At 40.4% G+C, this 144,179-nt stretch overlaps 1 protein-coding gene across 6 annotated transcripts; it reads left to right on the forward strand.

Annotated features, from left to right (window-relative positions):
• The first annotated feature begins 3,202 nt into the window (after positions 1-3,202).
• Positions 3,203-64,774, forward strand: opn5 (opsin 5). 6 transcript variants are annotated; one of them, XM_026143293.1, is made up of 8 exons: positions 3,203-3,396; positions 3,747-3,764; positions 23,584-23,730; positions 35,055-35,174; positions 58,050-58,220; positions 60,239-60,573; positions 60,674-60,909; positions 62,343-64,774. In XM_026143293.1, exons 3-8 carry the CDS (start codon positions 23,598-23,600, stop codon positions 62,407-62,409), a joined length of 1,062 nt encoding a protein of 353 aa, XP_025999078.1. In that variant the 5' UTR covers positions 3,203-3,396; positions 3,747-3,764; positions 23,584-23,597; the 3' UTR covers positions 62,410-64,774. The 6 variants fall into 6 exon arrangements, with proteins under 6 accessions (XP_025999078.1, XP_025999077.1, XP_025999080.1 ...); XM_026143292.1 differs by having other exon boundaries at positions 3,747-3,760; XM_026143295.1 differs by lacking the exon at positions 3,747-3,764.
• The last annotated feature ends 79,405 nt before the right edge of the window (positions 64,775-144,179 follow it).

Raw genomic sequence — 144,179 nt, forward strand, 5'->3', positions numbered from 1 at the left:
ATCATGGGAATCCCCCGGCAGCCTATGTCTATTGCAGCATAACTAAGGGAGGATTCAGGGTCACCTGGTCCAGCCCTAACTATATGCTTTAGCAAAAAGGAAAGTTTTAAGCCTAATCTTAAAAGTAGAGATAGTGTCTGTCTCCAAACTGGAAGCTGGTTCCACAGAAGAGGGGCCTGAAAACTGAAGGCTCTCCCTCCCATACTACTTTTAAATACTCTAGGAACAACAAGTAGGCCTGCAGAGCGAGAGCGAAGTGCTCTAATAGGGTGATATGGTACTACAAGGTCATTAAGATAAGATGGGACCTGATTATTTAAGACCTTGTATGTGAGGAGCAGGATTTTGAATTCAATTCTGGATTTAACAGGAAGACAATGAAGGGAAGCCAAAACAGGAGAAATATGCTCTCTCTGTCTAGTCCCTGTCAGTACTCTTGCTGCAGCATTTTGGATTAGCTGAAGGCTTTTCAGTGAGTTTTTTGGACATCCTGATAATAATGAATTACAGTAGTCCAGCCTGGAAGTAATAAATGCATGAACTAGTTTTTCAGCGTCACTCTGAGACAGGATATTTCTAATTTTAGAGATGTTGCGCAAATGGAAGAACGCAGTCTTACATATTTGTTTAATATGTGCGTTGAAGGACATATCCTGGTCAAAAATTACTCCAAGGTTCCTCACAGCGTTACTGGAGGCCAAGGTAATGCCATCCAGAGTAAGAATCTGGTTAGATACCATATTTCTAAGATTTTCAGGGCCGAGTACAATAACCTCAGTTTTATCTGAATTAAGAAGCAGAAAGTTAGCGGCCATCCAGGTCTTTATGTCTTTAAGACATCCCTGCAGTTTAACTAATTGGTGTGTGTTATCTGGCTTCATGGACAGATAGAGCTGGGTGTCATCTGCATAGCAGTGAAAATGTATGCTATGTCTTCTAATGATGCTGCCTAAGGGAAGCATGTATAATGTAAGCAGAATTGGTCCTAGCACTGAACCCTGTGGAACACCATAATTGACCTTAGTGTGTGAAGAGGACTCTCCATTTACATGCACAAATTGGAGTCTATTAGATAGATATGATACAAACCACTGCAGTGCAGTACCTGTAATACCTACAGCATGTTCTAATCGCTCTAATAGGATATTATGGTCGACAGTATCAAACACTGCACTGAGGTCTAGCAGGACAAGCACAGAGATGAGTCCACTGTCAGAGGCCATAAGAAGATCATTTGTAACCTTCACTAAAGCTGTTTCTGTGCTGTGATGAACTCTGCAACCTGACTGAAACTCTTCAAATAAACCATTCCTCTGCAGATGATCAGTTAGCTGTTTGACAACTACTCTTTCAAGGATTTTTGATATGAAAGGAAGGTTGGAGATTGGCCTATAATTAGCTAAGACTGCTGGGTCTAGAGATGGCTTTTTGAGTAAAGGTTTAACTACAGCCAGCTTGAAGGCCTGTGGTACATAGCCGATTATTAGAGATAGGTTGATCATATTTAAGATCGAAGAATTAATTAATGGCAGGACTTCTTTGAGCAGTTTTGTAGGAATGGGGTCTAAAAGACACGTTGATGGTTTTGGAGGAAGTAATTATTGAAGTTAACTCAGAAATTTCAATTGGAGAAAAAGAGTCTAACTTAACATCACAATGAACAATGAAAGACGCCTTAACGCCCACTCACATCCTGGGCCAGCTGACCTCAGGAATTCGCATGATAAGGTGGGGCCAGGTTTCACAATGAACTCACCCGAAACTCTGGCTGATTGGGACCCACGCCCAGTTTCACACCTTGGCTCAGGCGATTAGAGGATCATCAGGGGGTCCTTTTGTCCCTCTGTGGGGGGTCACTCCCACTAGGTTTATATCTGGGACTCTCCACCATTTGACCTTAGAACTGAAGAAGCTTCTCGGATGAGAGGTGAAACGTCTTCAAGCAACTTAAAGAAGTCCAGACGCTTTTCTTTGCAAGCTCCTTTGACTTTTCGTTCTTATTCTCATTTAAAATGTCTAGCTTTTAATAGATAATTATCTGAATCTTACAGCCAAAGTTTTTATCTGATGTAAAATGTATAGAAATTATACATATACCAACAAGACATGCATTTTCTGTTGTACAGTTCATTTGCTGTTATGGAGTTCTTGTTATGGAAAAAAAGTGTCTTTTTTTGTTTCAAAATAGCTGATAACTGTTCGCTGATAGCTGCCAACATCTGCGAACAAATATAATTCTATAAAGTTGTTCTATATAGTGTGTAACTGTTGATATAGAGGGTTATTATATTTATTGCTAATGCAATTATATGGCACATTGACTTCTGAGGAAATTTTAGATGGCACTCATCATCAAAAAGGTTGCCTACCACTGGTTTAGAGTCTACTGCTGAAAATTTAATAATGATTAAATGATGAACACAACATGCTCAGATCCCATGACTGTCATCTTTTGATATTTGTTCTTTTCTGCAAAGGCATTTTGCTACTTCTCCTCCTCCTTTTGACTAATAAAGTAGTAGCAGAAAATACAGATGGAAAAAAGTAGACATTTGGTTGATAGTAAGAAGTTCCATTAGTCTAGTCATTCTGTTTCTTGGTTCAAGCAACTCTCTTCCCCTAAGTGTCCTAGAAGAGTCATTGCATGTCTGACAGCTGCCACATCATCCTACCACTGATACTTGTTCTCCTTTGTGGTCCCAGAAATAGGTGATCCATTTACCCCCAAGAAAATAAAATCAGTATGATTTGCAAAAATCTGACATTTATGAGTTCAGTGGTACATAAATAAAAGTGAATTCAAGACAATAGCGCTCCCCGATTCCCAGTTCAAAATATTCATTTTTCAATAGTAGGCTTTAGTACTTCACTAGGCTTTAGATCATCACTTCATTTACTGTCTAACTCATGTGTTTTTAGCTCCTATCCCACCCTGAGGAGTTTACAGCCCTTTCTACCTGCACAGTCATTCCTTTGTGCCTGGGGATATTAGGCATAACCCTGGTCTATGAAATTATATAGAGTCAGGGCTGACGTTTTTTTTTTCACATACACTGGAATCAGGCAGGAGATGGGCTAGTCCATATTAAAAAAAAGAAAGAAAGAAAAAAAGGTGGTGAAAAAAACCTCTTGTGTTTTATTTTGAAAGTCGTGAACGGAACTTGAGTTGGCTGAACGCGCTTGTTAAAGCTGGGCTGCTTCCCTGACTTAAAGCTGCTGCTCGGCAGTGGAGCTTCAGAGCGCCTTTGCAGCTCAGGAAAGTGGAAGCAGCTTCACGGGAATTTTTCTGTTTACAGCCCCAGCAGCCGAGCGGTTTCTTTTCTAACACTGAAATTGAAACGTGGGACCGTGGGAAATACACTGACTTCGGAATGACTGATGACTGATGATCAAAGAGTGAGTAAAAAGCCAACCCTTTAACACCGTTTTTCTGTTAAACGCACGTGCTTCATGTAAAGCATGTTTTCTGAAAAGGATTTTTTTTACTTTACTAATTTTTATTTTTCTATCATTCGTTTTAGTCACAGGGAATTCCCAGGATGAAATAAATAAATAAAAATAAAAAAATCTAATATTAATAACAAATGCATAAAGCTTTAAAGTCTCAGTTAAAAATGTTTTAGAACTTAAAAAAAGCATTTTACAAATCATTTTAAATGAATATTCCTGTAATTACAGCAATTCTTTTTCTCATTCATTTAAAAAAAAGTTTTATTTATTTCTCTTTTTTTATTTTTTTATTTTAGGCCTCCACAAATAAGTAGGTAAGTACATATCTGCAATCAGCTGGGTCTATTTTACTATTTTTTTTCTTGCCTTAGTTTTTACCTTTTAAAACAAGACACCACTAGACACCTTTCTGAATAATTTTGTTACATTTATTTTTTAAATGAACAACAGCTCTTTTGTTAATTGCTTTTGTTTCTTTCTCTTTATTTGCTCATCATTGAGTCTGGGACCACAGGTTCCACCCCCTTAAAGACACAGGTTTTTCTTGTCACTTGGCATGACCACTACATACAGTGGCGGAGCGGGGAGGGGGGGGGGGCTTACTGGGCTTAAGCCCGGGGTCTTTTGGAGTGTAATTTTTTCATAGTTAGATGCCTGGCTGACAACTGTATAAAGAAAAAAACTACACACAATATTCGAAGCACATAGTGCACACTGTGGGAATTTACGACTGTGCGTAAATCCCCCCTAATATTGGTATGATCCGAGCTCAGGCACTAAGCGGGGCGGGGCAGCTGCTGCCTGCGAGTCCGCTGTTGGAGAAACGGAGCTAGGCAGACAGAGGAGAACTGAAGTTTGACCAGGTACCAAAGCAAAGCATTCGTACTGTACAAATAATGTAAATATGACGGTGTATCACGAAAGATTGATATCAAACTGATCACTTGACCCATATTATGTTACTCGCTCTTCAAGTGAATCAACAAATGGCGAAATGAAAAGCCGAACAACAACAATGCTGTTTCTTTAGAGAGTCTCAGCTTACATGTGTGTTTATTTCATATTTTCAGTTGTTACCCTCCACGGCTAAATAAATCAGTTTCAGTAATGTACTGATATACAAGAATGGACATAAGGAGCGTCTTTCAAAGAAAAAACTCTGGTAGTATTTTATATATTATGCTTTGAATGTTGTTCAGTATATTTCTATGCAAAACATGAGGAACTTCATTACACAGCAGTATATTCACAGTTTAAACCAGATACTTACCTACACTTTATGGAAAACACAAGAACATTTTTTTACTGTACAACATTAATTTAGAGTAAACTTGTTTTGTTTTGGATAAATAAATATTGAAATATCTTTTGAATTAGTTAAATGTCAGAATAAAGAGAGACAGAGCTGTCTATTTTTATCACTTTCATCAAATTTAGCAGTACATGTACACTAAGTTTGTTAATTAATAAGAAAACTCCAGACGATTCCATTCTGAGCTGAAGAAGCTTCTGATAAGTTAGTAGAGTCCATGTGAGTAAATTGGTGGCACACCTGTGGATGCATATAAGGCAAAACACAGAGCCTGTTTCTTTGAAATGGGAAAATCAAGAGATGTCAACCAAACACCAGAAACAGAACTGTGGAGCTCCATAAGTGTGGCTCAATTTTGAATACAATTTGGTGCCATTTACAATTAAGAAATACAGATAGTTTCTCTCTTTACTCTTAAAGTTAACAAATATGTTTTTTATATTTATCAATCTAAAAAAATAAACATTTAGTCCAATTTGATGTTAAAATTAAAATTTGATCTGAAGAGTGTGTAAATATCTGGTTTCAACTGTATATTTGATTATTGTAAGCACAAAGAGGAACAGAGAGGGAGAGAGAGGGGAGATGGAGAATGAGGACAGAACAGAGATGGAACAAGAGCAGGTGAGACACACATGTTAGTCAAATGGTTGTTTACCAAAAGTATCACCGTATCATAGGTCCTCATGTATCTCGTACCTAGTGTTTCTTTTTAGGTTTGCAATTTTTCAAATTCTACATTTATTAAGTTATGCAGGCTTGTTTGCACAACAAGGCTAAATAATTATATAAACTTTTCTCAATCTAAATAGTGTACTTTGGTAGAATTAAAAAGTGCAGGTCTACGATGATTTTCAGTGCTACTATCATCTAGTTCTAGTTCTGATTCTGTCTTGGTTAAATCCCAAGTAGTCCTGATTTTGAACTGTTGTAGTCCTGTTTTAATTCCGGATCAGTTCAGGGTCTGGTTGAATTGGGGTTTAGTCCTCGAGTCTTGATACAGCCCCGACTTTGTTCTGCCTTGCTGCTTAATTAAAAAACTAGTTTAAGGTGTCCTGCATATGTGATATATTTTTTTCCCTATATGAAGTCATCTTTGAACAAAACTCAAAACTACCCTTTAGGGCTAAGCCCCAGGTGTTTCAAATGTCTGGCTCCGCCTCTGACTACAGACATAGTAAAATGTTCAAAATAAAGTCATCCACAGGCAAAATTAATATAATAATTCCTTAGTGATGTTGGTCAGCTACTGTAGACCCCAGAGAGGTCTGTCTCCTTGTTAAACATAAACAGATGGTCATGCAACTCTAGTAATATTCTCATCTGGGATTTGGTGGAAGTGGTGCATCACAGTCACTGAGCAGATGAAAATCCGTTCACTATAGCTGTGTGTTACAGCTGGGATCATTACATTGCAAAATTAAGTTCTTTCCCCCATAACTTAATTTTTTTAGAATAATAAAATATTAAGTGATTGTATTAAAATGAGCAGAAGTGTGGTATAGCCTAGGTGTCTGTGAAGGTTCTCAGTCATCCAGGTCATCGTAGTCAAAGGAGCTTGCAAAGAATATAGCCTAGGGTTTAAGGTGGGATTTGGCAGGTGTAGGAGATGTGCAGTGGAGCATGGGAAAAGGAATCTCTTACAAATGACAGATGTAAAAATTTATGTTTTTAGTTCCAGTAGATTTTTCTTTGTGCGCAGGCTGTGATCAGCTGATCTGTGTCACAAAGAGCCATTATTTCCTTTGATAATAATGTCTTATCTTCCTCTCCCGTCCTCTCATTCTTACATTTTTTTTTTTTTCATTTTTGGGTGTCACACTTTAATGTTTTTTTTCCTTTCCCTGATATGTACAGCATTTTTACACAGCAAAATTTCGCTTTTAAGACATCATGTGTGGCATATTGCACAGAACTAGAGATACACTGATTTAATTTCTCTGAAAGTGTGACCCACTGATACGTATTTTTGCTAATTTTCTATCTAACAATTATAACTGACAACCTATAGAAGCACAAATAAACTTGTTTTCATAATAACATAAATGATTAAACTACAATACAAAACAAAAACCAGTATGTTACTTGAAAGAAATATAGAAAATTTACTGAAAATTAGTTGCTTGGGCGATATGACCCGAAATTCATATGTCGATATTTTTTAGCTGGATGGCGATATACGATATATATCTCGACATTTTGTTTTTAAGCCATAAGTTAAGAACAAAAAGAGTTCTTAGTCAAAGCTGTGTCCCAGATGTCACACAGGCACTTTTATTAACATACAGCTCGGGGCGGTCTGCCTCTCCCCACCGCAGGGAAAAGGGTAACACCACCTGGGTCTGGGTGCAGTTCCCCCCTCCAGGGGCAAGGGTACCTAGACCCGGTTCGTAGAGTACGCTTGGGGAGTGTGATCGTGTGTACAGCGTCTCTTTATGTCTGTCTCCATGTTGGTTGAGTGTGGAGTAAGTGCATATGAGAGCATAAGGGTGGGGATGGATGTTTGTGTCTGTGTGTGCCTGTATGTCTGTGTCTATATGTCAGGTTGGGTATCAGACGTCACCTCTCTGGGGACATCTCAGGCCCTCCAAGGTTTGGAGGCCTATCTCCACCCACCACTTCCCCTGCCGGTGGCGGACTCCCTCAGACATCGGTGCGTTGGTGGTTCTTTGTGTCTGGGGGTGGGCGTCCGGGTACACACCGGCTCACTCCTTGGCGGCCGCTTATCGGGGCCTGGAGCCTGGGGCTCGCTCGGGCCACTTCGGAGGTGGGGTGCCCCCGGCCTCTCGGCCTGGGGCTCGGTCAGTCGGGCACAGCTGGCTGCCGGCGGAGCTCACGGGCGCGTCACTGCAACTCCCCCTGGCTTCTGCTCCGCGGCTGCTGAGTGAGCCCTCATCTGGGACTCTCCTCAGCTCTTACTGGGACAGTGGCGCGGCTGCCCCTCTGTTGGTCTTCCTTGGTCTCTTGTGTTCTGGGGACCTCTGGATGTCTGGAGTTTTGATCTCCTCCATACCTGCTTCATACCCTGGAGGACGGGGCTGTGGCCCCCCACACTCCCTAGCAGATCGTTACATGGAGAAACCTTTGGAATGCAAGCATGCTGATCCACACAGGTATGCACACAGGTGTACACACGGGTATTCACAGACGCGGACTACAGCTTTCTTGGCTGCTGCCTCAAAGCACATTGTACGCTGTCTATCTTGCGTGCTGCACAATATCGTTTATTATTTAGTATCTACTGATATCTACTGCTAGCTAGTTTGTGATGGTGCCCTTTTTTTTATTATGTTGCTCTTTGTTGTTTGCTTTCTCTTCTGTTTTTTTTCTCCATACAGGTGACCCAGGTGTTTTTTTGTTTTTTTTGTTTGTTTTTCTTTCTTTCTTCTCCCCCTTCTCACCGTCTCTTCTCCCCTTTGGTCTTCTTTCTCTCCCTCTCTTTCTTTCATTCTCTCTCCCTGTCCTATCCCCCAGTCATGTCTGTCCCGTTTGTAGCAACTGAATAATAAAATAAATTCATAATTATAATAAAGGTCAATCAAATGGACCAATATGGCAAGGCCATGATGATCCACTTGGTAAAATAAATCCGCTTGGCATCTTTCTTGGCCTTAAGACAACAATTCTGATGGCTAAAGATCCAAACGGGACACAAAAAACAAAAAAACCCCAAAAAAAACATACAGCGTAGATGTACATGAAGAAATTACTCAAAAATAAATTATCAGCATTTATTAAATAATAATGCTCCATAAATAAAAGAAAACAATGTTGTCTTTGTGCATAAAAAAAAAAAAAGCTCACAATTGTGCAGTCAAAATGTAAACTAAAAGACGCTGAGCATAATAACAAAGACAGATTTCACAGCTGCTCTATTCCCAAGTTCTACTGCGTGACTGACAGGCTGGAGTTTGAAATCTGCTTCATAACCGTGTCTCTTAACAGGTGCCATTTATGGTCCTTATACACACAATACGGTAATATTACGTTGAAGCACAGTACGTATTACTCCGCGAGGCTCCTGACTATGGTAGCCATAATGCTTCAACAATGCATTAAGCAGTGCGACTTCGTAGCTTACCAAAGTCGAACTAAAGCATTTATTGACAGATTGCTGAGCGCTGTGTACCACATAAAATCGGTTCGCGGTCAGTAAGCACAACCAGAATTCATACATAAGGCACACTGTCGATTTTTGAGAAAATGAAAGGATTTTAGGCCATGCATGTCGTTAGCGCGGTTAGCTCGCTAACACGTCGACGCTGAACAGCCGCACGCACGGGGCGGTCCGCGGTAAGTCGTTAATGGAGATTTGCTGTGTCCATCTTGTCGTTGCCTGCAGGTGAAGCAATGGGGGAGGGGGAGTTGTGTTCAGTGAAGGAGAGGCGAGGCCCAGTAACGTAACGTTGCATAGTGACAAAAGTGGATGAAAGAGAGGCAAACTTGCGGCTCCACAAGTATAATTATAACGTAACATATACTATATCGATATAAACGATATTGTCACATCTTATACAGTGGGGCAAAAAAGTATTTAGTCAGCCACCGATTGTGCAAGTTCCCCCACTTAAAATGATGACAGAGGTCAGTAATTTGCACCAGAGGTACACTTCAACTGTGAGAGACAGAATGTGAAAAAAAAAATCCATGAATCCACATGGTAGGATTTGTAAAGAATTTATTCGTAAATCAGGGTGGAAAATAAGTATTTGGTCACCTCAAACAAGGAAAATCTCTGGCTCTCACAGACCTGTAACGTCTTCTGTAAGAAGCTTTTCTGTCCCCAACTCGTTACCTGTATGAATGGCACCTGTTTAAACTCATCATCTGTATAAAAGACACCTGTCCACAGCCGCAAACAGTCAGACTCCAAACTCCGCCATGGCCAAGACCAAAGAGCTTTCGAAGGACACCAGGAAAAGTATTGTAGACCTGCACCAGACTGGGAAGAGTGAATCTACAATAGGCAAGCAGCTTGGCGTGTAAAAAATCAACTGTGGGAGCAATCATCAGAAAATGGAAGACATACAAGACCACTGATAATCTCCCTCGATCTGGGGCTCCACGCAAGATCTCATCCCGTGGGGTCAAAATGATCATTAGAACGGTGAGCAAAGATCCCAGAACCACACGGGGGGACCTGGTGAATGACCTGCAGAGAGGTGGGACCAAAGTAACAAAGGTCACCATCAGTAACACACTACAACGGCAGGGAATCAAATCCCGCAGTGCCAGACGTGTTCCGCTGCTGAAGCCAGTGCATGTCCAGGCCCGTCTGAAGTTTGCCAGAGAGCACATGGATGATCCAGCAGAGGATTGGGAGAATGTCATGTGGTCAGATGAAACCAAAGTAGAACTTTTTGGTATAAACTCAACTCGTCGTGTTTGGAGGAAGAAGAATACTGAGTTGCATCCCAAGAACACCATACCTACTGTGAAGCATGGGGGTGGAAACATCATGCTATGGGGCTGTTTTTCTGCCAAGGGGACAGGACGACTGATCCGTGTTAAGGACAGAATGAATGGGGCCATGTATCGTGAGATTTTGAGCCAAAACCTCCTTCCATCAGTGAGAACTTTGAAGATGAAACGAGGCTGGGTCTTCCAACATGACAATGATCCAAAACACACCGCCCGGGCAACAAAGGAGTGGCTCCGTAAGAAGCATTTGAAAGTCCTGGAGTGGCCTAGCCAGTCTCCAGACCTCAACCCCATAGAAAATCTGTGGCGGGAGTTGAAAGTCCGTGTTGCTCGGCGACAGCCCCAAAACATCACTGCTCTCGAGAAGATCTGCATGGAGGAATGGGCCAAAATACCAGCTACTGTGTGTGCAAACCTGGTAAAGACCTATAGTAAACGTTTGACCTCTGTTATTGCCAACAAAGGTTATGTTACAAAGTATTGAGTTGTATTTTTGTTATTGACCAAATACTTATTTTCCACCCTGATTTACGAATAAATTCTTTACAAATCCTACCATGGGGATTCATGGATTTTTTTTTTTTTCACATTCTGTCTCTCACAGTTGAAGTGTACCTCTGGTGCAAATTACTGACCTCTGTCATCATTTTAGGTGGGGGAACTTGCACAATCGGTGGCTGACTAAATACTTTTTTGCCCCACTGTACCTGTGGGTGCAGCAGCAGGAGCTCAGGGAGCCAGGAGAAGCAATTGGGGATGGCTCTGCTGCAGAATAAGTTGGTTCTATCAAGAAAATATTAAATGTTAACAGGTTGAATACAATAATCATAGAGAAAGTATATACAGTGGTCCCTCATTTATTGCAGCAGGGGTTCTCAGAATAACTAGCCCCTCGCCACACGCTTTATACACTGTTTTCCCCACACACGAACATTAGTCACAGTTCTCACAAGTTGTTTGTCAAAGTACAAACCTTTGTAGATTGCAAAATGTTAAAGTATTATTATGTCACGTTTTGCGACGAAATGATCACCAAATTCATTGCGACTTGCTCACAAAATTCATAATAATGTTGTTTATTTATAATAACAATTCTGTTATAAGTTAATATTGTAATTAGAGTTGATATCAGCTATTTGCTAATAGGTCAGTATTGGACTGTATAACAGCCGAAATATGAAAATTTAAAACAGTAGTGTTCTGAGTTTTGAGCTTTTCCACTAGAGAGCAGTGTGCAACTTTCCAGTTGACAACACTTATTCGGAATTACCAAAAACAGAACAGCTAGCTAATCTGATTCGAATCGTGCAGAGTGTAAGCAAGTAATCTATGAACTGTTCTGATAATCAAACAAGATTATTTTTAAATTGAATTGTGTTAGTAAAGACTCATAAATAACTACATGTAACAAATGTTGGGCAAATCTGTTTATGGTTCGTGTGTCTAAAAGAAAAAAAAATTGCCTGACATATTGGATTTTTGATATCACCAAGTATCAGTGTTGGGATTGGTTTTAAATCTCATACATCAGTCATGTTCTAATTGGTATTAAGTCCAGTCCATTCCCAGTGATCACGAGAGGAAACACGAGACTGAGAATATTTGGGAAATTAATTTATCTAATTTGTCAGAAAATAAATTATCTATCTATCTATCTAAATGTCTATATTACAAGTTACACTGAAATGCTTTTTGAAATAGAAGAACTAAGGGCAAGGAAAATGTAATTATTTTTACATTTTTAAATTTTTTGCTTTAGAAAGACTTATCTGTAGACAGTGCTGCACCAGAAGGAAGAAGAATTGAACTTTGTTTTAGAAAGTACTTGAAAAGAGGGAGCATGCAATGGACACGTGATGAACTATTTTTTATCTCATAAGAAGCCTGTTTGTGTGCTCTGCAGGTGATTTTATTTTAGGCAAAGATTTTGCAAACAAATGTCAGTTAAATGTAATAACTGGGTAGTGTAAGTTGCACAAACCCCTAGTACTCAGTTACAGTAAATGTAGTTCGCAGCTGTGTTTAAATACATAAGTACTTGTGTAAATATATTGTAGTTAGTTACAAGTAGTTGTTTACCTTTTCAAACGTATGTATGGAAACTTAAATTGTTGTTGCTAGCCTCCTGAACTCATCTAAAGTGTACGGGTCTAAAATTAAGTGTGAGGCATGAGTTCTTTGGTACTTTTTTTCACCGGAAATGACCCTAAATATCAGTTTTCTGAGAAAAGGAGTCTTTCAAAGAATTTCAGAGAAGATTTGATGTCACACATGAAGTGCTACTGAAGTTACTGTCGCCGATGAAAATTATGACGCCATTATGATCAGTTGGGCATTCACAAAGATTCCTTGTATGAAGAATTGCTCCTAGAGCTGAAATTCTTAGAAATTCTTGGAGTTATAAGATTTTCTAAGAATTTGACCTTAAAGCTGAGACTGTTTCTTGTAGCAGAAATTATTTGCAAACCATCTTAGCCCTTGGGAGAAACCGTTTGGTGAGAAAATGATGACTTGTTGGAGGCTTAGGATTTTGTTTTAAACATTTTAGAGGACTATTTTTTTATTTTTATTTTTTTGCTTGTTTGTTAAGCCACTTAACACTGACCTATGAATTATTCAGGTGTAAAAGCTATCAAACTCAAGGGATCAACTAGTTTTGTGTCTACACAAAACAAAACGTAGTAGAGATTTTTATTTTAAATTGTATTTTTAGACACGTTGTTACTAGTCTTGAGAGCATTTCTTTAGTTAAATCTACAAAAAATGCCCTCAAAGTAACACCGTTTGACAGGCATAAAAAATTATTATTTTTGTACCAGCAAGGTGATTCCCAAAGAGCTGTTAGCCAAAAACATGGCATATGTCAGCATGGTGTGCAGTGCAAAATGGAAAAATTGAAAAATCCTAACAAATGACATGGGACCTGGGAGATGTATCTTGCCCTTCAGTTGAGGCTGTAGTTTTAGAAATGGTCTCAATGGGAGGTTTGCTGCCAAGAAGCCAATCTGAGGTAATCTGAGACCAAATTACTCACCAACTGGACTTGAAATCAATGGTAACAGCTTTTATGGGGTTATGAATCCAAATTTGGAATTTTTCGTTCAAGTCGTCATTATGTATGGAAGATGTCAGGAGAGAGGTACAACAGTGAGTATCTACGCCCATCTGTAAAGCATGGGTGTAGCAGCTAGAACCCTATATCACACAAGAATGACACAATGTTCCTCTCCCAAAAGTCAAACTTTTTCTCAGTTTAAACATTTGATATGTTTTCTATGTTCTATTTTGAATGAAAAATGGCTTTATGAGATTTGCAAATCATGGCATTCGGTTTTGTTTTTACATGTTACACAGCGTCTCAACGTTTTCCAAATTGGGTTTGTAGATAGCTAATGACGTTAACATTAAGTTGTTTAACAGTTGTGACTTGTGTCTAAAAAAACATCCTAAAAATACATCATGTGCAGATGTTTTGACCCAGCGGGGGTCATTTTAGGTCAGGAATAATTTAATAATAATAATTCAACTCTGCTCCAGGGAGAGGGATTTATACTATGAGCTGTATTAGGAAATACTTGAGATTTTAGTAAGGAGACACTGACTAAATAGATTGTGCAGAAGCCTTAAGGAAAAACAGTAGTCTTAATCATGCCATCAGGTACCTGCACTGTGTGAAGCTTTTTTTTTTTTTTTTAAACTTATATGCCCCACTGTGAATAGTAGTTGATATGCTCCCTTCCAAATGTCTGCTCTCTTTGCTGCAATTCAGTCTATTTCTAGGCTTTTGTTTTTTTAGATTTGCTAATTTCTTCTAATCTAATGCATCTAACAAATCTAATCTACCACATCATGTTTTGTCATTATACTCCTATAGATATATGGAGGGTCGATTAATCTTTGTTCCCAGTTCAGGTAGAAGATCAAATACCCAAACTGGCAGTGGAAAATTAAAAATGAGTTAAACCTTATTAAATTTGGGCTTAATTATCTGGAAAGCTATTTCAGCAGTATTTCCGTATTTCAGCAGCTAGCATGCACCAAACAAAGGATGTGGGTTTTAAGAAAGTATTATTTTCTAAGTGACAGAAAAATGCTAACGTTCTAACAGCTCAAAGAACACATAAGCTGTTATTGTGTAGTTTCCCTTGGAGAGAAAACTTCTTCACTAAGAGATGGAAAAAAGACATAATGTAAAGTAACAAAAGGACTGACCAACTGTAAATTTAATGCTTAGATGTAAGGTCCTTGTTCATTTTAACATCTTGCAGTACAAGTTGAAGTATAAGAATATTTTGTTGTTCACATGTTCACTGAAAGAAATTTGGTGAAATTTGCAATGAAGCCCTGTGTTTGACTGGAGCAGAGCAGCTGTGATGTTCATGATCAATATTAGGGTATAAATGTAAGGTAATGAAGCTGTATAGAAAGTAGACCTACTTTTTAGATTCCCTTTGGTTTTTCTGGTTTTTGTAACAGATATTTAAGCATTATTATGGCATAATATGAGGTTCATTTAGCTTGACAAAAAAAATTACCTGGTATAAATGTCCTCCAAAGACCTACTTTTATCTTTTACTTCAGCATTTACCAGAAAATGTTTTAACATTAGTATCTATACTTAGGCTTAAGTGACTAATGTGTATACTTATGCTTACTTTTCTTTGGTTATAATGTGAAACAGTGAAACAAAGAACAGTTCTGACTGCTCTGCTTGTGTTTTGCCAGTTTGATTTTTGTCAGAAAAAAAATAACCCTAGGATTTTTTCAGCATTATTATATAAAACATTCTTAACATAGAAGCCATATCCCAACATTTGAGACTGGAAAAAACAAAGCAGATGCACCATAAAAGACAAATACTCGCATCACACTAAAAGACCCTTTATAGCAGGCACGTGCGGGGGGGGGGCTTGAGCACCCGCCCCTTTCCTGATGGGTGCCCAAAGTGCCCTTTTGTTGAGGCAACTTATAAAATTTTTTTTTTTTTTTTTATGTGTGTGTGCGTGCGTGCGTGCGGAGTCCCTTGACGGCAGAACGCGCTGGTTACGAGCCGGGAACGAGCTCACAAAAAGCACGCGCATTTTTAGCGGTCCGGAGCTGTAGGAGAAGCTAACACAGCAGAGTGAAGCTGACCCCCCACCCACTTGAAACGTAAAGGCAAATAGGCGGAGCGGTTAGTGCTACGTTTGTGCAGATTTGTGCAGGTAAAATTAGCGTTTGTGCTGCTACGGTTTCCGAGATATTAAACTTTATTTTATAGGTCATTCAAAGGTCACCATCCCCCCAGACTGCTCCAAAACGGGCCAAAATGGTCTACTTTTTTAGTGCTACGTTTGTGCTGGTTTGTGCAGGTAAAATCAGCGTTTGTGCTGCTACGGTTTCCGAGATATTAAACTTTATTTTATAGGTCATTCAAAGGTCACCATCCCCCCAGACTGCTCCAAAACAAACCAAAATGGTCTACTTTTTTAGTGCTACGTTTGTGCTGATTTGTGCAGGTAAAATTAGCGTTTGTGCTGCTACGGTTTCCGAGATATTAAACTTTATTTTATAGGTCATTCAAAGGTCACCATCCCCCCAGACTGCTCCAAAACGGGCCAAAATGGTCTACTTTTTTAGTGCTACGTTTGTGCTGGTTTGTGCAGGTAAAATTAGCGTTTGTGCTGCTTCTGTTTTAAAGATATTAATGAAAATGTAAAGGTCAACCAGCCCCCCCACATTACCCAAATCCAACAAAAGTGGTATCAAACGTTTGTGCTACGTTTGTGCTGGTTTGTGCTGCAAAGATTTTCGTTTGTGCTGCTATCATTTTAAAGATATTAATAACAATTTCTAGAGGTCATCAGAGGTCAACCAGCCCCCCCCACATTAATTAAATCAAACAAAATGGGTGTCAATCAACTGTGCTACGTTTGTGCTGGTTTGTGCTGCTAAAATTTTCGTTTGTGCTGCTTCTGTTTTAAAGATATTAATGAAAATGTAAAGGTCAAAAGGTCAACCAGCCCCCCCACATTACCCAAATCCAACAAAAGTGGTATCAAACGTTTGTGCTACGTTTGTGCTGGTTTGTGCTGCAGAAATTTTTGTTTGTGCCGTTATTATTTTAAAGATATTAACAAAAATTTCTAGAGGTCAACCAGCCCCCCCATATTAATGGAATCAAACAAAATGGATGTCAAACGTTTGTGCTGGTTTGTGCTGCAAAAATGTTTGTTTGTGCTGCTAACATTTTAAAATGTTTAATAAAATAACGTCTTGATGCGTGCTTAATCATCCAGGTAAGTAAATCCCAAAAGGTTGATTCTGTTCATCTGGACATTTTCAGTTGGAGAAATGTTTCGTCACTCATCCAAGTGACTTCTTCAGTCTCAGCTGACTGCAGGTTTCCCCAACCTTATAAACAGTACATTTGCATAGTGAAGGAAACTAGCCACTGAATGAACAATGTGCCGGGGGGTTAATTCCATGATTGTTAGTATGCAAATTCTTATGACCATTGATCAATGACAACTAATCAAAGCCTATTGATCAATGGCAGTGAGTACCATTCACAGAAAGTGGGGAATGGCTACAATCACAGCATTGTAGGATGGCGAAAGATGTACCCTTGGGCCCCCCTTCTCGATCCAGAGATGGTCAGCATCCTGACAGCCCGATGGACGAAGCTGTCTCTCAGTCTGCTGGTTCTGCCCCGGAGGCTCTTCAGTATCCTTCCTGATGGCAGCAAACTGAAGACGCTGTTGAAGGGATGAGTGGAGTCACCTGTAATGGAGACGACCTTCCAGATGAGGCAGGTGCAGTAGATCTCCTGGGGAGGGAGGCAAGAGAGGTCCCCACAATGCTCTCGGCTGCTCTCACTACCCGTTGTCATTTTTTCCTGCAGAACCCAATGCAGGAGTCATACCACACAGTGATGCAGCTGGTGAGGATACTCTCAACTTTGCCTCTGTAAAAGGTGCTCATAATGGGGGTTGAATCTCTTGTGCTTCTCAGTTTGCAGAGGAAGTAGAGTCACTGTTGGTCTTCTCCACATTCAGGGACAGGTTGTTGTTGCTGTACCACTCTGGCAGATGGTTAACTTCACCCCTGTAGTAGATCTCGTCGTGGGTCAGCAGAGTGAAGAGAAGGGAGCTCAACACACATCCTTGGGGAGCCCCCGTATTCCGTGTTCTTGGGCTGGAGGTGTTGCTGTTGACCCGTACTGTCTGCTGTCTTCCTGTCAAGAAATCTAGCAGCCCGTTATACAGCAAGGTGCTGATCCCCAGCAGATCCAGTTTGTGAATGAGTTGCTGGGGAATGATGGTGTTGAATGCTGAACTGAAGTCTATGAACAGCACTCTGACATATGAGTCTCTAGTGTTCAGATGTGTGAGGGCTGAGTGAGGGGCAGTTGAAATTCCATCATCGGTTGAGCGTTTTGACCGGTATGCGAACTGAAATGGATCCAGGTTGGGGGAAAGCAATAATTTGATTTGATGCATGACTAACCGTTCAAAGCACTTAACTTAATAATGATGGAGGTGAGTTTGACAGGACGGTAGTCCTTAAAGCAGGAGATAGATGACTTCTTGGGTTCAGTAATGATGGTGGAGAGATCTCCACACACTGTCTGGGGATTGTGTCACCACGGTCTGTAGAGTGGGCTTGTAGTCTGTGATGGTTTGTATTCCTTGCCACTGCCTCCAAGTATCTCTGCTGTCGCTGAAGCTTTGCTGTAGCTGATGCCACGTGACAGGTTTGCCCTTGCTGTTCTTAGACTCCCCTAATTCCCGGCTCTGAAGGCTTGCATTTTTCAACTTTAGGAGCATTTAAACCTGACCTGTGAGCCATGGTTTCTGATTGGCCCAGACAGTGATAGTCCTGGTCTCTGTGACATCATCGATGCATTTTGGGATGTAGGCAGTGACAGTTTCTGTATATTCCTGAAAGTCTGTGGTGTTGTCGTGTGTGGCGGCCTGTGGTGGAAAAGCAGTGCCTCTGAGGACCCTTCTGGCCACACCTGTACCTGCTTACGAACTGGTTTGGTGACTTTGACCAGGGGCCTGTGGGAACCCATGGCACACCTAGATTTCTGCCTGTACTGACCCTTATGCAAAATAGGTGGAATTAAGACAGTTCCAAAAGCAAACACAACTGATCAGTGCTGAGAGTGGTCCTGTTGCTGAGGTTGGGAAAACCTGTAATCTCTTATGAACGACCTCCAACGCTTCTATGACTGGGATGCAAGTGAAGACAGATGTAACATCTCTCTCTCACTGTACATGTACTGTTTATAAAATTAGGGAAACATAACCTGCACAAACAAAATAATTTGCAGGACAAATGTTTGACATCAATTTTGTTCGATTTGAAGAAGGTAGGGGGGGCAACTTCACTCACGGGTGTTTATAAGGTTGGGGAAACCTGCAGTCAGCTGAGACTGAAGAAGTCACTTGGATGAGTGACGAAACGTTTCTCCAACTGAAAATGTCCAGATGAACAGAATCAACCTTTTGGGATTTACTTACCTGGATGATTAAGCACGCATCAAGACGTTATTTTATTAAACATTTTAAAATGTTAGCAGCACAAACAAACATTTTTGCAGCACAAACCAGCACAAACGTTTGACATCCATTTTGTTTGATTCCATTAATATGGGGGGGCTGGTTGACCTCTAGAAATTTTTGTTAATATCTTTAAAATAATAACGGCACAAACAAAAATTTCTGCAGCACAAACCAGCACAAACGTAGCACAAACGTTTGATACCACTTTTGTTGGATTTGGGTAATGGGGGGGGGCTGGTTGACCTTTTGACCTTTACATTTTCATTAATATCTTTAAAACAGAAGCAGCACAAACGAAAATTTTAGCAGCACAAACCAGCACAAACGTAGCACTAAAAAAGTAGACCATTTTGGCCCGTTTTGGAGCAGTCTGGGGGGATGGTGACCTTTGAATGACCTATAAAATAAAGTTTAATATCTCGGAAACCGTAGCAGCACAAACGCTAATTTTACCTGCACAAATCAGCACAAACGTAGCACTAAAAAAGTAGACCATTTTGGCCTGTTTTGGAGCAGTCTGGGGGGATGGTGACCTTTGAATGACCTATAAAATAAAGTTTAATATCTCGGAAACCGTAGCAGCACAAACGCTGATTTTACCTGCACAAACCAGCACAAACGTAGCACTAAAAAAGTAGACCATTTTGGCCCGTTTTGGAGCAGTCTGGGGGGATGGTGACCTTTGAATGACCTATAAAATAAAGTTTAATATCTCGGAAACCGTAGCAGCACAAACGCTAATTTTACCTGCACAAATCTGCACAAACGTAGCACTAAAAAAGTAGACCATTTTGGTTTGTTTTGGAGCAGTCTGGGGGGATGGTGATGTCATCAGCAAAAAATATAACTTTTAATATCTCAGATACTGTAGCAGCACAAACGCTAATTTTACCTGCACAAATCAGCACAAACGTAGCACTAAAAAAGTAGACCATTTTGGCCCGTTTTGGAGCAGTCTGGGGGGATGGTGACCTTTGAATGACCTATAAAATAAAGTTTAATATCTCGGAAACCGTAGCAGCACAAACGCTAATTTTACCTGCACAAATCTGCACAAACGTAGCACTAACCGCTCCGCCTATTTGCCTTTACGTTTCAAGTGGGTGGGGGGTCAGCTTCACTCTGCTCTGCTAGGGACCCTCCAGACGCTTTCCACGGACCTCTCCCCTCCCTTCAGTAATTCTAACCCGGAATGGCACAGTAAGGCGAACAATTCTCCAGTTTCTAGTTATCTATGCTCCAGCATTCCCTTCCGATTATAACTACCTCCTCCCCTGTTACAGAATATTCCCGTGGCTCACTGACCTCCTCCCTGTCCCTGCAACTAGCCTGATTGGCCCCCCCCCTTGTCGCGTTAGGTCGCTTTTACGATTAAAATTCATTGTAAGCATTCCTCGCCCGTGTTTGTCTGCATTTTTGGGTCCACTTTCCTGATCGAACCTGATGGTTCATGACATCCCACTTAATCTCAGAGGCTTATTGGCAACCCACACATACTGAACATTATTGGCTGATTTAAGAAAGAGGTTTTTTTTAACCATCTGTTGTACCAAGGTCGATGTTGTTATTTGCTAAGACAGCATAACATTTTTCATTTTTACATTATAGCTGTAATGAATATTTGACAGTAAGGTATTAAATTTTACAAATTCAAGTTTTCAAGTAGTGCCTACACAACCTATTCTACCTCCAAAAGTGCAAGTGTATAATCTAATGTAACTTTTGGAATTAAGTGAGCTATTTTGCATGTCTTTTTGCCATTTGGTTTATTGGTTTCCCAACTGCTATAGTAATTTTGGCTTACTTGGCTGCTTCCCATCGCCATTGGTTAACAACATTAAGGGAGTTCTTCTCTGTAACTGCTATATTTCATTTTTGGATTGCTGATATCATATCTTACTTCGGGATAAATAGAATGGGCTTCCATGAAGGTTGTGCCAGCCATAAGCATATGACGGGAAAGCCTAATTAATTTAAATTTTTTGTCAGCTGATTATATTTTTCAATTTTTTATTATTATTTTTTTTAACAAAAGAAGCTTTTGCTATCAAGCTTCCCCGCAGAATGGCTTTCATTGAATCCCAAAGAATTAGAGGGTTCACTTCTCTGTTGTCATTTTCTTTAATGAATGTATCTATTTCTTGTTTAATATGTTGATTTGTAATAGATTCATTCAGATTTGGTTTATATTGTTTTTCATGCAGCCACACGATGAGGTTCCGTGCAGGTCATGTTCGTGTCTGTTTTCGTCATGCCATTTGGTTCACAGTTTCCATGCATCTGCACAGCACTCTGTTCATAGTTATTCCTTTCAGTCAGGTTAGTGTTTTTCCAGTTTAGGTTTTTTGTTAGTTGCAGTCTCTGTCCCTGTTATGTTTTGTCTACTCCCTTTTGCATCAGCCCAAATAAAGGCTCACTTTCAGTTTAAGTTCACTCCCGTCTCTTCGCCTGTGTTCGCGCCTGGGTCCACCACACACACTCTCCACACGCTGGCCGTGACAGAAGCCCTACATTAAGGCGCCAAACAGTTTTCCTTGGAAGTGAGTCCAACTGAATTGTCAGAAAAATCGTGTTATGATCTGAGACATCCGCTACCCCAATTCTACAGTCTAACACTCTATGACATTCTTCCTTTTGCATTCTTGTTTAATTTTTGCTAATACTCTGGCTCTTTTGATTGGATTTCCCAGGCCGTTAAGCAACATCAATTCCAGACACTGTGACATAGTATACTGTTGTGGAAATAAAATGATCCTCCACCACTGACCTCAAAAACAAACAAAACCTAAACCAAAACATGGTAGATCAAATAGATGAACAATTAAAGAGAACTGTAGAATTCAAAACTCGAACAACATTGCAATATGACTCCCAATATGAGGTAAATGACACACCCCCACACAATGATGAGAGGGAGAGCCTCACTGGAAGTGAGGGCTCTCTCTTAGAATCCGTGAGAACCCCGATCTGAGTCACACTCATCCTATCTTAAGTTGTTGGCTACCTCAAGGTATAGCAATTATACACAACTTGAACTATGAAGAACATATTAATTATTCAAGAGAGCCAGATACATATTTGGAGTGATTACGTTATCTGCCCCTACACTGAAATAGTTTCTATAAAGTCAAACCCTTCTCTGTTTCCTTGTAGTTTGTCGCGCACTCTCTGAATGGCTCCGTTGTTGCTTCTCCGGGTCGCGGGTTGCCATGGTGACGCTTGCTCCAGTAGAGACATAGGGTCAAATCCTCCTCTTTCGTGTGGCTCCTCCACCGTAAATCCTCTCCGCTGCATCTCTCGTACCGCCTCCGCCGGACTGTGGTACACCTGAGGGCCTGTGTCCCAGTGGTTCCAGAGTTTTGTAAATGGAGATTGCCCTTTTGTTTAAGTGTGCTTTTCACTTCTCTATGTGCACGGCGCTGTTGTACTACCGTAGCAGTAAAGTCATGGTCGAAACCAATGGGTTTGTCTTTGACAAGGATCTTCTTCTGCCATGCGTTTCTGAGGACAGTTTCCTTTGTTTTGAACTGAAGAAAACAGACGACAATGGAACGGGGAGCAGCATCAGCACCTGGCTTAGGACCAAGGGATCGGTGAGCCTGTTGTATTTGTGGGTCAGTGCCATCAGCCATTAGCCTCTTTCTTCTGATCACATTTTCAACAAAGCTTATTACCGAGCTGCCCTCTTCTCCTTTGGGGACTCTGTAGATTCGCAGGTTATTTCTTCTCGATCTAGACTAAAGGTTTTCTAGCCTTTCGGTTAGTTTCCTCTGCCCCATTAGCGATTGTCTCAGCGCGTTGTAGGCCACCGCTGACCAGCTTTCAAGCCCCGCCACTCGTGTTTCAGCTTCCTCAAGCTTCTCGTCGTATTCTTGGACTGCTAGCTTATCAGCCGTTAGCTGTTAGTTCATATCTTCTTTGAATTTCTTCAGGTTGTCTTTCAACTCACGCCTGAAGACTTCTTTGAATGCGTTGAAGTCAGCTTTCATCTCCGTCCGGAGGTCAAAGATTTGTTGGCTAATATTTTATATGACCTCTTGCAAAGAATTGAGATTGGTCCCCTCGCCATTTTCTTCATCGGAGTTTGCCATATCAGCGTGCGTGTCCTCTCGTTCTTCTGGAAAATACTGTTCAGTTGGTTCATGTATCTTCTTGTTCTTTTTCTTTGCCTCCCCCCCCCCCCCCCCCGGCATTGTTTTAAACATAGAAGTAGTCAGAAAACTTGAAATTAAGGGAGAATTCGCTCGACCCTGAGGAGCTCAGAAATTACGCCGCCATTCTGCTCGCTGCCAGCCGGAAGTCCGCTATTTTTATTACTTTGAATTATCCAAATTAATCAGGGAGTGGACTGTGGACAACTTTCATGTTGGCAACCACAGCAAACACCAGAGCACTCAAAAACCAAAAACTCTGAATTTTCAGCATGTTGTCACAATGCTTTATCAAGGTTCTTGCCCTGTTTGTAACCCATGCGAGCACACTACAACTGTTATCGATTTTTCCCCTATTTTTTTTTAAAATTTGATTTCTTTTGGTAGGCACTAGAACTGATTTAATGGAAGTTGATGTTTTCCTCTTCTTTGTGGGAGAGTTTTAATTTTGTTCTTTCTCTGGCAGTCAGGAAAAATGTGCAGTGAGTTTTCCTTGACTGCTACATTAATGTCGAACAGAAATGTTGACACTTGTGACATGTGCAGCTGACTTAGGCGCATATGGAGCATTCAGGTTTGCATAATGCAGTACGGAAATGTAGATTATGTGTCCTTACCTGATGTCTACATGTTTGCTTGTGAACAATTTTCAACTTAAGGAAACAGCTCCATTGTTTTAGCCTTTTCCTGTATTTCACAGGACATTCTCTGCTGATGGCAGTGATGGAGAACGCAACGTGGCCACATCCCTCATACCTCCCACATTATCTCCTCCGTGGTGACCCTTTCGCCTCAAGACTCTCCAGGGAGGCGGACGTTGTTGCAGCCCTTTACGTCTGTATCATAGGTGAGTCTTTTGTTAAGAAGAATCATCATGTTTGCATAAATGTCTGATTTTCTACCATTCTGCTCTATGTCCTACTTCTATTGGACGAGAAAACAGACTCAAGTTTGCTTTAACTAACTTTAACAAACGTAAAAAGATGCAACATACAGTTTGATTTTCTTGTCCTGTACAACAAAATGTGGTCCAAAAGGTTAGGGTTTACTTTAACTGACTCAGATGGAGGTGTACAATGGTCCCGTAGGGAAAATGGGAAATTCCATAACACTTGGACATGGTGTCAGTGTGACGTATATGATGAAAAATATTATGCTCTGCTGAACATAGTGTTGTAACTGAGATTACACAATGAAAACAATAAATAAAAACTCTGAGGTCTGAGGCATGATCGTGATGACCTAAATCCTAACCCTAACTCAAACCCTCTACCTAAAAATCAGAAGTTTTTGGTTTTATGAAATTGGTCAAAATTATTGTTCTACCTGAGACATAAAAAACTGTAGCATGAGGGTAGGGTTAGGGTGATGCATCATACTTCATGGAGATTTCAATTACTGATGGAAACCATTATTCAGCAGGAATAAACTCGGGGCAGATATCTATTTATAATTAAAACTGAATTACATTTACTGGGGGTACGGCATTATCAGAAGGAGCACGTGATTGGTGCATTAGGATGTCTCTAAGATCTAAACACTGCTCTTACAGTTTGGCTTTTCACTTCAGGTTTCCTCATTTCAGTCACATTTATACACATACAGGGAGTACAAAAGCCTTTGAGTGTCTCTACTTAAACCTACGGATGCTCCTTTTTGAGTTTGTTAGATTGCATGAGTCATTATTGTAATGAAATGGTTGCCTCTGTGTCTATAAATTTGTGTCATGTGAGTGGACCATTGGCACTCTTATATGTGCTTGATTGCAGTATAACGATGAGTCGTCCCAGCTAGTAAATCTGCACTGTGTATTTTCTCCAGGTACACATACCGTATGAGAAACGAGTAGCACAGCAATTGGAAAGTATGCAGACTGTAAATTGTATCATTTCCGTGTAATGTTAAAGGCTGGTCTCCTGGTCTTTTTTTCCCAAAGAATGTTTTCTTAATGTGAAGATGAGTGACTGCAATTTCTTAAGCCCAACAGAATATCAGATTCCTGACTTTTTTCTGAGAAAATCAAAGACCTTCTGGAGATGCTTCAAGCAGGCAGAAGTACAAAAAGTCATTGTTAAGATCACACTTGGTCACGGTAAAAGTTGTGAACTGACATACTGTTTGTCCCTTCGTTTTTTTTAATTATGTAACCATGTTTTCGCAGAAGTACAAATTCAGGTTTGTAATGGAGGCCATTTGTGCTAAATAGGGTTCATTGTAAGCAGCAAACTAAAAGAATACATTTCAGACTTTGAGGTAAATGACGCAAGCAAATGAATTTTCTGAGAAAGCTGCTGCCCTTTGATTACCTTCAACATGTGATCCATTACCATGGAATCCTAACTTTTGAATTATCTTCTCTTTTCTTTCCTATTTCCATCCTTATGGACTGGTGTAGACAGTATGAAAAAAAAAAGTCTCGGTCGTTGTGTCCTTGGGCAAGACACTTCACCTTCCGCCTACTGGTGTTGGCCAGACGGGCCGATGGCGCGATATGCCAGCCTCGCTTCTGTCAGTCTGCCCCAGGGCAGCTGTGGCTACAACTGTAGCTCGCTTCCACCAGTGTGTGAATGTCTGTGTGAATGGGTGGATGACTGGATGTGTAAAGCGCTTTGGGGTCCCTAGGGAGGACTTTTTCAAATCTCTGCTATAATTTTTGCTGCAGTATTCCCTAAATAAGAATTGGTATGTTTCAATTAGTTTTCTAGAAACTACAATACATAACATAAGTCAGACGTTCCCAGTTACAAGGATAGTGTAAGGTAGGAAGACTTTAGGACTAACGTGTGGCCCTGATGCTTAGTACTTTGCATTTGTTAAATGACCCATGTGTAGCTATTATGTTATTACCTTTTTACTGCTTTTTAAAAAAAACAAACTTGCTCAGCTTCTATTAGAGGCCTGAGAGTTTGAGAGTTCTGTGCAGTATCCTAGCTGTTCGAAGCACTGTTTTGGAGAACTTTGCGTTGCAGGGGGGCTTGCTGGTCACACAAAATGAGTTTAGTTGAAAATAACAAGAACACTACAACACTATTGTTTGTAGTGAAAACCATTTCACTAAAATTCACATTTTGAGTGAAATGAATGTTGTTGTAATGTCAAATTTTGCAATGGGAGTAAATTGGATATGATCTAATTAACAGGCCACCAAATTAAAATGTCAGCAGAAGACTAGTTTAGTTGCTGATACACATTTTACACAATCTTACATATCACACACACTGACTCATTTAATGACATGTCATTAAGTCACATGTCTGACAAAAAAAAAATGTAGTCAGCTTATTAGTGTGTGTTAAAATGGGTTGTCTGTAAACCTGAATATCACTGACAGACAGGGTCTGCTCTCTGTGAAAAATGTATACGGCAGGCATCCATGAAAGGGTCTCCTGCATGAAGGATTGGGCAGCACCAGGCCCCGACACGGCTACTGGTTGAAGACGCTCACTGCATCCCATGAGCGTCTGGCAGCACAAACGAACCTACCAGCCAATAACCTGGCTCAGTACCGCATGGAAGCTTAGAGCAGCTAAGATGAACAGGCACATGGCTCAATACATGAGTGGGGCACAGAAAGAAATAGCCCATAGCACAAGTCACCATCAAGTGTGGGATCTACCAAGGAGATGCGCGGTCCCCACTGATGTTTTGCATAATTATTGACAAGACTTACTACAGATACCGACTACAGAATGGAGCAGTTGTCAGCCACCTCCAATACATAGATAACATTAAGCTGTATGTCAAGAGTGAATGACACATCGATTCACTGATCCACAGCACCACTCTATATACACTACACTTGGAATGTCATTTGGATGTTTGGATTGGAGAAGTGTAGTGGGTTGGTAACAGAGAGGGAAGTTAGTCACAACTGAGGGGATCGAAGGGCGGCTACAAGTACCTGGGGATCCTGCAGGCAAATGGGAACAACGAAGAGGCTGCTAGAAAAGCTGCAACCACTAAGTACACCGAAATTTCTCATCCGTGGGATAATGAGGGTTTATTCTATTCAGTCCCGAGGAGTCCAGCTTGAACGGTAAGAACCAGATCCAGGCTATCAAACCTATGCCCTGCCCTGATCAGTTACGCTGCTGGGATAATAAGCTGGCCAAAGGAGGTGAAAGAAGCCACTGACATCAAGACCGGGAAGCTCCTGATACCACATGGAGGGTTTCACCCCAAGTCAAGCACCCAGATGCTGTATGCTAAGCGGAAGGAAGGGGGCATGGACTAGTGAGTGTCAGAACCATGGTCCAGGATGAGACACAGGATGAGAAACGAACATTGATGAGTACATCAGGAAAATAGCTCCATCGTACGTCGTGCTCAGTGAATACCTCAGGCAGCAGAAACCCAAGAAAGACGAGCAAGAGGAGGAACTATCATGGAAGGATAGGCCCCTGCACGGTATGTACCACTGGGAGATAGAGGAAGTGGCTGACATCCAGAAATCCTGCCAGTGGCTGGACAGAATACTAACAAACTTCTATCGATGCACCATTGAGAGTATTCTTACTGGCTGCATCACCACCTGGTATGGCAGCTGTAATGCTCTGGACCGCAAAGCTCTAGAGAGGGTGGTGAGATCTGCCAGCCATGCAGGATCTCTATAGACGGTGCTGCATGAGGAAGACGCAGTGGATCCTCTCTGATTCCAGCCACAGACTTTTCACACTCCTACTGTTCGGCAGGCGGTTCAGGAGTATTCAGACCCGCACTAGCAGACACAGAGACATTTTTTACCCACAAGCCGTCAGGCTTTTGAACTGCTGACATTCTATACACACGATTACACACTCACTACAATTACAGGACTACACACTATCACTTAAACAAATGCCAATTAAATGCTCATTGCACAAGTTATGCACAACCTGTAAATACTCTTGCACAAACTGTAAATACCAACTTGTCTTAAATTCTCTAAATATTTAATTTTTCTTCTCTCTGTTTCTCTTTTATCATTGTTGTTATTATTATTACTGCTATTTTCTGTTATTTTCTTCTTAATATAACTGCACACTTTCTATATGCTTATGTAAAGCTGAGGAGCACGAGCCAAAGAATTTCATTATGGGTAAATGTGGCTACACTGTTTATCTGTACATGACAATGAAACTTGAAACTTGAAACAATGATGCAACATGTGAAATAACACAAGAAAGTGTTTTCTGTGGCACCCTGTCGATGAAGCAAGCAGCTGTTATATGTGATATTGTGATCTGGTACCTGGAAGTTTTGAAACAGTCTTGCTTTGCATTATTATTTTTATTTTCTTGCTACATATTCCAAATATTAGTAATAACAACTCATATTTTATTTTTGCTTTGAGATTGACTCATCTCACTTCAACATGTAACATGTGGTAGGTTTTGTGAAAGGGATTATTTTTACATTAGAAAAGTCCTTTTCTTAATCTGTCATGTACTACTCATTAGTGTAGTGAATATAAAAAGTACTGCAGACTTGTTCTTGTTTCTACTTTTTCTTGTTGTACTGTACCATACATTTTTGTTCAGTGTCTAGTGGGATGGGCAGGCACTTTATATTAGACATATTAGAAGTACATGTTTGGGGGATGTTTTTGAACCATATTATGGGCGGTATGATTACACTTCAAGTGTTTGTTTGTTTGTTTTTCTTATCAGATTTCACTGGCAATTCTACATTGCACTGATCATTAGATTTGAATTTGTAGCTCTCTCCTGATTGATGTAGATTGGGGGGATTCAAAGTAACCACCCAGATTTGTTATGAGGTCACGAGGCTTGCTTCTAGAAGTCTTTGCCTAAATCTAGCCAAACAGCAAGGGAAATTCGTAAGTGAAACTCGGCCTGACAACTACAGAACAAACCACAGTCTCCTCAGTAAAATTCCTGTCATCGTCTACATGCTGTGAGTGCATATTGTCACCCGGGGGAAAGTGTCAAAAAAATGTTAAAGAAATAGAATATTGGCAACTGTTGTTGCTCTTTTAGCTTAATCCCTACTTTGGAAAATGCAGACATTAGAGACATTTGAGCCGCATAATATTTGAGCCGCATAATGAAGATGCACAGTCTATTAAGTATTAATGGGCATATCAAAAGCACTAATAGCTGTAATTAAATTCTTGTACTACACATAATTACTTCTTTCTTTAACGTTACATTTTTATTATATGAAAAAAAGTTTTAATTGCAGGTATTAAATGAAAGAACTGGAATAAAATGGAACAAATAGCAAGTGAAGAACAAAAGTATGCCCTAGACGTTTTTGCCTAAACAGTCTAGCCAAGCAGCAAGTGAGAGTAACAGTAAGGTTGTAATTAGTCCCCAGAGGGTTACACACAAAATTGTCAGACTAAAGTGTATGAGACTTAATTAGAAATTTAACATCTTCTAGTTTTGATGGAAAAATGCCTATTTAGCATGTGCCTTTAAGTCCAGCTCTAACTTGAGATGTTAAAGAGAAAACATGGGACTACAGAATATAAGTGAAATAAACTTCTCACTGTCTGTTTTCTTTCTCATCCCCCACTGTGTATTTAGAGATGCACAATTAGTCCATCTGTGGTTTCCTATTAGCAATGTAATTACTTGAGTGTGAATTTAAATCTTTCAGCCACCCACATCTTCCCTGTCCTGTTCTAAGCTACAAGGGTTAATGAGGAAGAAACCTTGTGTTTGTCATTAACAGAGACAAATCTCATAATTCGGATAACATGTTTCAATGCTTCAAAGACCCACTTATAGTCAAAGAAGTTTTAATACACAGAAAAGAGTTGTCCTTGCTTTGCAGCAGTGACAGCAGCTCAAACTGATGATTTCTTCAAACAATGACAGACTTACACACATGCTGCCCTATAACAAGGATGGGAAACTAATTTTCCAAAGAGGCCATATTAGAAACTAGGACTGGGGATGTTGTGGAGGGCTGCACGAGGAAGCTCGCAATTCACTTCATCTTATGCCGTGGCCCTCCACAACAGTCCCAGTTTCTCATGTGGCCCCTTGGGAAAATTAACTGCTTACTCTTGTTCTTGTGAGATTTTCATTGTTTACAAGCTGAAAATAGCAAAAGGGTAATGTGCACAGAAGCAGTTTGCACAGCCAGTGCCTGGAACTCCCCACAAAAGCAAAATGTGTTCTGATAACATCAGCTGGAAGTCACATGAGACCTTCAGGCTCACATATTTTCAATCACACCAGTGTCTGTAGATTTCACTGTACTCTTAATCTGCAAAACACATGCACATGATAAAAACATCTTCACCAAATTTACAACACACGTGTAGGATTTTAAAGGACATGGAAAGATGGAAAACAACCAAGCACAGAATGCCCTAATACAGAGTGGAAACAAATAATGACATCAGTGCCAGCACAGAACACAGTTGCTAACACAAACCACAACCCAAATCTAAAACGCATGGCAAATATAGCCTGTTATCGGACAAAGTGAAGATAAAAACAGAGTGTAATAAGTTAATGTCTGTTTGCTCTCCCTTTGGCTCATTTCCATGAAGTAGGAGATTTGATTTCCCCAAACCATTTACTAGAGGTAAATCTGTCTGCCTGAATCCAACAGTAAATTCAGAACTGTAAGACCAAAATATATGTGTGAAACCTTAACTGAAAAGTAACCACTTGTAGTTTCTAAAAATGTTCCTGTTGAGCCTGTGGCTGAAACACAGCCAGACTCTGATGTTTCTGTAATTAATTTCAGGTTGCTGTGCTCTTTGATTTCAGGAATGTGCAGTTTTTTTCTGTATTTTGTTGTTTTTACACTTTTCAGCTTATGTGTTGCCAGCTTGATGGTTTTCCCCCATCTTTATCTATTTAGAGGTATTTTCTTAAGTTGGACTCTGTTGAACTGTCAGGGTTCAGGTACTGCTGTCAGCTTGTCATGATATGATTTCATTAAGGAAAAAGTAAAAAAAAAAAAAAAAAAAAAAACAGCTGCAAAGTGAAACCAAATGAGTAACGCATGTTTAGATACATTTTTGGAAATGTAAACATTTCTTGTTCTTTATATGTCAGGCCCATGCTGATAGTGTTCACTTTGAGTTCTGCAGTGTTTGTAATTATACGTTAATGACATTAACATACATTACCCGAGTTTGTGGCTGTCTGTGGCTGTTAATTTTTTTTAATTGCTAGCTAATTTCTCTTGACAGCCTCTGTCATTAAATGATAACAACTCACACAAACATAACTCCTCGTGAATAGAAGGAGCATTAAGCACAAGGATGGCAACTAATAACAGAATTAAAGTTTATGTTGGCATTTATGTACTCCAAGTGACTTGAGGACCAAAGAGGTCTGGAGACTCTCTGACAGATTCTTCCAGGTATGTAACTTCAGCACCTTTAAAGGCTTTCTCGAACTGCATGTGCATGTGCACTGCCATTGCCAGTAGAAATACAATTAGCAAACTGGCTGCAACAAGAAGGAGGAAATTGTTATTGGAGCTGTGTGATTGTTGTGTGTTACTGTTTTTTATAATGACAGAGTAGCAAGAAATGTTGTTTACCCTCTGAGGTCTAAGTCATCATCAGTGATGACCCCAACCCTTAGCTCTGAACCCTAACTTCTTGTTAAGTAGACTTCTTTTTAATGTAAATAGGTTTTTCACATTACTGTGAAGGCCCTGGAGAATAATGTAAAAACGGTAATCAGAATGGGAGGAGGAAGATCGGGTTGCGTGTAGAACACTTGATGGACACTGGAGCAGCTCTTTGCACTCACAGTCAGAGTGAACTTGTACTTTCTTGCAACCCTATTTCTGTTTATTCTTTTTCTATTAATTCTTTGCTCTGTGTCAATGCCTCAATAGCAGTTTGAAATAGCGCAGTGAAAATGTTGCTGTATTTCTTCAATAACATAATCAAGTCTGAATGTCACTGTTGCTCCATTAACTTGCTTAGACACCAACATCCACACTGATCTAGATCAGTCACTGTACAATTAAGTCACTCAGAGGTTCCTCTTACAGTGGAGGTAGTACTACAGCAGTACTACAAATTACCCAAAAACTGGTTTTAAAACCGCCCTGCGACAGACTGGCGACCTGTCCAGGGTGTACCCTGCCTCTCGCCCTATGACAGCTGGGATAGGCTCCAGCGCCCCCCGCGACCCTGAAAAGGAGAAGCGGAAGCGAATGGATGGATGGATGGTTTTAAAACCTTTGATATTTCATAGTTCAGTGCTAAAACACAAAATAAGGAGAAAATCCCTCCTTACAGGAATTTATAGGGTTATAGAAGCTGTGAGTTTGATATGTCGTCCATGTACCATATTCAGGAAATATAATTTTCCATTGGTTTTAAATTTGCCTTTAATGTGGGATGTCAAGTGTTGGCTGTGTGACAGGCAGGTCGTGGACCCAAATGCACCACTTGGGAAACCGGTATGACTCAAAATATCAGTTTAAGTGCCATCATTCACAATAATACAGGAAAACCAGATTATACACAGGGCAGGGACTCAGAATATCAGTAGATTGTGGGAACAGTGAACAAGGAAACACAACCACGAGGGATGACATGACAAAAGACAATAGTATACTATCAATAGTAATTATGAATGGAAGAAAGGAGGAAGTGAGAACTAGAAAGATAATCTGGAGTCAACAAAATATTTGACTTAACAAGTATGGTCCCCGTTTAACCAATGATAATTAGATAACCTTAACCACATGATTATTATTGCAACTTTGAATACGAAGGTCCTCTTTTCATACACATATTTCTTCTCACAGATGCTGTCTGCCTTGTCTTTGTATTCTGCAGCTTATAATAGTAGATACTCATTTGTTTTTGTAGACTTTAATCTAGTTTGTGTAACAGACACGGCCACTACTTCATCTTGGAGATAAATTTTTTAAACACGAGAAGTAGATAATCTTTTTTACCTGGCACTGATGAGTTACTGTATATGCTTGTAAATTCAGTAAGACAGGTGGCCTAATTAGATTTTCATCTATCTTACAATGTGACTGAGATACCGGAGAATAGAGCGGCTTAATGTATGATGACAGAAACAGATGTACAGAACAAACGGCAGCGTGGGGGATTCATGTTCTGTTTGTTGTGGTTTTCCATTGTTCCTTTTATTCTTGTGGGAATCCTCTTACAGCCCCTTCTTGGCACTGTGTCTTTGCTATTATATTTTTTCCTGGTGCTGTGCATCAAATGAGTACATGGACTCATTGTGCTATTAGTTAAATTATTTTTCCTTCAAGTGCCCTTATAAATAAACCCTCATAAATGAATCTGGTTTATTCAGCAGTGAACAGAATGTGTGTGCAAAACAAACATGCTGAATAGGAAGCAGCTGACGGGGTGGCCGCTTTATCCCACACAATCTCTGCCATTTCAGTGGGGAGATGGAGTGTTACTAAACTGTGGTTTCTGCATGTCTTTGACACTTCTTCTGATTCACTATTTTCATTAATTATAAAATTAATGAAAATAGTGAGTTAATGTCTGTTTGTGAATCTTTTTCATTTGATTAAAATGGTGGAGCTTTTAAGTGGAGGAGTAGATTTGCATTATCACATTGTATTCAGGCCTGGTTAATATTAAGAAAATGACAGTTTTCTTCGTCTTTTTTTTGTTTTACTTTTTTTTTTTTAATTAGATTTTCATAAACAAAAAACACACACACACACACACACACACACACACACACACACACACACACACACACACACACACACACACACACACACACACACACACACACACACACACACATTCACACAAACAAACCCATAAATCTTCTTGCTATCAGATTCTATGTAACATACTGAACTGCATTCCCTCTCAGGAGAGATCTCGCTATGTCTCCATCAATACATAGGCATTCCAGAGAGTGAATAAAGCTGCACTTGGCTTATCTTATTTAACCTTATCTACATGTTCCTGTTTCATCTTGTGATATCATCCATATCATTGGGAAAATGTTGTACAAGACATGGATAGGGAAGAAAGTACCGAGTGTCTCTGTCAAAGACAGAGAGTGTGAGAGAGTAATGTGTTCTGAATTCCCAACTCATTTCCTGTAGCTGTATCATGCACTGGTCAATTTGACACACAGCAGATTAAAATGACCCTCAGACCACTGGGAAATACCCCAATGCCTTTGAGACGCTGTTTTATTTTGAAATAAACCTGCATGCAAATAACCTATGCATGCAAACAGCTTCTACAAACATTTGAGAAAGAATCGGTGGCTCTCAGGAGCTCAGTGAATTCCAGCGCAGTACCGTAATAGGATGGCGCCTAAAAATTTCTTTGCTGCTAAAAATTGAAAATTCAGCTGTTAGTTCTATAACTCTAAGCTTCATGTGGCCTTCAGATTAACTCAAGGACAGTGTGCTTATGGCTGAGTTTACTGCTGTAGTATTTCACCATCGTCTGAGATCAGTTGTAATGCTGTTATTTCAGGGGGAATTGAATGTTACATTGTGACATAGTTTGTGAGGAATAAAAAATGGGTTATTATGCCTTCTATTAATAGACAAACATATGTCTTTACGCTTGGCATCCAAACCCACGAATAAAATGGAACTGAAATTATGTAACATTATATAAAATATTTGATATTAACCATAAAGAGTGCTGGTGGTGCCGGATCCAATTTTAAAGCACATGTCAATGTAGATATGTTTAGTAGATGCATTTAAGTCTAAATGAGTCCATAATTCTTCAATATTTAAATCCAAACAGTGAGCCACCTCTTTGGACTTTTTCAGTTTCATATTAAAGAAAATCCAAAATTTAAGCAAGAGGGAATAACATTTCTCAGGAGAGAAAGAACTTAGCCTGTCCTGCTGCTCTGAACATGTTGAAATAATGAACATCAACACTAAAAGGTCTAATTTTGGGCTCTAAAACTAGGAACAACAAACTCATTGTTTGAGTCTCAGTGTTCCTGTTGAAAATCATACTCACAAACTAACTTGTGGGGTAACTAACAAGCTAGATTAGTTAGCCGTTTGTGAAACACAGAGGCTCTGTCAAGATTTGGGCCTGCAGTTTAAATAGTGGTATTGAGCATCTGGTCAAAACTGATGGAAAGTACTAAAAAATACTCTCTTGATTTTGATCTACCATGAAGAATGATGGGAAAGAATCTGAACTAATGGATAATTGGTATGATCGCAGTCTTTCTTTCTCTTTTTCAGGAATCATGTCTGCAACAGGGAATGGATATGTCATTTATATGACCATGAAACGGAAGACCAAGTTAAAGCCTCCTGAGCTCATGACTGTTAACCTAGCCATCTTTGATTTTGGCATATCAGGTACTACATCTCTCAACGCAGCTATATTTGTCTACAGGAGATATAGACTGTGTGGTAGCTATTAGTATCACATATTATTTTTCAACTAGGAGAACTACTGTTCATTACTTGATTATAAACTGTTTGCATCAAGTCAACTCATGTGTCTTTACTCCTTAATTTGTACTTATTGTCATTATACAATGCATGTAATTTCATTGAGTAATAAATACAATTATTATATTGCTTTCAAGTAACAGTACTACAAAAACTGTGATTGTGCTTGACACTGTTTAGGAATTTAAAATCTTCAGTATTAATTATGCAATATCATTTGCTACTTATAATTTGAGTCCAAAGCAAAAAGGTAACTTGTATTTAATACAAGCGTTAAAAGCAGCATCTAAACTTGGTGAAGCATATAAGTCACTGCTCTCTCATCTACACAGATCGTACAGTGGTTGATTGATTAGGAGCTGCTGTGTTCCTGTGTCTTTAAGGTGGCAGATATTTTACACTTTAAATTGCAATTGCTCTAGAAAGTTGCTTTAACCTGTGTTAATGCACTTAAAATGAAAAGAAAACTATATTTTTTTAACAATATGCAGTATTCCAGTTAAGTTTTGTCCTACATGTTTTTAGTGTCTACTGTAAGTTATATTGTAGTTACACTGAGTGAGCCAGATCAGTCTGGAGATAAGCAGTAGTTGTGTCATGTGACTTATTACATTTTGACATGTGTTTCCAAACAGACATGTTTCGTACTTAAAGAGTTTTGATAGCTTTGAAACGTGTCCTATCATTTCAGGCTTTCCATATGGAAAAGAAATAGTAAAAACTTATATGTGATTACTCATGAAAATGGCTACTTTCTCATTACTTTCATACATTGCTTTAGTAAGTATCCAAAACATACAAGTTTCATTACATAATTTTTCAAGGGATCTTATATCTGTTTTCACTCTTATATGCTTTTCATACAAGTTTCACACAAGACAGATACAGACTTTATAAAATTTATATATATCTTTTCCATATGGGTTACCTCGTGCCTAACTAAGTTGACTGTCAGGTCTGTGTTGCACTGCAGTTCATTCATGGCTACCATCATCAGGCGAAAGGCTCTGCAAGAGACCTGAAGGCAGAAATGAGATTCAAGTCCTACTCCCCACTTGTTACATGCTGTAATTCTATTTGTTAAAAAAAGACTAAAAGAGAAGAGCTGAATAAATCAAAGCATAAACATGATAGAATAAGAATCTTATATCTAAAATGATTACAGACACCACATTCAGCTGCCAAAAGAGTAAGGAAAGACACCAATAGATATGATAAAATACAACATTTAGTATTTTTTCATATACAGATTAGTCCAGTAGAGTCTAACATGACTTTTTCAATGTCCATTTCACACATAATGAGACTGTAGTCAAAAGTGCTCCGCTGTTAACCCTTTTAAATGTGATGAAGAGGGTGATGGATGTACTGAATGCAGTTCCTTGTTTTGCAGGAACCTTGTATGCTGAGGCTTTTCGTAGTGAGCAGCATTGTTCCTAATCTCAGTTTTATGATGAACGCTTTTACACTCTTAAATGCCACATTGACTTGTTTGTTTGAACCCCGCATGTTCTAAATGAACATGTCACACCTCTGTATAGTGTCAACTAAAAAAAGATTTTGACCCACTTTGATTCAGTGAGTTGTGAAACATGTGTCCTCCTACATGAAAGCTTTGATTTCCTCTCTCAAGCGCTGCCCCTGCTCAGCCAGCTCAGTGAAGAACAGGACATCCCTTTATGCTGCTTCAATTTCCTGACAAGAGGGCAGGAAAAAAACAACACTTCATGACTCCTGACCTGATGTCGCACATCCATTTCACTGTCTGCTAGGGCTATAGTTGGTGTATTCTGGTCCGAATCAGTGGATGAGTTTGTAAACATATAGCTTTTCCCTGTGGTTGAGTTTGTTTTCATGCTGCCAAATTATATTTGTGGTGTTAATTTCTTTATTAGAGTTATTTTTACCCTACAGTTAAAGGTTTAATTAATTAAAAAGAGAAGATATAAAAACCCCATCTCCCTGATGAAGTCAATGGAACCACATCATCTGCAAAAAGCAGAGATGAGATCCTGAGACCACTTAAGCCTTCAGCCACTTGCCACCAAAATATCCTGTCCATAAACATTATGAAGACAACTGATAACAAAGGGTGGCAAGCCAAATTTTTTGTCAGCAGTGCGATTCCCCCCCCCCCCCCCCCCACTTCTTTAAGTAGGCAAAATACATAATACTAAATACAAATAGACTGGTTGGGCAAAGTCCCACACATACTCAGATATCCTGGAGAGAAAAAGGAGGCGGACCAACGAGTGGAATGAAAACCACATTATTCCTCCTAAATCTGACATTTGACTAGCAGACTCTGTTCTGGAATTTCTTCTCGAGTACTGTGATGAAGAACTTTCCAGTCACTGGGATTGAAATTCTTGATCCTTCCTTCCACAACCCGACTATATCCTCAGTTGAAGCCAGCAGCACCACAAAACCACTATAAAGTGTGAGCAGGACAGTGTTTACACCCCTGAGTTGCCAGATAAAAGGGTGATGGAAAGTCTTGTTCCATGGTTAAAAAAATATAAAGCAATATTGAAGTATCAGATACGCACAATAGATTTCAGCCTTAACTATTCGAGGGAAAAAATGACAGCATATTACTGTGAAAATGTTAGGAAATGTTGAGAACTGGTATAACTAACTGATGAGAACTAACAAACAACAAGCAACCTTGAAAACCATTAGAAAGTCAATCAGCTATCTTCAGTGGAAAGGAAGGTGATCCTAGTGTGTTACAAAATGTAACTGGTCCTTAATGTCAATGTATTTCTCATGCTCCTCCTCTCTACAACATTCCTTGTAATTTGGGCTGGCCAGAGTAATGATATTAAATATTAGGTGTGGACGTGTATCTAATGTCCAACAACCCCTTAAGCAAGAAGTAAGGTGGAATTTTTATCGTGTTTCTTACTGCTTCCCTAACCCGATCTGAATATAAATTGCCCAGCATCAGTCAGCTCCTTTCCCCACCTCACTCAGGCCACCTTCACTAAAGCTGTATTAGCTCACCCTTAGCATTTTCATTGATTCATTTATTCACAGACACAGGATAAATTAAATAATTTCCATCCCAATAGCTCTTTCCTCTCCTGGTGAGATTGGGCTGTCTGTCTGTTTCCTGGCTTTACATTTCATTTTAAGATTTTAGGCCTTTTTGTTGCACTGCATCCCATATGTTGTTGTCCAGACTGAAATAGTTTCAGATCAGGTTTAGTTTAAATCCCTTCAGAACATTTAGGAACTAGTGTTTTTTCTTTCCAGATGAGTGACTTGTTTTCCAATGAAAACTGATGTGAGATGCCAGACGAATATGTCTGACATTTAGAATTTTATTAGGGGTCTTCTAAACATTGGGGACCGGCACATTATGTTGCAGATTAACACTTGTTGGGCTGGTATAAGGTGATGGAAAGGTCATGTGTCTTGAGGAATACTTGTCAGAATTTGAAAACAATTGGGAGCGGAGTGGGGGGGGGGTGCATCGTTAAACTCATCTTATCGCTTTCCCTGCCAGATGCCAGTCACTGGCAGCATTTTTAATGATATTCTCTAAAGTTTCGATACTGCCTATTTTGGAATATGAAGACAGTTATTCTCTGTCAGAAGACAGAGAATAACTTCTACTTTCAAAAACAATTTATTCTATATTCATTCTTTCATTTCTTTTCTTTCTTTTGAATCATTTTCATTTTTAATGAAAAAAAGATTTTGGACCAAAACGTAATTAATTTGAACATAAAACTAAAATTAAAACATATTTACATGTTTGTTTGTTTGTTTTGTCTAGTGTCCATAGAGTAATTTCAGTCGTCTAGCAAACAACCCTAAACTAATAATAATAATAATAATAATAATAATAATAATAATAATAATAATAATAATACTAGCAGTACAGGGTGCGCCATTTATATGGATACACCGTAATAACATGGGAATGGTTGGTGATATTAAAGTCCTGTTTGTGGCACATTAGTATATGTGAGGGGGCAAACTCCTCAAGATGGGTGGTGACCATGGTGGCCATTTAGAAGTCGGCCATCTTGGATACAACTTTTTTTTTCCAATAGGAAGAGTGCCATGTGACACATCAAACTTATTGGTAATGTCACAAGAAAAACAATGGTGCGCTTGCTTTCAATGTAACTTTATTCTTTCATGAGTTATTTACAAGTTTCTCTTTGTTCACAGCCATTGACATGTCGAAGAGTTTAACATGTGAGGAGCAGATCGAAATTGTGTTGATATCTGGTGAACGCAGTAACGGGGTCATTGCAGCAGATTTCAATGCAAGACACCCTGCGAGACCACCCATCTCCCATGCTACAGTTCAGTGTTGAATTTGCCAAAATGTGGACGCAAGAAAACTGTCACTAATGAAGAAACATCAGTGGCTGTCCTAGCTTCATTCAGCAAAAGCCCACAGCGTAGCACTCGGCACATGTCACTGGAGAGTGGCATTAGCCGAACATCCCTTCGGCGGATATTAGCTACTCACAAATGGCACCCTTACAAACTCCAGCTACTGCAGCATCTCAACGAGGATGACCCAGATCGGTGCACAGAATTTGCAGAATAAGCAAAACAAAAATTGGAACAGGGCTGTCAGTTCACGAAGGTTTCAAATAATTGCTCTGTCTGAAACATGGTTAGATGAGAATAGGGGTTGTAATTTCTGTATTGAAGGGTACGATTTATACTTTGTAAATAGAACTAAGAAGAAGGCAGGAGGGGTGGCACTTTTTGTTAATTGCGATTTGAAATGTAAAAAAGTTGAATGTGTGTCTGTGGCTATAGACGATTTAATGGAGTCTGTGACAGTGGAATTGGATATAGAAAGAAGAAGTAATATAATTGTAACGTGCATATATAGGAAACCGGGGTCACAGATTGAGTTATTTACAGAAGCAGTAGAAGACTTATTGAGTAAGGCTAAGGGAAATAAGACTGTATGTTTATGTGGTGATTACAACATTGATCTTTGTAAAGAGGCAAATGATAAGGCTTCGTCAGATTTTTTTGAATTATTATTTGGTAAAGGATTTTATCCTTTAATCATAAAGCCGAGTAGAATAACGGATAAATCAGAAACACTAATTGATCATATTTTAATTAATAGTTTGGAGAGTAATATTATGAGTGGCCTCATCATGAATGATATAAGCGATCATCTACCAGTCTTTTTTACTTTTGATTTAAATATGAAAAGAAAGGAAGAAGTTGGTTTCATGAGTCATAGAAGGGTAAGAAATAACGAGGCAATTAACAAGTTTAGACAAGATCTCATGGAAGTGGACTGGAAGGAGGTTTATGTTAATGAGGTCGACGTTGCATACGGAGCATTTTTAAATACATATTTGGCCTTGTATGATAAACATTGTCCATTGGGATCATTTAAGTATAAGAAAAAGAATAAGAATATGAACCCTTGGATAACTAAGGGTCTTGCAAATGCGTGTAAAAAGAAAAATAATTTATATAGGGATTATATAACAGAGAACTAAGAATGCGGAAATGAAATACAAAGTTTATAAAAATAAGTTGGTATTAATATTGAGGAAAGCCAAGAAAGACTACTATAATAAACTTTTTCAGGAAAACAAGAATATAATTAAGGGCATTTGGAATATTTTTAGGGAGGTATTGGGTAACAAGAACACACCCTTAGATCGGCCTAATTATTTTATTAAGAATAATCAAGTTGTCGAAGACAAGACTGAAGTAGTAAACGAATTCAATTCCTTTTTTGTAAATGTTGGACCTACTTTAGCAAATTTAATTAGGAAAAATGACGATCCAGAATATGAGGAAGCCTGGAAAGGAGATAATAGAATGGTTAATTCCACATTCTTGGCCGATATTACCATAAAAGAAATAGTAGCAATTGTAGAAAATTTTAAAAATAAAAAATCTACTGACTGTGATGGTATAGACATGGTTATAATTAAAAAGACTTTAGATTGTATAAGTATTCCTCTTTGCTATATTTTTAATCTTTTGCTACAATCAGGAGTATTTCCTGATCGAATGAAAGTGGCAAAAGTGATACCCTTATATAAATCAGGAGATAAGCATAGTTTTAACAATTATAGGCCAGTGTCTCTTTTGTCACAGTTTTCAAAAGTGCTTGAAAAACTCTTTGCGCAAAGACTTGATAGTTTTATTGAAAAATATCAACTAATAAATGAAAATCAATTTGGATTTCGTAAAAATAGATCAATGGCATTAGCATTGTTGACTTTCATTGACGATATTTCATCTGCAACCCATAATAATAAATATACAGTGGGGGTATTTGTTGATTTAAAAAAAGCTTTTGATACGTTACAACATTCTATTTTGATTTCTAAATTGTATAACTATGGTGTGAGAGGAGTGGCATTGAATTGGTTAAGGAGTTATTTAGAAAATAGGTTGCAATATGTACATTATCTCGGCAATACTTCTGAAAGATTGAAGATTGTATGTGGCGTTCCTCAAGGTTCTATTTTGGGACCTAAACTTTTTAATTTATATATTAATGATATCTGTGATATATCAAAAAGTTTAAATTATATTTTATTTGCAGATGAGACAAATTTTTATTGCTCTGGAGAGAATTTGGAAGATTTGGTTGAAATTATGACTTCTGAGATGTTAAGATTAAAAAAATGGTTAGATGTAAATAAATTATCTTTGAAACTGACAAAAACGAAATTCATGATATTTGGCAATCGTGTAAAGGAGGATGAAGTCATTATGTCCATTGATGGAGAAGTGATTGAAAGAGTTACTGAATTTCGTTTTTTGGGTGTAATAGTAGATGAAAATTTGACGTGGAAATCTCATATTGAGTATATTAGAAAGAAGATGGTTAAAAGCATTTATATTTTGGGAAATGTAAGAGATTTATTAGATTATAAAACAATGCGCATTTTATATTTTTCATTGTTTTTCTCATACTTTAGTTACTGTGTTGAAGTTTGGGGGAATACATATGAGAATACTATAAAACCTCTAAACTTATTACAGAAGAAAGTGATACGAATGATTCATAACGTTACATATAGAGAACATACAAATAAATTATTTATAAAATCAAAATTATTAAAATTAGGAGATTTAGTGAAATTACGGACACTATTAATTATGTTTAAGGCTAAAAATAATATTTTGCCCTTTAAGTTACAAAGAGTATTTTTAATGTGTTCAGGGGGAGAAGATAGTAGAAGGAAATTTTATTTTAAGCATCAGTTAGCTAGGACAACACAAAGATTAATGAGTACAACGGTTAGGGGTATACGACTGTGGAACTCTCTTCATTATAATTTAAAGAATTGTATAAGTTTACATTGTTTTAAAAAGTGTTACATGCTTAAAACGATAACTCAATATGAAGAATGCGAATGAAATTGGAGTTCATTGAAAAAGGATCCTTTATAATTTTTTGTTTTATTTATTTTAATTTTATTTTTCTCCTTGTTACTATGTGGAGTGGTATATTCTGATTGTAAATTTGTTGTTTGGTTTGGGTTAGGACCGGAGAGAAATGTTAATATTAGTTTGTTCCCTGATTTTTGGTGCCCACTTGTAATATAAGTTGGATTGTAGATAGGGGGCAGGGTTTAATAAGAATATTTTCTTCTTCCTGCTCCTTTTCACACATGGTTGTAGTGCTTTATTGATAGAAAGTGTGGTTGGTTTGTTTGATCTGTTGTACCAAGTGTGAAATAAATAAATAAATGAAAATGAAATGAAAGAAGATCTTGTTCAGCGATGAGGCAAACTTTTATGTGAATGGTGAAGTTAAACAAACAAAACCGCCGCTATTGGTCTGACACTAACCCACATTGGATGGATCCCTCCAAGACTGTTGGAACAACAAAAGTGATGGTTTGGTGTGGTATATGGGGTACAACGATAGTGGGTCCATTCTTCATCAATGGAAACCTCAAGGCCACTGGATATTTGAAATTGCTACATGATGATGCGTTTCCCTCTTTATGCACTGAAGCTGGCACGTTCCCTGAGTTTCTCCAGCAAGATGGTGCACCACCACATTATGGGTGCCAGGTCCGAGCATTCCTAGATGAACAGTTTCCTGGAAAGTGAATTGGTCGTCGTGGGCCAGTTGAATGGCCCCCAAGGTCTCCCGATCTGACCCCCTTAGACTTTTATCTTTGGGGTCATCTGAAGGCAATTGTCTATGGTGTGAAGATATGAGATGTGCAGCACCTGAAACTACGGATACTGGATGCCTGTGCTGGCATTTCTCCTGCGATGTTGCTATCAGTGTGTGAAGAGTGGGAGAAGAGGGTTGCATTGACAATCCAACACAATGGGCAGCACATTGAACACATTTTATAAGTGGTCAGAAACTTGTAAATAACTCATGAAAGAATAAAGTTACGTTGAAACCAAACACATCATTGTTTTTCTTGTGTCATTACCAATAAGTTTGATGTGTCACATTGTATCCAAGATGGCCGACTTCTAAATGGCCACCATGGTCACCTCCCATCTTGAGGAGTTTGCCCCCTCACATATACTAATGTGCCACAAATAGGTCTTTAATATCACCAACCATTCCCATGTTATTACGGTGTATCCATATAAATGGCCCACCCTGTAGTTTTGTACAGTAAAAATGTAAAATGTTATGGGAAACCCCAGCCTTTAGAACACTAAAACAATTGCCTTCTTGCAAACTTTACTTATAGCTGTATGTTTATATATTGTTTTGCTTGTTTGGAGTTAGAGGGATCCATACATTGAGATTTCAAGCTATTCTCTTTAATTCAAACACTTAAAAATTTGTCATTTTGAATGAAAACTTGAGATAAGTGCATGTTTGATTTTTATCTTCACACATGATTTCTTCAACAACTAGACGTAGACTGTATAAACTGCAACGAATAAATAAAAGAACAAAACAAAAAAGTTATATCTTTGAGTGGTGCATTGGGTAGCATTCCCCAAAATGCAAGGGGACACTAGATGCTTTACAGTAGTAAGATGTTTCTTTCTATACCCTCTTTCTAGCACAAACCATCCATCTGCAGCTTGGGTCTTGCTTTTTGGGTGTTAGCAGGATTGGCGTAAGTGCTACAAAATTTGCATCGAGGTTGGTAGACTGATTCGCCCAGCTACTCCAGCTTGCATGCCAAATTATCCTTGGACAATATACTGAACCCTGACATGCTCCGCGCGCGCGTGTTTGTGTGTGTGTGAATATTGCACAAGTGCATCAAAGGTGCTTAGAAAGAAGCTCTTGTATGAATGTGCGTGAAACTGGATGAATGATTCTTGTAGTCAAAAGCTTATTGAGTGCTTATTTAGAGTAGAAGAGCACTATATAAGTACCAGCCCATTACCATCCAGTTGTGATTGTAGAATGCCTGTAAAGTACTGACATTGATGAAATGGCATACACCTTCAGTGTGCTTTTTATATGATGAATTTTGATCATCATCTGCCTGCTGTGCATGGATTCTGTTTGCACATATTAGCGTGGGATGCTGACCTGTGTGCCCCACGCTGTGCAGACAGTCTGTAGTTAAACCAAAAAAGACCATGTGCACACCGAAAGTGAACAAAGCCAGCTTATCAACCCATGTGTTTCCCCTCTAGCTACTTGTGCAGTTGTCCTGCCTCACAGTAAGTGTTTTTCAAACCATCCTGCTGTCCTCTGCTGCCTTGTGATATGAATGATGACATCGCTCTATTGAGAAAAACTTAAGACTTTTATTCAAAATTGGGTCAGTTGAGTACTCGCTTAAAGGTCAGAATGTCTTGCTACACTTATGAACCATATCAGCCAAGAATTCTGAATCATGCTGCAGTGATTCGCAGTGTTTTGGAAGACTTAATATTACATCTTTATTAGGTGTACATTTAATTAAATTTGATTATTCCTGAAAGTGTGTTTGCCAAAAGCCACAACACTGGGGACTAAAAGAATGAAGTCAAATTCACCTGTTATTTTACTGACTGGTTGAGGCTAGCTTCTCTTTGACTAAGAGGGCAACATGAAGCTTTATTCCATTATAGAAATGTAATTGATAGCTGTCTGCAAGGCCTCAACTCCACTAACTGGACCTCTCAACTGTGTTTGTGCTGTTGTTGCCTTTAGAAGATTTCAGTGGAGATACCTGACAAATAAGCTGCTTTGTAAATGGTAAATGGAGTAGTTCTTATATAGCGCTTCCCTACTTTATCTGAGCACTCAAGGCGCTTTACACATCTTGCCACATTCGCCAAAGCACTCTGTTCTAACATTCACACGCCAATGGATGCATCGCTAGTATCTTGGATATTTGGCATGCAGACTATAGCAGACAGGGATCAAATAAAAACCACCGGCCTTCTAGTTGGTAGGTGACATCCTCTATCACCCAACTTAGCCCCAGTGAGGACTGATCTCACAACCCCTGGTTTAGAAAACCAGTGTTCTAACCACTGAGCTATGGAGGTTTTTCAGTTCAGTCTATAAGTTTAGTACTTAGAAGTGTGTCTATGTACTGCAGCTTTTATGAAGTAAGCTAGCTGGCATTAGCCAATAGCATCACAGTCTAGTTCAAATATCTATATCCAAAAAGCTAACACAGTTTTCAAAGTACTAACTCTGAAAAGTTCAGAAATCAATGGCTGATGCCACGGTGGTTAAAACATTAATTTAAAAATATGTATATTTTTTGTAGGTATTAATTTTTGAAAGGAATATCATACACCACATTAAACTATGGTCAATTTAAAGGCCACTATTTTTACTGCTGCAACTACTACAAGGATAATTTACAGTATGTGCTTTGCAGATCAGGGTTGTGTCCCTCACCTCAGGCATCGATTATTATGATATCTTGCTAATTGAGATAATATTATGCATATATTATATAGTATATAGTTTCACTGCATCTTTGTAGATAGCTAAGATGTAAGTGTGTGTTTATGGTGATCAGTTTTTTTCTTTTTGCAGCGACTGAAGTTAATCTCAAGTTGTTGTTTAATCGTGTGTGTGTGTGTGTGAAAGTGTGTATAGTGGAGGGCATGCTCAAGAGTGGAGAAGAGACTTATGAAAACAGCCTTAACTAGCTTATTAGTTGAACTATAGGTCCACAAAAAAGAACCAGGCAGATTTTATGACATTATAAAGTTTAGCTGTTAAGACCTGTCACCGTATGGTCACTACTTAAATTTGTTCATTGCTGTAGGTGCACGCTAACCCTACTTTCGAACATACTTAATTGCAGCTATATTGGCTAATCTAACAATCTAACAGCGAGTTGATAGGTGGTGTCCAAAACAGTACAGGTGGATGTTCAGTTCAATTCATTTTTATTTCAAACATATACATTCACCAACATTCCATAATATCATTCCATTCAGTTGTTTGAAAAGGAGTAGGCAGAAGTATCTACTTTTGTTAGGATGCCTGGGTCGTTGACCCAGGGTTTTGAGTTTATATATTATTTATCATTTCTATGCTTTGGTTTCTTTGTTAGAGTTATGTCTTATGGTTTGTCTCTGTGTAATCCTTAGTTGCTGTCTCCCCTGTCCGCTATATCCCCGTGTCCAGTCAGTGTCTGTGTCTGCCCTGGTCCCACGTCTCTGTTCCCTCTGTTGTAGTGCCTGCATGTGAGTCTGTGTCTTTGGTTCAGTCTGTGTTATGTGTTTCCTGTTTTACTTTGAAAGTCCATGTCTGATGTTAATGTATCTGGTTTCGCTTCCCCTTGTCTCGTTAGGCCTGATTTGCCCCAGCTGTGTTTCCCTCCTGTTACCCATTCCCTGATTGCTCCCTCTGTGTATTTAAGCCCTGTGTTTCTCTGTGTCTGTGTTGCGATCTACCGTTTATTTAGCTGTGTGTTCTGTCAGTCCTCTGGTTTAAGTTTAGTTTGATTTCCCCCCCCCCAGTTATGTTATATTTTGAGTTCACGACTGTCTCCGGAGTCTGCACCTTGGGTCCTATTCCTGTCTGCACACAGCCACACGTAACAACTTTATTTACCCCCTTATTTCTTTTTTTGAGTTTTATTTTAAACTGGTTTAAACTGTTTATGCTTCTGCCGTTAAGAATATCCATTAAAAAGTCAATCTATAATATGAAGTCTTATTTTTGCCACTGTCAATTGAGCTTTTTTTAAAATTTCAGTCACAGTGGTTGATAACCAATAAGTACCTAAACCGTTACACATGAATGGGAACAAAATGGGGGTCTTTGGGAACTTCTCAACTGATTTTGATTCTAATTCCAATATGTATATTCAAAACCATCTATTCATTGATGCAGTAAATAGAAAGGGGCTTCGGTTTGCTTTGAGAGTCTCTTGCACCAGTGAAATGCTAAATGAAGCATTATTTATAGATTTAATTTTGAGGGTGACTTCAGATTGATTCCAGAAAGACCTGAAAATAAGCAATCTTTTAGATGCAAGGGAAGTGTTAGGGCAGTATGACAAGACAAAATATGTGTAACTGAGTTTGGACATTAATTCAACTTAGTTAACCCTAACTGAACAATGGGTTTACAGTTTAGAAAAGACAGGCATCCTTGACGTGACCCAAACAGTGAAGGTTGCCTCATACGACACGAGTGCATACGCCTTGAGCGGCTCTTCCACGGTGTGACTCCTGGACCTTTTGCTTCATGTCAGTCCTCTTTTTCTGTGCTTCTCGTGATTCTTTCAATTTTGAGTCAGATGTCAAGATTCAAGATCCTTTTATTTGTCACGTACATGTCAATATTTTAAATTATGATTTTAGTCTCAAGCCACATTCTTAAGTATTTTTGTAACAAAGAAATATGGCAAAATGGAAACTTTAATAGCAGGATGGTTGGGTGAGTGAGAATTGCATAGTTTAAAAGTGATTAGAAGGAAACCTGGGGCCAAAAAAATAACTTGTTCAGCTTTATTTCTGCCACCAGCAGCTGTTATCATTGAATCAGCTCTGATAAACTCACTGTAATGTTACTACATATGTATTGGATCTGGGAAAGAATGCTAAATATTGGTACCACGATGCATCAGTGAAAATTAACAACATTTAATATTTAGATGGAACAGTTGAGATCATCGCTAAGATAACATGGATAGATGTGTTAATTGTTGGTTTTTTGGTCTACAACTGCAACTATATCTTTTCTTATTTCAGGAGCTGCTTCAGATGCTTTCACATCTTCACTTTATTTCGTTTTGCATGTGGAATCATTCAGTTGATTGCAGTGAGGTGCCTTTTATAAAAAGCCCCTTTTATTCAGTAGTGAGTTCACGATGTTTGTTGGTCTGAGGGTGTCTTTTTAATGTAATTGATGAAAATTGTCTCAGAAAAGGCACAGAATACATTTTCACTAGACAAGATCTACATTTTTGTTTGTAAAACACTCCCCTATCGAGGCAATTTTACTTGAATCACTGAAAAAATGGTTATTAATATGTGTAAGTGTAGAGATAGAGTTTTAGACTCAAGATCGATAGTGTTAGTTTAGTCAGGCCAGAAAGTCAGGCTTGGATGTAGTCACAGCAGGTCATCATCATCAGCTGATAGCTTAACTAATCGCCTGCTACACATTTTGTTGACTGCTACATATAGTGCATCTTAAATCAGCTACTTTAGCTTGCCTACAATTCCTGCACAGCTGCAAGCCACTTTGCAACCCACCTCTATCTCAGCTGTAAGCTCATGAGACATTATAATGTTTAAATTTACACTGTGCAAATTTCAGTGTTAAGCATAAATTTAATCTAATTTGTTCATCAGTATTTATTTTTTCCTGATAGTTATCAAGTGATTTTTGTACTGTTACCTAAGATAGGGTGACCATATTTTGATTTCCAAAAAAGAGGACACTTGGCCCAGTCATGAAGAACTTTAATAATACTGTTTGCCTAAAGAAAATTTTAACATATTTAAGCTATGCCGTCTCTGTGCAGTTAATGAATGGTGAAATAAAAAAATGTGATATAGGCTGTTACAAGTCAACAAGGGCAAAAAAAAAAAACTTAAAAACTTCTGGAATTAAATAATGGTACAGAAATAAGGCCTCATCTCTATAAGAGAAATTACCAGTACCGGGATGGTACAAGGGAAATGTTTTTTGCAGTTCATCTGAAAAGCTGCAGTTGTGCTTTGACATCTTTTAAACATCACTAGGCGCTGCTGCACACTGTCTGTCCCGTCTGTGAGCACAGAACAGCCACTCACAAAGCAGCTGCTCGGAGATGACGTCACACATATGGGTCCTCTGTAGGAAAATCTGGACATTTTCATTAATCTCGAAAATCCCCCCCGGATGCCCCGGACAGAACGTGAAAAGTGGATGGTTGGTCACCCTACCTAAGAATGTAAATAAGAAACTGACAAAGCTTCTGAGTCTGCTAGTGAAAACAATGCTTAAGTGTCTTAAACCTATTCTGTCTAATGGCCATTAGGGGGAGACTCTTCTGGTTGCAAGAACACACACAATTCTATAAAAGTCTATGAAAAATGGCCTTTAAATTCAATATAATATTGATTTTCTAAATTATGGTAAAAAAAAAATGATATGAAAGGTGTGCCTTAGGGTGGGCCTACTATTTCATTAACAAATCAGTACTGTAGGGCTGGGCCTATCATACCGTTCACGGTAATACCGGTATAATGTTGGGCAACGATAAGAAAAGGAAATATCGCGATAGAATATGGGTAAAATGCGCATGCGCAGTGCCTTTGTTTTCATACGCACATGGCGGAAAAAGCATGGAACGACGGAGAATGAGAAGGGCGAAAGCGAATCGTTGAATGAAACAGATGAACCAGAATTGGTTTGTAAGAATGCTGCAACTTCAGTGGTATTCAACTGATTTGGCTTTCGTCCGTCAGATACACAACAAAACACTATTTTTGGTAGAGCATGCTAGCGAGCCGTCGTTATTACCGTGTTTTTTGGAAAATACAGCGCACTTAAAATCAATCCTTTGATTTTTCTGAAAATTGACAGTGCCCCTTATAATCCCGTGTGCCTTTTGTATGAATTCTGGTTGTGTTTACTGACCTTGAAACGATTTTATGTGGTACACGGTGCTCGAAAATCTGTCAAATGTTTTAGTACGACTTTGCTAAGCTACAAACCCGCACCGCTTGATGGATTGTCGGAGCATTACGGCTATCGTAGGCAGGAGCCTCGCGGAGTGATACGTACTGTGCTTCAACATAATATTACCGTATTGTGTGTGTATAACCTCTTTTTAAGTTTTGTGGATATGTTATGTGGTTATGCTGAGGATATGTCGGCCAATTTCCACTAGAAATGCCTTTTGGTTAAACTGTCAGCAAGGAATTTGCATTTGCACTGTTAAATTTTTATATAACTTTAATGCACATAAAAAACAGCTGCTTGTTTAAGTGAAAATACATTGATTTTTTTTTTTGCACTAATAAAGTTGTGGAGTTGTAAAGTATTTTGTCTAGTGTCAATTATATCGTCAGTTATATCGTTATCGCAAATTTTCAAATGTATATCGTGATAAATATTTTTGGTCATATCGCCCTGCTCTACAGTACTGTATAAGCAGGAAGGTCCCTCACTGATCACATCCAGTTTCCAAACATCATGACAGTGCAACTACTCAGCTTAAAACCTCACAACTAGGGCTGTTCGATATAACCATATATATCGGATGACGATCTGCAAACGTCTATTGTTTCATATTACGCTATCGTTTGTTTCGCGGTTTCGCAAAATAAACGACAAGAATTTTTCATCATTTTTATGGTCACTGTAGTATTAATTTCTAAAAGTTCTCTCTTTCTCTTATATTTAATATATACACTACGGACGGACAAGTGACTGCTTTTATCCCCTATCATTAGCAACAACGACGGTAAAACTATCGCATGGCTCCGTTGTCCGCTTGTTTATTTTCCACATAAACCTTTCACAATAAAGCTGAAGATCCTGTTGAGATTTTTCAAAATAAACTGAATCACGTGAAAGAGTGTGCAGAGTGTTTACAGATCAGAAGCAAAAAAGAGCCGTCAGGTGCTAAAAAAATAAACCTTAGACTCAAACATTAGAACAGGCTTTTTCCCGCAGCACGCCATGTAATACATACTCACAAAGAAAATGGCGGGCGTTTCAACTGTCTAAAAATGTATAGCTTTGTGCATCAGTCAAAACACTTGACTCCAGGTACATGATGCCCAGCTGAAAACACTTCACACAAACCGAGTTGCCCGAGATTCACAGAAGTTACAGAAAATGTAAAATTTTTGTGACATATATCATTGTCGGGACGATAAATGTCTTATATCGGGATATGAGATTTTGGTCATATTGCACAGCCCTACTCATAACTATTGTGCAAAGTCACTGTGGCTAAGTATATACTTTAGTATATACAGTATATGTACAACCAAAATGCAGAAGCCCTTTTGTTCTAAACTAATTAACCATTACCTCCCAATATATTCCCCGCTCCTTTGTGCATTTTTAATTCATCTTAAAAGGAACTTTCTGTCAGTATATATACTATTTAAATATACTATCAGCAGAAGACCTCAGTGCCCTCAGAGTGTTTTTTGTTTTTGATTTGACTGTTGGCTTTTAATTACTTTCCTGTCAGCTTACACAACTATGGATCAATACATGCATAATTATTAAAATTTGGAAAATGAGTGAAAATAATTCATTATCAGACACCATTTGTGGTGATGGAGGTGATATAATTTTATTACATCACCTCCATCACCATCATATACATTCATTTAAACATCGTTACATATTTATACCTTCCATAATGCTCCATCCTCTGTGTTGTAATCTTGACTATTCCTCTTTGGTTTACTGGCTTTCTCACTAAGCCTTTTTCACTGGGCCTTACAAGGACATGCTGTGGTCTCCCTGATCATTGTAAAAACAATACACCATAAACAAAAGCTAGTACAGTTATGCTTTTGGCATTTGAAAGATAACACAATGGTCAGTATAAATATAAAACAGAAAGCTTTACATTTAGTCATATTCATAACGGAAGAAGAGTCCAGGACCAGTTTCTCTAGATTAGAGGACACATACATTAACATTATGAATAATCTCCATTATTGAAATTATTTTTTTTGCAGTGCAAGAAATAAAGATTATGAGGTCATTTAGACGTGCTTGTAATCTAGGATGGATAGTAGCATCAAAAACTGGTTGCCGTAATGAATTACAATTAAAAGATATTCAGTATATTCATGAGCAACACTTAGACCTCCCATTAATTTAATAAAGGAAAAATCATGTTATCTGGTAGTTGCCACGAGGAGTGTGATCAGAACCAGTGCACAGGGGTTTTGGGATGTCTGCTCCGAAGTCCAAGTGCAACGTCAGAGTTTTATCCCTGTCTTCACCCTGACTGTTGAGAGCCTGGCCTGAAATAATTTTGGTCTTCACTCTGCTCTGATGTAAGAGAGCAACTTTTAAATGAGCTGACCTTAATGTGGAGTGCTGGAGGGAGGACAAGAATCCTATGGATTGCATACAAAACATGAATCTTGAATTGGTTATCCCGGATGGCTGAGTATGGGAGAGCTCTGTAAAGTTTGCGATTTCCAGTTTGCATCACATTTTTTCCAAGTTTCATACAGCTTGGAGAGTAAATGGTGAGTGAAGACACTGACTTGCTACGGGGGAGTCAGTGTCTTCCATGCAAACTGAATGTGGCAGTCTGCTAAAGACTTAACCAATCACAGATTTTCACCTAATGACAGCCAGCAGCCTCCAAATACCACTCACCACCACTCACACCACCAGAATGAAAATCCCCCATTAGATGCTAGAGGTTGACTGGAGGTTGTTAACCAGCTTCTAGGCTTATTTGACTGAGGTCTTAATAAATCTGGCCCTTAATCAACCGATTGTTTCATTTCAGCAGAATTTTAGAATGTAAAGCTTTGAGAGATAACTTTTGTTATTGTCCTTATGCTGTCTTACCATGCCACAGCCTTGCTGCTATATCTCTGAATAGAATAACAATTTGCATATTAATCCTTTCCTTGTGACCTAGGACAGCAATGGTCAACATTACACAAACCAAAGAGCAAACAAAAATGTTATTTGTTTATGGGGGTAGAAATCATGTCATGACTGAGAAATATATGTAAGTCTTGTTAAGGCTAGAAGCAAGTGAACAGGGGTGTGGAAGTGTGTGTATAACCCCTGCTGGTTTTCAGTGATTCCAAGAGAATATTTGGGTTATCATGTCTGGAATCCCGACTAGAGATTCTTGGAACGCTGTGGCTTTTTGCCCATCCAGCTATCTAGGAAGAGGGCCCAAATCTGACACAACAGTCAGGAAGTCAGTGTGGTGTGAGCGATACAGTGGATCTTTGTGTTGAGCTCTGTAGCCCTTGTGGTGTGTGAAGGATATTTTGATCTCAAATCCCAAGACAATTATCTGTCCACCATAACCTTCACATAAACTGTCTGCATTTTACGGAAGATTCATTACAAGAATTACTCCTAATGCTAAAGTCAGTATTATCATATTTTCCTTATTGCTGTTCAGTAATGAGAAACTAAAGTGAGTTGTTACAAGAACTGTCTCATGTGTGATACAGGACATGGAGGGAAAAGTCACGTTTAACTTTTATCTCCTGTTGCTTAAACATGCAGCACTCATAACTGTTGTTAAGGCTGCAATCAAAATTATTTTCCCTTGCTGGGTATATGATGAAAAAAATATAATGGCTTTCTTTTTTTAGTAGTATGTTAGATTGCTGTATTATAATTAAAACCCATATTAGGATGTGAGGTTAGCATATGTGGAAAAATTCAATTATCCTTCTGGGAACTTTATAATGACTGTATCTAAGCAATATTAATGCAAATATTGCTTAGGTTTGTGCTAGCCGTAAAGAGAAAAACTCACAGTCACAGCATAAAGAAAGTATGAGGCTTTATGCATTAGGACATAATGAGAAAATCATCAACTTTTAGCAGGTCTCAAAATTAGGTAAATACAACCTCAGATGAACAACAATACATGATATGTACTGGGCCATAGCAACACATCCTGTTGTGTCAATGTGCTGACACAACAACAGCACGTCGTTATTTATTTGACAGAAATTGAACCAAAATACAGAAACAGTGAGTGAAAGTCCCCCCTTACTGCTTCCATAAGAATTAAGAGAGTAAGTAGAAGCCAGATGCTGCTAATCAAATGCACTTGATTAGATCATTACATCAGTGACTGTGAGCACCTCTGTAAAAGCAAAGCAGACAGTTTGGCAGTTTGTTGGTCTAGGGTTTTTAGATGTGGAAGACACGAAGAACGACACGAGCGGTGTTCCTAAAGAAGCCAATAGAAAAAGCCATCAATCTCTGAAGGATTATAAGGCCAGCTCCAAACTATTTGAAGTCCATCTTTATAGAGCTGAAAAGATTATTCACAGATGATTGCCAGTGTTTCCAGAAGTGGAAATCCCAGGAAATTCACTACAAGGGCAGACTGTTGACACAATTAAAACACACACACAAAACAAAAACAAGATCCATGTCTGTCAGCCTCAGTTAGTGCTTAACATTTAACATGCTATTAGAATAATACTGAACAAATATGGCTTGTTTTCATGCAGCCATGCTGTTCTCTCTAACAAGGACAGCATGGCTGCATGACTTAGATTTGTAAAGTTAGATTTGTAAAGTTAGATTTGTAAAGTTGCATTTGACCTCTTTTTACCAAAATATTCTTAAGTCAAATGTGAGACTATCTATACAACAGCTAGTGCTTTGGCCAAATTGGACCATGCAACAGGACAGTGATCCCAACCAGAGCAGCAATCTGCAACAGAATTACTGAAAAACAAATGAATCAGCGTGGTGCAGTGGCCCAGTCAAAGTCCATATCTCAATCCAACTTGGACCTTAAATAGAAGCCTCAATGTAGCAACGTTGTAAAAAAGAGTTAGCTAAAAGTCATACAGGAATCTATTACTTCAAGTCATTGATGCTAAAGTTGCACTGCCCAATTAACCATGGGGTGTACTTAGTTTTTCACACACTGCTTCTGGCTTAGTTTTTGTCAAATAAATAATTCCATGGTGTCATGTGCTGTTGCTCATTTCTGGTTGTATTGACTTAATTGTAAGACCCGGTAAGGACTAGATATTTTTTATTATGCCCTGATACATAAAAGCTTAGAACTAACAGACGGTGTACTTTCTTTTTTTTTACCATGACCAGTGTTAGGAAGGTTACTTTCAAAATGTATTCCACTACAGATTACAGAATACATGCCGCAAAATGTATTACGTTACTCAATGACAGTAACGTATTCTGAATACATAATATATTATCAAGCTTTTTATAAAATACATAATAATAATAATGGATTGCATTTATATAGTGCTTTTCTAGACACTCAAAGCACTTTACAACTCCACTATTCATTCACTCTCACACTCTCAAATCTTAATATAAAATGAGTAACAGTAGGGTGGAGATTGAGTAAGGCTGCACTTTTTATAGCGATCTCGTATAGAAAACTATTCCGCGCTTTTATAAATGGCTCTGAACCGTAGTAAAGGGAAGTCTGGCTAATATGTCGGGTTCCGTGTCGTGCTCATAACCAAGCTCATAAACTAGCATTACTTTGTTGTCTGGGTTAACTTTGCTAGTGAGAGACAGAGAGAGGCATTGAAAGGCCGCTCCAACAGAACTTATTGTTTCGGGGAGAACTCGAACACAGTGCAGTCGAGACTTAATAGCTTACTTACAACTGGGCTATGCACAGGGCTATGCCTGTCACACCCTGCCTATTAAATTAAAAAAATTTAATAATTATTTGAACAATAATTTTAAAAAATATTTTGTCACATCATTATGCGGGCTGAAAGTAGAGGTGACATGGACCGCAAGATTGAGACACAGCCTCTTAATGCATGCTTTCTTTGGGTTTCCACCAGTGTGGAATTACCAAAAATTCCACGCCTAACATATGAAACAGGAAAAACTGCCATGTAATCCATTTATTTCAACAAAGTACTGTATTCTGAATACCACCTTTTTAAATGGTAACGGAATACAGTTACTCATGTTTTGTATTTTAAATACGTAACGCCGGTACATTTATGCCGTTACTCCCTAACACTGACCGTGACTGTATCTTAATGGTAAGGCTCTGTTAAAAAAAGATTACAAAGACAGTTACAATTATTAAATTATGTAAATAAAGAATAACATATTGAATTTTAGGTTTAGGAATTGAGTCATTTAACTTTTGAGCATTTAAGCATTGCAGAAGGAATAGAGTGTCGAACATAAAGGGTTTGCCAACCTTTAGCTACAGTTCAACACCAACAAACACAGCAATGTTAAATGCATTACTTCAGAATCAGAATCAGAATCGTGTTTATTGGCCAAGTATATGTGCAGACACATACAGGGAATTTGGTTCCGGTAGATGGTGGCTCTCAAGCACAGCAATGTAAATCACACACACACACACACACACACACACACACACACACACACACACACACACACACACACACACACACACACACACACACACACACGTGTCTATATATACACATTACACATACATACACAAAGCTGTGTAAACCAACTATAAATAACAAATCTAACTTACATACATAAAATACAGAAATGAATGAGGTGGAATGAATACTACAAAATGTACATAAGCTGCAGTTGCAGTCTGGCAGTGGGAGCAGTGTGACAGGTCAACTGTTAAGAAGGGAGATGGCGAGGGGAAAGAAACTGTTCCTGTGTCGGGTGGTCCTGCAGGCTTCTGTACCGTCTGCCAGAGGGCAGCAGATCAAAAAGTCTGTGTGCAGGGTGTGAGGGGTCTGTGATGATTTTCCCTGCCCGTTTCCTGGTTCTTGAGAGGTACAGATCCTGGATGGAGGGCAGGGGGGTGCCGCTGATCCTTTCTGCTGCCCTTACAGTCCGCTGCAGTCTGCTCCTGTCCTGTTTAGTGGCTGCTCCATACCAGACTGTGATGGAGGAGCACAGGACAGACTCAATGACCGCAGTGTAGAACTGGATCAGAAGCTCCTGTGGAAGACTGTACTTCCCCAGTTGTCTCAGGAAGTACATCCTCTGCTGGGTCTTTTTGAGGATGGAGTTGATGTTGGTCTCCCACTTCAGGTCCTGGGAGATGGTTGTACCCAGGAACTTGAAGGTCTTCACAGTTGACACAGGGCTGTCTGATATGGTCAGGGGGAGCAGAGTTGAGGGATGTCTCCTGAAGTCCACTGTCATCTCTACAGTCTTAAGAGTGTTCAGCTCCAGATTGTGCTGACTGCACCAGAGTACCAGCCGCTCAACTTCTTGCCGGTATGCAGACTCATCACCATCTTGAATGAGGCCAATGACAGTAGTGTCATCTGCAAACTTTAGGAGTTTGACAGCCGAGTTCTTGGAGGTGCAGTCGTTAGTGTAGAGGGAGAACAGTAGTGGTGAGAGGACACATCCTTGAGGGGCACCAATACTACTTGCATTCAACATTGCTTCAAGCAGTTTCTTCTATCTTTTGCTCTCCTACATCCAGTCATGTTTCTGATCTGCAGCTATTTAGCTCTGTTGTGATATGTTCCACAAGGTTTTCTCCCTGAAAAAATAGAATGTATGTTTCAATATGCTACATGTTGTCTGTTTACCATTTTCAACCAAATATTTCTCTTTGTCCCATCCCACTCCAACACTACCTTCTTTTATGATCTTTGTCTTCATCCTTTTTCTCTGCCCACACACTCTCTTTTTCTGTTCCATTTCCCTTTCACTTCTCCTTCTACTCTGTCTCCTATTTTTTTTCCTCACAGTGACAGGAAAGCCCTTTTTCATTGTGTCTAGTTTATCCCACCGCTGGCTGTTTGGCTGGGAGGGATGTCGATTCTATGGCTGGGCAGGCTTCTTCTTTGGATGTGGGAGCCTCATCACAATGACTGTGGTCAGCCTGGACCGGTATCTCAAGATTTGCCATCTCCGATATGGTGCGTAACTAACAACTCAGCAAATTTTCATAAACATCAGATGTTCATATACACTTACATACTTTAAAGGGAACCAAAGTATTTTGCCAGTATCTCAGAATTAAAAATACCCTGACTGGGAGAGCAACATGGGGTTAGTATCTTGCCCAAGGATATTTGGCATGCAGACTAGGGGTAAGCCAGGAATCGAACCACCAAGCTTCCGAGCAGTGGGTGACCTGCTCTGCCGCCTGAGCTACAGCCACCCCTGTAAACATACAAAAAGACGTACAAAAAAAAAAAATGAACAGAAAATGAGTGGCTGTTGCTTGAATCTTATTCGACAGATTTTACCTAACCAAACAAAAGCAGATGCAACCACCAGGTACTTACTTAATTTTCCAGTATGCTTATAAATTCACCAGTATGCTTATAAATTCACCACATAACAAGACATCCATCCTTTTTTCTCCGTTTTATCTCTGTAATTTTTTTTTAGAATTGATCTTTTTCTCATACTGAGGCTGCTGGCTTGTGACTAGCTCTGAGCTTTAGCCTCTTAAAATGTAAATTTTTAGATGGTTGAGGTAATATAAGTTTCTGATTAGGTTTATTGTTGAATGTGTTTATGATGGACCCCCTGCAAATAACTGTAATAAATGCTTTCAGTCACAGTTACAATGCTAATTTCATTTAACATGTACAGATGTTGCAAACCTGGAATATGTACAGTGGTCCCTCGCTATAACACTGTTCACCTTTCGCGGCCTCGTTGTTTCGCAGATTTTTTTTGTGCAATTATGCATGTTGTTTTTGTTTGTTTGTTTTACAGCGCATAGTGTTCTGGGTACTGATTGGCTGTAGACCATTGTCAATCAATCTCGTGCTGTGTCTCCTGTACAGTACAGAATGTGTTCAGCTTGTCAAATTTACATAAATATTTGATCGCTAGCAGTGTGTTTCTGAAGTGCTGTACTGTATGTTTGTAAGTTTTATGTCCAACAAACACAACGTCAACGAAACGTTTTTCACCGTCAAAGGCACCTGGGGTGAAAAGTGTGAACATTTCCATGCCTGTCTGAGAAAAGTGTATAAAGTGTGTAGTGAGGAATTTTACAGCCTTAAAACATCTATAATAATTGTAAAAAAATGGCTCTACTTCACGGATTTCACTTGTCGCGGGTTATTTTTTAGAACGTAACTCCTGTGATAAACAAGGGACCACTGAATTTGTTGATTTTCATGTAAAAAAGATATGAATAGGTCTGCAGTCTAGATCCAAACCTGTGACTATAACTACGTATTTAAATGATCACAATTTAATAAAAGGAGTTATTCCTGAATCACTGGCCATTTCTTGACAAGGTTTAGATTTACCTTCACATGAGTTATAGGCCATAAATGATGCTCTAACAAAACATCTGTAAGCCTGTATTGCACAAATATCTAGGTTCATGATCTACTGTAAGTGCTCCCGTTACTTTTTAATTTCCATTCAGTTCCCACACCATTATAGTGTACATTACTATAATGGTGTGGGAACCCCCCATCATAAACATCAGATTAAGGGGGGCTCCCCATCATCTGATTCCAAAACAGTGCAGCACTCCACTGCACTGTTTTGTGAAGGGATGGGGCTTTTAGCCTCCAGAGTATAGTATTTGTTATTAGCCTATAACCACAGCTAAGCCGTTATAACACTGTATTGTAATTCTTTTAAATTAAATTCCTTTTCAGTCATTCATAGTCAAACACAATAATACAAATGTGTAAGATCCCAGAATTAAAATATTCCACTACAGTAGTTTAATACTTTTTTTTGTTTACTGATGTCAACAACATACCTTTTGATGTGAAGAGTCATTGACTACAGATGATTATTTTTTTTAATACTCAGTATTTTTCTAGGAATTTTTGTAAGTCTCTTACTACATCTAATGCTCTGAATCCTTTTCACTTGTGGCATAGAAAATTAGTCTGGCAGTCAAAATGTACCATTTAACCAACATTAGTCTTGGGGTTTCTTTCTCCAATCCTAGGTGCATGGCTAAAACGCCACCACGCGTTCCTGTGCCTGGCCTTTGTATGGGTGTATGCAGCCTTCTGGGCCACAATGCCCCTGGTGGGCTGGGGAAATTATGCTCCGGAGCCCTTTGGGACCTCTTGTACCCTGGACTGGTGGTTGGCTCAAGCCTCAGTGTCTGGCCAGAGCTTCGTCATGGCTATTTTGTTCTTCTGTCTTATACTCCCTGCAGGGATGATTGTCTTCTCTTATGTTATGATCATCTTCAAGGTCAAGTCATCTGCTAAAGAAATTTCACATTATGATGCACGCATCAAAAACAGCCACACCCTTGAGATGAAACTCACAAAGGTAGGTCCAACATTAGTGATCATGGAAGTGGAACAAAGAGCAAAGATTTTTGAGTGCTACTCAGTCCAAATTTATGATCAGAATATAATTTTGTGTCCAGGTGGCAATGGTGATCTGCACAGGCTTCTTGATAGCCTGGATCCCTTATGCAGTGGTGTCAGTGGTGTCAGCATTTGGTGAGCCAGACTCAGTGCCCATCCCTGTGTCTGTTGTTCCTACGTTGCTGGCCAAATCCTCCGCAATGTACAATCCCATTATCTACCAGCTTGTGGACCTGAAAATCTCAGCCTCCTGTTTTAAGGTTATGAAGAAACAAAGGCATTTTAGAAAGTCAAGGTAAAACTAGCCTTTATACATACATAAAGACATTTTCTGAAATGTTTTAGCAGTGGGAAAATTTTTCCTTGATGCTTTCTGCTAGAAAACAATCTTTAGCCCAGAACAGATCATGGTTATAGGATTTCACCCTTTCAAAAACCTCTTTTGGAGTCGAACAAAGCCTTGGCAATCAGGATTCAAAGAAAATAATCTGTGCTCAAAACTATTTCCAGAAAAGTGTTTAGCACAAAATATAGGATTAATGCTGAGGCCTTGAGATTAGTCAGCAACCCTCTGGCAACCTCCGGTCACTGGGAGAGAATGTGTATTCATTGACTGGGAGAAATCCCAGATCCCAAATCAAAGAGTATGGTGCACCTGAAATCTCCTTGCAATTGCTTTGGTGACTAGCGGATTGCTGTCAATGATAGTTTGCATGGCACATACCAGCCTGTCTGCCATGCCATGCCAGCCTGTCTGTAAAACTTAGTAACTAATCAGCAAGCAGCAGCAAGAAACTTGGAAATATGTGATGAAAACTGGAAACAAAAGACCATGAAGACCATTTACCATGAAAGTCAATGTTGGACCTTATGAAATTTGTTGGTTACAGCGGTAAGGGTACAAGCAACTATGGGCAACCTCAGCAACCTACTACTAGTGATCAAAACAATCACAGGGAGATTTTTGCAATGTATTCTGTTTTTGACCAGTTTCACGTAGTGACAGTATGGAACCGCCCCCAGTCACCTGCCAGCTGGCCACATCTGGAACATTAGATTTTTCCCTAGTAATCAGTGCTTATTAGAGGGCCAGTGACTGGTTTCTAGGCCTGAGTGACTAGGTCATAGCAATCTATTTCACAGCACTACACAGAAAAGCAACCTTTAGCAACAACTTACAGTTGGTCAGGGAATACTCATTTTTCTCTTGTGACCTGTGGTTTCTAGGTGGTCTGGTTGCCCACTGACCTCTAGGTTTGTGTGATTGGGGCCTTAGGTTTTGGAGCAACCTCTATAAGGTTAGGAATGAGTTTTATTTTAGCCACATGCTAAATAGGTACATTTCATAAAGTAGAGACGCAAGCCTTTAGGGATTGCGTCAGGAAGGGCATCTGGTGTAAAAAATCAGATCATATATGTGGAACTACCTGTTTAGCTGCCCCCCTTATGTATTTGGGGGCAGCTAAAAGAAGCTAGTTAAACTTTCAGATAATATCCCAAATCTTTTGATTATAGTTTTTATTGTTGAAACCTTTTGCATTTGGGTGTTTCAAATTGACAGAAAAGTGGACATTAACCAAACCGAAGCCAACCCTACTGGTAAACAATGACCTTAGATAGTTTAAAAGTTTTATACTTAAAGGTTTGCTTCCCAATTTTTATTTTTTGCTTGTATATTGGTGAGCTTTTTTGGTCTGACTATTCTATCATATGTTCACATCTCTGCAGGTTCTATGCCATCTCTGGCTCATTAAAAGAAACACCACCAGCCAAAGAAGTCCACATTGAAGTGTGAGACAAATGTGAAGCTACATGACTTCTTTTTACCGCTTGTATTTTGGACAGTTGGACTTGTTCCCTGTCCTATGTGCTCTACCAATCACTCTCGACATTTTCTGTCACATTATGGACTGCATACATTTGTTCCCAAGTATCACAGCTTGGTTTTGCACCCACACCGGATATCCATGTAACCCTCAGCTCCCAACTTCTTACTTGGAAAACATCTTTCCTATGTGGTGTTCTTCCCATGTGGTCACTTGAATGGTGTTGTTTTACATTGGCAGTGTGCATGTGATAAACCCACTCTTTCAGCTTCCCCCCCCATTATTACAGACACATTGTTTGTCAATGTTATTAGCAAACAATGCACATCTTACTGACTTACCAGCATTTTTGCTACCAGCTCTTCGCCACTGTCAACCCAAAACTTAAGATATACCTTTTTTGGTGGAGAAAAAAAAGGTAAAACTATTACAAATATTTCAAAGGTTTAATTTAAGCATATTTCAAATGCTCAACTGCAATTTAACACTGCAACAACCTTAGCACATGTAAGTCATGTGCCAGTGTGGCCTCAAGCTCAAAGTATCTTTACTGTTGTCCTTCGTACTCTTACACGTGTGGCTTCTATACTGTAAATATATATCAAAAGCAAAAGGTACTGGATCACCTTACTTTCTATGTTTTCTTCAGCTTTTTACTACACAGAACCGGTTATGTCACTTTGATTCATAAAAGTAGTTAAACTAACATTGTTACTTTTAAAACAAAGCCAATTTATCTAATTGTAGTGAATTTTTGCAGAAACCAATCATTTAAAGTGAAAACACCTAAAGTTTTTTTTAGTTCTATTTTTCAATATTGTGGTAATGGGCACAGAAATAATAATAGTTAAATCAGGGACCATTTTTATTGTGTTCATTGTTGGGTGTCTTTTTTGCTAATGCAAGAAATAACAGGATTCATTAAAGAGTAATGCTGAGAATCAGATTTTAAAAAAAATCTTGTACATGTGTAATAAGTATGAAATTATAGCTCAGAGGCAATGAGCTTTATCTTAGCAGAACAACAAGTAACACTACTACTACTTGTTTAATCCAGGTACCAGTTCATAAGTCAAAGGTGATAAATTATTGTTTCTTGGGCAGTTGTGTACTAAAACCAATTGTAACATTTGTTAAAGATGTAGTTTGAGATTTCAATTAGTCAGCTTTTGATTTCTCTGTAGACTAGATTTTCAACTTTTAGACTTTTCATCTAGCCTTTTCTCCTTGACTGCATTTTTTGTACATTTGTGTTAAGCTAATTTTGTTTCTCAATTGTATCTTCATACTTATAGATAAACGAGAGTGACATCTCTCAGTTGACTGAGAAGACGTCTAATTTAAGCATCGTGTGAGACAGTGCTATTGCTGGCAGTTAATTGGCTAGCTAGCAATTGCTTGCTTGCCATTGCTACTTATATGCTAATGGAATTGCATCCAAGCATTGGGAAGTCATTTATATCTAACTCTGTGAGTTCTAAGTCATTATCAGTGATGACCTTAGTCATGCTTGTGTATTCCTTCCCTTAGCATAGCCAAATACCTACCCAAAGAGATATAAACATGGTACCATGAATCTCCCATTAGGCCCCAGAGGGTGAAAAACTGTCTATGCGTTTTTCAAAAATTATGACTAGAAGCATGTTGCTATCAGCAATCTTCTCAACTTGGGTGTATTTGGTTTATTATTTTATGTTTCTGCACATACTTGAGTTCTCTCATTTATGAAAATGTTTATGGAATTTATGTTTAAAGGTCACATGTATGTTTCAGGATGGAATATAACCAATGGTTAGAAATGTGCTTTACTTGTTTTAGCATTAATAGCTTACACAGCTTAACTCCACAATAGCTACTTTGTTATGGGTGAAGGAATGAGACTGAAATGGTTGATTCTCCACTGGCAAACACAGGATCTCTTTGATGCTCTGAACATTCAACGGCAGAGTCACCTGGAAATGAAATAGATCGAGTGGGTGGAATCAGATCTGCTTGCATCATTAGAGTAAATCAAATTTCACTGTGCTGGCAAACAAAGATGGAGACAAAGTGGTTGATCGATTGATAATATGAGTCTTACACCTGATGAAAGTCCTCATAATGAAGTGTTAATTATCTTTTGAGATGGGCTGAGGTATCATTTCTGATTAAATAAATCTAATAATTATGATAAATAGATTACTAATTCGCAGATTGTTGCTAAAGTCTTGCATGTCAGGCATACTTGAAGTCTGTATCTTCATATTTTGACATATTTTAACATTTGTTAATTTTTTAGAATGAAGATTATAGTTATGGCTAATGACCTTTACATTTTTTGCGTTAAAAAAGTACTATAGCAGTTAGGGCTGGGCCATATTACAGGGAGTGCAGAATTATTAGGCAAGTTGTATTTTTGAGGAATAATTTTATTATTGAACAACAACCATGTTTTCAATGAACCCAAAAAACTCATTAATATCAAAGCTGAATGTTTTTGGAAGTAGTTTTTAGTTTGTTTTTACTTTTAGCTATTTTAGGGGGATATCTGTGTGTGCAGGTGACTATTACTGTGCATAATTATTAGGCAACTCAACAAAAAACAAATATATACCCATTTCAATTATTTATTTTTACCAGTGAAACCAATATAACATCTCCACATTCACAAATATACATTTCTGACATTCAAAAACAAAACAAAAACAAATCAGCGACCAATATAGCCACCTTTCTTTGCAAGGACACTCAAAAGCCTGCCATCCATGGATTCTGTCAGTGTTTTGATCTGTTCACCATCAACATTGCGTGCAGCAGCAACCACAGCCTCCCAGACACTGTTCAGAGAGGTGTACTGTTTTCCCTCCTTGTAAATTTGATGATGGACCACAGGTTCTCAATGTGGTTCAGATCAGGTGAAAAAGGAGGCCATGTCATTAGTTTTTCTTCTTTTATACCCTTTCTTGCCAGGCACGCTGTGGAGTACTTGGACGCGTGTGATGGAGCATTGTCCTGTATGAAAATCATGTTTTTCTTGAAGGATGCAGACTTCTTCCTGTACCACTGCTTGAAGAAGGTGTCTTCCAGAAACTGGCAGTAGGACTGGGAGTTGAGCTTGACTCCATCCTCAACCCGAAAAGGCCTCACAAGCTCATCTTTGATGATACCAGCCCAAACCAGTACTCCACCTCCACCTTGCTGGCGTCTGAGTCGGACTGGAGCTCTCTGCCCTTTACCAATCCAGCCACGGGCCCATCCATCTGGCCCATCAAGACTCACTCTCATTTCATCAGTCCATAAAACCTTAGAAAAATCAGTCTTGAGATATTTCTTGGCCCAGTCTTGACGTTTCAGCTTGTGTGTCTTGTTCAGTGGTGGTCGTCTTTCAGCCTTTCTTACCTTGGCCATGTCTCTGAGTATTGCACACCTTGTGCTTTTGGGCACTCCAGTGATGTTGCAGCTCTGAAATATGGCCAAACTGGTGGCAAGTGGCATCTTGGCAGCTGCACGCTTGACTTTTCTCAGTTCATGGGCAGTTATTTTGCGCCTTGGTTTTTCCACACGCTTCTTGCGACCCTGTTGACTATTTTGAATGAAACGCTTGATTGTTCGATGATCACGCTTCAGAAGCTTTGCAATTTTGAGACTGCTGCATCCCTCTGCAAGATATCTCACTATTTTTGACTTTTCTGAGCCTGTCAAGTCCTTCTTTTGACCCATTTTGCCAAAGGAAAGGACGTTACTTAATAATTATGCACACCTGATATAGGGTGTTGATGTCATTAGACCACACCCCTTCTCATTACAGAGATGCACATCACCTAATATGCTTAATTGGCTTTCGAGCCTATACAGCTTGGAGTAAGACAACATGCATGAAGAGGATGATGTGGACAAAATACTCATTTGCCTAATAATTCTGCACTCCCTGTATACCGTTCACGGTAATACCGGTACAATGTTAGGCAACGATAAGAAAATAAAATATCGCGATAGAATATGGGTAAAAGGCGCAGTGCTTTTGTTTTCATACACATGGCTGAAAAAGCATGGCGGAAACGGAGAATAAGAAGGGAGAAAGCGGATCGTTGAGTGAAACGGATGAATCAGAATTGGTTTGTAAAAATGGTGCAACTTCAGTGGTGTGGAACTGGTTTGGTGTTTGTCCGTCAAATACACACCTAAGCACTTTTTTTTTTGTAGAACATGCAAGCGGGCAGTCGTTATTGCCGTATTTGTCGGACTAAGGTGCTCGTAAATCTGGGAGTAATCTGGGTCCTAAACTCCGTCAAACGAACACTGCAGCGTCACTGAGAGTTAAAAACTTTCTAAATTCTTTCATCTTTAATAAAACGATCAGCATTGCTGCTTTACCAGACGTAACTATGAAGTTTAACATCCAGGCATCCATGAAAACAGAATTTATTACATTTAACAGAGTTAGAAGTTAGCAGGAAGTTAGCAGAAGTTAGCTCGCTAGTTTTGCTAGTTACCTAAGCATGATATAGCATGTTCTGACTGAGAGATTTCTGAAAAAATTCAAACGTACAGCTCTGCTATCATTTCCAACATAAATGAAGACAGGAAACTAAACAGCAGTGACATTTGTAAGGTTACTGAAGTTGGGCTAGCTGGTATATAATGATGTGCTACGTGATCGCTAGCGACACAGCTATGTTAGCATAACATAAACAGTGACGCTGGAGGATGAACGCTCACTTTTCCACTCGATAAAAGTTAACGTGAAGGTTCCTGATAGTTAGAGACAAATGCAATCGCATGGCAGGATGCTGTAAACGGACCAAACTTCAGTCAGGAATCAATGGTACAGAAGTGGAGGAAGCAAGAAGAATGAGTTGAATTAAGTTTGATTTATCTGACTGCTTTGTTCCGCTTAATGTGTCTTATAATCCTGTGCACTTTATGGTCCGAAAAATATGTATTTGACTTTTTTATTTGGCACACTGCAGTTTAATGTTGCAAAGCACCTGTTTTTAACTTCAGTGGATATTATACATGGTTATGCTCAGGATATGTCAGCCCATTTCTACTGGAAATGTTTTTTGGTTAAACTTTCAGCAAAGAATTTGCATTTGCACTGTTAAATTTTTATATAGGTTTAATGCACATAAAAAACAGCTGCTTGTTTAAGTGAAAATAAATGGATGGGCTTTTTTTTGCGCTAGTAACGTTGTGGAGTTGTATTTTGTCTCGCATCAATTATATTGTCAGTTATATCGTTATCGCAAATTTTCAAATCTATATCGTGATAAATATTTTTGGCCATATCGCTCTGCTCTACTAGCAGTTTTGAAAAGGACTTGTCTTGGCTTATTTACATTGACATGTTACAAAATGGCATTTACTATTTTGTTGTTTTTACCTTTAATGTATGACTTTAAGAGCTAATTATGTATGTCTCTTATCGTGGTTAATGTAGCAGATTCCTGAGCAAAATAGCAAAAAAAAAAAAAAGTTATAGATCAGTTGCTGGATTCTGGAACCTCGCTTTGACTTATAGGTACCTTTTAGTTTTTAGGGCTTTAATTTAACAGATCACCAAAAGTTGGATTGTGGTAAAAATAAATAAATAAAAATGTTTATTAAAGCAAAAATGTCTTACATCAAAAATAAAGGGATGCGGGTGGTATGGGACACCATGCAGAGACTCAGCAGCCACTTTCTCTTCCAGTCTAGAATTAAATGCACATAGTGTTTTTAACGCTGGTTTCTTGCTTTGAGAAACTTACATTCTTGGATTCATTTTCTGTGTTTCCTCTTTAGCCACATAAATGTTATTTACCTTACATTGCAAGATGTAATGTGGAGTTTTCCTTTATAGAACAGCTTTATCTTTAAAGCTACTGATTCTAAATGTATGTATTTTAATAAGGTTTTAAAATTTGCTAAAGAGATTTTAAAGAAATTTATTTTTACTCAATAGAATTTGAAGAAATAAGCTGCTCTGACTTAATGTTCGAAACATCTGTGTATTCTATCAACACAATAGTCAATCATCTGAAGTTGAACTAGAGCTGGGCCATATTTCAGTGTAAAAGCCAATTTTACCACAAGATTTTGCAGTTTGTGAGGTGAGTCAAAGCAAGTTGTTAAGACATATTATTTAGAATGGGCTAGGAAAAGTCAAAGCCCCTCAATGAACTGGGAGAAGAATTAAAAAGAAACATGTAAAGTTAAAAGAACAGCCGCACACGTCCGTTGGTGGTAAACATTTTTGTCAGAATTTGCAGATGATGGTTACAAAAATGACCTTTAAAGGTGGTTAGTTTCACCCATAACCAATATGCTGGTCACGTTTAGGAGCTAAAAAAAAAACGATCACAAGTTCACTTAACCTTTGGTCAAATTGTGTCACTTCAGCAAAGGAAAAAAATCAATTTTAACATGGATTTATAAATGTTTAAATGCAGTTTTATAAAATATGTAAAACTGAGCCAGTTTGTTTTTTAACAGGCAGAGATGACTTTGACTGTATAAGACACTTCTGAAAGCACTGGGTTTTTTATGTGTGTGTACATGTTTACTGTTGTTCAAGTGACATACAGGAAGTGCAGAATTATTAGGCAAGTTATATTTTTGAGGAATAATTTTATTATTGAACAACAACCATGTTCTCAACGAACCCAAAAAACTCATAAATATCAAAGCTGAATGCTTTTGGAAGTAGTTTTTAGTTTGTTTTTACTTTTAGCTATTTTAGGGGGATATCTGTGTGTGCAGGTGACTATTACTGTGCATAATTATTAGGCAACTCAACAAAAAACAAATATATACCCATTTCAATTATTTATTTTTACCAGTGAAACCAATATAACATCTCCACATTCACAAATATACATTTCTGACATTCAAAAACAAAACAAAAACAAATCAGCGACCAATATAGCCACCTTTCTTTGCAAGGACACTCAAAAGCCTGCCATCCATGGATTCTGTCAGTGTTTTGATCTGTTCACCATCAACATTGCGTGCAGCAGCAACCACAGCCCACTGTTCAGAGAGGTGTACTGTTTTCCCTCCTTGTAAATCTCACATTTGATGATGGACCACAGGTTCTCAATGGGGTTCAGATCAGGTGAACAAGGTGGCCATGTCATTAGTTTTTCTTCTTTTATACCCTTTCTTGCCAGGCACGCTGTGGAGTACTTGGACGCGTGTGATGGAGCATTGTCCTGTATGAAAATCATGTTTTTCTTGAAGGATGCAGACTTCTTCCTGTACCATTGCTTGAAGAAGGTGTCTTCCAGAAACTGGCAGTAGGACTGGGAGTTGAGCTTGACTCCATCCTCAACCCGAAAAGGCCCCACAAGCTCATCTTTGATGATACCAGCCCAAACCAGTACTCCACCTCCACCTTGCTGGCGTCTGAGTCGGACTGGAGCTCTCTGCCCTTTACCAATCCAGCCACGGGCCCATCCATCTGGCCCATCAAGACTCACTCTCATTTCATCAGTCCATAAAACCTTAGAAAAATCAGTCTTGAGATATTTCTTGGCCCAGTCTTGATGTTTCAGCTTGTGTGTCTTGTTCAGTGGTGGTCGTCTTTCAGCCTTTCTTACCTTGGCCATGTCTCTGAGTATTGCACACCTTGTGCTTTTGGGCACTCCAGTGATGTTGCAGCTCTGAAATATGGCCAAACTGGTGGCAAGTGGCATCTTGGCAGCTGCACGCTTGACTTTTCTCAGTTCATGGGCAGTTATTTTGCGCCTTGGTTTTTCCACACACTTCTTGCGACCCTGTTGACTATTTTGAATGAAACGCTTGATTGTTCGATGATCACGCTTCAGAAGCTTTGCAATTTTGAGACTGCTGCATCCCTCTGCAAGATATCTCACTATTTTTGACTTTTCCGAGCCTGTCAAGTCCTTCTTTTGACCCATTTTGCCAAAGGAAAGGAAGTTGCCTAATAATTATGCACACCTGATATAGGGTGTTGATGTCATTAGACCACACCCCTTCTCATTACAGAGATGCACATCACCTAATATGCTTAATTGGTAGTAGGCTTTCGAGCCTATACAGCTTGGAGTAAGACAACATGCATGAAGAGGATGATGTGGACAAAATACTCATTTGCCTAATAATTCTGCACCCCCTGTATTTGACCCTTTTGTTTCACAATGTTCAGTCCAATGTTGTGCTCAACAAAAACACGCCAGTGTCAATCACAGTTAGCTTCTCTACAAGTCATCTAAATATGGCACATGTAGAGCTAGAAAGCTGAAAGCCAATAAATGAGGTTTACCACTCACAGAATGTACCTATTTTATTACTTATTTTCTTTTTAATCAAGTCTTTATAACTAGACCATTTTTAAGTTCAGAACACAGAGAAAACTAGTATAATTAAGCCAGTCGGCAACAATTTTACAGTTTGAGCAACCCAATCCGGTCAAATCCAATCAAGGCGTTCTTTTATACGATTGGATGTAGGGGACTGCATTGTATTTTTGTATTTTAATGTATTTTTATATTGTGCATAACCAGCTGCACTTTCCAATATATATTCTTGATAAAATCTTCACAGAGGTATTCAAAACGTGGTGTATATTGCAGGCTGTTGTATTAGATTACCTTTGGTTCTCCTTTGTTCTCAGTTTCCTTGGTATGTTTTTAGCTCCCTACCTGCATCTATAAATGCTTGTTGACGTATTTATGAATTATTTGACTTATAGTGTACATATTACATTGGCTTAAATTTATTTAAATACTTTTGAGAGAACTGTTCTATTTCTTCATTCCTCTTTTTGTTTTTGAAAAGATGTTGTGATTTCAGTTGTGTCTGCATGGGTGAGTTTTCTTTAAGAGTCAGGAATGATCCAGCTGATGATTATGCACAGAGAAAAATTCGAACACAGGTTGTCATCTGGTTGCCCCTCAGTTCATGTGTAAAATCTTTCGCATCCATTACGAAGTTTGCAAATGAATTATTTGAAATCCTGAATGCTGGGAATGGAGCCTGGCCTGTCGGATAATGATGACTGTATTGGTGTCTTGTTTGGCTTAGAGATAAATCTCAGGTATTGGCTGTTAGTTGTTTTAGTGTTTTGCTAGACTTTTCAGAATGGGGTCAAAATGTGTAAATTGTATTGCAGAAAGAACAGGGAATTTGAAACGTTTGAATGTTTGTAATGCAGTTTATTGGCACACAGTAAAATATAGATGTAATGTGGTTTTGAGCAAGTAACAGAACTAAAACTACATTAAAAAGTCAAAACAACATTAAATAAATTGATAAAGATGAAAAACGGTTATCAGTATTACTACTACTACTAATAATGATAATACCAGAGCAAAATATTTAGAAATTTAGATATTTTTGGCAGTAATGAGACACCATACATAAGGCACATGTGGTTATTTTGTTTGTGTGGTTTGACTACCTTCAAAACTCTACAGTGGGAAAGATTACCTTTATCTTATGCCAATGTCAGTAGAATTTGTAGGTTTACTATATTCATTTTTAGTCTAACTTAAATTTAAAAGCCCAACTTAAATTATTTTTATTTCTTTTATTTTTCTGTCTCAAATTGTGATTCTAATGATTCATTTCAAAAGCTCTTTAAGGTGTCAGTCACACAGACCTACAGTATAGATCATTTGGCAACCATATGGCAACCTGGGGTTCAGATGTAGATTTCACAGCGACAGTGAGCAACCTCTTGCAACTGGTTGGCAAATACTTATTTTTCTCTTGTGCAGTTTCCAACTGGTCTCTAGGTCTGTTAGTCTAATACAAACACTGTATGCACATGACACTGTGTCCTCCAAAGAAAATCAAACGTGATATAAAATGTTGCTTTTATATACATTTCTATGTCTTGTCGAAAGGCTCACATATAGTGCCCAAAAAGTTGATTCCATTGATCTGAACATCAGTGGAAGAAATGTTTCAGTCATTGTGCAAATGTACTGTTTATAAGGTTGGGAAAACCTGCAGTCAGCTGAGACTGAAGAAGTCACTTGGATGAGTGACGAAACGTTTCTCCCACTGTAAACGATGTCCAGATGAACAGAATCAACTTTTGGAAATTTCCGTACCTGGATGATTGAGCATGCATCAAGACTAGGGATGGGTACCAGTATCCGGTGCCATTATGGCACCGGTTCTGACATAAACGGTAGTAACCAGACCGAAAAGCAGTGCACATTTCAGTGCTTTATTTCGGTGTTTTTTTTTCCTGAGATGTCACACACTTTGGATTCTAGCCAATCATTTTACCTTTGTGAGCGTAGTAGGCGGGCCCCGGTTCGTACGTTCTTTTAGAGCAGAGCTACAGATTAAAAATGCCCAAAGCGAAGCGGTCAAAAGTCTGGCTGTACTTCACAGCAAAAGATGCAAACTCAGCAGCCTGCAACAAGTGCTTTAAGCTGATACTGTGCAAAGGAGGTAACACCTGCGCCGTATTTGATGACTTGCTGCGAGACCGAGCACCGAGCACATCTACTGCGGGTCGGTTGCCTGTTATCGACCCGGAGTTAGCAACATCCCCCAAAAACCTGAAGATTAGAGTCCTGGCCCCTAGCCTGCCCTGGATGATGATGGCATGGCATGTTTTTGGACAAAGTTGGTGTTTTTTCCCATTGTTTAAGCACTGCTTCCAGCCAAGAGTGATGCCATAAATCCCCTATAGCTGCAGAAAAGGCTAACATTGTTATCTTTTTACAAGAAACAGCTGAACATGAGAGGTTTTTGGACCAATTTTGTGTTCTCCATTCTTTAAGCACCGGTTCAAGCACCGGTTCGAGCACCGTTTAAGCACCAGCACCGGTTCAAAAGTACCAGTTTGGTATTGGTATCGGATAAAACCTAAACGATACCCATCCCTAATCAAGACTCACATGTAGTGATGAGACTGTATAACAAATGTGTGTCGATAGTTCTGTGCCATTCCAGTGAGTAACAATTGTGTGTTTCAAGTGTATTGCACACTGAGTACCTTGTTTTGATTACCTGTTATATATTGCAATCATGCAGTAACTTGCAACTCTCTTGTGTTATGTGATTTCTTGAAAGATGGTGCAAATAAAGGTGGAACAGTGTATTGTGATGAAAATGTTTTTTTCCCCTCACTGTGTATATCTTTCAGCACTGCTCCCTCAGTCAAATACATTCTCTCTGCTTTGAGCGTTGACTAATGTGTGTTGAATTGTTACATTTAACAAATGACCTGCTTTGCATTCTGAAGATGCGAGAAGTTTCAGATGAACAGAGTAGATGATTTCAGTTTTCCAATATCTATGAGCAGCTATCAAATCCAAGTTCAGCTCTTTAAATGATATCCAGATCTCATGAAATATTGAGGGAACATTTGGCTATGAAACTCCTTTTTAGTCAATTGTCCAATTACATCTGAACATAGAGGACTATGTACAGTGGCTTGCAAAAGTATTCAGCCCCCTTGAATTTTTCCACATTGTGTCACATTACAGCCACAAACATGAATCAATTTTATTGGAATTCCACATGAAAGACCAATACAAAGTGGTGTACACGTTAGTAGTGGAATGAAAATCATACATGATTCCAAATATATTTTACAAATAACTGAAAAGTGGGATGTGCATAATTATTTAGCCCCCTTTGGTCTGAGTGCAGTCAGTTGCCCATAGATATTGCCTGATGAGTGCTAATGACTAAATAGAGTGCACCTGTGTGTAATCTAATGTCAGTACAAATACAGCTGCTCTGTGACGGCCTCAGAGGTTGTCTAAGAAAATATTGGGAGCAACAACACCATGAAGTCCAAAGAACTCACAGGACAGGCTTAGGCTACAAAAGCAGGCTTAGGCTACAAAAAGATTTCCCAAGCCTTGAACATCCCACGGAGCACTGTTCAAGTGCTCATTCAGAAATGGAAGGAGTATGGTACAACTGTAAACCTACCAAGACAAGGCTGTCCACCTAAACTCACAGGCCGAACAAGGAGAGCGCTGATCAGAAATGCAGCCAAGAAGCCCATGGTGAGCTCTCTGTTATTGTTATTGACTGGACCATGTCTGATCAATAACCCTCTATAACTCACTGGTGATTTGTGAACATAAATCTTCCTGAAATGGACTACTTGGCAGACTTAACTCTAAAAGCTTCTGCCATTGACCTGATGACACCAGTGAGAAATGCTGTGTACAAAATCAAAATTAGGTCAAAGGAATTAGAGCTAGCTAAACGAAGGAATGTGTGCTTGTCTAAAAACCAAGGAAACCAATCAGGGCAAAGAAGTTCATACTGTACCACTTGGGATTGAGAGTCTTATGGTCAGCATAAGTCTCCTGCTAATACTCGTGTTACTGCATGACTGAATTTGACATAAACCAAATCTAAATGACATCTGCAGTATGTGTCTTGGTGATGCAAAATATACTGCTCTGAGCTTAAGGAGGGATAGTTTCCTACAACTTGAGCATACTGAGCACAATGTGACTTTAAGAAACATACAGTCCTGTGAAAAACTCATCATAAATCTCCACTGGCTCCTGGTCAAGCCACACATTACTTACAAGATCCTACTTGTTACTTATAAATCCCTCAATGCTCTGGCTCCTCAATACCTGTCTGACCTGCTGCATCCACACAGGCTCTGACACTATGGTCCTCAGCTATGGGTTTGGTACCTGTCCCTTGAACCAACATCTATACCTTTTGAGGACAGAGCTTTCACTGTGGCAGACCCCACCCTCTACACCTCTCTCCTATTTGAATCTGTAACCTTTTGTTTTTATATACTCTTTTGTAAAAAAATTATTGGGTTTCTTGAAAGGTGCGTTACAAATCTAAATCATCATCATCATCATAATAATTGGTAGATTTGTGCCAAGTTTTAACTGTCAGTAGATGGCCATAGAAGTGACTTTGACCTGGTGTAGTTCATGATAAACTCTGTGACTGCAAGATGCTCTGGTCCTCTGGCTGCAAAACAGATTCCATCACTCCGTTATCACCGTGCTTGACAGTAAGAGGTATTTGTGCTAACATTCTGTGTTTGGTTTTCTCCAAGTGTGGTACTGTGCATTAAGGCCAAACATCTCCGCTTTGGTCCAAAGGAAATTTTTCAAGTGGTGTGGTTTGTTCAGATGCAACTTTGCAAACCTAAATCATGCTGCCATCATCTTTTCGGATGGAAGTGACTTTCACAAACTTGAATACTCTAGAGTCATTTTCTCTGATTTGTGATTTAGTATATGTGATATGTTGAATTGAGGGGCAATTTTACCATTTATGCCTCAGATGGCAAAGGACACATTATACATTTCTCTGAGACCTCAGTGGTTAACTGGGAAAATCCTCAGAGGTAAACTCATTGATTTTGGAATTTCTGACTAATTCTGTATTCTCATGAAGTAATTTAACCATATCCAAATCAAAGCCCTCCGCACCCCTTGTTCTCTGAGCAAACAAATATGTCCATTTTTTCCAGCTCTGCCTCTGGCTTGATTCTTTAATATCTATATCTTGAGAAAAAGTAACCTGTTTTCTGTGCACTCTCATTATAATTCTACCATAACCTCTGAAAACATAATGCTACCTGCAATACAGTTGTTGTGTGGCAATAGCGTGCAGAATGTCTGTGTTTGAGCAAAAGTTATTTAGTGTGTAAACTAAAGAAAATAATGGGGTGCTACCCCTCAGCCTCCCAGTAGATGCACCTATGGCATCATTTGGAAAATCCTCGGTCTTTCCTGATTCATTGTGTTCACAAAATTTCAGAAAACCTGACCTTTGACCTTGAGATCAGGGTCAGAGTCAAAGTTGTCTGAGATTTTTAGTAGATTTGTCTGTGATAAGAATGTTACAATCCCACATTGCCTTTTTCTTGCGTTAACATATTCACAAGATGTTCAGAATTGTGATGGGTTTTGAACTCATCTGAGATTTTGTAGATGCACCTATCACTACATCGTGTTGTTCTCAAGTTATCAATTTCACAAACGTGAGCGTCCAGGACAACACCCTATCAGCCTATTACGGATGAGGGGTAAAAAAGGTCCAACAAATTGTTGTACACACAGAGAAAAAAACAACAACAATTATATGCAAGCACTTTGGTGACAGTGGGAAGGAAAAACTCCCTTTCAACAGTAAGAAACCTCCGGCAGAACCAGGCTCAGGGAGGGGCGGCCATCTGCCGTAACCGGTCAGGGTATAACAAGGTAGACAGGATAAAAGACATGCTGTGGAAGAGAAGCGGAGATTAATACCAAGTATGATTCAATACAGAGAGGTCTATTAACATATAGTGAGTGAGAAAGGTGGCAAAGAAGAAATACTCAGGGCCTTATGGGAATCCCCCAGCAGCCTACACCTATAGCAGCATATCTAAGGGACGATTCAGGGTCACATGATACAGCCCCAACTATAAGTTTTAAGCCTAATCTTAATAGTAGAGATAGTGTCTGCCTCTCAAATCCAAACTGGAAGCTGGTTCCATAGAAGAGGAGCCTGAAAACTAAAGGCTTTGCTGCCCATTATACTTTTAAATACTCTAGAAACAACAAGTAAGCTGCAGTGAGAGCAAAGTGTTCTAATGGGATGATATGGTACTATAAGGTCATTAAGATAAGATGGGCCCTGATTATTTAAGACCTTGTATGTGAGGAGCAGGATTTTGAATTCTGGATTTAACAGGGAGCCAATGAAGAAAAGCCAATATAGTAGAAATATGCTCTCTCTTTCTAGTCCCTGTCCGTATTCTTGTTGCAGCATTTTGGATTAACTGAAAGCTTTTCAGTTTTTAGGAGTTTTTAGGACATCCTGGTAATAATGAATTACAGTACAGCCTAGAAGTAATAAATGCATGAACTAGTTTTCAGCACAACTCTGAGGCAGAAATACAAATAATATATAAAACAAGTCATGTCAGAGTGCTAGTTGCATTGTAAGAGGCGCAGAGTAATGATTATGAGCACAAATGTTTAAAATTCAAAGGTCTTACAACAGTCAACTTACTGGACAAAGAAAGGCAATTCCCAAAAAACAGCTACATCTAAAGTAGGTAGGTGGGTATACATATACAGAAAACATTTACATTCCATTTCTACAAGAAGCCTGTTTAGAAAATGACCACACAGTTCAATATTATTTGAGTTACCAGGGCTTTGTATACACTGCCCTCTTGTGGCCACCCAGGAGAACAACATGACCTTGTTGAGACAACAAACATTTAAATAACATAACATGTGAGGTTGTTGTTTTTTTTTTTACAGCTCTTTTTGGACAAATGAGCTCTGCTATCAGTGCTTGTCAGAGAAAGTCATTGTCCACTGAGCTTCCAAGAACGGTAATGCCGTGTGGCGTTTACTCTCAATGTGCCATGTTCTCTGGATCCTCCCACACTTCAAAGACATGCATATTAGGTTAACTGGTGATTCTAAAAGGATCAAATTGCACAGAATAAAATGCTGTCTGAATGCATTTCAATAAGGAGAGAATTGTTGTGTGGCCATTCTGGATATATGATAAACAGATTTGATGCATTTGTGATGTCTTACTGAAGACTCCATAGCTTTTCTTCCAATGTAGTTTAAAAAGTTAGCTGCTTATCCACATTCCTCAAAACTTTTCACTCCCTTCTCAAAACCTGAATGAAAAAACTAAAGTGAGAAAAACTGCAAAGGGACTAATTTGGTCCATGAACCCCAGGTTTGTTAAACTAAGCATTTACAAAATGTCATAAAATTAATTGCACTTTCAAATAACCTTTACTGCTTACTAAAAATTATCATTTCAAATTTGTCAACAGGACAATGATTCCTTAATAATTAACTTTAATTAACTGTCTAATTACTGTTTATTAATGATGGTTATTATACAGCCCTTTAAAAGGCTAGAGGTGGCCCTTTAATCGAGTCAAATTAAAGGGCCACCTCTTTAATTTACAAAACTGCTGACTAAGAGCTCGATATTTGAAGATAATCTCTTCCTTTTGTGTACAGTGCTTTGTGACTGCCTGCCAATGAAAAGTGCTTATTAAATAAACTTTACTTACTTACAACTGGTTAATCTACTGTCATTAAAATGAATCGATCAGAGTGGATCTGTCTTCACCTGTCTTGTTTTTGGAAATAAAACTAATTTCAAACCTGACAACCTAAGATCCAGAAAATCTTCATGTATAGTACTGCTGGTTTGCCAGCAGTACTATACATGAAATGCAATTTTCATATTTGGTGAAGCCATCCAGTGGGCTGGACTGGATGTTGTGGCAGCCCTGATTTGTTCCTTCACATCTGAGCCTTAGTGAACAGTTGACATACTGACCAGGTAGTGTGCAGAGGATCCACTAGGTGGTGTGATTGCTCTTCCTCTCTGAGCTCAAAAGCTGCTGATGCTCAGAAGAAGCAACTTCAGCTTCCCCAGCATGATGTCACGGTCTGGCTGGGGCAGACCGTATGTGTTGCAGAGGAGGACTCAAACGCAGACCAAAACGTGGTGTGGATTAACAAAACAAGCCGTTTATTGAGACTAGCAACGAGGGTACAAAATAATAGGGCATCGGTGAAAACTAAACAATAACCTAAACTGGGTGAACTAATAACAAAACATGAAAAACCTTAACCATAGTGAACTGACATGGGTACCTGGAGATGAGACATGGATGAGCAGACGACCTGACAACAAATGACTGAAAGCACACGGACTAAATACACACAGGATGATGAGGGAAGTGGGAACACATGGGGAAACAGCTGGCACACATGAACATAATGACGTCACCGTGGGAGAGTAAAACTGAACACGATGAACACAGAAACACCAGACCTCTTCACAATAAAACAGGAAACATAAAGAGACATAGACATGACAACCCGAACTTGACAACGTAAGACACAGACATGAAACGCATGAAGAGCAGGGGAGATTTAACATAGTTGGAAACACAAGGGGAAAATAATAAGAACTAGAAACACCTAGGCATGATAACAAATGAACTTAGGAAACCTGATGGGCTTACATAAACTAAAACTCAAAACGCTGGGTCAACAGACCCAGGATCATGACACATGACTGATAGAAAAATCTCTGTATTTCTTTAAAAGAGCTCTGAAAATGGAGCAGGAGTGTTCTCTCCCTCTAGTGATTGAATATTTTTCCATATTTTCTCTGCTGGGAGGAAAAAAAACACGAGCTGCTGTGATTTTAGGAGATATAACAGTCACATAACGGTGCTCTTCCCACAGCACCATGTGCAGTATCCTTATTCTCCACCCTTATCTCATCCGTCCCGCCTTCCAATTTCTGTGATATTGGCTCCCAGCAAGAAACCCTCCACACACCCCAACATGTTTATTATTTCATTATTTGGCTTTTCTTAAGTTGGGGGTGAAAGAAAGTAAAAGGGGAAGGAGGCCTACCCTAGAATGAATGAATGAATGTGAACCTACAGGTAGCAGTTATACTGCCTGTCTCCAATGTTGTTTTGAAGTGGCGATTGCAGCAGTACCAGCTGAAGCAGGAAGCTGGCGAGATGATAAGGAGATAAAATCCAGGGCTTCCATGAATATTTTATTTTGGGAGAGATGGGAGAGGGTGAGAAGCAGTTTGGACAAAAAAGAAAAAATTGTCAAATTGAGGTGCTTCAGCTGGCTTCAGCTGCTGTCTGTCTCTTTCTCTCTTCTCATCTGCTTGTCTCCTTTCCCCCAACCAGATGGACTAGCTTCATTATCTAACTGCTTTTTAAAAAGCATAGACCCCTAGCATAGACCCTACTGTAGCACATGGACACAAGCAAGCAGGTGGTGTAAACCTAATGGTAAATAGAGCCTCCAGAAAAAGCTCAGAGCTCCCTTGCAGTTCATTTCTTCTGCTTGAACAACATTCTTCCACAAATGTGTTCCTTGATTTGATGTTTGGATGGTGGTGCTCAGCTGAGCTGACTTGTAGTGGCTGTGAAGGCTACAGCTGTGTGATTTGTACAGTCACCAACCATTCAGTTACCTGAAGGTCTATGTGGAAGCATCTCAATTATTTTATCTCGATTATTTATTTTTTTCCTAACTATAACCTACCTAAACCCAGTTAAACTAAACTTAAGAGTGTATGAAACCATTTCTGAGACTTCTTAATGTCTTCTTAATGGGTGAGTTATACTGGAGAAGAAATAGGACAGTATCCTCCTTGTGGCCAGGAAAAAAAAATCTCCAGTGTACCTACTATTGTAATTCTGATCCAGTATCATATATAATTCTTTGTCTTTCTGATGTTTTTAACAGAAGAGTTTTTATTTATTTACCCTTGCATATATTATTTTTTGCCATAACTGCTCATCTTTATAGACTAAGAACAGATCAGTTTCACTGAAATCCAGTCTGTAGATGTGAAGATGTGCCTCAGGAGGTAAATGAAAGGAAAAACTAATTCTCTCTTACTGTGATTATAGAGGCATAAATTAGACATATTTTTATAGTTTATTTGAAGCAGATTTAACAAACTAATTCTCCATATTGCTCAACAATGTTCCATATTTTCATATTTTTATCCTTACCCAGATGCATTATATGCATGCCTTTAACTTTGATTTATGATGGGAAGCTTTGCTGAGTATACACATACCATGTGTTTCAGCAGTGTTCAACTTCCCAATTTAATCATTTCGCATTTTCACACACAAGGAAGGTGCCCAGTAAAACTTCAGCTTTTATCCATTTGTTAAAAGGTGGCAACGCTAAAGCAGTTGGTTAATTTGCTAAATGATCTCTTTATGGTTACAGTCTGATGAAGTCAGCAGCAGCTAGCTTTTGTTTCACTGCACTTCTCAAAAGATGTCAAATTTTATTTTGCCAAATTTTAGTCTTGCAATAAATTAAGTAATTGATATTGGTTGCATTTTCTGCTTCTTGTTGACGACAGTACAGCACCAGTAGTTGAGATGTGATTCCACAGGCTTGGCTGTAGAAGGTAGCATCTGTATGAAGAAAGCAGTAAAACAGAGAAGCTTATTGGCAGTCTGACTGCAGCTTACTTTTGATGGCATTAGCTTAGCCTGCAGTAACACTGTGATGTTGGTCGTTTTTGACCAGGATATATCCTTTAGTGCACACATTAAGAAAATATGTCAGACTGCATTCTTGCATTTAGGCAATGTCTCTAAAATTGGAAACATCCTGTCTCAGAGTGACACTGAAAAACTAGTTCAGGCATTTATTACTTCTAGGCTTGACTATTGTAATTTAGGTTGTTCTAGAAGTTCCTTAAAAAGCCTAAAGTTGCTAAAACTTTGAATGTGTCCCCAAGTGCGGTCACAAAACCATCAAGCGCGACAATGAAACTGGCTCACATGACGACTGCCCTCTTCCGAGTCACCAGCCTCGGAAATCACAAGTTAACAACACAGGACTGCGACAAGCAGAAGAGATTTATTTGGGCCAAAAAACACAAGGAATAGAAATTAGAACAGTGGAAATCTGTGCTGTGGTCTGATGAGTCCAAATTTGAGATCTTTCGTTTCACCCACATGTAACAGGTATTACAATTAAATAACATGAGATATGAATTAAATTATTGTCTCGACAACTTTGGACCAGTATCAGAAAGTTCTAGGTAAGACTATAAAGCCTTGAAAGGATCAGCAGAGAAGGAACCACACGATGATATTGATTTGATTTTATGTGATTTGAATAGAAACTGTATTGAAAGTTGTAAAGTTTACAAACCCTGCCTGTCTAAAGCCGGCTTCCTACAGTGCACAAACGCACATTAAAGGGCTCAAAAATAAAATCAAAACAACATCCTCTTAAAGGAAATTCTCCAAAGAGTTTCAATTAAAGAGCTTCCGCTCCTGTTGCTCAGTCCACTTCTCTTTGGAAAGAGAAATTAGAGTTCCTTGTGTGTGTGTGTGTGTGTTTCTGTCCATTGGTTCTAACACTACCCGGGTAGATTTTTAAAGTGTTAGTCTTATCTGTGTCAAGGAATGTAGTAATAGTCCTGAGGTTCGCTGAAGATGGATCCCACGGCTGGCCACACCGTACTCTAGTCCGTCTACAGTCACTCTCTTGGGATTGGCTCGCCACATTGGTCTTCTCGGTGTTAAGCAGTAGGTTGTTTCTGTCGCACCAATCAGCCAGACGATCCACCTCCTCCCTGTAGGCGGCCTCATCATTGTCACTGATGAGGCCAATCACCGTGGTGTCATCTGCAAACTTAATGATGGTGTTGGAACCATCATCAGGTCTGCAGTCGTGGGTGAAAAGGGAGTAGAGGAAAGGGCTCATCACACAGCCTTGTGGTACACCGGTGTTCATCGTGATTGTAGATGAACAGTGGTTATCCAGCCGGACATGTTGGGGGCAGTTGGTCAGTCAAGTATTGCTCAAGTATAACAAATTATTTTAGTTATACAATGTCTCAACCATCATGAAATAACTTGAGTTACATCACACAAGGTCTTAGTGCAACAGAAAATATACCTTATATTTACCCTTTTGGGAATAAATAAACTTATAAGATTCACTCTCCCATATTTATCCTTTTAACAGCTTGCTTTTAACTGTTCTTCTTTTTTCAGATATTTCAACCTGAATTATTTCTCAGAAAAATACATCAACTTCTTTAAACATTAATACATCAACAGGGTAATGAGATCCCTCACATTTTATAATCACATTTTATGAACTTTTTGCATCTTTATTAAATGAATTAACTTCTAAGTCAACAAAACTGAAAGGGTGCATTTAAGCACTACATGACAATATTACTGCTTCTCCAACGTTTTGGAAAGCTAACAAACTCAGATGAATCACAGTAATGTTAGAACACAGAGAAATCGCTAAGCAGTAGCTTAATACTAGCGGTTAGCTGGGCACATTTTAATGTATACTTTAGCACTTAAAATTAAACATCTGCACATCAGTGATGTTACAGTACTTTAAACATAAATATCACAACTCCGACTGGTTTTGTTTTTTAAAGCAGAAAATATATTAACAGCAGTCAACTACATGTCTTTATGGTGCTAACATTCATGTAGCATCCCTTACCGGAGCTCGTGGTGAAATAGCTCGTCCGGCTGACGCAGCTTCCCACGGCCGTATTTCACAGATCTTAGATCCTAATAAATAGCCATCTGTTAACAGCTAGTATGTGAAGATAAATTGCGAATTTAACTTTTATTTCAGCTTTTCTTACCAGGATCTTTCAGCTAATTTGGCGGTTGCCTCGTGAGTAATGGCTTCCACAACAGGAAATGTTGACTAACAGAAAGTCATCTCAAGGCATACTCGCCTCCTAGCGGCGGGGAGGGAATATTACACCTCCAACCTTATGCAGCAGCACAACCCACAAATCTGATGTGGGTTACACACACAAATCTACATGCATGATTCCCACTGTAAAGCATGGAGGAGGTGTTGATGGTGTGGGGGTGCTTTGCTGGTGACACTGTTGGGGATTCTTTCAAAATTGAAGGCACACTGAACTAGCATGGCTACCCAGCATCCTGACCAAGAAGGAGGGTGATAGAGTGCTGTGCCAGATGGATTGGCCTCCACAGTCACCTGACTAAAAACCCTTTCGAGATGGTTTAGGATGAGATGGAGAGCAGAGTGAAGACAAAATGGCCAACATTTGCTCATCTCTGGGAACTCCTTCAAGACTGTTGGAAAACCATTTCAGGTTTGATCCCCGGCTCCTCCAATCTGCATGTCAAGGATCCTTGGGCAAGATACTAACCCCAACTTGCTCTCCGATGCATCCATCAGAGTATGAATGTGTATGAATGTCATTAGAAAGCACTAAGTGTAGATAAAGTGCTTATGAGAATGGGTGTGATTGGGTGAATGAGGCATGTTGTATAGAGCGCTTTGAGTACTCCGTGAGAGTAGAAAAGTGCTATATAAGAATCAGTCCATTTACCATATAGTTTTGATGCCTTCAGTGAGAATCTACAATGTAAACAGTCATAAAAATAAAGAAAAAACATTAAATGAGAAGGTGTGTCCAAACTTTTGACTGGTAGTGTAGTGACTCTTCACTTGGGATATGTCATCCTGAAAGTAAACTTGAACCAGTTGTGTTTTAAAACTGTTTAAAACCTGATGTTTTTCTAGAAATAACAGTCATTAGGGTACCTAGACCCGGTTTGTAGAGTACGCTTGGGGAGTGTGATTGTGTGTACAGCGTCTCTTTATGTCTGTCTCCACGTTGGTTGAGTGTGGAGTAAGTGCATATGAGAGCATGAGGGTGGGAATGGATGGATGGTATATGTGTGTGCCTGTATTTCTGTGTCTATATGTCAGGTTGGGTGTCAGGCGCCACCTCTCTGGGGACATCTTAGGCCCTCCAAGGTTTGGAGGCCTATCTCCCCCTACCACCACTTCCCTGCCAGTGGCGGACTCCCTCAGACATCGGTGCGTTGGTGTCCAGGGATGGGCGTCCGGGTACACACCGGCTCACTCCTTGGCAGCCGCTTATCGGGGCCTGGAGCCTGGGGCTCGCTCGGGCCACTTCGGAGGTGGGGTGCCCCCGGCCTCTTGGCCTGGGGCTCGGTCACTCAGGCACGGCTGGCTGCCGGCGGAGCGCACGGGCGCGTCACTGCAACTGCCCCTGGCTTCTGCTCCGCGGCTGCTGAGTGAGCCCTCATCTGGGACTCTCCTCAGCTCTTCCTGGGACAGTGGCGCGGCTGCCCCTCTGTTGGTCTTCCTTGGTCTGTTGTGTTCTGGGGGCCTCTGGATGTCTGGAGTTTTGATCTCCTCCATACCTGCTTCATGCCCTGGAGGACGGGGCTGTGGCCCCCCCACACCCTCTAGCAGATCATTACATGAAGGAACCTTTAAAAAAAAAAAAAACAAGCGCGTCCATGCTCACAGGTGTACACACGGGCGATCACACCCACAAACTACACCCTTTTTGGCTTCTACCTCAAAGCACACTGTGTTCTGTTGATCTTATGTGCTGCACAATAATGTTTAATATTTAGTATTTACTGTCATATTCCCATATATCATTGTGATGTTGTTTATTCTATTACTCTTGTTCTCTTCTGCTTGTTTTCTTTTTTCTTTCTCAGCAGGTGATCCAGGTGATCGATATATGCATTTTTTATTTCTTTTTTTTTTTCTGCTCATTCTGTTGGTTTTTGTTTTTTGCCCTTCTCCCCCGTCCCTCTTCTCAGCTGTTTCTCTTTCCCTCTTTCTTTCTCCCCTTCTTTCCCCCAGTCAAGTCTGTCCCGTATTCAGTAAATGAAAATAAAATAAACAATAAAAGGTGAATCAAATGGACCATTACGGCAAGGCTGGGATGGTCAATTTGGTAAAGTAAATCCGTTGGGCATCTTTCTTTGCCTTTAGACAACAATTCTGATGGCAAAAGAGCCAAACGGGACAGGCAAAAAAAATAAAATAAATAACAGTCATTTTTTAATACTGAAACCTAACCAAGTCATTGTAATTATAATTAATAAGATATTTTATATTAATAACATATTAAAAGTAATTAAAAGTAATACAGATGGAGTGTAAAACTCTGTCGCATGTATGATATAAATTATGGTCTGTGGTGGTGTGAGGCATCAATGTGAGACCCTTTGTTACGCAAGTAACAACATAATTGTAACTGTAATGTAATTACTGAATTCATAGATAGATAATTTCATGGATAGATGAAAAGATGCAGTGGAATGACTTTATATTATTTTGACATGAATCAAGATTTTAAGCTTCAAATGTATTGATAATTTAGCTGGTCTCATGTGTTCCCAGGCATCAAAGAGAAGAAAGTGACAGCACAAACAATAATGCTCCAAACAAAACAAGCAAACAAACAAACAAACCAACAACTTCTATCACACACATGAGTGAGCCCTGGCTTAACTTCAGCTCCCAGTGATCATTCTGTTCCATGTTGCAGTTTACGCTTTGATTGGGGTCTTATATCATTGTGTTAACGAGATCTCTCTTCTCCGTTTTTCTGACCTCATTATGAAGCATTTGAGTCCTGACGGATGATCGCTTCAAGCAAAACGAAAAGAAGTGCTAACCATTGTTGGGTCTGCGCTTCCACAGGCCCCGCTGGTTTAGAAACTTATTTCTGTTAATGACAAGGAAGCAAGATGAACAGCGATTTTACTTGCGCAAGGGAAGGATCTCAGACCAGCCCTTCTGCCCTCGGTCAGACCACTTCGACTCCGGTCTCCGCTTGCAGCCTTTTATTGAAAGCAGTTACAGTACACACAAGCACCACCCATTGTAAAAAACCCCTATGGTTATAAAAGATAAGGTACCATGTGTTTTATGTGTGTGCACGTGTAAGCATGTGTGTGTATGAGTGTGTGTATGCCTGTGAGAGAGAGAGTGTGTGTGTGTGTGTGTGTGTGTGTGTGTGTGTGTGCGCGTGCGTGCGTGCGTGCACTGAGTGTTTGTGTTTGGGAGTGCGTTTGTGTGATCTCGTGTCCACAAAAGGGTCATAAAAGCAGAAAGCTTACTAAACAAGAAAACAGAACCCTCACATAGTATGTGCCTATAATAAAACACTACAGCCTCCCCCACCAGCAGGCTGGGGAGGTCAACAGAAGCAAAAGAATGTCTTTGATCCTATAGTTTGAACCAAGACTTACAAATTTAAGTAACACAATGACAACATTTAACAGTTTGACTCAGGGGCGATTCTAGGATTAGAGCTTTGGGGTAGAGATGGCACGATACCACTTTTTTATGTCCAATACCGATATCATAAATTTGGATATCTGCTGATACCGATATGAATCCGATATAGTGTGTTTTAATCAACAAAACTGTTTTTTAAATATCTTGCTGCATTTTGTATAAGTTCATACTCAAGTTTAAAACAACAACTACACTAAAGCTATTCTGTTATACCTGTATGCAAAAAAAAATATTTCATAGTTCAGCAATACTGATCAATCGAATAAACTTAAACCTACACCATCCTCCCTATTCTGGTATTTTAAAGAGTACTTAGCGTAAATATTAAGCAACCTAACTAATAGGGTTCCAACTCCCAGCAACAACAAAAATAAATAAATAGAAAATAGGGAACCACCCCTCACGCTCCACCTCTTGATGCTTAATCGATGTAATCAACCTTAATTTGATGCAGTGTGAAAAAAAAATGCACAGAAATCAATTATTTTTCAAGAAATATTAAATAGATTCAACATCTTTCTTCAACAAAATTGCAGACTGCACAGATGGTACCTTCCCAAAGGAAAAAGTACTATAGCTTACTAGGGTATATATATTAGACTTAATAGTCACTATATACAGTAATTGACTTCTATTCCTTTTACATCAAATTAAAACTTTGGGTGTCAGATAATTATTTATTAAAAGCTAGACATTTTAAATGAGAACAAGAAAGAAAAGTATGTCTTTGTGCCCCCTTTTCCCTGTTAATGCCCTATCAGCCCCCCTGGCTAAACTTTGCTAGATCCGCCCCTGTACAGTTACCAGCCGCCAGCTACGTAGAAAAAGATCCTGGTGTAGAAAGTAATATTAAATAAATTCTAACAACAGCTTATCAAGCTTAAACGTGCTGCTGTTGTTTAGCCGCTGGTTTCCTCTTTCTGGTGCAAAGTGGGCCAAAAACAAACAAGAGAGACGGACTCGCTACAGAAAAGCCGATCAGCTGATCACTAAACAGTTTCATGATTGAAGTAGCAGCAAGAAGAGGCAGTCGCTCCACATATCGCTTGTTAAGCTTAACGCAGGAATGCTTTACAAACATTCAGAGATGGACTTACACACTTGCTTTACTTCTCTCGGGGATAACTTTGTCGGAGATGAAATGCTGGGTTGCTAGCGAAGCTCCAAATGCTATCCAGACCACGACAGGTCCCGCATGCCACAGCTGCTCTATCACATGATGCATACTGCTCCGACGTGCTAACGTTCTGAGGTGAGTTACGGCATGTTGCAAGTTTTGTGAGGTGCTTTCGTGATATTTAATGGATCGGATTACATTTTTTATTTTTCTCCAATATCCGATCCAGTAATTTAGGTCAGTATCGGACCGATACCGATACGTAATATCGGATCGGTCCATCTCTACTTTGGGGGTGCTGAGCACCCAGAGAGCTGCCCAGCCAGGCAAGATAAACTTTAAACGTCACGATGAGACGTCTTCCCTGTCTCTGTCAGTCCCTGCATCCTTAAATGTCTCCAATTGTCCTGAGTTCTCTATAACTGTCTCCTTGGTGCATTTAAACCCCTGTTCCTCCCTGTCCTCATCGTCTGTTGTCTTCGTCTCTGTTATCAGTCATCATAATTTTACCATCTCTGTGCAAGTCTGCAAATTTCTTTATTAAATCATAAGATTCTTAAATTCATCAAGTCTCTCTGTGCCTGGGTCCTCATCTCAAAACATGACATCATTGTTTTATACATTTTAATACAATTTAATCCCCACATTTGTGAAAGAAAAACAAAACACTTTTTTGAAATGTCTGTAACAAAATCATCAAATCTGATAAAGGTTATTTAAATGCTGCAAAAGAAGAATGGATTGGAATAAAAAAAAAATACATATACATAAATACATATCCTAACCTTAATTACTGGGGGAGAATAATGAACAATGTTCCCTCTAATTTCTCATGTGTCTGAGCGAACACACAAACTCCCTCAGCGATCCCTTGGACCACTGTGAGCGACATCAGACGTGTGCACTGTGGTGATGCCAGCATCGAATCCATCCAAGTTACATGGTTTATTAAAATCAAATCAAATTACAGCAGTTACATTTATGTTAGGCTACCTTTAATTAACTACTTTTAGCCCACTTACAATGAAAATGTAAAAATTGGAAGTAAAAATAACTTGAACTAAAATTTCGAAAACACAACTTTCTTTCTTTTTTCTTTTTATAAAGCTCTGACTTGTATTATGAGTATGAGTCTGTGGTCTGGGAGAGAGTCCTGTAACTCTCTGTCTGCAAAATACAGTATATAATGACCAATGTTGGGCAATTAATTATATAGTTACTTCTTCAAAAAAGTTACTGAGTTTAGCAAACAACGTTTGTTGCAGCTATTTTTTTAAATGCAGCCAATGCATTTTTAAATAGACATTTAAAACTATTTACAGAACAATCAGCTGTTCTGCATCAAATTTGATGCCACACAAATTATTTGTGCCACTCCAAAAAATTATTTCTGTTCACTATGAGATAAAGGAGAACAACCTGATACCTGCAGGCCTGACAACAGGAGATGTATCACTCCTGTAACACCTGTAACATTCAGCAGTCGCCTCATTGTTCTGACACACACAACAAAACTATTGACTACATTACACACTAACTACACAAGATTTGCGCTAAATGTCTCAAATCTCTCACATCTCAAAACACCGCCGTCACTCCTAAAACTTCCCCCCGTTTCTTAACAACTAGATGCCAAGTTGCCATATCATTTTTTGATTGGTCGACATGGTACTTTTTTGGACGAATAGGAAAGGGGCAGCGGAGAAGAGGGGGCGGGGTTGTTTTCTGCTCACAGGCGGAGAGAGCTTTTTTTTTCTTATAAAACGCCGTTTTTACCGTTTCTTCCCGCAGTAAATATAAACAACGATAGTATTCGCATTTCTTTTTATCACAACTCCGGTTTTACGTGGCCTATCAACACAATTTAAAAACTGTTATAAAGTCCACACTTTTCCCGTCAATTGTTCTGTCTGTCCTGCTCACATCTCCAATGGTTGTACACGTTGTCATTAACGTGGCTTCACTCCACATCAGCCACGCCGCTTTGCTAGCTAAAACACCGGTGTTGGCACATAAGGACGCTGTCATAGCCTGTCAGCGACGTTGATTGGCTTCGTATATACGAATCACATTATTGGCTGGGCTATGGGATATGGTGGCATCGTTCTAATCCCATAAGGAGCAGCCAGTCACTTATTGACTAACACTGCAACACAGAATTGTTAAAGTATTAATTTCAATTCAGGTTAGTTTTTTTTTTTGTGCGCAACGCAGATTTGCCAGCAGTGCACAATTGTGCACGTGCGCATCTAAGACTATGTTCACACTGCAGGCGAAAGCGCATCAAATCCGATTTTTTTGACCCTATGCGACCCATATACGATCATGGTATGACAGTGTGAATGGCACAAATCCGATATTTTCACATCCGATCTGGGTCACTTTCGTATGTGGTACTGAATCCGATACATATCTGATGTTTTAGAAAGCGACTACTGTTTGAACGGTCATGTCGCATTAAATCCGTCTTTTACGTCAGCACCGGAGAAGTGCCCGAGAAGACATTGCGAACGCTTCCTGGCCATCCGGTGAAACTGCTGGGAAGACAACGTTGGAGAAACGTTAACATTTTATTTGTACTATATAATCTGAAGATTCTGACAAATATCTGCAACTATCCTTTGAAGCACCGCTCCTCTCCATTAGAGATGTCAAATATAAGACCTGGGGGCCAGAAAAGACTCCAATCTGGCCCAGTGGATGTCTTGGGAAATTTTGTACTTTAACTGTATTTTCAAAAGTTTGATAGCTTTCTACCCATTAAACCACAGGTGTCGAACTCCAGGCCTCGAATGCCTGGTTTTTGATGTGTCCTTGATCCAACACAGCTGATTTCAATGGCTAAATGACCTCCTCAACATTTCTTGAAGTTCTCCAGAGGCCTGGTAATGAACTAATCATTTGATTCAGGTGTGTAGACCCAGGGTGAGATCTAAAACCTGCAGGACACCGGCCCTCGAGGCCTGGAGTTTGACACCCCTGCATTAAACCCTTCCTCAGGGCTATTCACAATGAACCACAGTAATTCATTTACAGATGTCTGTAATTTTACACACATTCTTACATTTTAAGCTCAAGAGTCATGCTGACAGATTTCTTTCATTTACTACAGCAGCATTTGTTTACCATGTAGAAACAAATGATTTACATAAATAGTATAATTTGCTTTTTTTCAATGCCGCTTTATGGCCATCTGGCAACATAAATCTTGTATGTGTAAAAAAACAGACACAAAAGGCAACAGTTAATTTATCAATAAGTAGGCTAAAATTTTCTAGAGAGATTATCAGTGTATCTCAGTCTGCAAATTTAATAGTCTTCAATACTCTTAGTACAACCCCAATTCCGAAAAACCCATAACTTAGTCACAAGTGAATACTTGTGAAAACGTCAAAATTTCTACAGTGAGAAATGTACCTTTTTGAAAAAAAGAAAGTCATTTTAAATTTGATGGGAGCAACATGTGTCAAAAAAGTTGGGACAGGGCCATGTCAGCAGCTCCAGCAAACAGAATCATGCTCTGATTACACCCGGTTGTACCAAATGTATTTGCTTTGCTAAAAGGAGCTCTATTAACTCTCTATAGGTCATTTTGGTAATCAATTTCTTTTAATCATATTCATTTTTATAACAAGGCTTGAAATTACAAGTAAGAAGAAAGGAGAAGAAAGCAAAAAAAATAGAAAAAAAATAAAAGGTCCAAGATTCATTTCCTGCATCCGAATCAGTACAACGGGTCATCAGCTGCTACATCTGTACATTATTTCAGTGCTGTGATTAGGTGTGCCCACGTGTGCGTGTGTTTTGCCAGCTACTTGATAATCAGCCCCCAGAAAGAGAAAGGTCCAGGAGGCCCAGGCCATCCAAAGCTCCCCAACACCTCCCAATGTCACCTCCCAACCTGTATGCAGCAATCATGCACCTATGAAGTACGCACATCCTGGGTGAAGCAGCAACCAGCAGTTTACTGTCCTCCAGAGTGCTGAAGTTAGTGGAAGGACCCGAGATATATTTTCATGACCTTTAATACTGTCTAGAGAGTAACTTGCAAAGAAAACTGATCAGTGAAATGTTTGTAATCAATGATTCGTTATTAAGTGATTATTGAGAATTCAGTTTTTCCAAACGCTCCCGTGTTCATGTGAGATTAGTGCAATTGGGTTCTTACTTTAGTTAGCTGAGATAGCTCATTTTTATTACTCCAAGCAAAGACTGCAAGCTAGGGGTCAACTGCCAAGACTCTCATTTAAGTCCCATACAGCATAGAGTACCATATCACACTCTCTTGTTTTTTTCAAACAGGAAATCCCCATTTCTCTTAAGAACAGCTGCTAAATGTCTGGGAACACTGGAGACCAGTTACTGGACTTTTGGAAGACATATTTAAGTTGGTGAAAGGTTTGGACTGCAGGCAGGCTAATTCAGACATAATAGATAGAATAGGTTTAGCGTCAAGCATTCAGTGTTGGGATGGGAGCATGTACTGCTTTAAAACCTGCATATATCTTTCAGTACTTTCTACTATACTATATATAGTATATATGTATATATTGTGTGTGTGTGTGTGTGTGTGTGTACACACACACACACACACACACACACACACACACACACACACAATAAATAGATAGATAGATATATAGATATATAGATATCTGAAATGCTATAGACCTGAAGATGCTAATACTCTACGAATAGCCCTAGTGTAAGTTAGAGGACTGGATCTTCCTCAAAAAGCAGAGAAGATGTTTATTATTATGGATGTCATTTTAGAAAAAGCATTGCATGATTATTAGATAAATTGAAATCATTCAGCCTATAGCACAGAAACGAGCAAATATCATGGGTAATAACATACAATACAAGTCAATAATAAAGACAGTTTTAGTATAGTATGTAAATGTATTTAAGGTATAAAAACTTAAATGAAATGGGACCACTGAGAGATCATGATTATGACTTGGCTTTCATGGGAACACCTCTGTTTCTGTGTTGCATGACACAAAAACATGGACTACGTCCACACTAATGCGTTTTCGTTTGAAGAGACATACCCTAAAAGACTGCCAGCTGTAATTGCAGCAAAAGGTGGTTCTATAAAGTATTGACTCAGGGGGCTGAATAATTACGCACACCCCACTTTTCAGTTATTTATTTGTAAAGAATGTTTGGAATCATGTATAATTTTCATTCCACTTCTCACGTGTACACCACTTTGCATTGGTCTTTCACGTGGAAATCCAATAAAAGTGATTCATGTTTGTGGCTATAATGTGACAAAATGTGGAAAAGTTCAAGGTGGGCGAATACTTTTGCAAGCCACTGTAAATAGAAGCAAAAAAACACAGATATGTCTGTGAAGGTTCTCAGTCATCCAGGTCATCAAAGGAGCTTGCAAAGAAAGCTTGCAAAAAAACACAGACAGTTATCACCTAATTCTGTCGTTCCAGGGAGCTGTGTGAAACTTTTGGGCCTATTTGTATTTCATAGTTTCAGGTCTCTTGCCTACAGCCAAAATGCTTCTGAGGAGAATGTAAAAAATGTTTTGGCCCAAATGGTGTTAGGCGCTAATTTTCAGATAGCAAATCTCACTAAACTATTCGTATAGTTTTGATGTAACTGGATTTGTATAAACAGGACTTGTATCAATTATGAGAAAAAATTTCAATTTATTTAACGAGAATTTGACCTTCCTAGAAGTGGGGAACTTAAAATGCTACAAAGTTAGATGTTATTTCTTTAAGCAGATTAAAATGTCCCTCAATTATTTTTTTTTCATTTTCTTCCCTTACTTACTGATACTTACTTGATACTTACTTCCCTTCCCTTATTGAAAGTACTGTAAAAGTATTCAATTCAATTCAATTTTATTTATATAGCGCCAAATCACAACAAAAGTCGCCTCAAGGCGCTTCATAGATACAGAGAAAAACCCAAAAATCATATGACCCCCTATGAGCAAGCACTTTGGTAACAGTGGGAAGGATAAACTCCCTTTTAACAGGAAGAAACCTCCAGCAGAACCAGGCTCAGGGATGGGCGGCCATCTGCTGCGACCGGTTGGGGTGAGAGAAGGAAGACAGGATAAAAGACATGCTGTGGAAGAGAGACAGAGGTTAATAACAGATATGATTCAATGCAGAGAGGTCTGTAACACATAGTGAGTGAGAAAGGTGACTGGAAAGGAAAAACTCAATGCATCATGGGAATCCCCGGCAGCCTACGTCTATTGCAGCATAACTAAGGGAGGATTCAGGGTCACCTGGTGCAGCCCTAACTATATGCTTTAGCAAAAAGGAAAGTTTTAAGCCTAGTCTTGAAAGTAGAGATAGTGTCTGTCTCCCGAATCCAAACTGGAAGCTGGTTCCACAAAGAACTTTCACCACTGTAATCAAACAAAGTTATCGTAAACAGATGAGAAGATAAAAGCTTAAAATTTATATCAAAATGAGTCTAAATACCAAAAATTAAATATCTTGGAAATGGTAACAGCGGGGGCAGCACGGTGGCACGGTGGTTAGCACTGTTGCCGCACAGCAAGAAGGTCCTGAGTTCAATTCCACCATCAGGCCGGGGTCTTTCTGTGTGGAGTTTGCATGTTCTTCCCGTGTTTGCGTGGTTTCCCTCCGGGTACTCTGGCTTCCTCCCACCGTCCAAAGACATGCAGCTTGTGGGGATAGGTTGATTGGATAATCCAATTTGCCACTCGGTGTGAGTGAATGTGAATGCGAATGGTTGTCTGTCTCTGTGTGTTGGCCCTGCGACAGACTGGCGACCTGTCCAGGGTGTACCCCGCCTCTCGCCCTATGACAGCTGGGATAGGCTCCAGCGCCCCCCGTGACCCTGAAAAGGATAAGCGAATGGATGGATGGATGGTAACAACGATAGTTTGTCATATGGAATAACACATTTTGTCTCTAAACCAGACAATTTCTGAAATATTGTTAACCAGTCATCGGCCTGCTGAGGAGTCTTTCACTAAAAAGAAGCATATAAATTTTCACACCAACTCTGGACTAAATCACAGAGAAATGTTAGCAGTTAGCATTTTACAGTTAAGTTTTACAATCATAATATCAACTTAATAATTCAACTAGGTACTATTAGTGTGAAACACTATTATTTTTGTGCTAAGAATTATTTGCACCAAAAACTAATGACTGCTAAATGCTTACTAATATCTTAGCTAGATTAAATTTTTTTATTCAGTTTATTTGTTTTTATTATCTAGTCTTTTCTTGTTTGCAACTTTTTGTTGTTGTCTTATTGTAGATGGACCCTAAAGCTAACAACCAAAGTCAGTGTTTATAGTTTTGAGGCACCAAGACCATTAAGAGGGTTTCTAAAGAGTTGTGGGGAACCATGGAGTCCTTTTTAAACATATGCCTTCTTTCATCTGTGCAATACCAATATATGAAGGTATATCCAATATACCTTCATGCATCGTGATTCTACTGCCCGCTGTCATCATCAGTCCTCTTCATTGCTTTGTCTGTCTCACTTTCAGGTTTGCCATCACACAAAAATGAAGAGGCAAAACATCTATTGTGATAATTACTATTAACTAAACCTAAGTAATAAAGATAACGCCACAAGAAGAAGTCCCTGTATAGTTATTATTTTTATCTAAAACTGGGAAAAATTAGAGTTTATTCAATATTGTTTACATTTTTAAAAACTAATTTTGAGCAAAAAACTCACACATAAAGCTAAAGTGTTTCTTGATTAAAATGTTGCCATTTACATCATTAAGTCTGACAGCAAACAGGTCACATGTTTTGGGGTTCTGTTGTGTGTTGTGACAAAACCCATTTAAAAACAGTCAGGTGCTCTCTGTTCACAGATGTATCCACTTTTACATCAGTCTCTCCTCCTGCAGCAGTACTATTTTTGCTGGTGGAAGCCGACATGCTGCTGAGCTGCACAGTCAGTGAGTGTGTTTACATGTATTGTTAAGAGGCCTTTCATGTTTTTTCTTATTCATTGTTGAAGATATGATGTAACCTTTATGAAACACAGACACATTTGCCCTGGATGTCCATGCATCATGAGTTTTCTACGAACAAAGCAGTAGTTTTAAAATCGGTAACACTTTAGAATAATGTCACACTAATAAGCATCAGTCAGGTACTAGTAAGGAGCATTACTCCTCCTTAGTATGTAATTCATAAATATAGATATAAATATCTCTTCTTTTTTAATAAACTGTTATATAACTGTACCATTGTATTATTTATAAAGTCTAAATGAGTATTTAGATGCACATTTACATATACTGTATAATGATTAAGATATGAGCAAATTTTGAGTGTCTTAATAGAGATTTTATTAATATTCATTTTAATAGTGAAATTCATGATTAATAAGGCAGTTACTAGCAGGGCTGGACTGGGACAAAAAAATCGGCCCGGGCATTTTGACTAGAAACCGGCCCACCAGGTATTATAGGAAAAACCATAAAGCCTTTGAATGAAAACAAACGTCGTTGTGACAGTGATGTACACTGTCTTGTTGGTACATATGTATCAATCTAATAAACTTAAACCTACACCATCCTCCCTATTCTGGTATTCTAAACAGTACTTAGCCGAAACCCAAAGACTGCTTGGTTGAGTTAACTTCCTGAACTATCTACAACATATGGTGGAAACCTGAAATTAAGACAGAGAAGACTAGACGTGAGACATGACCATTACTGAATATTAAAAATAATAAATGACAGACAACGGGACAAATCGCGTTTATTTTCAGCTCAATACGAAATGCGTAATATTAACTCTGAATACCAGAGGATTCCGTTTTTTACGGGACGGTAGGCAACTCTACTAACTAACCATATGAATAACATAAAGTTCACCAGTAACATCATAGCACCCACCCAACTGTATAGAAACTCCGTCATGCTAGCTAGTACGCAGCACGAGTTATTGTAACTGACTGTAAAAAGTTAGCACAACGAAGTCAAAGGAGCTTGCAAAGAAAAGCGTCTGGACTTCTTTAAGTTACTTGAAGACGTTTCACCTCTCATCCGAGAAGCTTCTTCAGTTCTAAGGTCAAATGGTGGAGAGTCCCAGATATAAACCTAGTGGGAGTATCCCCCCACAGAGGGACAAAAGGACCCCCTGATGATCCTCTAAACCCCCTGAGCCACACCCAGTTTCACACCTTGGCTCAGGCGATTAGAGGATCATCAGGGGGTCCTTTTGTCCCTCTGTGGGGGGATACTCCCACTAGGTTTATATCTGGGACTCTCCACCATTTGACCTTAGAACTGAAGAAGCTTCTCGGATGAGAGGTGAAACGTCTTCAAGTAACTTAAAGAAGTCCAGACGCTTTTCTTTGCAAGATCCTTTGACTACGATGACCTGGATGACTGAGAACCTTCACAGACACAACGAAAATAAACTCCACCTAAACTTGGTTTATATCTGACCCAGATAGACTGCAGGTCATAACTTCTTAGCTGAAGCTCATTTCACCTGACAGTTGGACCGGCGGCCGCCTTGGGTCTCTCCACCTCCCCTTTCCCCCATCCACCTGCTGCCCTCCACCACTTGCCAATTTTACTGAATCTTTGAAAGCTCCACCATAGCTACTACCAAACAATTGAGTTACTTTTACACATCTGCCAGCATCTGTCCAATCCGCCACCTTTCACTGTTTACACGGTTACGGAAAAAAAGACAACAACAAAACGTCAGCCCATTTAAAACAAAAAATTACCATCGGCCCACCGGGCAAATGCCCAGTATGCCCGATGGCCAGTCCAGCTATGGTTACTAGTTGTTAGTTAAGCAAGCCATCTAAAGTGGGGACTTTGCCTTATAAAGCCTTTATAAGCATTTAATAAAAATGAAAGTGCCTCAAGACTCAGCTACAGTCATAACAGAAAAATGACACAGACCACCCATAAAGAGGGAAATATTTATTTCCAAATGCAAACATATTGCATTTGAGTTTGCAGATAACATAATGATATAGTTTGTGTAGTGTGAAGTCAGGGAGAATGCCAGGGTTGCACTTCAAAGCAAAAGGATACACACTCGGAGGGCGTAAGTTATATTTACTGCTGCTATGGTTGTTTTAAACGTTCAGATAATGTAGTTTATTTCTGCCTTTCTTTGTTCTTGATGCTAGGTTGCTTCATTCATGTGTTACACCTTTTACAGCTACAGGGTCTTCCTGATGCAAACATCCTGATATCTACCAAACCACAGGACAGCTAAACCTCAGGAATGAACTAAGGAATACCCAGAGACATTTTCCTGCATTATCAGTTTAAGAGTTATCAAGTCTATCACACCAGTATTAATCCAACACCATTAGTAACGTTGGTGTCCATGTTTGGAATGATCCGCAAACCCATTTTTCACATCACACATGTGCTTCTGACAAATATGCAGCAACTGAATTAAGTTTTCTTGTCAATACAAACCAAAATGCTTCCGTATAATTAGCTTCTTGAATCTATGCCACACAGAATTAAAGCAAATCTGACAGCAGAATTGAACCCAGTACTAACAAGGTGTATCTAATGAAGTGGCCAGTGAGATTCATTGCTTTCTTTTACATAGGGATGCATTACGATTTTTAAAAATGTCTCACATTGCCCCATAAATACAGGTTTGCTTTGAAGTTGCCTTATAGCAGTCTTCCTCTAGAGCTGTAATCAGAACAAACTACTTAGCTTGACTAAATTTTGTAGATGCTAATATACTTTTATACTTGTTCAGACCTATATGTGCATAAGCTTTATGCGAAAATGACATGCAAACATGTAAACAAACTGAATGCTAGTATTGAGTTAAAATTCTGCAGTCAGTACTCTATTACCATTATTCAACAATTTTGCATTTAAATATCCAAGCTTTAGTCATAAGAAAATGATCAATAAAAGCAAACTGTGCAAACAATTTGTTTTGTTTTTTACTCATGGATTGTCCTATAATTAGCTAAATTTTAAATAGGCCCTTTGCTTCCTATTTCAAACATTCTAATTTTGGAATGGATGATGGACTTGGTGGACAGAAATAGATGGCAGGCAGACTTTTTTTTGTCACTGCATTATCCTCTTCTTTCTTCATAAAACACCAAGCGATAAAGTATACAGTCAGCTGTACGCCCAAGACAGGGACATAGCAGGGGAGCTGCGGCATGAGGAACGATAGAGACTGTGTGATGAAATAAGTCATGAGAGAAAATATCTCAGAGGGATCCATCATTCTTGTCTTTGCTTTTTCTTGAATTGGGATGTTTTAATGCCGTCACTGAGAGTTTGTTTTAAAAAAAAAAGCTTGGAAGAATAATGAAAGGCTCAGAACAAATTTGGCTCTGTGATATTCATTACTGATGTCATTATGCACAAAAAACTGAAGTATTTTAATTTTGAATACGTTAATAAGTCGTTTAGATTGGGTTTGCTCGGGATCTATAGCACACATAAATCAAATATTTTGATAGCAGTTGGGAACAACTGCTATCAAAAGTGCTGCTACGCTAGCAGTTAACCCTAAAAGGCTAACCTCAAGTGTTTACTCTCCATCTACAGTAGTGGCTGTGGGAACTATTGCACTGTTATTTCATATGAATGCATATGGTACTATTATTATCTTCATATTACAGTTGACAATGGCATGATTTAAAATTATAATATTTTTTGCAGAATTGTACAAATACGTTATTAATCAAATTATCAACACATATTAGTTATTAGTTTGATTCCCAGTTTTCACATACATAGGAGAAATAATAAGAAAATATATATGAAAGGACTTGTATGGAATGATATTTATGTCATAACATATGCACGAGCAAAAATATCTGACCAAATAATTTCATTTCACAGGCGCAATTAAATTCCTTGCACATAACTTCAGCAAACCGCTCCTGTAGAACTCGGCAGCCACGTGCACAAAGAAGCCAGCGCACACGTGAGGATGTGATTGGTCACTTTGACGGACAGTTAAACTGCATTACATTGTGGCAGCGACAGAAATGCTGTTTTTAAACTGTATTTGTTTATATTTTGAAAAATAAAGTTTGCCGTTTGAATTATCAACAGTTATGGTTTGCTGTACGGCAGTGGAAATACTGACTACTGTCACAGGATTACTTCACTGCTCAAGAAATCCTTTAAACAAGATGATTCTAAGGCAGTGGTTCCCAAAATGTTTTTGCTGGCCCCCCCTTTGTTTTACATGAAAAATGTTGCCCCCCCCCCCCGCGCGCACACAAACACATCCTCCAGCCACACACACCCATATTTTGCTCCATTGCGGTTTATTTCACACCTCAAACATTCAGTAAACAATTAAGCAAATACAAGTAATCTGCAATAAATTACAGATAGTAAGAAAATAAACTACTAACTCTTTTACGCTACGTCCACACCTACACGGGTATTTTTGAAAACGCAGCTGTTTTGTCCACACGTAAACGGCGTTTCGAATCAGCGAAAACAGAAAATTCCTTTTTTGCGTTTACGTGTGGATGAGGAATACAGAGTTCGTCACGCAACGTCAAAGGTATGTGCCTTTTTTCACGTCACGCTGTGCGCCACGTTATTGTTTACATGAGATGAATTGCAGAATGGCAGATAGTCAGATTAACAGTATTTTGTCTCTGAGTCATTCCAAGAGAATGGTTAAAATTGGACTTGGATGTTTTCACATTTTTTACCAAAATGTATTATTTATATGTATATCCCACATCATTAAGGATATATTTAACTATCAGAAAAATGCATTTTCCCATCTCAGGCATTAGTTTTCTTTTATTATTGATCATATTTTCAAGATGTAGTGACTGTAAAAATGTAAAAATGTCCATAACCCCGTTATGGACATTTTGGAGGCTCTCTGAATATTATCTTAAAATGTATTTCTAAAGAAATCAATATGTTTACATTAATTAGATGTCACCCATACCAATTCAATAATTTTAAATAGAAAAATGACATAAAATCACACATTTTTACTCTCTTAAATCCTGAAATGTAACTAATGAGTGAACGCAATCTTGTCATTTTTCATCAAAAATTTAGTTTAACTAAGAATTGTAATCAAAATCAATGATCAGATGATAGCGCTCAATATTTTAGACAGAAATCCCCAAACATTAAATTATTTTTTCAACATTTTAACAAAATAATATATGAAAATGTAGGTGTGACGGGGTTGAGACTAGCATAACAGGGTTGAAGAGACAAATACAGCTTTACATATAAACAGTTGTTTACTCTTAAATTCAATGTATAGGGCTTACCATTAGCATTATATCTCACTTTGTAACCATAGGAAGGACACCAGATACAAATTGCAGTAGAATTAAGTTTTATTAATCTAAAGTAAAAACAACCACAACAGCACATTAACAACTAACAAACATTGTAAAGTGAATTGCTCAAATGTAACATAATGCGTGTGTGTGTGTGTGTGTGTATCAGGGCTCTAGAGTGCGACCAATTTGGTCGCAAATGCGACCAAACTTTTTAGTGGTGCGACTAAAAAAAATATTTGGTTGCACCTGTGCGACCAAATGTTCGGGTAGCAAAAAAAAATAAAAATAAAAATCTGCAACCTTCCCTGTGGTCAACAACAGACACACATTATGCCCCTATTGTGGACTAAACCAATCAGAGATAGTAAGGGGCGGGACCTCTCTGATTGGCCGTGGTCCAGTTGAAAGTGCAGGTGGAAGTGGGAGGTGAGTAGCTTGAATAAAGCGATATCAATTCATTAAATCCTGAATCGACTTTTAAATATAACTGTGTTTTGCCAGAAATGCCAGATTCTCAGATTAAAGCTCACAAAACCATTTCAACAACAACCAAACAGCAGATGAGAGCAGGTACACGGATTCCACACAAAGACGTAAACGCAGAACGGACCCGACGCATCAGAATCAACTTTGTCTTTCTCGGCTTTCTCACCCGACGGCCCGTAGAAGGACACGCTGTCGGAGCTTAGCGATTCTGATGCGTCCGGTCCGCGCTGTGATTACGTCTTTTTGCGCTGATTCTGAGCTGCAGGTTTTGTCTCTCCAACCAAAATTCACCAAGCCAGCACCAAAAGAAGCAGCAAACTGCGCTTCACATTTGATTAATGTCATCATGAATTTTGCTGTTTTGCTTCCACGACTATTAAAATCACACTTCATGCACAGCTAGCTCTCTCTATCTCTCTCTGTACTTCAAGAACAGTTTCCCGTCTCCAATCTCTGTTTTCTGTATTATTCATTTGCTTATTACCCACCAGTCTACCGTTGTTTACAGCGCTGTTGGCTGCTGTCTTTTTCTTTTCTTTTTTCACTTAAATGACCTCGGACAAGAAAGCCTATTTTTTCTGTTGTTCAATACTGAAGAAATTTAAACTTTATATGCAGAACATTGTAGAATATTTTTAAGGTTATCTGCTATAAAAAGCCAGACCAGGAAAATCTCCTTCATGTTTTTCTGTGTTTTATTCTCAGTTACTTTCACACAAAGGCATCTGCTGTGATGCTCACAATTCTGATGAAGTCTCACATGTATCAGTGCTGATATGAAGCCCCAAAGTGGACCACCTGAACTTGAAAACTGTATTTACAGCTGTAGTTTTCTGAGAATTCAACATGTATCAAAGTCTCCTCCCCTGACATGTTGTTCTTCAGCTCATGGCAGAAGGCATACTGCTGCTTGATATTAAAGTGATGCATTTTAAATTTCTTTACAAAGCTGAGGAAGAGCTCAATGAAGTCCTCTTGTGTGCCCTCCAAAGATTTCTTGACTGTCACCTTGACAGTTGCCTCCATCTCTCACGCTCACTCTGCAGGTATCTCTCCCTTCTTTCAGGATCAGAATCAGAATCAGAATCAGAATACTTTATTGATCCCTGGGGGAAATTATTTTTTGTTACAGTGCTCCATTTTAAACCAACATTAAGACAAGACAGACAATACGCTAACTAAGAATAGTACAATATATACATATATATACATACATACATACATACATAAGTCACTTATAAATAAATATTTGGAAAAGAAACATGTGTAGTTGTAGCAGCAAACAGTGTGTTAAGTGGATGCGTTGTACAGGGAGATGGCCACAGGCAGGAATGATTTCCTGTGTCGTTCAGTGGTGCTTTTCGGTAATCTCAGTCTCTCACTGAACGAGCTCCTGTGACTGACCAACATGTCATGGAGTGGGTGGGAGGTGTTATCCAACATTGTCTTTATCTTGGACAGCATCCGCCTCTCCGACACCACCTTGAGGGAGTCCAGCTCCATCCCCACAACATTGCTTTAAGGCGTTCCCGATACTTCCTTTGCCTTTGCCTTTCTGCTGCTGTTGTTGGTGCCATCTTTAACATGGAACATAAATCACATTCAGCATGCATGCAGTATAAGAAGGGTGATTGAATATAATAATAATTAATTTAAATAATTGGATAACTTAACAACCAAAGTATTAAAATCTCAACCCCATCACGATCTCACAACACTGTTACAATCAAAAACATAACAGGGTTGAGTGTGACTGGGTTGAGATTTTTGCACAAACTGGCCGCTGCTCAATATAGTGAATACCAGACAGAGAACACATGGCATGCATGAAATTCAAAATCACTATATATTCATGAACTAAGAAAGAACTTTTTCATAAGTTATAGTTTTATATCTTTTTTTCATGTTACGGTGTTGAGTCATTGAGGTTGACGACCACAATATCACAAGATAAATGACTAAAATAAAGGAAAAGATGGGAGCAACTTGCCTGTCTCTGTGGTCCTGTTGTCCAAAAGACTTCAGTGATGTCACTTCCTGATGTATATGAAATTCTGGATCACACCATTGTATTTATGGGGGTGGGATCATTCATGTAACGGGGTTGAAAGGTTAGTCAGGTACAGGAATAATTGTGATTTTAATGAATAATTAACAATTAAATTTGAAAAAAAGAAATATTAACAGCAAAAGAGCACAAATAGATGTTTAGGTTGATACCAAAATTTATTGACTTTTTAAATAATTTTATTTGGTATTTTCAAAGTAAACTTTCATCAAGGCCATGAGGGACATGACAAAATAGATGGTGTCAAATGAAAAAACTGTATTAAAGGGTACATTTCAATATATATGTAAAGCTGTTTAAATAGAAAGTTTGGTGACCCAATAGATGAAATACACCATAAGAGGTGAGAGGGACTCAAATTGTGCCATTTTCATGGAATGACTCCTCTATCTTCAGGTTTTACACGCTTACATATAAACACGCAGTTACTGTCCCTCTATTTAGAAAGGCAGAGGCTTCACGGTGTAATTATTTTACATGCAGTTGTTTTTTCCCTGCGTAATAATGTTCAACATTGCTATCAATACATTTTTCAAAAAATGCCTCTCTGTGCAAAATGGGTTTAAAAACATAAACAACTGTGGGATACTGTTTGTCCGTGATTTAGACAGGGGGAACAAATCATGGCAGGATCAGCCTGATGTTATTTGTATCCCACTGTAACTTTACTGTATAAAGAGCTAACATCTCCAAAATGTCAGGAGTAGTTAGTCATTACAACAAGTGTTTGTGAACTGAAAATCAAGAATGTGGAACACTGTTTGTCCGTGATTTGGAGAGCCCAGCGCTGCTCCCGAGGAAGGGAAAACCAATTCTGCAGGGGAGACCTACCTTGGCACTTGCGCAGGTGAAACCAAAGGGAAGACATGCTTCATTATATTTTCTAGTCTTTGGCTTAAAATGAAGTTGTTTTGTAAACGTATTCAGCAATGCTTCATCTCCTGCTTTGCGTTTGTGTTTGTTTGTTTTTTCACACCGCGCCCCCCCTGCAATGGTTCTGCGCCCCCCCTAGGGGGCCGGCCCCACACTTTGGGAAGGTCTGTTCTAAGGCAAGTTGTGAACCCTCTGCACTGCTGTCCCTTTAACCTGTTATACGGTATTACGTAACTTCTAGGATTTAGAAAACAAACAAACAAAAAACTCATAACAACTGTGCATTAATGTTCGCAGAGAGCTACCTGCGAGAGCTGACACTCGAGTGTGACTTCTACGCGCACGGGTTGTTAAATTTACGTGCAAGGAATTTAATTAAGCCTGTGAAATAAACTAAGTTGCTCAGATTATGTTTTTGCTTGTGCATACTTATGACATAAATGTCATTCCATAGATTTTGATGCCTGTGTGCTATCTACAGTACACTGGTATGACCTTAGGAAGTGGCAATGCAGCAGATTGTGATTTTGTTTTGATGAGCTGCCAAAGGATGGCAATGCCCATCTCATCCCTGCAGCCTGTTAAATTAGAACATATTTCTTTCTTCTCTTTTTTTTTACTACTCATATCCACAAAGGGAATCTCAGCTCTCCCTGCTTCTCTTTGATCTCTGAATAGTGTGGGAGGAAGCTTGGCGATACAGCTTATTCCTTTACATGGAGTGGTGGATTTAATATATTCTGTTACTCCTTTTTAAGTTCACCCAAGTTGGTCCCTGATTTATTTTTTTATTTTTTTAATGAACTACACCATCTGGGAAGCAGTGTTGTATGGGAGCCTCTGGGAAAGCTGCTCTGTGCATCAAGAAACATCCAGCTTACCACAGGTTGGTCTATGGGAGAGTTCAAGGACCAAATCAAGGTGGAAGACACAGCCAGAGGAAAAACCAATAACCATGAAATTGCCTTACACTCAGGTGTGTCCCAGTGGAGGATCACTTAACTCGTGGCTTCATACAACTATCAATTTGTATTTGCGGCATTCCGCACACTGCTTGGGAGTGATCTGGTTGTCACAATAAAACACAAGCACAGGCTCAAATTACTGCATGGTACAATAAGCAAGTTTAATTCAAAAGCTCTGCAAAATGACATATTGACCAGCCATTAATTCATCTTTAGAATTATTAATAAAGTGTGTCTTCTCTATAAATATATTTTGTTCTCAAAGCAAAGAACTGCTCATTATGATTCTAATTTTCCCTTCCCCATCACCTTCATTCACACAATTTATTCATATTTGGCTACAATCCAGATTTCCCCTGAAGCAGGTTTCTATTACCTTGTTAACAAGATTAGTCTCTTGTTCTCCTGTTGAATTTATTTCTGACTTAGGAACCGTCAGACCCAGCTGAATACATGGAAGTATTACATTTTTAAAGTAAGGTGTTGGGGATGAAGGTGTTGTTACTTTTTGAAAGCTTATCTAACAAAGGTGTCACGTAGGGGAGTGTGATCTCACACATTGCATGTAGTTATTTAAGTTTGCAGAGTGTTGCCCGAGCTTTTAAGAAAACATTTTATATAAAAGATGGAAAAATCCACTTTAACTTCACCCATTGATTTCTGGACTCTGCAACATTAGCATTTTGACTGCCACCATAACAGAATTTAAATACAGAATTGACCCTATGCAGAGGAGAAGATGGCGCAAATGCTAGCAAGCTTTTTTAGAAGAGCTGGCAACCCACAGTGGTTGTTTTTGTCCAAAAAACAAACAAAAATGGTCGTTGACGAAAACTATGGGGAAATACGAATTCATATGTGAGTAACAATACGAAATTCAAGCCTTATTTATTAGATGACTCACTTAAAATAAAATACAGTAAAAGCGTAGCTTTTGAAATACCCAAATGAAAACCTTATATGAGAAGAAATGGACAAATTGAATACAATACAAGACAAGACGATTAAAAAGGTAAAATCTTCTAATATCTGAAAATATGCTTGTTAACATGTGGCTAAAATGCAGCAAAGCTCTTAATAATTCATTAGTGACCTGCTGGATGCTAAGTCTAAGGAAAAACTGAATGAAGCGGCTACAAATTTGAACTAAATAAAGTGATTTTCATTAGCAAGGTGATACATAAGTCCCACTTCTACTCTCTGTTTTTATTAATGATTAATTGATTATTGAATAGCACTGACTCCATTAGAATCAAGCTTTCTCTGCTTGAGGTATTTTGTTGTGTTTGCTTTGGCTGCACATCATACTGTGGATGCAATTCATGCAGAAGTAATCAAGGTAACAAGGGCAATTATTTATTGAAAATCCATCATCTGCAAGTTATTAACGTTGAAATACAATGTATGCTTTCCCCTGAGTCTGAAAAATTACACTGGCTCTAGGGAAATATTAGAGAAGAAATGCTACAATTAAAGTCTTTCTCTTTAAGCACATGTGTGTAAAAGTTGGGATGTGGAATTGGTGGTGGAGTGTGCATGTGAGCCTCAGACAAGCACAGATTGAGAGCGATTTCCCTTGTTTGACTTCTTAACCAGGAGATAAATGTGCTCATGTATGTTAATGCACATGTGAACACGTTTAAATTACTTGGTAAATAAGATATGGACAGGTAAGGAGAAAAAAAATGGCACGAGTAAAGTGTTTATATGTAATCACACACAAAACACCCCCCAGTTAAACTAACACCAAGCCGGCGACCCACATCCATCCCTCCACAACACATTCAGATTTGTCACTGTCAAACATGTAATTTCAGCAGCAGTCAAAATAAATTGCACAGCCTCCCACAGTACTGTATTAATAATTTACAAATCACAGTGGAGCAGAAAATAGGTGCACATAGCCCCACCAGTGTGTGATCAGGCTGGGATGTGTGCCATTTCTCAGCAAGCCTCTCACACACTGCTCCCCACCTATGAAAAATGTGACATGTCAGTGGTGTAATTGTGTATGTACGGCATATTTGAGTGTGCACATGTCAGTAAATATGTGTTAAATTAATATGTGCATTTCATTGCATGTGAATTATATGTGAGTGTGTTTGTGTGTATTTTTAGAGATTTGGCCTTCATGTGTTATTCATATGATATTAGTTAAGAAATAATATATGTGGACATGTTACACATAGCCACTAAGAATCAATGGTGAAACTATTTTAAACTGCAGGTAACCATAGCAACCACTCCCTGTCACTTGTCACTAAACAGGCAGCCAACTGACAACAAATATGCAGGTTTAAAAATAGAACTGGCCAATACAGGCGCCAAATTCCAGAGCTGAAATATAAAGTGTTTGTACTACAAACTGCATTTTCTCGAATGGCCATTTAAGGCTGGGTCTAAAAATGAGCTTGTCTCCATAGAATTCTCCTCTAAAATATCAAACCTTCAAAAAGAAAATATTAAAAACAAGTAAGTGAACCAGGCTTGCCACTGTGTTTGTACTGCTCTGGGCTCTGTACAGCTCTTTTAAGGTCTTGATGTTGACTTTTTTCTTTTTCACTCATTCAGAATCATTGTCCTGTTGCATGAGCCAGACTTGTCTAAGCTGTAGCTGTTGAACAGATGGTCTCACCTTTGATTTATTGGTCTACAGAGGATTTTGTGATTGACCCCATGACTCCAAGGTGTTCAGGTCCTGTGGCTGTAAAAAAAAAAAAAAAGCCCACGTCATCACTCCTCCACCACCGTGCTTGGCAGTTGTTATGAGGTATTTGTTCTCATATGCTGTATTTGTTTGTTTATTAACAAACGTGGGACTGTCTATTATAGCCAGACATCTTACTTTGGTCTCATTTGTCCAAAGGAACTTTTAGAAAGAAGCGGCTTCCTTAAGGCAATTCTTTTCAGACTTTTCTGATTGTACTCTGATGAACTTTAACATTTAATCTGCTAACTGAGGCTTGTAGACTCTGAGATGTAGTACTAGCCTTTTTTGCAGTTTCTCTGAGCACTGGGATGATTTTACTGCTGAGCCATAAAAACCAGGTAGATGTAATAATTAACACACACTTCCTAAGGGCATGATAGCGAACCTGGATAAAAAGAATGAAAAGGCAAAGGTACCACCTATAGATGCTTTTCGTTACTGATTAAAGCCAAAATATTAATTTAAGGATCACAAAGTATCACCATCTATCCATGCAGATTCAATGGTCAACAAACATCCATAATACAGGCTTATTAAAAAAAACATTAAGACAGATTGAAGGATTTGTCTTCACATTACTCTCAGCTGTCCTTCAAACCCACCCATAACAGTCTTTGTGCTCACTGAAGGGCTTGGTTGCATTTCTAAACTCCTGGTTGTTTGGCAGCGGGTCGGTTTGAGGCTCACTAAACCTTTCCAGAGAAACCTGAAAAGTCCATATTTGTTTGAACATCTGCAACAAATACATTGTTAAGCAGTGCAACCTTCTTAATGTAAGTCTGACTGGAAAACAGCATTCGTGTTTTATTTACTAAAAGAAGAAAACATTCCAAACCTTTACTGTTTATATTTATATGTGTGTATATATATATATATGACAGATATATATATATATATATATATATATATATATATATATATATATATATATATATATATATATATATATATATATATATAAAAAAAAACACCCAGCACGCCCATGCGGGCGGTTTTTATCCTTCAAGCTCGGGTCCTCTACCAGAGGCCTGGGAGCTTGAGGGTCCTGCGCAGTATCTTAGCTGTTCCCAGGACTGCGCTCTTCTGGACAGAGATCTCCGATGTTGTTCCCGGGATCTGCTGGAGCCACTCGCCTAGCTTGGGAGTCACCGCACCTAGTGCTCCGATTACCACGGGGACCACTGTTACCTTCACCCTCCACATCCTCTCGAGCTCTTCTCTGAGCCCTTGGTATTTCTCCAGCTTCTCGTGTTCCTTCTTCCTGATATTGCTGTCATTCGGAACTGCTACATCGATCACTACGGCCGTCTTCTTCTGTTTGTCTACCACCACTATGTCCGGTTGGTTAGCCACCACCATTTTGTCCGTCTGTATCTGGAAGTCCCACAGGATCTTAGCTCGGTCATTCTCCACCACCCTTGGGGGCGTCTCCCATTTTGACCTCGGGACTTCCAGGTTATACTCGGCACAGATGTTCCTGTACACTATGCCGGCCACTTGGTTATGGCGTTCCATGTATGCCTTGCCTGCTAGCATCTTGCTAGCAGGCAAGGCATACATATAGGTCTCCCATTATATATATATATGTGTGTGTGTGTGTGTATATATGTATATGTGTGTGTGTGTGTGTGTATATATGTATATGTGTGTATATATGTGTGTATATGTATATGTGTGTGTGTTACAGTCCATATGGCTTTCAAAAATGCAACCATTGATTTAAGTAAACGATTCTGTTAATGCACTAGATTATTAAGTAACACTGTCTTTTACTCTAAATTCCCAGGCCTGCTCTGTGATTAATGATGGACTGTTGTCGGCTGTCTTCCTCCCAGGGGAAACATCTTGGAAAAACCTCTCACTGAACTCCATTAGTTCCAAAAGCTCTCTGCTTAGTGTCAGCTTGGTTATATAGAGGGTGATGTGGATGGGTTTTTTTTATGTTTATATGTAATCGATGAGTGTAGTTTATGTGACATCTCTGGTTTTTTTTCTTTTCTTTTTTTTTTTATCAGACACAAGCACAGCCTCTCCGGGAAATTAAACATGGGTACTGTTTGCCTGACTGCTGTTAGTGGTTACAGGTATTTAATGTTACTCACATATGAATTTTGTAACATGCCAGTTTAAAATATATCAAGAGTAAAGACTAAACTTGTCCTTACACAACGAATAACTTCACCACATGCAATGAGAAAAATTGTGGTTTTTAGATGTTAGTTGAAATAATAATAATAATAATAATAATGATAATGGATTTTTAATTCTGTCAGGTTCAAGTTATCAGCACCGAAAACCCCTACACTAGCCCCTAATCCTTTGGAGAAAAGCAGGAAGTGCTTTCTTGGAAATAATGAAACATGTTTTCAGTATTTTTATAATGTCAAATATAACTTGTCCCTTGATTGCAAAAAAATTTGACAACATCCATCCATCCATCCTTGTCCACTTACAGATACAGCCACTCAAAACTGAGGTCAGCCGGCTGGGAGACCACCCTCCTTTCTTTGGGGCGTAGCTACTTTCCACTATAAACACAACACTTTTACTCAATTGAGTGTCACCAAGAGATGGCGGTTTCTTCAAATAAATTGGACTTGGATAGTTAGCTACACATGATTTTTTCAGTATTATTGTCGGCTCTTTACTCTAAAACAGGGGTCTCAAACTTGTGGCCCGGGGCCATTTGTGGCCCACGTTACCCCTACTTGACGTGAAGAAATATAATGCAATTTGGCCCTTTTTTGTCTTTTGTTTAGTGCAATGTTAAAATAAGTTCTTTAAAAAGCAAAAAAAAATTTAATATGAAGGCAACATGAGCAGAGAGTACAAGTATGTTGAGGGATTGGCTGTGTTAGTTCAGTGAGAGAGTTATTTATTTAAAAAAAAAACCTCAGCATTGTGCTTTGACTCAAGAAAGATGGCGCCTGTCACGATCCTGGGTCTTTTGAGCCTGCTGAACCTCGTCCACCTCTGGTTTGGCGTTGGCGGCCACCTTCCAGGACTTGCCCAATCGCCACTGCTGGCTCCACGGCTTGCCTCCTGAAGTGCTTCGTCACCACCGCTGGCTCTGTGGCCGGCCTCCTGAAGTGCTTCGTCGCCTCCGCTGGCTTCGCAGCCGGCCTCCTAAAGTGCTTCACCACCCCACCGAAGGAAATGGTCTGGAATACTGGTCAAGCTCAAAAATTGTGTGGCGACATGAACGGCTACATTCCCAGCTCAAGAACCTTGCCCTGGACAACAAGCGGTTTATTTCCTGGCGTTCCCTGGAATCAACTCCCCGTTGGATCATACCAGTGATTCCACATCTTAATATCCAGTGCCTACGGCATCGGTACCCACGTTTTGCAGGGGTGGAGTGGATTATCAAAACCTATGTCGATCATCTCAGCTGGCAGGGAATCATGTGCTAGCTAAACTGGCCCTGGTTAACCCTAGGTCGCTAGCCAATAAAACCTTCATTTTTTCATCTCTCGTAACTTGGATTTTCTCTTGGTGACTGAAACTTGGCTGAACTTGTGTGAGTTGAGTCCATTTTCTGAACTTGTCACCCCAGACTGCAACTACCTCAACTCACCCCGAATGACCGGTCGAGGCAGAGGATTAGCCACTGTTTATAAAAACTGCTTTAACTGTCGACACTTAACAGCTGACGCTTGAACTGCAGCTATTTGAATTGCACCTGCCAACACTGGTGCTATGTGCACTGGTGTATCAATCTCCTAAATATAATAAGAACTTTATACAAGATTTTTTGAATTCTTGGCAGGAATTTTACCAAAGTATGACAGTGTTTTAATCACAAGGGATTTTAATATTCATGTTTGCTTCGCTGCTCTGCTGACTGATGATTTTTTAAATCTTAGACTCTTTTAATCTTGTTCAGGCCCATTGCATAAACGCGGTCATACCCTGAAACTTGTACCTTCTTGCGGCCTGTCACTCTCTGACTTTTGAAATTTGTAACATAAATTTTTCGGACCATATGCCTGTACTATTTGCAGCATTGGGGAGTAAGGGAATACATGTACCGTCGTTACGTATTTAAAATACAAAATATGAGTAACTGTATTCCATTACAGTTACCGTTTTAAAAGGTGGTATTCAGAATACAGTTACTTTGTTGAAATGAATGGATTACACGGCGGTATTTCCCTGTTTCATGAGGCTATGAACTCTATATTTTTGGTCTCCACGTAGGTGGAAACCCAAACAAAACACATATTAAGAGGCTCTCATGTCTGTGTCTCAATCTCGCGGTCCATGTCACTTCTACTTGCAGCCCGCATAATGACGTGAAGAAATATTTTTAAAAATTATTCACAAAAATGATTTAATATGAAGGCAATAGGCAGAGTGTTACAGGCATAGCCCTAAAGAATGTAGCCTCATGGGCAGTGTAGTCCGTGCTGCAGGGAGAATGGACTGCCATACCCGTTATGTGTCTGTGAGCACCAGGGAGGGAGAAAAAGAGTCGAAAAGTAAGAGATGTCACTGACCAGAAACGGAGATGGAAGCCGACACAGAACCCGACGTATTAGCCAGAGGTCTCTTTACGGTTTTATGCCTTTACGGTTCGAAGCCGCGGATAGTTTTCTATATAAGATCGCTGCAAAAAGTGCAGCCTTACCTATTGTCCACCCTACTGTTACTCATTTTATATTAAGATTTAAAAATCTAGTTGCTATTGGTATGGTGAATAATGTTCAGTAAAAGTAATAAATCACACAGCAATAGTACATTCATGTAGTTGTAAAAAGCATGACAATATATTAAGTAATCCAAAGTATTCAGAATACGTTACTCTCATTGAGTAATGTAACGGAATACGTTACAAAATACATTTTGGGGCATGTATTCTGTAATCTGTAGTGGAATACATTTTAAAAGTAACCTTCCCAACACTGACTATTTGAGTTTCCTCTTCAGGTCAGTCAAGTAGATCAGCAATGCCCAAACTCCGATCTCGTACGATCAATTCAAATACAGCAGATCACTTCGCCTGCTTCTATAAAAATCTAAATCATGCATTACCTGCTAAGTGGCCCACTTACTTGACCACTGATAGCCTACTTTCCCAATTTAACTCAGTTTGTTAGGAAATACTATGGTACCTAAAACCAAAAACCCAACGTGGTTGAATAATGGTACCAGAAAATACAGACAGGCATGTAGAAAAGCGGAATGAAAGTGGAAAAAGGACCGACTCAAAGTTTTGTTTGAGGCACTTCGAGAATCCTTGTCAAGTTGCCAGAAAGCAGTAAGAGCAGCAAAAACAAAGTGTTTTTCTAAGGTTGTGTCTAACAACTATCATAAACCTCATATTTTATTTGGTATTATAAATTCATTTCTTAATCTTCCCACTAGTGATTCTCATATAGCAGCGAACATAACATGCGAGAATCTAATGAAATTCTTCAAAATTGTAGACATTAGGTCTCCCATTATCCCTCCCATTTATGACCCATGTGTTTATACTCCAACTTCAGCCATTTTTGATTACTTCGAGCCAGTGTCTCTTTCATTACTTGATGAAGTAGTCAGTAACTTGAAGCCTTCAAATTGTACTATGGATATCATTCCACCTAGCTTACTGAAAGAAGTTTTTGATTCTGTTGGTATATGTTTGCTTTCCATTGTTAATAGCAGTCTTCAGTCTGGGTCCGTCCCCTCTGATTTTAAACATGCTGTGGTGGAACTCATCCCAAAAAAGCAGAATCTGGACGCAACAGTCGTATCAAATTACAGACAATCTCTAAATTGCCTTTTTGTCAAAAGTTCTGGAGAAAATTGTCCTTCTACAGCTCCAGACCTTTTTAAATCAACATGACATTGACGAAGTATTCCAGTCTGGTTTAAAAATGCACCACAGCACTGAAACTGCTTTTTTTTTTTTTTTTTTTTTTAAAGGTTTTAATGACCTTTTAACTTTTAACCTCAAGTTCTGTAATAGCCTTTATTGTGGTATTACTTCTACATTAATTGGCCGACTGCAGCTAGTCCAAATTGCTGCAGCACAGCTCCTAACTGGCACGTGCAAGTGGGATATCATGTCTTCCATACTTGCATAATTACATTGGCTGCCAGTCAGCTTTCGAATTGATTTTAAGATTTTAATACTTGTTTTTAGTGTTAAATGGAACTTTAGTGTTAAACACCTGGACTTGTTGTCCGGGTGTTACATGGACTAGCTCCTATATATCTTGCTGGGCCCTATTTCAGGAAGACGGTTTAGAAAACTCAGAGTGAAAAACGATACTCAGGGTTGAGTAACCCCGAACTGTCCAACTCAGAAAGGCTGATAACAATTAGTTCAAGTTAAACGCGCGCACGAGGATACATAAAGCCCTGATTAGTGGAGCACAGATTAAGCGAGTCACCATGGAGACGGAGGGAAAGAAGGCGCGGTCAATGTATTTTACAGCACTTGAGGCCGAAATTCTGATGGCAGTATATGCCGATAACATGCAAATTTTGCGGACAAAAAGTAACACAGCCTCAGCTGCAAAAGAAAGGGAGCATGCATGGCAAAACATAGCCGACAGAGTCAATGCGTGAGTGTTAATTTAAACATTGATCTAGGGATTTCCACCCATTTAACACGTTATTTTATTATATTTTATTTTATTTTATATTTTATACATTTTATTTTGTGATGTGATGTGAGCGCAGGTGCAACCCAACAGGCCCCAAACGTTCCTGGCAGCAAGTAAAAATGAAATATAAAAATATAGTCCAAACAGGTAAGGTGTAATTGTATCATGGGCCATAGTGCTTGGTCTGTTTGTCCGATGTAAATCAATTGCAGTTAGAGGCTACATTAATTTCCCCTCTGTAAGCACTTATTGAAATTATCTGAGCACATTACAAGTACATATTTGCTTACTCTGTATGCTCGAATGTGACCCGTTATAGCCAACAGAAAAAAAGCGGAGGCCCGAAAAACAGGTGGAGGTCCTCCACCACCACCACTCACAGAGCCTGGCCACTTGGCTTCCACATTTGTGATAATGTTGGCAGCATCACATATGATCTTCACAGTGCAGAGAACACAAATTAGCATCCATTACTATAATGGAATTATTTGTTAGTTTGAAATGCTACAGGGAACTATGTACCTGTACATTAATGCTGTGGAAAGACTTCCTGTTCACATAGTCTCCTTCCTTTACTGAAGGAGAAATGATTGGAATGTGAGTGCCATCTATACAGCCAATCACGCCTGGGAACCGTGAAAATAAATGTAAAATTTAAGTAGTAGTTCAAGTAGTAGTTCAAGTATTATCATGAATTAAGTTTTGTTCATCCTGATACCTGCAATTTTGTGGAATCCCTCTTTGATAAATCTTGTGGGTCTATGACCAGGGAACACCACAGACGAGTGCAGGAGACGTTTCAGTGTAACTGTAACATTCCTGACTGCCCGACAGACGGTAGCCTTGGAAACGTGCTCAGCGTCACCAATATTATACAGAAAGCTCCCGTTTGCAAAAAACCGAAGTGCAATACAAATAATATGTACAGAACTGAGAGAATGTCCGCGATGTGTCACATGAGCAATATTAGGCCTGAGGATGTTATTCAAATAAATTATAGATTGTGCTGAAAAACGATGACATTCACACAGAAAATCATCAGGAAATGATAAAATGTCCAAACGCGCTCTAATCACTCTCTCCCGGCGGAGAGCTCTGCGGAGAATTTGGGCTTCAACATCTACTGGCTCTTCAAGCAAGGGACACGCCATGTCTGACACTTCCTACAGTCAGGTTTCTGACAAAGAGGCGGAGAAGGTCAGGGTTAGTTGAAGTAAACCTGCTAGGGGGCAGGTTAGCTTCACGGAGTGTGTCGTCATAGTAACTCACTCAGAATTAATCTAAACTCGCTTTGTGAAACCGAAAACCCAGAGTTTCCGTTAACTCAGGGTATACTTACTCAGAGTTTGCACTAAACCGGCTTCCTGAAATAGGGCCCTGATCTCCTAACCTGGGCCCTATTTCAGGAAGCCGGTTTAGAAAACTCAGAGTTAAAAATGATACACGGGGTTAAGTAACCCCGAACTGTCCAACTCGGAATATTCGGTTTCAGAAAGGCTGATAACAATTAGTTCAATCAACGTGGAGTTGCTTTAACCCCAAGTTAAGCGCACGCACAAGGATACATAAAGCCCTGATTAGTGGAGCACAGATTAAGTGAGTCACCATGGAGACGGAGGGAAAGAAGGCGCGGTCAAAGTATTTTACAGCGCTTGAGGCCGAAATTCTGATGGCAGTATAGGGCTTTGGAGCGTGATGTCACGGGGCTGGGCGATAACATGCAAATTTTGCGGAAAAAAAGTAACACAGCCTCAGCTGCAAAAGAAAGGGAGCATGCATGGCAAAACATAGCCGACAGAGTCAATGTGTGAGTGTTAATTTAAACATTGATCTAGGGATTTCCACCCATTTAACACGTTATTTTATCATTTTTTATTTTATTTTTTATTTCATACATTTTATTTTGTGATGTGATGTGAGCGCAGGTGCAACCCAACAGGCCCCAAACGTTCCTGGCAGCAAGTAAAAATGAAATATAAAAATATAGTCCAAACAGGTAAGGTGTAATTGTATTATGAGCCATAGTGCTTGGTCTGTTTGTCCGATGTAAATCAATTGCAGTTAGAGGCTACATTAATTTCCCCTCTGTAAGCACTTATTGAAATTATCTGAGCACATTACAAGTACATATTTGCTTACTCTGTATGCTCAAATGCGACCCGTTATAGCCACTAGAAAAAAAGCAGAGGTCCGAAAAACAGGTGGAGGTCCTCCACCACCACCACTCACAGAGGCTGAGCAGTTGGCTTCCATATTTGTGATAATGTTGATCTTCACAGTGCAGAGAACACAAATTAGCATCCATTACTATAATGAAATAATTTGTTAGTTTGAAATGCTACAGGGAAATATGTACCTGTACATTAATGCTGTGGAAAGACTTCCTGTTCACATAGTCTCCTTCATTTACTGAAGGAGAAATGATTGGAATGTGAGTGCCATCTATACAGCCAATCACGCCTGGGAACCGTGAGAATAAATGTAAAATTTAAGTAGTAGTTCAAGTATCACCACATCATGAATTAAGTTTTGTTCATCCTGATACCTGCAATTTTGTGGAATCCCTCTTTGATAAATCTTGTGGGTCTATGACCGGGGAACACCACAAACAAGTACAGGAGACGTTTCAGTGCAACTGTAACATTCCTGACTGCCCGACAGACGGTAGCCTTGGAAACTTGCTCAGCGTCACCAATATTATACAGAAAGCTCCCGTTTGCAAAAAAACCGAAGTGCAATACAAATAATATGTACAGAACTGAGAGAATGTCCGCGATGTGTCACATGAGCAATATTAGGCCTGAGGATGTTATTCAAATAAATTATAGATTGTGCTGAAAAACGATGACATTCACACAGAAAACATCAGGAAATGATAAAATGTCCAAACGCGCTCTAATCACTCTCTCCCGGCGGAGAGCTCTGCGGAGAATTTGGGCTTCAACATCTACTGGCTCTTCAAGGAAGGGGCACGCCATGTCTGACACTTCCTACAGTCAGGTTTCCGACAAAGAGGCGGAGAAAGTTAGGGTTAGTTGAAGTAAACCTGCTAGGGGGCAGGTTAGCTTCACGGAGTGTGTCGTCATAGTAACTCACTCAGAATTAATCTAAACTCGCTTTGTGAAACTGAAAACCCAGAGTTTTCGTTGACTCAGGGTATACTTACTCAGAGTTTGCACTAAACCGGCTTCCTGAAATAGGGCCCTGGTATTCTCCCCCAAGATCCTTGAGGTCTGCGGACCAAATGTTTTTGGTTTTCCCAAGGTCCAGATTACAACACAGAGGAGACCGGGCATTTGTTGTGACTGCACCTAAATTATGGAACACGCTGCCCCTGCATATCAGGACCTCCCCAACACTGGATACTTTTAAAACCTGTCTAAAGGCCAACTTTTATTCTCTGGCCTTTAAATCAATATGAGTCTTTTACTATTGTTCTTTCCATGATTCTATTTTCTCTTAATCTATATTTTATTTTATCTGGTATGTCTTCTGATTTTACTATTTTATTGTACAGTACCTTGGTCAACAGCTGTTGTTTTTAAAAGTGCTATATAAATAAATAAACTTGAAAAGAAAAACCTAATGTGTACACTTATGTCTGCATTTTTATTTTGTTAAATACAAAAAAAATATAGCAGAAGTGTAGTAGGTTGCAACTTCATATTTTCATTTATTTCTTTAAACTCCTATGTGTCAGGGCTCTGTGTGCGGGCAGGTGGAGATGTGGATCCAAGTGCAGGACTCTCAGACGGAAATATAACTGAAAACCACAGCTTTATTGCTGGCACCAACAAAACAGAAATCAAACATGAAAACACTAACTGGAACACACAGTCAGGATCTGAGGGTACAACACAACACTGGGTTGAGGACAACACAGGGTGGTAATCAGGGAATGGGTAACAGAAGGGAGACACAGCTGGGGGAAATCAGGGCTAACGAGACGGGGGAGCTAAGCTGCACACACTAACATAAGACAAAGACTTTCACAATAAGACAGGAAACAACTTGATATTCAGCTTTTGTTGTTTCTGTTAAAACCTTCAACTTTTTCAAGCATAAAGCTCTCACAGTTATCCCAGAATTTTTAAAAAAGACTGATATCTGATGTCGGAGTTTTCATGAACGCAGCTTTGTGTTTAAAACTGTTTCTTGACATAAACTAGACACTAGAAACTAGTCCCTAAGGACCCCAAAGCGCTTTACATATCCAGTCATCGACCCATTCACACACACATTCACACACTGGTGATGGCAAGCTACATTGTAGCCACAGCCACCCTGGGGCGCACTGACAGAGGCGAGGCTGCCGGACACTGGCGCCACTGGGCCCTCTGACCACCACCAGTAGGCAACGGGTGAAGTGTCTTGCCTTGTGTCGATCACAAGGCGAACTCCCAACTCTTGAGCCACGATCGCCCCGGTCATTAAATCAAGTGGAAATTACTTAAGCATATTTTAAGTTACTCTCTGTTATAAATTCAACATGATGTTAACAAGTTTGCAGATGTATTAACAACAGTTTTATTAACATACTCTGGACTGCATACTAACAGTAATGTAAAAATCTAAAAAAAATCCTTTGTGAATATTTTTTTAAAGAACAAAAACCATTAATGGCATTCACTAAGAAGGTTTCACAGACAGGCAGAGATGGACGGTTGCTGCTTGTCTGTAGAAGGTATTTAGGTATTTAGGTATTTATTTATTTATTGTCATTGTCAAGAACAATGAAATTGCGTTTGGGGCTTCCATACAACCCCAAAAAAAGAAGAAAATAATAAATACCCCTTAAAACCCAAGTGTACATATTTAACCCAGTGTGACTCCAATGCAATAAGACAATCCTTAGCAATAATGTTCGTAGAAATTCAGACAAAGACCTGAGAAACATGACAAAATACAACAATGCAACCCATTCAATATTATTGTACTGTGAGATATGATATCAGATATGATAGTTATCTATTTAAGAAAGAGGGGGGGGGGGGGGGCAGGAGGGGGAAGAGAATAAAGATATGATGCACCAATGCAGACCAGTTCATTGCTATTAAGAAGTTGGATATGGTTATTGTCCGTGAGAGGGGGGCAGAGAGTTCAGGAGCCTCACAGCCTGTGGATACAGGCTGTTGGCCAGTCTGGATGTTCTGGCCTGTATAGACCTGTACCTTCTCCCTGAGGGCAGCAGATGGAAAAGGTGGCGCGCAGGGTGATGTTGGTCCCGCAGGATACTGTGCACCCTCCTCAGACAGCAAGTGGGGAAGATATTACTGATCTCTGGCAGACTTGTTCCAATAATTCTGCCAGCTTCTTTCACCACCCGCTGGAGTGCTTGCTGATCGGCCTTGGTGCAGCTGGGGAACCACACTAGAAATCCATACGTCAGAACGCTGCTGATGGCACAGTTGTAGAAGTTCAACATCAGAGATCTGGGAATGTGTGCGCTCCGCAGTCTCCTCAGGTAGTAGAGGCGCTGTTGGGCCTTCCGTACAACTGAGGTGATATGGTTGCCCCAGGACAGGTCCTCGGTCACAGTTACCCCCAAGAATTTAAAACTGCTCACCCTCTCCACCGCCTCACTGCCAATGAAGAGAGGCAGATGGTTGTTATGACCCCTCTTCCGGAAATCTACAATGATCTCCTTGGTCTTTTTGGTGTTTAAGACCAAGTTATTGTCGTGGCACCATGACTCTAGTTGTTGCACCTCTGTCCTATAGTTTGTCTCATCATTGTTGGATATAAGTCCGAGCACTGTAGTGTCATCTGCAAACTTAACAATGAGATTGGAGGCGCAGGAGGAAATACAGTCATGGGTGAAGAGAGTGTATAGCAGAGGGCTCAGAACACACCCCTGAGGGGCACCGGTGTTGACCACAAGGGTGGAAGAGGTGTTCTTACCCACTCTGACACTCTGTCTACGGTTAGTGAGGAAGTCCACAATCCAGTTGCACAGAGAGGAGTTAAGTCCCAGTTGGTGGAGTTTGGGACGGAGTTTGTATGGCCGGATGGTATTAAAAGCCGAGCTGTAGTCTACAAAGAGGAGCCGTGCATAGGTGTTCCTGTGTTCCAAGTGCTTCAGTAATGTGTGCAGCACTGTGGCGATCGCATCCTCGGTTGACCAGTTCTCCCTGTATGCAAACTGGTGCGAGTCCAGGGATGGTGGAAAAGCAGCTCTGATGTGTTTAATGACCAGTCTCTCCAGGCATTTGGCGGGAATGGGGGTGAGTGCCACAGGTCTGAAATCGTTCAGACATGTGACATTTGACTGTTTTGGGATGGGAACGATGGTTGCTGCTTTGAAACAGGATGGTACCAGTGAACAGGACAACGAGGTGTTATATATAGAGGTGAAGACGTCCGCCAGGTCCGCAGCACAGTCTTTTAGCACCCGGCCCAGCACTCCATCCGGCCCGGCCGCCTTCCTGGTGTTAATGCTCCGGAACACACGCCTCAGCTCATGAGTGCTCAGGACCGGAGCAGGGTCGGTTGAGGGGAGAGGGGACAGGACAGGGTCGGTGTTCTCCCTGTCAAAACGGGCATAAAAGAGATTTAGATCCTCAGCCAGAGTAGAACTGTCGGCTGAGGGTGATGGTGTTCTTCTTTTGTAGTCCGTGATAGCCCTGATGCCCTCCCAGACCTGCCTTGGGTTTGTGTTGTTCTCAAACCTGGCCTCGATACGCCTCCTGTGCTGCTGCTTGGCAGTCTTGATGCCTCTTCTCAGGTTGGCCCTGGCAGCACTGTATGCCTCCTGGTCCCCGGATTTGAAAGCGTTGTTCCTTGTTCGAATAAGTTGTTGAACTCCGTGTGTCATCCAGGGTGGATTATTAGGGAACACACGGAATCGTTTCCAAGTTGTTACATTGTCCACACAGAAACAGATGTAGTCCAAGACAGTGGAGGTGTAACTGTCCAATGCGACACGATTGTCAGTGTCCTGCACCTTGAATACATCCCAGTCTGTGCAGTGGAAACAGTCCTGAAGCATCGGAATAGCATCCTGCGGCCATGTTCTCACGGTTTTGGTTGTAATCCCAGTGCTCTTGATCTTTTGTGTGTATATTGGGTGTAGCAGAAGGGAGAGATGGTCTGACAGACCCAGGTGGGGATAAGCCTGGGCTCTGTACGCATTCGCCATGTTGGTGTACACCTGGTCCAACGTTCTATCTCCTCTGGTAGCACACTTCACATTACGGTGGAAATTGTGAAGTACAGATTTCAGGTCCGCGTGGTTAAAATCCCCAGCCGCAATAAAGACACTGTCCGGGTGTGCTACCAGGCTGTTATTGATGCTGCTGCTCAATTGTGCTAATGCTAGCTTAGCATTAGCATCTGGTGGAATGTAAACAGCGCAGATGTAAACGGCAGAAAATTCCCGAGGGAGATAGAATGGACGGCACTTTAACACCAACAGTTCTACCTCTGTACTGCACAGTTTTTCCGTTACCGTGACGTTCGTGCACCAAAGGTTGTTAATATAGATGCACAGCCCCCCGCCAGTCTTCTTACCCGAGTCCGCAGACCTGTCGGCTCGATAGGCGGTGCGGCCTGCTAGATCGATAGCCGCATCGGGAATGGCGCTGTCCAGCCAGGTTTCAGTGAAAATCATGCACGAACAGTTATTAAAAGTCCGTCGAGTGGCGATCTGCAGTCGTATTTCATCCAGTTTGTAACGGATTGAACGGGCGTTGGAGAGGAATATGATCGGGAGTGGTGGTTTAAACGGACTAGTCTTTAGCCGTGCCCACAGGCCTCCCCGCTTCTGCCTCCGCTCGCAACGTCTCCTCCTGCGGCTTGCTGTTGCGGGTAGCCCCGGGGGTTGCTTAACGATCTCCGTGTCATGGTCCTGGGCCATGTTGGCACAGTGTTCTTAGTTTCCTTGTACGTTTGTATTTTGTTCCTTGCTTAGGCCATGTTTTCTGAGTTGCCCTGTTGTGTTGTTCCCTAAGTGTTTTCCCTTCATGGCTTTTACCCCCTGTGTGCCCCTCTGTGTATCTGTGAGCCCTCGTCTCTCCTTATGTTTTATCCCATGCTTCCCCTGCCCATTATGTCTAAGTTCTCCCCGTGCTCTCTCTTCCCCCTGTGTGCCCTCTATGTATTTATGAGCCCTCGTCTCCCTTTGTGGTTGTTTCATGTTTCCCCAGCCCGTTATGTCTGTGTTTTCCCCGTGCTCTCTCTCCTCCTGTCTGAACCTCTGTGCACTTCCTGTTTACCTTGTGACTCTCACGCCCGTACATGTCATGTTCAGTTCACCCCGCCCTGTCTCGTTATGATTATCAGTGTCACCTGTGTTCCCCGTGTGTTCCCACTTCCCTCGTTAACCCTCTGTGTATTTCTGTCTGCGTCTCCCTCTGTTCAGTGTGACGTCGTCCCTCATGCCGTGTGTGGATCTCCCTGTGTCTCTCTCTCTCCGAGTGTTAGTTTACTTTTCCCAGTTTAGTTTTGTATTTCCTATGTTCTGCCATTCCAGCATTAAAGCTGTGATTTTGAGTTCATCCCCGTGTCTGTGAGTTTTGCGTTTGGGTCCTCCTCCTGCCTGCCGCACAGCGAATCGTGACAGTACGACGTCACCAGTAATGGACCCAGCAACTCACAACCCCTCCGCTGAGCTCCGGGAGGATTTGATCTATACGGTGGAGTACCACTGTCAGGAGTGGGAGGCGCTGCCAGGAGACGAACACCGGGAGGTCGTAGCCGCCCGTCTACAGCGGATGGTGTCCGGACTCCCGTGGCTGTTCGGCGCGCTGCACCCCCACATCCGGGACTTCCTTGTTTCCACCGTAGGCGTCCGCCCGGAGCTGCCTCTCCAGTGTGAGGGGTCGGAGGACGTTCAGTCCGGTCCGCTGGAGGATTCGCGGCCCGGCTCATCTCCTCCACCCTCTCGGCGAAAACGGCGCTCACGCCGCCGCCGCCCTAACGTTTCTGAGCAAACTCCGGGGGTGAGTGACACTAACTGTTTCTTCCATACCACTTCCAAGTCGGACCAACTCGGACAATATTCTGCTCCTGAGTCCGCTGTTTTTCAGGTCCGTAACACATCAGAAATGAATAGCGAGTTTGAATATGACTGTGTTTCCAGGGCTCATAATGTTTCTAAGTTCACCTCCGCACCTTTTAAGCACGAGACTGAGTTTATTACCCCCCCAGAGACTGCTGTTCATGCTGAATTAAAGAATCCTGGCACTGTAAGCTCCATGCGCGTCATCCCAGAGGCCATTAACTCCGTGTCTGGTAATTCTGGGTCGGTTAATCCTGAACCTGCGTTGCCTACCCTCACGCCCATGTTTCAGTGTGACTATTTTTCCTGTGCTCCTCCCAGGTCAGCAGCAATTAACACACAGACTGATAATCTCACCTTAGAGAAGCAAAAGACTATTGTCGAACTGCATACTCATGAACAACACCGTGAAGTTAACAGTTCTGAGGTCCCTGTACCTGCTGAGTATAAGACTGTGAATGATGTTTCTTCACTCCTGGACTATGCTGCTCTCCAACCTATATATTTAGAAACCGTTTGTGTGAATGCTCCTGTGTCCGCAACGGATCCCTTTGTGCTCGGTGTTACTGACTCTGCTAAACCTGGATCTTCCTGTGCTGTGACTGTTTTAGAGACTGCTACTCCTAACATGGACAGCTTAAGGCCTACAGAGTTTCCAGGAGTGACTCGCCATGAATCTCTGTTAGCCGCCCGGCCCGAAGCTCAGTCGCCACCTCCACCACATTCCGCCTCGCTTCCCATAGCACAGTCACATCCACAGCCTGACTTACTACAAACCTTATTTCAATCCTTAGCCCAGTCAATAGCTCAGTTGGTAGAGGAATCATCGGCCTTATCGTCAGCTCGGTCTCCAACTTTACAACCATCACTGCAGTCTCCAGTGTCCCCAGTGCAGTCTCCAGTGTCCCCAGTGCAGTCTCCAGTGTCCCCAGTGCAGGCACCTGCAGCCCTGCTTTCCCCAGTGCAGTCTCCAGTGTCCCCAGTGCAGCCTCCTTTAGCACAGTCACCCACTCAACCACCAGCACCACAACCGTCACCACCTACTCCACTCTCACCACCACCGTTACAACAGACCTCAGTTCAGTCCCCCGTGCAGTTATCTACTTCACCACCATCAGTAGCTCAGCTCCCACTCTCACCCGTGTCGCCAGTAGCTCAGCTCCCACTCTCATCCGCATCTCCAGTAGCTCAGCTCGCACCTGAACCATTGGCCCAGTCCCCGATAGCAATACGGTCTTCTGTTCGGCTTAACATTCAGCCAGGGGTCCCAAACCTCTCTGGCTCTACATCAGCTCCTGCTGGAAGCTCGGATGAGCTCATCCAGGACTCCGCGGCTTCCACGCCGCCATCTACCTCGTCCGCTGGGGGTTCCAGTGAGCCCGGCCAGCACCTCCCTGTCTCCGCTGGAGGGTCCGAGGGGCCCGTTCAGCCTCCTGTCTCCGCTGGAGGGTCCGAGGGGCCCGTTCAGCCTCCTGTCTCCGCTGGAGGGTCCGAGGGGCCCGTTCAGCCTCCTGTCTCCGCTGGAGGGTCCGAGGGGCCCGTTCAGCCTCACGCCGCATCAGCTGGAGGGCCCGAGGAGCCTGTCCAGCCGCCATCTGCGACCGCCTCGTCATCGCCTGGCCCGGCTACATCCGCCTGTGCTGCAGCTCCGCCTGGCCCGGCCTCAGCCTCTGCGTCCTCGCCTGGCCCGGCCTCAGCCTCTGCGTCCTCGCCTGGCCCGGCCTCAGCCTCTGCGTCCTCGCCTGGCCCGGCCTCCTCAGAGTCTTCGTCCTCGCCTGGCCCGGCCTCCTCAGAGTCTTCGTCCTCGCCTGGCCCGGCCTCCTCAGAGTCTTCGTCCTCGTCTGGTCCGGCCTCTTCAGAGCCTTCGTCTGGTCCAGCCTCTTCAGAGCCTTCGTCTGCTGCAGCATCAGCTGCTTCGTCTGGTCCAGCGTCAGCTGCTTCGTCTGGTCCAGCATCCTCGTCAGCTGCTTCGTCTGGTCCAGCATCCTCGTCAGCTGCTTCGTCTGGTCCAGCCTCCGCTTCTGCCTCGTCTGGCCCTGCCTCGTCTGGTCCTGTGCCCACCAGGCCATGGCCAGCACGCCTGAGACTGGAGGGCCGCCGCTGCCTTCCGCGCGGTCGGCCCCCTGAACTGCTCCGTCGTCTCCTTCGCCGCCGCCGCTGCCTTCCGCGCGGTCGGCCCCCTGAACTGCTCCGTCGTCTCCTTCGCCGCCGCCGCTGCCTTCCGCGCGGTCGGCCTCCTGAACTGCTCCGTCGTCTCCTTCGCCGCCGCCGCTGCCTTCCGCGCGGTCGGCCTCCTGAACTGCTCCGTCGTCTCCTTCGCCGCCGCCGCTGCCTTCCGCGCGGTCGGCCTCCTGAACTGCTCCGTTGTCTCCTTCGCCGCCGCCGTTGCCTTGCGCGCGGCCGGCCTCCTGAACTGTTTCCACGTCGCCGCCGTTGCCTTGCGCGCGGCCGGCCTCCTGAACTGGTTCCACGTCTCCGCCGTTGCCTTCCGCATGGTCGGCCCCCTGAACTGCTCTGTGTTTGGGTTGTTTCCTTGGGCTCCAGTGTTTGCTGTGCTCTTCTTTTGTTTTCTGTTCCGAGCCCTCCGTCCTGAGCCCCCGCCGCCCGCCCTGGGTTGTTTTCTGTTTGGTTTTGTTTTTCTGTGTTTGGGCTGTCTGGAGCCAGCCCTTGAGGGGGGGGTACTGTCATGGTCCTGGGCCATGTTGGCACAGTGTTCTTAGTTTCCTTGTACGTTTGTATTTTGTTCCTTGCTTAGGCCATGTTTTCTGAGTTGCCCTGTTGTGTTGTTCCCTAAGTGTTTTCCCTTCATGGCTTTTACCCCCTGTGTGCCCCTCTGTGTATCTGTGAGCCCTCGTCTCTCCTTATGTTTTATCCCATGCTTCCCCTGCCCATTATGTCTAAGTTCTCCCCGTGCTCTCTCTTCCCCCTGTGTGCCCTCTATGTATTTATGAGCCCTCGTCTCCCTTTGTGGTTGTTTCATGTTTCCCCAGCCCGTTATGTCTGTGTTTTCCCCGTGCTCTCTCTCCTCCTGTCTGAACCTCTGTGCACTTCCTGTTTACCTTGTGACTCTCACGCCCGTACATGTCATGTTCAGTTCACCCCGCCCTGTCTCGTTATGATTATCAGTGTCACCTGTGTTCCCCGTGTGTTCCCACTTCCCTCGTTAACCCTCTGTGTATTTCTGTCTGCGTCTCCCTCTGTTCAGTGTGACGTCGTCCCTCATGCCGTGTGTGGATCTCCCTGTGTCTCTCTCTCTCCGAGTGTTAGTTTACTTTTCCCAGTTTAGTTTTGTATTTCCTATGTTCTGCCATTCCAGCATTAAAGCTGTGATTTTGAGTTCATCCCCGTGTCTGTGAGTTTTGCGTTTGGGTCCTCCTCCTGCCTGCCGCACAGCGAATCGTGACACTCCGGGGGGATGAGATACTCGGATGTTAGTTGAAGATCTCCACGGCTTAGTTGTAGTAGATCATCTCTGTTGTATTGAAGTAACCCCAGACTGTGTGAAATAATACACAGTACCACCAAAAGTGCAAAAGTGTAGGAGCTCCGGGCCGCTGCCTCTGTGCGCGCCGCCATCTTGGTTCTTATTTCACATCATTAAGAGGTGACAATATGCAAATGAAGCGCGGCAGCTGAACAACAAGCACCAAAATGAGAAACTCAAAAATCCCTCATTTGAACTTTGTTATAAAGTTGGGGAAAATACAAAGTGTAAAAAATAACTGTGTTCCTTAAATACATTCTGTCAGTGATTCCTGGAATACTGTTTACATGTGTCAAAATCACAGAGAGGATACTTGGGCCTGGGTTTGGCAATCATTGACCTGCTGTGGATGGTTGGAGAGCCTTTTGAATGGTCACCTAATGTGTGACAAAGGAATCAACTGTGATGCTAATGACAGTCTGCGCTCTCTTATCCATCTGCAAAAGTTGGAATATTACTGTTATTACTACTGTTAAGACATCTACGTAATATATTTAACAAATTGTGTTATTAAAGTTTGTAATTAAATATTCACCGATTCAGACGGGTCCTTCCACGCTCTGCATGTCTCTGACACAAAGGGAATTGTCAGGAAAGAGATGGCTGTTTGGAGATACACCCCTTTTATTAATATTTTGAAAAACAAGTTATGGGTACATATTTGCATAACTTTTTAGGTATATGTACAAGTAGCGGTAATTACAAGTACGAAACATGTACTGTGCTTCATAAATGAGTAACAAATGTAGTACATAACAATAACCTACAGCACACCAGAAAAATAGATTCGGACTACCTTTTAGGCTCAGGTGCAGTGACACGGCTTTAACAAGAAGAAAAGTCAGTCATTCACCACCATCTTTCTCTTCTTACTGCAAACTAAAACCACCGAAGTCCTCTTCTCCAGTGTCGGAAACGAATAGGCTCAGGGTGGCTTCATCATCCACTCTCAGCTTCTTTCCTTAGTTGTCACTTTCAAAACCAAACAAATCCTCGTTGTCAGTGTCAGAGTCGAACACCCTCTGAAGGGCCGTGGCGGTGTCCTCCTCTCCATCATGCAGCAGTCCAGCCCTTCGAAATCCGTTGGTGATCGTGGATGTTTTCACACTTTTCCATGCTGTCAGATTCCACCGGTGCAGTTGAGCATAACTTGCTTTTCACAAGTTTATCGGCGCTCGTCATCCACGCTTTCCCGCTGAACGCGTAGCGCTATTTTGAAGTTTGTTTTCCGCGCTACTTGTACGGCACTATGTTCCCTGGTGAATGGACATGTGACCAACACACCACTCTTGAACCCCGATACTGTGTGTCTGATCATATGCCCTTCCGCCAGGCAACGTAGTGCCGTACAACAGCGGAACAAACAAAACAAATAGTCTTACGATATGACAAAAATCATGGACAATCCATAGAAAAGCCGCACCTGACTAAAAGCCGCAGGGTTCAAAAGTAGAAGCTTATAGCCCGACAATTACGCTAAATGAAATTTGTATGTTTTGGATACTTACTAAAACAATATATGAAAGTAATGAGAAAGTGGCCACTTTCATGAGTAAATCATGTAAGCCTTATATGATTTACTCATGAAAGTGGCCACTCATGAAAGTGGCCACTTTCATGAGTTTTTACTATTTCTTTTCCATATGGGTTACCCATGGATGCAAATGTGAGTGTGAATGGTTGCCTATTTCTCCGTGATAGACTGGTGACCCATCCAGGATGTACTTATGACTGCCAATAGCAGCTGGGATAGGCTTCTTGTGCTCCTAAATTGGATACATGGAAGAAAATGGATGGCTGGATGGATGTTGCCAGGTGCTTGCTCACAGGAGATTGTGTGATTGGTTTCTATTATTGTAGGATCTTTAGCTTACAATATAAAGCACCTTGAGGCAACCGTTGTTGTGAATTGGTGCTATATAAATAAAACTGAATTGAATTGAACAAACGAACACCTTGTTCGAACATAAGAGTGTCCATAAGTGGACGTGGCACCAGGACGCTCTAGGCCGTAGGTCGATGATCGATTTTGTAATCGTATCACCAGACCTGCGACCATATGTTCTGGACACTCGGATAAAGAGAGGGGCTGAGCTGTCAACTGATCACCACCTGGTGGTGAGCTGGATCAGGTGGCGGGGGAGGACGCTGGACAGACCTGGTGCACCTAAAGGCGTAGTGAGGGTGTGCTGGGAACGTCTAGCAGAGGCCCCAGTCCGCAAGATCTTCAACGCACACCTCCGGCAGAGCTTCAACAGCATTCCGAGGGAGACTGGGGACATTGAATCCGAATGGACCATGCTCAGCGTCTCCATTACCGAAGCCGCTGCATTGAGCTGCGGCTGCAAGGTGGTTGGTGCCTGCCGTGGTGGTAATCCCCGAACCAAATGGTGGACACCAGAGGTGAAGGGAGCCACCAGGCTGAAGAAGGAGTCCTATCGGGCTTGGTTAGCCTGTGGGACTCCGGAGGCAGCCGACAGGTATCGACAGGCCAAGCGGAATGCAGCTCGGGCAGTGGCTGAAGCAAAAACTCGGGTGTGGGAGGAGTTCGGAGAGGCCATGGAAAAAGACTCTCGGACTGCCTCGAAGAGATTCTGGCAAACCGTCAGGGGTCTCAGGAGGGGAAAGCGGTGCTCTACCTGCACTGTAGTGCTGGCGGAGCGCTGCTGACATCGACTGAGAAAATTGTCAGGCGGTGGAAGGAATACTTCGAGGACCTCCTTAATCCCACTGACACGTCTTCCGAGGAGGAAGCAGAGTCTGGGGATGAGGGGAATGACCCGCCAATTTCCGGGTCATTTCCCCATTGCTACGGGCCATTCGATCCCTATACAACTGTTGCAAGAGCTTGGTTCGCATTGCCGGCAATAAGTCGGACTCGTTCCCGGTGGGTGATGGGCTCCGCCAGGGCTGCCCTTTGTCTCCGGTTCTGTTCATAATTTTTATGGACAGGATTTCTAGGCGCAGCCAAGTGGCGGAGGGCTTTCGCTTTGGTGGCCTCAGAATCTCGTCTCTGATTTTCAAATCAAATCAAATCACTTTTATTGTCACATCACATGTGCAGGTACATTGGTACAGCACATGTGAGTGAAATTCTTGTGTGCGAGCTTCACAAGCAACAGAGTCGTGCAAAATACAATAATGTAAACAAGCAAAATACAAGAATGGCTACATCTGAAACTAATAAATATATGTACAATATATAATAGTATATGCATTTCTGGATGTGTATACTAAATATTTTTCTACGTGTGTGTGTGTGTACACATATTTTACAAATTAAATAGAGTCAACAATAAATAAAATATATAAAAATATACATTAAGAAAAATATATGATTTTTGCGGATGATGTGGTTCTGTTGGCTTCATCGGGTGAGGGCCTCCAGCTCGCACTGGAACGAGTGTGAAGCAGCGGGAATGAGGATCAGTACCTCCAAATCTGAGGCCATGGTTCTCAGCCGGAAAAGGGTGGAGTGCCCACTCCGGGTCGGGGATGAGTTCCTGCCCCAAGTGGAGGAGTTCAAGTATCTCGGGGTCTTGTTCGCGAGTGATGGGAGAAGGGAGACGGATTGGGGCTGCAGCTGCAGTAATGCGGACGCTGCACTGGTCCGTCGTGGTGAAGAGGGAGCTGAGTGTAAAAGCGAAGCTCTCAATTTACCGGTCGATCTACGTCCCTACCCTCACCTATGGCCACGAACTGTGGGTAGTGACCGAAAGAACGAGATCGCGGATACAAGCGGCAGAAATGAGCTTCCTCCGAAGGGTGGCTGGCCTCTCCCTTAGAGATAGGGTGAGAAGTTCGGCCATCCGGAAGGGGCTCAGAGTAGAGCCGCTGCTGCTCCACATCGAAAGGAGCCCCCTGGGCGCCTCCTGGGTGAGGTGTTCTGGGCATGTCCCACCGGGAGGAGGCCCCGGGGCAGACCCAGGACACGCTGGAGAGATTATATCTCTCGGCTGGCCTGGGAACGCCTTGGTATTCCCCCGGATAAGCTGGAGGAGGTGGCTGGGGAGAGGGAGGTCTGGGCCTCTTTGCTTAGGCTGCTGCCCCCGCGACCCGGCCTCGGATAAAGCGGATGAAGATGGATGGATGGATGGATGGATGGATGGATGAATTGAACAATAACCTAGAGGAGGTCTGAGTCATCACCGATGATGACCCCAACTCTACCTCTGAAGACATACTGCATGCTGCATCTGTTACAACAGCATGGCCTGTCTGCAGCAGTTTGCAGTTGGGCCTGGGCCCCCTTTCCCTGGCGGGTCGCGGAGTATGGGAGTGCCTACTGGGGTCAGCGGGGGAGCTGGCCCCAGGGAGGGGTCACCTGCCCCTCCCTTCCTTCCCTCCCCATCTCCAGCTGCCTCCCTCTTCCCGCTCCACCACAACCACCTACACATGCAGGGCCTTGGAGTAGGGGTATGTCACCAGGGTGCAGAGGAGGCTACCCCCCCCCTCTGTCCCCTTCTGGCTGCCTCTGCCTCAATTTTATCCCACAACTTAGACATTCACATTACTCACACTCTCATTACACATACATATAGGATCTTGGGGGTGGGCACGCTACACGGAGTCCAAATTACCATCAGGGTGTACACCTCACCCCTGGCGTCGTTGCCCACCTCTCAATTTTGAATACACGTAGACATTGAGGGCTAGCAGGAGGGACTATGCGCTTACCTGCTGCTCTCTGGCAGGTAGCTCCATGCCCTCCTGGGTTTTAATTGCACCTTAGAACATACATGCATCAACACTACAATGAGCGGGTGGAGGGAGGTTTGGAGTCTTCTCTCACCCCCGTTCTCTGCGGCCTGCTGGAGCGGGGGACTAGGAGGAGTTGGCTGTCTGACTGCGGTCTGGAGTGTCGGGCCTCCCTGCTGCTGCGGAGTCGGGGCGGTCTGCCTCTCCCCACCGCAGGGAAAAGGGTAACACCACCTGGGTCTGGGTGCAGTTTCCCCCTCCAGGGGCAAGGGTACCTAGACCCGGTTCGTAGAGTACGCTTGGGGAGTGTGATCGTGTGTACAGCGTCTCTTTATGTCTGTCTCCACGTTGGTTGAGTGTGGAGTAAGTGCATATGAGAGCATGAGGGTTGGAATGGATGTTTGTGTCTGTGTGTGCCTGTATGTCCGTGTCTATATGTCAGGTTGGGTATCAGACACCACCTCTCTGGGGACATCTCAGGCCCTCCAAGGTTTGGAGGCCTATCTCCACCCACCACCACTTCCCCTGCCAGTGGCGGACTCCCTCAGGTGTCGGTGCGTTGGTGGTTCTTTGTGTCTGGGGATGGGCGTCCAGGTACACACCGGCTCACTCCTTGGCCGCCGCTTATCAGGGCCTGGAGCCTGGGGCTCGCTCGGGCCACTTCGGAGGTGGGGTGCCCCCGGCCTCTCGGCCTGGGGCTCGGTCACTCAGGCACAGCTGGCTGCCGGCGGAGCTCACGGGCGCGTCACTGCAACTCCCCCTGGCTTCTGCTCCGCGGCTGCTGAGTGAGCCCTCATCTGGGACTCTCCTCAGCTCTTACTGGGACAGTGGCGCGGCTGCCCCTCTGTTGGTCTTCCATGGTCTCTTGTGTTCTGGGGGCCTCTGGATGTCTGGAGGTTTGATCTCCTCCATACCTGCTTCATACCCTGGAGGACGGGGCTGTGGCTCCCCACACTCCCTAGCAGATCGTTACATGGAGAAACCTTTGGAATGCAAGCATGCTGATCCACACAGGTATGCACACAGGTGTACACACGGGTATTCACAGACGCGGACTACAGCTTTCTTGGCTGCTGCCTCAAAGCACATTGTGCGCTGTCTATCTTGCGTGCTGCACAATATCGTTTATTATTTAGTATCTATTGATATCTACTGCTAGCTAGTTTATTGTGATGGTGCCGTTTTTTTTTATTATGTTGCTCTTTGTTGTTTGCTTTCTCTTCTGTTTTTTTTTCTCCATACAGGTGACCCAGGTGTTTTTTTTTTCTTTCTTCCCCCCCTTCTCACCGTCTCTTCTCCCCTTTGGTTCTCTTTCTCTCCCTCTCTTTCTTTCATTCTTTCTCCCTGTCCTATCCCCCAGTCATGTCTGTCCCGTTTGTAGCAACTGAAAATAAAATAAATTCATAATTATAATAAAGGTCAATCAAATGGACCAATATGGCAAGGCCATGATGATCCACTTGGTAAAATAAATCCTTTCTTCTTGCTTCCTCCACTTCTGTACCATTGATTCCTGACTGAAGTTTGGTCCGTTTACAGCATCCTGCCATGCGATTGCATTTGTCTCTAACTATCAGGAACCTTCACGTTAACTTTTATCGAGTGGAAAAGTGAGCGTTCATCCTCCAGCTTCACTGTTTATGTTATGCTAACATAGCTGTGTCGCTAGCGATCACGTAGCACATCATTATATACCAGCTAGCCCAACTTCAGTAACCTTACAAATGTCACTGCTGTTTAGTTTCCTGTCTTCATTTATGTTGGAAATGATAGCAGAGCTGTACGTTTGAATTTTTTCAGAAATCTCTCAGTCAGAACATGCTATATCATGCTTAGGTAACTAGCAAAACTAGCGAGCTAACTTCTGCTAACTTCCTGCTAACTTCTAACTCTGTTAAATGTAATAAATTCTGTTTTCATGGATGCCTGGATGTTAAACTTCATAGTTACATCTGGTAAAGCAGCAATGCTGATCGTTTTATTAAAGATGAAAGAATTTAGACAGTTTTTAACTCTCAGTGATGCTGCAGTGTTCGTTTGACGGAGTTTAGGACCCAGATTACTCCCAGATTTACGAGCACCTTAGTCCGACAAATACGGCAATAACGACTGCCCGCTTGCATGTTCTACAAAAAAAAAAGTGCTTAGGTGTGTATTTGACGGACAAACACCAAACCAGTTCCACACCACTGAAGTTGCACCATTTTTACAAACCAATTCTGATTCATCCGTTTCACTCAACGATCCGCTTTCTCCCTTCTTATTCTCCGTTTCCGCCATGCTTTTTCAGCCATGTGTATGAAAACAAAAGCATGCGCCTTTTACCCATATTCTATCGCGATATTTTATTTTCTTATCGTTGCCTAACATTGTACCGGTATTACCGTGAACGGTATACAGGGAGTGCAGAATTATTAGGCAAATGAGTATTTTGTCCACATCATCCTCTTCATGCATGTTGTCTTACTCCAAGCTGTATAGGCTCGAAAGCCAATTAAGCATATTAGGTGATGTGCATCTCTGTAATGAGAAGGGGTGTGGTCTAATGACATCAACACCCTATATCAGGTGTGCATAATTATTAAGTAACGTCCTTTCCTTTGGCAAAATGGGTCAAAAGAAGGACTTGACAGGCTCAGAAAAGTCAAAAATAGTGAGATATCTTGCAGAGGGATGCAGTAGTCTCAAAATTGCAAAGCTTCTGAAGCGTGATCATCGAACAATCAAGCGTTTCATTCAAAATAGTCAACAGGGTCGCAAGAAGCGTGTGGAAAAACCAAGGCGCAAAATAACTGCCCATGAACTGAGAAAAGTCAAGCGTGCAGCTGCCAAGATGCCACTTGCCACCAGTTTGGCCATATTTCAAGACTGATTTTTCTAAGGTTTTATGGACTGATGAAATAAGAGTGAGTCTTGATGGGCCAGATGGATGAGCCCATGGCTGGATTGGTAAAGGGCAGAGAGCTCCAGTCCGACTCAAACGCCAGCAAGGTGGAGGTGGAGTACTGGTTTGGGCTGGTATTATCAAAGATGAGCTTGTGGGGCCTTTTCAGGTTGAGGATGGAGTCAAGCTCAACTCCCAGTCCTACTGCCAGTTTCTGGAAGACACCTTCTTCAAGCAGTGGTACAGGAAGAAGTCTGCATCTGATAGGTTTGTAGCTTGAACCTATTCGCTGGAACGTTGAAGGCAATATAATTACACAGCAAGCAAGACACGAAGTAGGCAAAGTTCTTCTTGTTACTCATGCATGAGGGAGACCTGCCTGGAGCCAAGTGTCGTTCCACCACTTGACCTCCATCAGACTCTCAGCCAGGTTCCCCATAGCACTCCTTTTATTGTGGTTACATGAATATGCATAGGGTCATATAGCATATTACATAGGTATACATGTGAACAAAGAATACTCTGTGTGTGTGTGTGTGTGTGTGTGTGTGTGTGTGTGTGTGTGTGTGTGTGTGTGTGTGTGTGTGTGTGTGGGTGGGGTACTGCTGATCAAAGGGTCATATAACATGAAAGCACAAAAGCAAACATCCTTGGTCAGGAAGAGGGTAGTCTCCCCCTCACCCTAGATGGTTCACCCTAGATAACATGGTGAGGAAGTCCAGCAGTTCATCTAAACAAAAAGCACTTAGACTAGAACAGACGTAGCTAGGTTAATCCTACTGTAAAACAATAAGACAAGGTACAACCTCTCTCGTGCTCCCAGAGTGCTCTCTAATGCACACAAAGTTTGCAGACTATTAAGGATCAAAACTCTACCAATCTACAACTAATTATAAAACTCTAAGCATATATAAGTAGATATTTCTAAGCATAAATGACAATCAACAATACAAAACCTAACAGCATCCTTCAAGAAAAACACGATTTTCATACAGGACAATGCTCCATCACACACGTCCAAGTACTCCACAGCGTGGCTGGCAAGAAAGGGTATAAAAGAAGAAAAACTAATGACATGGCCACCTTGTTCACCTGATCTGAACCCCATTGAGAACCTGTGGTCCATCATCAAATGTGAGATTTACAAGGAGGGAAAACAGTACACCTCTCTGAACAGTGTCTGGGAGGCTGTGGTTGCTGCTGCACGCAATGTTGATGGTGAACAGATCAAAACACTGACAGAATCCATGGATGGCAGGCTTTTGAGTGTCCTTGCAAAGAAAGGTGGCTATAATGGTCGCTGATTTGTTTTTGAATGTCAGAAATGTATATTTGTGAATGTGGAGATGTTATATTGGTTTCACTGGTAAAAATAAATAATTGAAATGGGTATATATTTGTTTTTTGTTAAGTTGCCTAATAATTATGCACAGTAATAGTCACGTGCACACACAGATATCCCCCTAAAATAGCTAAAACTAAAAACAAACTAAAAACTACTTTCAAAAACATTCAGCTTTGATATTAATGAGTCTTTTGGGTTCATTGAGAACATGGTTGTTGTTCAATAATAAAATTATTCCTCAAAAATACAACTTGCCTAATAATTCTGCACTCCCTGTATGTGTATCCCAGTCCTTTAAGTATAGCAATCAAGGTCCCCTTGCTTTAGAATTTTAGACTCATGTGCACATGTACCATTGTTTCACAAAAACACGTTGAAACCAATTTACAGAAGTCCCTGAGTGAGCCTTGTAAAACATTTGCCTGCACAAATATCTCATAATTATCCACAAACCTCACTCTACCTGAGGCAGCAAATGAGAGAAAGCCATTCTAGCAGCGCCATTAATGGCTTCACACTCTCCGAACATATCCACCTGCACTTCATATCATCCAAAAGCCAATTTTATAAAACATCTTTCATAATTTATGTGAATGTAACAACACCTCTGTAAACTGTGTCACATTTCCACAGCCTCAGAAAGGCTCTGGCAGATGTAGGGCCAGTCTTTCTAACTGAAGTCAATACATTTAATGTCCACTGACAGTGTTATCAAAAAAAAAAAAGATTAGGAGAACCATTCAGTTAATTTCTAAATGTGTGGGCTCCTTAGAGGAAAGAAAGGTCCGAAATGTAAAGAACAGATAAAACAGGCTAGTGAAGTGGAGCTTCATTGTAGGCAGGAAAATAAGTAAATGTATTTATTGGCCTTTTCCAGTAGTGTCCCTCCTTCCCCCAGAAACATCTCCCCTTCGTCCTTTCCCTACGTTTCCTTCCACATCCATGCTTTCTGTACCCAATCAATTATTCAACATGCAGGTTTCACAAGCTCTACCTCCCACTTTGCCAACTGCACGGCTTGTTGTATGCTCAGATAAACACAGCTACTGTAGGCTGCAGACACCAGCCAAGCTACGACCTGCACCTCCACTCACAGACCTGCAGGACTATTGCCAAGGGTGTATACTGTCTGCAAAACCACTATTTATTCCCAGCATCTCTGTTTGATCTGGAAACTTTAAAAACAGTTTCTCAGGGGACCAATAAAGTCTGGCTCCAAATTCCCATAGAGCCCCATGTTAATATACTTTTTCATTTTTAATATTGTACAGTTGAGTATAACTGTACAATATTAAAAATGAAAAAATATTACTGCTGAGAAGTAATGAAATATAAAGTATAAAGTATAAATATTTAGTATAAATACCATACTTCCACAATAAAACTAAAATAAAAATGTCAGATATCTGCGCTTTACTTTTGTATTTATAGCTATAGGACATAGCTGATTTGGAGCTTGAACTTTGAATTTGAAATTAAGGTAAAAATGAAACATAACAGACGACTCTTGTTTTCACCCGTAGTCTCTTCATTCCTATTGCAAACGAAGAGATGAAAGAGGAAAAAACAGATATTTTATGGATCATGTATAGCACGATCTGGAATGATCTGGAATAATGCTTTTGAGACAGATTACTTGTGTTTTTTTAACAGCTCAGCAAATCCCAGCAAACACAAAATGTTTCTGGTGCAGTTGCTATTTTTTCCAATGTGAGATGCAGAAAGATCTAAGACAGATAGGAGAGGACAAAGAGAGATTAGTTTTAGTGGTGAGGAATGCTCGCTGACAGTTTTTCATTTGGTTCCACCTTTTCTAGCTTTATACTATTGTAGGGTTTGGAAATCAGTCGTCGTAGCTTATGTAGCATCTTCTCACAAAAGAGCAGCATCCCAGCTCAGCAGATGAACGGAGATCACAGTAGAAATTATTATTATTATTAGAATCAGAAATCAAGTTAAGATAAAGTTTGTATTTGCTTTTATCAATATTATTTTATCAACATTAATATGACCCACAGTTAAATTACCATGCAGTTTCAGAGGCTCTACTAAGTTGAATCAGTAGCCTACTTCAGCTTTTACCAGAATACTTCTTAAAACTATGTGTACTTCACCTCAACCAAAACACACATATGTATATATAAACATCACATAAAGGGAAAAAAATCCCCTCGGAAAAGCCATTACAGTTTTCTGCCAAACAAAATAAAACTGCAGTAATGGCTTTTCTGAGGGGAATTTTTTTCCTTTCTTTGATTTATTTTTTTGGTAACTCTGCATATAATGAGAAAAATAATTATTTGCGGAATTCACTACTGAATTTGTAACTTTCCTTACAAAGAAATAAAGTCTTGAATTTTTATGGTAATTCAATTTTAACGGAGAGAAAATTTCAGCCAAAATTCCAGAAAAAAACTAAATTCCATAAAAGTTATAAACCCTCAAAATATGATTAGAAAACCAAACAAAAAACAAACCAAAATGGGGGTTTATAAATCCAATTGAGATGCTGAGGGACCTTAAACAGGTCATTCAAGCTTGAAAATCCTCCAATGTGGCTGAATTAAAACAATTCTGCATAGAAGAGTCGGCCAAAACTCCTCCACAAAGATGTTATAGCAAATACTTGATTTCAGCTCTTGGGTGGGTCGGTTTTTTTCTCTTAATAAATAAATAATCTTTTAAAATATGAATCTTGTATTTATTCCATTTTTATTTGTCTAATTTGTTTGATAATCTGAAACGTTTAAGTGTGACACAGCACTATGCATAACCCTGTGCAGAAAGAATCTTTTCTGCTCCCAGTTTTGGATTTTAACCACATGCACTGCTGCAATATATATTTATCAGCCCTCTTGGTTGGGGCTGTCACTTTTACAAAGGCTAATTCCAAAAGGCGGAAATAATGAATGCTAAGGCAGATGATCCAGCCCACAATAAGAACACAGTGCTACATGCCACTATTGCTCTCAACCTCCTGTTTGCATCAGCCTGTACTCACTTCAAATGTGGGGAGGTAAAAATAGCAGCAGAAAGATAAAAGAAGACAGAATGTGTGTAAAAATGGAATACAAGAGGCGTGCCTCCAATCCCAGAAATAGAAGCCAAATCAAAATAATAGTGATCACAGTCTCCTGTGGCTGCGGCTGAACATTTCAAAAGCACTAGCAATACTTTGTCGTTCACTTTAAGCAGTCACATTACTATGTGCTTTTAATGTGTGTGCCTATTGTCTTAGGAAACAGCTCACAGCTTAAAGAACACTAATGATAATTAGACCATATGACAACTAAAATGAGCGGCTAAAAAGGTTACAGTGCATCTCTGTTATAGTAATGATAAAATGGTCCACCAGTATCAAACACACTGCAGAGGAAAAATTAAGCTAATTACCGTATTTCCCGGACTACAAAGCGCACCTGAATATTAGCCGCACAAGCTAAAATCAGGGGAAAATCCTGTTTTGTACATACATTAGCCGCACCTGACCAAAAGCCGCAGGGTTCAAAGCTTGTGAAAAAAGTAGCGGCTTATAGCCCGACAATTATGGTAGTCATTGCAGGCACGATGGCCATGAGTAGTTTTCTCTGTGAAACCTCCCATTACCAGCATCGTGTCCACAACTGTCAGTAGAAACCACACTCTTTTTGTTCCTGATCAGCCAGAGCAGGAAACTCTTGGCCTCGGTCTGTTCATCAATACAGGAATTTTAGTATCCTCTTTGCAGTTGTTGAATTTGTTTTGGCATGTTATAGGAAGTAAGTAAATGTGGCACACAGGTATTGAGGTCTGAGATCGTACTATAGAATCAATAAAGTAACTCTCTGTCTGAGAAATAAACACAACAGCCTGTTCATTCTGTTTAATAGCAAATTAAATAAATGTATTTACTTTTAAAGGTATAGTATTGTATTTTATATATATTCATTTTGTTTTCTTTGTTCTTTTTAAATGTACTTCAGGAAGTTTGTACTGCAGTAAAATAACATATTTTGGGGTCAACTTGAAAGAAAGGCACATGTGAAACGTAAAAGTGAGGTCAGAGGTCAAATGTAACATGATGTTTGGATACAAACAGGCATAACCAGGCTGAGGGAGGGGCAGCCATCTGCCACGACCAGTTGAGGTGAGAGAAGGAAGACAGGAAAAAAGACATGCTGTGGAAGAGAGCCAGGGATTAATAACAAGTATGATTCAGTGCAGAGGTCTATTAACACATGTTGAGTGAGAAGAACTGACTGAAAAAGAAATACTCAATGCATCATGGGAATCCCCCAGCAGCCTACACCTACAGCAGCATAATTAAGGGAGGATTCAGGGTCACCTGATCTAGCCCTAACTATAAGCTTTAGCAAAAAAGAAAAGTTTGAAGCCTAATCTCTAAAAAAGAGGGGCCTGACAACTGAAGGCTCTGCCTCCCATTCTACTTTTAAATACTCTAGGAACAACAAGTAAGCCTCCAGTGTGAGAGCAAAGTGCTCTAACAGTGTGATATGGTACTATAAGGTCATTAAAATAAGATGGGGCCTGATTGTATGTGAGGAGCTGGATTTTGAATCAAATTATAATAATTATTGTTGTTATTGTTATTACTGACTTAGACCTCAGATGTTTGCTCTGAGGTTAAAGTAATCATGGGTGGTTACCCTTAACCCTCAACCCTACCCTAACAGGTGAGTTAGACTGTGATAAGTTTTGTATCCTCAGAGGATAAAAAACAAACATTTTACCTTCCCTGCTCGGTGCTCAGAGAATTCCTTAATCCAAATGGCTGTGAAAGTTAAAAATATTATTCTGCTGGTATTTACATAAAATCCAAATGTAACAGTCCAGAGTAAAATTGTTGCTCGGCACAAAAACCCCTTTTGAGATCGTGCATCGAGCATTATCTTGACTCTGGTCCTTTACGGTCTACTAATCTATTCATACATTTATTTTGTACAAAATATGATGCAGATTTCACGATTCTTCACATTAGCCTGCAGTGGCCCCACACTTCCATTTGCCTCTTACTGAGGCTTGTCATTTGCCTGCAACAGTATCTGCAATATCCATACACACTCTCTCTTCTTCCCTCTCTTTATGCAGAGGGGTTTCCCAGGCATTCCCTCACTCTCTTATCTCTCCTCTGCTGCTGATACAGCGTGACCAGGATTACGCTTTTAACCCAGTCCAAGATGGCTGCCTCTATCTGCGAGCTCACTTGCTTGCTTTTTCTCCCTTGCCCCTCTCTTTCCCTATGCGCTTTCTGGAAGGCCTGAAAGAGAGAGAAAGACTTTAAAAAATGCATGACCCTGGAGACAAAATGTTACTCCAGTCAGCGTTTCTTTACCGCAACCTGTGCAGAGAGCTTAAGTATCATCCACTATGTGACAGCTGAACATGCTAATTAAGTCAGCCCTTCCATCTGTCACTTTAGTTAAGAAAAAGTGCTGATCATTTTGGAGGGAACCTTTCAGACCCAAAGCAAATCAGTGATTCAGTGTTTTCATATATTCCTTCTTTCTTAAAGAAAGAAGGAGTGTTTCAGTGGATTGTTCTGTATGATCCTTGTCTAAAAATGTAAAACTTTACCGACAAACAAATAAATAAAAGGTTTACATTGATAATAATTCGATGTATTTGGAAGTCAGGAGGTCCTTTGTGAGCAGGTTTGCTTTTAAGTTCATATGTGCACACTGCAGACCAGACATATTGTTCCAGCGTCAAAGAAATTCCTGCTAAGGCCTGGTAAAATCAATAATTTACTGCAGTTCTAGTGCATGTAAAATTACTTTTTTCATTATTTAGCATTTCATGGACTGGAGTAACCCATATTCGCAGAATTCTTAGCAGCCTTTTCATTCAAGCTGCGAGACAAGAGTAGATATTTTTGCTCACCCTGGACTATGGCGCTGGAAATTGTTCATTAATTATCTGTTTTTTATCGATTTGTATCAATAACTCCTGGTGATTAATACACCAATAAGATTGCCTTTACTGTTTAGTCTCAGATGGGTTTGATATTTAAAGGAGCGCAGTGACTTGAAATAATAAGACTCCTTAAATGTCCTAAACCCAAAGTAACCAGGCTGTTTTAAAAATGTCAGAAGTAAAAAGTGTTTTTCAAAATATAGAGAGTAAAAGTAAACATGGGTAATTCCTCTTAAGTACAGTAAATAATTTATTTGTTATTTTCCACCTCAGACTTTAAAAAGAACAAAAGTTTCATATTTGGATAGGATGGTGTTAAGGTTCAGATCATCTCCTGTAATAGTGTCAGGATATTTTATGGGCACACTTTGGGCCCTTTAGTTTAAATGCCATTATCTAACTGAGAACTGCTGCTGTCCATGCCTTTATGACTGCAGTTGTAACAGCGGTCTGGCGAGGAAGGAGAGGCTAGCAGGTCGAGCGGTCCGGAGGTTAGACGGAAAGATTGGAGGCCAGTCAGTTAGATCAGCAGTCCCCAACCTTTTTTGCACCACAGACCGGTTTATGTCTAAAAATATTTTCATTCCCTCATTCCTTTCAAGGTGTTGTGGATGAACACAACAAAATAAAATCAGTACCAGTATAAAAAAAAAAGATTTATTCATAACACACGGGAAAAGACCCAGTGAAACCGAGTTAACGATAAAAATGACAAAAAAATAACGATAAAAAAATGATAAAAACCCTGAAAACCATCAATTTCACACCCGAGCATCAACTCTCATGGACCGGTACCGGTCCGTGGCCTAGGGTTGGGGATCGCCGAGTTAGATAGAATAACAGGCATTTATTTGGTGTTAACAGAACAAGACCATACAAGCCAGGTCTTCATGGCTCTACCCTATTCACGTGTGCTGGAGTTTGGTAATCGCCGTTGCCAGGCCGTTATATTGGTACGGTCTCTTTAAACACATGCACGGAGAGCAGCATGCTTGGCTGTAATGGCTATTGCTGCACTCATACTAGGAGTGCATACTCATACTCTAACTACTACAATAATAGAATGACACCCCCTAGCGGTGCTATGCCATAATAAGGGTTGTTACACAATGTACCAATCTTCCAATTACTTATCCCAGGAGGATAAAACTCAAAGCTAAAGCCATCTGGTTTCAAACTGGTTTCTTGGATCATCATGGATGTGCAGCCGAAAAAAAAGTTATAGTTGAATCTGACTGATAGCATTATTGATATTCCCTTTTTCCTTTTTTGATTATTCGATTTCTTTCTTTCTTTCTTTCTTTTTTCTCTTTTCTTTGCAGATTGGATGCTACACTGACCCTACAGCATGTTGTTATCAAGTGTGCTGTGTGCGACTGCCAGAAAGGACCCCAAATGCAGGCTCGAGGAGGCAAAGATAAACTCAAAAAACACAGCTTTATTGCTGGAGAAGACGCAGACACTAGATACAAGAGGACAACAGGGCAAAGAGGAAACACCTGGTAAACACAGCTGACACTAATTGCACAGATGAGATGGGGGAGAGCAAAAAACAACATGACACACAACGACTGGAGACTATCAAAGTAAAACAGGAAGTACACAGGGACATAACTAGGGGGAACAGACAGATGCACAGGAAGACAAGACTGCCCTAACAGGGGAGGAAACAGGCAAAACCTAGACTAGAAATACAGAATAAACTCAAGAATATACACATACTGGACTAGG

The sequence above is a fragment of the Astatotilapia calliptera genome, chromosome 15 (genome assembly GCF_900246225.1).
Source record: "Astatotilapia calliptera chromosome 15, fAstCal1.2, whole genome shotgun sequence".
NCBI classification, from domain to species: domain Eukaryota; kingdom Metazoa; phylum Chordata; class Actinopteri; order Cichliformes; family Cichlidae; genus Astatotilapia; species Astatotilapia calliptera.

Excerpts from the sequence above, each read along its gene's own strand:
- opn5 (XM_026143292.1), top strand. Across the intron at positions 35,175-58,049 it reads CTTTGATTTTGGCATATCAG|TGACAGGAAAGCCCTTTTTC; the intron begins GTACTACATCTC and ends TTTTCCTCACAG. Across the intron at positions 60,574-60,673 it reads TTGAGATGAAACTCACAAAG|GTGGCAATGGTGATCTGCAC; the intron begins GTAGGTCCAACA and ends TTTTGTGTCCAG.